The sequence below is a fragment of the Prunus avium genome, chromosome 3, assembly GCF_965620075.1.
Source record: "Prunus avium chromosome 3, drPruAviu1.hap1.1, whole genome shotgun sequence".
Classification (NCBI taxonomy): Eukaryota; Viridiplantae; Streptophyta; class Magnoliopsida; order Rosales; family Rosaceae; genus Prunus; species Prunus avium.
In genome coordinates, this window is record NC_142286.1 from 11,390,940 (window position 1) to 11,499,130 (window position 108,191).

General features: G+C 37.6%; 8 protein-coding genes and 1 pseudogene across 14 annotated transcripts; 2 read left to right on the forward strand and 7 right to left on the reverse strand.

Moving 5' to 3' along the window:
• Nucleotides 1–788: 788 nt before the first annotated feature.
• On the forward strand, nucleotides 789–31,841 carry LOC110750797 (uncharacterized). 4 transcript variants are annotated; one of them, XM_021951162.2, is made up of 3 exons: nucleotides 789–995; nucleotides 1,374–2,594; nucleotides 2,787–3,071. In XM_021951162.2, the coding sequence occupies exons 1-2, from the start codon at nucleotides 849–851 to the stop codon at nucleotides 2,220–2,222; spliced, it is 996 nt and encodes a 331-aa protein (XP_021806854.2). In that variant the 5' UTR covers nucleotides 789–848; the 3' UTR covers nucleotides 2,223–2,594; nucleotides 2,787–3,071. The 4 variants fall into 4 exon arrangements, with proteins under 4 accessions (XP_021806854.2, XP_021806853.2, XP_088106452.1 ...); XM_088250326.1 differs by adding an exon at nucleotides 31,191–31,841 and having other exon boundaries at nucleotides 843–2,594; nucleotides 2,787–2,848; XM_088250327.1 differs by adding an exon at nucleotides 17,811–18,526 and having other exon boundaries at nucleotides 843–2,594; nucleotides 2,787–2,848.
• LOC148295626 (uncharacterized) lies at nucleotides 7,471–8,542 on the reverse strand (annotated as a pseudogene).
• A 6,514-nt stretch (nucleotides 31,842–38,355) lies between the features above and the next one.
• ASP1 (aspartate aminotransferase 1) lies at nucleotides 38,356–43,489 on the forward strand. The gene is made up of 10 exons (XM_021967223.2): nucleotides 38,356–38,667; nucleotides 39,269–39,354; nucleotides 40,297–40,503; nucleotides 40,656–40,761; nucleotides 40,953–41,057; nucleotides 41,155–41,327; nucleotides 42,020–42,179; nucleotides 42,375–42,470; nucleotides 42,970–43,064; nucleotides 43,171–43,489. The coding sequence occupies exons 1-10, from the start codon at nucleotides 38,500–38,502 to the stop codon at nucleotides 43,241–43,243; spliced, it is 1,269 nt and encodes a 422-aa protein (XP_021822915.1). The 5' UTR covers nucleotides 38,356–38,499; the 3' UTR covers nucleotides 43,244–43,489.
• A 910-nt stretch (nucleotides 43,490–44,399) lies between these two features.
• On the reverse strand, nucleotides 44,400–48,899 carry LOC110764242 (Pentatricopeptide repeat (PPR) superfamily protein). Of its 2 annotated transcripts, none has more exons than XM_088250888.1 (4): nucleotides 46,138–48,899; nucleotides 45,320–45,781; nucleotides 44,647–44,987; nucleotides 44,400–44,534 (listed from the first exon to the last, which is right to left on the reverse strand). In XM_088250888.1, exon 1 carries the CDS (start codon nucleotides 48,484–48,486, stop codon nucleotides 46,204–46,206), a length of 2,283 nt encoding a protein of 760 aa, XP_088107014.1. In that variant the 5' UTR covers nucleotides 48,487–48,899; the 3' UTR covers nucleotides 44,400–44,534; nucleotides 44,647–44,987; nucleotides 45,320–45,781; nucleotides 46,138–46,203. The 2 variants fall into 2 exon arrangements, with proteins under 2 accessions (XP_088107014.1, XP_088107013.1); XM_088250887.1 differs by having other exon boundaries at nucleotides 46,102–48,899.
• A 662-nt stretch (nucleotides 48,900–49,561) lies between these two features.
• On the reverse strand, nucleotides 49,562–55,171 carry LOC110764304 (shaggy-related protein kinase zeta). 2 transcript variants are annotated; one of them, XM_021967234.2, is made up of 12 exons: nucleotides 54,954–55,171; nucleotides 53,248–53,340; nucleotides 52,885–52,944; nucleotides 52,532–52,804; nucleotides 52,352–52,426; nucleotides 52,213–52,269; nucleotides 51,759–51,899; nucleotides 51,604–51,654; nucleotides 51,431–51,526; nucleotides 51,035–51,118; nucleotides 50,684–50,785; nucleotides 49,562–50,197 (listed from the first exon to the last, which is right to left on the reverse strand). In XM_021967234.2, exons 1-12 carry the CDS (start codon nucleotides 55,074–55,076, stop codon nucleotides 50,102–50,104), a joined length of 1,251 nt encoding a protein of 416 aa, XP_021822926.1. In that variant the 5' UTR covers nucleotides 55,077–55,171; the 3' UTR covers nucleotides 49,562–50,101. The 2 variants fall into 2 exon arrangements, with proteins under 2 accessions (XP_021822926.1, XP_088107015.1); XM_088250889.1 differs by lacking the exon at nucleotides 54,954–55,171 and adding an exon at nucleotides 54,736–54,837.
• A 2,492-nt stretch (nucleotides 55,172–57,663) lies between these two features.
• On the reverse strand, nucleotides 57,664–59,937 carry LOC110764328 (peroxidase P7-like). The gene is made up of 3 exons (XM_021967275.2): nucleotides 59,589–59,937; nucleotides 59,130–59,321; nucleotides 57,664–58,447 (listed from the first exon to the last, which is right to left on the reverse strand). Exons 1-3 carry the CDS (start codon nucleotides 59,814–59,816, stop codon nucleotides 57,899–57,901), a joined length of 969 nt encoding a protein of 322 aa, XP_021822967.1. The 5' UTR covers nucleotides 59,817–59,937; the 3' UTR covers nucleotides 57,664–57,898.
• Nucleotides 59,938–72,172: 12,235 nt separating this feature from the next.
• Nucleotides 72,173–75,169, reverse strand: LOC110764157 (Protein kinase superfamily protein). Its single transcript, XM_021967075.2, has 6 exons — nucleotides 74,805–75,169; nucleotides 74,234–74,472; nucleotides 73,791–73,926; nucleotides 73,142–73,400; nucleotides 72,854–72,986; nucleotides 72,173–72,669 (listed from the first exon to the last, which is right to left on the reverse strand). Exons 1-6 carry the CDS (start codon nucleotides 74,956–74,958, stop codon nucleotides 72,370–72,372), a joined length of 1,221 nt encoding a protein of 406 aa, XP_021822767.1. The 5' UTR covers nucleotides 74,959–75,169; the 3' UTR covers nucleotides 72,173–72,369.
• A 1,110-nt stretch (nucleotides 75,170–76,279) lies between these two features.
• On the reverse strand, nucleotides 76,280–81,681 carry LOC110764381 (Ribosomal protein L1p/L10e family). Of its 2 annotated transcripts, none has more exons than XM_088251116.1 (10): nucleotides 80,746–81,681; nucleotides 79,990–80,061; nucleotides 79,380–79,421; nucleotides 79,186–79,288; nucleotides 78,873–78,937; nucleotides 78,744–78,788; nucleotides 78,551–78,658; nucleotides 78,354–78,441; nucleotides 76,872–76,918; nucleotides 76,280–76,780 (listed from the first exon to the last, which is right to left on the reverse strand). In XM_088251116.1, exons 1-10 carry the CDS (start codon nucleotides 81,412–81,414, stop codon nucleotides 76,703–76,705), a joined length of 1,317 nt encoding a protein of 438 aa, XP_088107242.1. In that variant the 5' UTR covers nucleotides 81,415–81,681; the 3' UTR covers nucleotides 76,280–76,702. The 2 variants fall into 2 exon arrangements, with proteins under 2 accessions (XP_088107242.1, XP_021823037.1); XM_021967345.2 differs by having other exon boundaries at nucleotides 80,752–81,676.
• A 17,415-nt stretch (nucleotides 81,682–99,096) lies between these two features.
• LOC110764364 (vesicle docking protein) lies at nucleotides 99,097–104,254 on the reverse strand. The gene is made up of 7 exons (XM_021967320.2): nucleotides 104,062–104,254; nucleotides 103,101–103,244; nucleotides 102,304–102,453; nucleotides 101,670–102,179; nucleotides 99,618–101,177; nucleotides 99,476–99,544; nucleotides 99,097–99,325 (listed from the first exon to the last, which is right to left on the reverse strand). The coding sequence occupies exons 1-7, from the start codon at nucleotides 104,107–104,109 to the stop codon at nucleotides 99,197–99,199; spliced, it is 2,610 nt and encodes an 869-aa protein (XP_021823012.1). The 5' UTR covers nucleotides 104,110–104,254; the 3' UTR covers nucleotides 99,097–99,196.
• Between the last annotated feature and the right edge of the window lie 3,937 nt (nucleotides 104,255–108,191).

Consider the following 108,191-nt stretch of genomic DNA (forward strand, 5'->3'; position numbering starts at 1 on the left):
GTAATTTTTTATTTTTTATTTGTCCACGTGGAATCCCACGTCAATTAAAAAATAGGTCCTACAAATACCACATCAGCATTTAATAGATTAACTAACGGTTTGGCTAATGGAGGGGGCAAATTGTAGGGTTTCCGTGAGGTTGAGTATGTACTGGTAAATGTTCCTAAAATCAGGTATAAACTTGAAAATGACCCTATAGGTTGGGAGGTTTTATGTAGTTTGTCCTACAATATATATATATATATTACGCATGTGCCAATTGGTTTTTTATTATTATTATTATATTTTAGTATTAAAAAAAGATAACATGGGTAGTTATTATCTGATTTCGTTTTTAATTTTAATTTTTTTAATATAAAAAAAAGTGAATTTATCATATTATCCTCATTTAATTAATAATTTCAATTCTTAATTTTTTAATTAACCAAGAGCATTTTCTGGTATTTTGAATGTTTCACCATTCTCTGTCTTTTGCTCTATATAAGTCCATGTGTTAATATATTAATTTAGAAAAGAAAAAAAAAAAAGGTAAGTAGAATAAAGCTACAGCCGGTTGGATTTAGAAAGGCAAGAAAGATATTAATTCTTCTTGCCTTAAGTTTATTACAATAAAAGTAAGAAATAAAAAAACAGAAACTTGCGTTTATTTTTTTTTCAAAACACTCCAAGTGAAACGACGTCGTTTCATTTAGAATTTTTTTTTTTTTAAACACTGCAATCGAAACGACGTCGTTTCATAACAATAAACCTAAAAAACAAACACGCGAGTCGTCTTCCTCGCAGAGTCGCAGCCAATTTGCAGACTCGCAAAATTTCTTCCGGTTCAGAAGTCATTATCTTTTATGTAAATGATGTTTGGTGGATTATCAACTAAGCTGTTGAACATATGCATAGCTTCATTTTGTAAAGTCCGGCTACTGGAGAAAGCAGAAGCCATTATAATCGACGGTGTAAGATTAGGGGTGATTCCAGATGTGGTAACTTACAATACTCTGGTTAGTGCATATTCTCGTTATGTTAGCTTAGATTCAGCTTATTCTGTTATTCATAGAATGAAAGAAGCTGGGATAAGTCCAAATGTCATTACTTACAATTCTTTGATTGCTGGGGCGACCAGGGATTGTTTATTATCACAATCCCTGGATTTGTTTGAGGAAATGCTTCAAGCAGGTATACATCCTGATGTATGGAGTTACAATATTCTGATGAATTGTTTCTTTAAATTTGGAAAACCCGATGAAGCCAACAGAATATTTCAGGATATTTTACTTAGCAATCTCGCTTCTCACCCAGCTACCTTTAACATAATGATTAATGGCCTTTGTACAAATGAATACATCGATAATGCCCTTATGTTATTTAGAAATTTGCAGCGTCATGGATTTGTTCCCCAGCTAGTGACATACAATATTCTTATCAATGGGCTATGCAAGGCACGCAAATGGCGGCAAGCAAGGACAATACTAAGGGAACTTGGGGAATCAGATCTTGAGCCAAATGCCATAACCTACACTACAGTTATGAAATGCTGCTTTAGGTCTAAGCAGTATGACAAGGGGCTTGATATTATGTCGGAGATGAAGAGTAAAGGGTATGCTTTTGATAGTTTTGCATACTGCACAGTCGTTGCTGCTTTAGTTAAGACTGGGAGGATAGAAGAGGCAAATGCTTGCATGGAACAGACAATGAGTAATGGTATTGAACTCGATTTAGCAGCTTATAACACCTTACTTAATATGTATTGTAGACAAGGTAAGTTTGAAGCTGCCTATAAGTTGTTGGATGAAATAGAGAAGGGAGGTCTGCTGTGTGACAAGTATACCCACACAATTATAATTGATGGCTTGTGTAAAGCTGGTAATTTTAGCGGGGCTCAACACCATTTACATTATATGAAAATGATGGGTTTCCATGAAAACTTGGTTGCCCTCAACTGCATGATTGATGGGTTGTGTAAAGCTGGTCATATTGATCGTGCAATGGAATTGTACAAATCAATGGAGACTAAAGACTCTGTTACCTACACCTCCTTGGTGCACAATCTTTGCAGGGCTGGAAGGTTCCGTTGTGCATCCAAGCTTATGATGAAATGTTTAAAAGATGGCAAGAAAATACTCAGGGCTACCAAACGAGCTGTGCTTCGTGGTCTTCGTAGTTCAGGTTATACAGATGAAGCAAAGAAGCTTCAGTGGAAAATTCAACTGGCTCGAATATTACGTTAGAAACCAGCTATGCTTTTGCTACTGAATAATTCAACTGCCCTATTTAGATTGGCATTTTGGATGTCACCATGCGAAAGCCTCCGCCTTAGTCATATTCTGTAAACATCAGTTGTTTAGGGCTGGTAACTTGCTCTACAAAGCACAGAATAGTAATAGTGAAGAGTAATGGTGAATCTGAATTGGAGGTGAGTAACTACCCTGCAACTGCCTTGCATTGCTAATCTGACAGTGGTTCTGCCGGTGTCTACGAGGGAAAGACACTACTCTAGTAAACAAATAGTTGCTATGTTCATGCATGACCGGACAAGTCCAGAAACATTTTCTCAAAGCCAGTTGTTAGTCACGCTGCTTTCTTCATTTCAGGGGTTCACTGTGAGTTTCCGTTCTTATTCCAACTGGTTTAATAATTTCCCTTATTTTTGGTGATAGCTTCGATAGATTTCCTTTGACTTTTGAAATGAACTATGCTCTTCGGAAGCTACTGAAAGACCACCTGCACTATGTTTTTTCCTTCTTTTTTCATATTTTGGAAACACATTTTGAAATATGTATTACTTTTGGCAGGGTAACTGGTTAGCATTACTGGGAGCAGTTTGAATATAACTCAGGATAACTACTCCTGAAAGGTAAACTTGTGTATTGCAGCCTGCTTTTTCATGTGAGTAACTTTGACATGAAATTTTGATAAATTGATATCTTAAAGACATCTCATGGTTACACGAGAGAGAAATACGATAGCTATGATTCCCAAAAAGTGGAAAAACGATGGTTAACTATACTTCCTAAAATTGTATGGATTGCAAACTGTTGCATGTTTTAATAAGAAAACAATTCTGAGGAAATCCTTGATTCTCTTTGTGTTTATTGTTCTGTTTCTATGATGTTTTGACAATTCCTCTGGGGCGAGATCTGAGAGATAATATTTTTAAATAATAAAGCAAATTAGTTCCAACATTTTACCAACAAATGTTCATTGGTTACTTTACTTATATTTTTTTTCCTACATGTTTCATCTGTACCAGACTATCTTTTGTCAACTTCTTAAATTGTGCTGATAGAGAAATAATAATTCCAAATATTTGATTTTGTTCTTGTCATATTAAAGACATTTTATGTTTTGAGGGATTTCATTCAGTTATTGTGCACCCTGGGCAGGAGCATTGACATTTTATGCTTGTTTTTCAATGTGATGGTATTCTTATTGGTTGAATCATTAAGCTCTGATTTGTAATAAGAACATATGGAGTTTCAATGGCCGTATATGGTTTGTGATTGGCTAAATTTTCAACCTCCTTTAGATAACATAAAACTAAGCTGTCATATACATGACTTTTTATTAATACTTCATTCAATTTAGGAGAAAAAGAAAAGAAACTAGAGATGGGGTTTCTCAGAACGAGTTTGATGTGAGGCTGCAACCATTTTCTCCACTGTGACCCCAGCATTGCATATGTTGGCAATAGCTCGTGTGTATTTCCTTCCATATGTTGATAAGGTCTACACTGCTATGATGGTGAATTTACATCTCAGACTTTTGATGATTACTGCATGTCGTTAGGCATTGACATTGAACATCCTGTTCCCCATGTTCATACTCAAAATGACTTGGCAGAAGCTTTGATTAAGCGTCTTCAATTGATAGCACGCACATTGCTAATGAGAACAAAGTTGCTAGTTTCTGCTTGGGGATATGCCATTTTACATGCAGCATCTCTGGTGCGGTTGAGGCCCGTCGCCAACAATCAATATTCTCCAATACAGCTTGTGTTGGGTAATCAACCAAATGTTTCACATTTAAGAGTCTTTGGTTGTGCGGTTTATGTGCCTATTGCACCACCGCAACGTACTAAGATGGGCCCTCAACGCAGATTGGGAATTTATGTTGGCTTTGATTCACCATCTATCATCAGATATCTGGAGCCCTTGACTGGTGATATCTTTAGGGCACGATTCGTGGATTGTCATTTTGATGAGACAATTTTTCCATTATTAGGGGGAGAAAAATCTGTTCTTAAAGAACAAGGCAAACTCGTTCATGAAGAACGACGTGAATTATCATGGGATGTACCCACTTTGCTTCATCTCGATCCTCGTACCGCTCAATGCGAAAACGAAGTGAGAAGGATCGTTCACCTCCAAAGCATTGCGAATCAGATGCCAGATGCATTTAATGATGCAACGAAAGTGATGAAATCACATATCCCAGCTGCAAATGCACCTGCAAGGATTGATGTTCATAATAAAGAAGGCAATGCGCCAGCAACCGGCTCATCTGTTGCACGCTTGAAGCATGGCAGACCACTAGGCTCAAAGGACTCAGTTCCTCGAAAGAGGAAGTTGATGGCCAAAATGAATGCAAATGAAATAAATGGAGAGCCCATAATTCATGTTTCAAATTCCCCCCATGAGGGACGGGTACTTCCTGAGAAGGAAAATGTCCTTGATGAGACACGTGCTCCTGAAGTGGTAGCTGTACTTGAAAGCCAAGAAATCTCCATAAATTATGCATCCACTAATGAATTGTGGAACAGAAATGAGATAATCATCGATAATATATTTGCATTCTTAGTGGCTACTGAGATCATAAAAGTTGATGATGTTGAGCCTTGCTCCATTGATGAATGCACACAGAGACAGGATTGGCCTAAATGGAAAGATGCAATCCAGGCAGAATTAGACTCTTTGGAAAAACCCAGTAATGGACGCAATTACGTTCCGTTACTTGATAAGCTTAGCGGTTTCAGAAAAACTTGAAATGAGACTTATGGATGTCATTACCGCATATCTGTATGGAGAGTTGGATACAGACATATACATGAAAGTCCCAGAAGGACTTAAGCTGCCCGATGCAGCCAGTAATAAACCACGGGCCATGTTCTCAATCAAATTGAGAAGATCATTATATGGGTTAAAACAATCCGGGCGAATGTGGTATAATCGTCTCAGCAAGTATTTACTGAAGGAATGATACACAAATGATCCTGTCTGCCCATGTGTGTTTATTAAGAAATCAGAGTCTGGATTTGCAATAGTGGCAGTCTATGTTGATGATATGAATCTAATTGGAACTCCTAAAGAGCTCCAAAAGACTGCTGATTATCTCAAACGTGAATTTGAGATGAAAGATCTTGGAAAGACAAAATATTGTCTTAGCCTACAGATTGAGCACAGTGCTGATGGAATTTTGGTGCATCAATCAAATTATACTGAAAAAGTATTAAAGAGGTTTGGCATGGATAAAGCCCATCCACTTAGCACTCCGATGATCGTTCGGTCGCTCGACACTAAGAAAGATCCATATCGTCCAAAAGGGGATGATGAAATGGTCCTTGGTTCAGAAGTACCATATCTTAGTGCAATAGGTGCTTTAATGTATTTAGCACAATGTACCAGACCTGACATAGCATTTTCAGTAAATTTGTTAGCAAGATACAGCTCTGCTCCAACAAGTCGACATTGGACCGGTGTTAAACATATTCTACGATATCTTCGTGGAACGACCGACATGGGCTTATTCTATTCCAGTGAATTGACCAATGCCCCGAGTGTTGTTGGGTATGCTGATGCAGGATATCTCTCTGATCCACATCAAGGACGCTCACAAACTGGGTATGTATTTACATGTGGAGGAACTGCAATCTCATGGCGCTCAACAAAGCAAACGTTGGTAGCCACATCTTCCAATCACTTAGAAATACTTGCCCTCCATGAAGCCAGTCGTGAATGCGTTTGGTTAAGATCAATGATTCATTACATTCGAAGCACTTGTGCTTTGCCCTCAGCAACGGACACTCCAACCATTCTAAATGAAGACAATGCGGCTTGTATTGCTCAAATCACAGGAGGGTACATCAAGGGTGACCGGACCAAGCACATATCACCAAAGTTTTTCTACACGCATGAGCTTCAGAAGAATCAAGAAATCAAAGTTAGACAAATCCGTTCAAGCGATAACTTGGCAGATCTCTTCACCAAGTCTTTACCCAAGTGCACATTCCAGAAGCTAGTACATGGCATCGGATTACGACAACTCTGCAAGCAATCAAGTTGGAGCATGCGAAATCAGGGGGAGCATTCAAGAGTCCTCTAACACAGGACATAAGCACGTTGTACTCTTTTTCCTTCGACTAGGGTTTTTCCCACTGGGTTTTTCCTAGCAAGGTTTTAACGAGGCAACATGTGCGCACTTCACATTACTCTAATGTCCCAAACAAGGCTGTACTCTTTTTCCTTCGCTTCGGTTTTTTCCCACTGGATTTTTCCAGGCAAGGTTTTAATGAGGCAACTAATCTAGAGATATGTGGTCTCCAAGGGGGAGTGTTATAAATAGTGGAAGTGGAGCCCACAATCAATTATGAAGTTTGAAAATGAGGCAAAAATTTCACTGTACACTCACGGATGAAAGTGATGGTTTGAAATTGAGGCAGAAACTTTGCACTGTACACTCACGAGAAAACTTCAGAAGCGCCTATAAATAGGCCTGTTCGTTCATTTGTAATATATACCATCAGAAGAGAAGAAAGAAAAGGAGAGTGAGATTTGAATACTATTGAGTGAGTTTCTATTTGAGAGGAAATTCAATCTGTGCAAACGCCACAAGAAAAGATATAATTCCACTATCATTTTTCAGTGGTAATTCCATACTCTAATTATTTTATTTTATAACACGGTCATGCCAAAGCTTGAACGTATTTGAGTCAATGGACTTTTGATCCATGACACTATGTGCCTCAATTGTCCGTATGGTTGTATAGTACAACCCTGATGAGAGCGCACAAAGCTTTTCCAATATACGCTTCTGGGTATCATTGGAAGTAATACAAAGATATTTCATGTTTTTCTTATTCTTTGTTTCAACATGGTAACCATTCAAACGAATATCTTTGAAACTCAACAGATTTCTTCTGGAGTTAGATGAATACAAGGCATCTTGAATGGACAGTATTGTCCCATTTGGTAACATAACTTGGGCTATGCCTGAGCCTTCAATCAGATCTGTAGGTCCTGATATGGTTGTTACCTTTGCTTTTGTAAGCATCAATTTTGAGAAATACTTTCGATCTCGAAGGATTGTATGAGTAGTTGCACTGTCTGTAAGACAAATATCTTTGCTAGAGCTCTTGTTTTAGGGGCATCCATAATTTACATCCATGCCTTCAAATAAAATAAGTTGAATCAACAATCATTCAAAACATTACCATTTTTATTGAAGGCAGAAAGGAAAATAAACAGTGCTTCAGATAATACAAATGGTACATGAAGGAATTTAATCCAGTTCGGACCCATAAATTTCATTCCCCCTTTCAGTAACAAAATCGGAAACATCTAGATGCGTCTTGTCTAAACGACGCGATATTTCCGATGAGCCGTCTATGGCTGGCGGATCTAGTGCAACATAATTTGTCTCCACTTTTCTGTTTCTAAGTGAAGTTTGATAAAGATCCGCCAAGTGCCTCGGCGTACGACATGTACGCATCCAATGTCCCTTTGCACCACATCTGTAACAAGCTCTTTCATCATCTCTAGGCACATAGCTTGTTTGTGTTTTTCCCTTATTTCTGGGTGCATTTTTGCCATTCATGGGTGGATTGTTTCTTGGCCCCAAGCTGTATGAGTGAGCACCACGATCTTTTCTACTCCCTTGCCATCGGCCACGTTTGCCTCCTCGCCAACGTTTGTGGATACTGCCACGAGATGAGGTGGCATTCACTTCCCGAGATGCAACATTTATTTCAGGAAGTGGTGCTGAGCCTGTTGGGCGAGATTGGTGATTTTTCAACAAAAGCTCGTTCTGCTCAGCTGGCAAGAGGCAAGATACAAGTTCTTAGTACTTTATGAAACTACTATGCCTATATTGCTGTTGCAGAAGCACATTTGAGGCATGAAATGTACTCAGTTTTTTCGAGCATATCTTCCTCAGATATATTTTCACCACATAATTTCATAAGGGAGGTGATCCTGTGCATAGCTGAGTTGTATTCGGACACTGTCTTGAAGTCTTGAAATCTCAAGTGTGTCCATTCATATCTAGCTTTTGGGAGAGTCACCGTCTTCTGATGATTGTATCTCTCACACAAGGCTTTCCACAGGACCAATGGTTCATCAATCACCACATATTCGCTCTTCAGCGCTTCATGAATGTGGCGGCGAAGGAAAATCATGGCCTTCGCATTTTCCTCAGGTGATGCATCACTTCCATCTTCAATGGCTTTGCCAAGGCCATTAGCACGCAGATGGATCTTGGCATCCAGGACCCATGATAGGTAATTGTCCCCAGAAAGCTCTAGGGCAGCGAATTCCAATTTAGCCAGATTTGCCATCTTCAAAAGAAGAATGAGATGCATTAGAATTCGCAATAATCTTCAGGCTTAATATATTTTTGAACTTCATGCCAAAAATATTTTACTCAAAATTTCAGATTCGGGATCTGGGACATTAAGCCATTTATTAATAGGAACTTCAGGCCCTATAATTGTTTGAGGAACTCCAGGCCCTTATTTTAGTTGGTTATAAAAATAAAGCGCTATAAATTTGCTGGTATGGACGATAAACCCGCACCATACTTTGAATGAAAGTAAATGTGCAGTAAAGTAAATTCAGAAAGTAAATTGCTTGCTGTATGGAAGTTAATCCCGCACCATACTTTAAATAAAAGTAAATGTGCGGTAAAGTAAACGTGCGATAAAGTAAATGCATAAAGTAAATTGCTTGCTGTATGGACGTTAATCTCGCACCATACTTTAAATAAAAGTAAATGTGCTGAAAAGTAAACGTGCTGGTATGGGCACTAATCCTGCTCCATACTTTTAATAAAAGAAATAAAAGGCAGTTGTGTGGACGATAAACCCGCTCCACACTTTAAATAAATACTGCCATATGGGTAATAAACCTACACCATACAGTAAATAAAATAAGTGTGGGAATAAAACCACCACTAAAAATATAGGAAGTACATATTATATTTTGTGGGCAATATAACTGCACCACTATATAGTAGATGGGTTTTAAGATCACACCATAATTTTATTATGATAATTTGTGTTACAACGCGATGGGTAATGAAAATTACACCACCATAAAACAACAGAATGGGGTATAAAACCGTGCCATTCCAAATTATATTACAAAGAAATAAATTAAGCAAACATGGATGAAACAACACAAATTGTGAGAATACAAAAAAGAAAGTTTGCATGTCGTCGTAGTAGTAGAGTGAGAGGAGACATATGACGGAGAGGAGAAAGAGAAATAACCACATAGTGTTGAGCTGAGAAAATTTAACAGTGGAGAGACTATCGTGCTGATAACGTGTTATAAAATAAAATAATTAGAGTATGGAATTACCACTGAAAAATGATAGTGGAATTATATCTTTTCTTGTGGCGTTTGCACAGATTGAATTTCCTCTCAAATAGAAACTCACTCAACAGTATTCAAATCTCACTCTCCTTTTCTTTCTTCTCTTCTGATGGTATATATTACAAATGAACGAACAGGCCTATTTATAGGCGCTTCTGAAGTTTTCTCGTGAGTGTACAGTGCAAAGTTTCTGCCTCAATTTCAAACCATCACTTTCATCCGTGAGTGTACAGTGAAATTTTTGCCTCATTTTCAAACTTCATAATTGATTGTGGGCTCCACTTCCACTATTTATAACACTCCCCCTTGGAGACCACATATCCCTAGATTAGTTGCCTCATTAAAACTTTGCCTGGAAAAACCCAGTGGGAAAAAACCGAAGCGAAGGAAAAAGAGTACAGCCTTACTTGGGATATTAGAGTAATGTGAAGTGCGCACATGTTGCCTCGTTAAAACCTTGCTAGGAAAAACCCAGTGGGAAAAACCCTAGTCGAAGGAAAAAGAGTACAACGCGCTTATGTCCTGTGTTAGAGGACTCTTGAATGCTCCCCCTCATTTTGCATGCTCCAACTTGATTGCTTGCAGAGTTGTCGTAATCCGATGCCATGTACTAGCTTCTGGAATGTGCACTTGGGTAAAGACTTGGTGAAGAGATCTGCCAAGTTATCGCTTGAACGGATTTGTCTGACTTTGATTTCTTGATTCTTCTGAAGCTCATGCGTGTAGAAAAACTTTGGTGATATGTGCTTGGTCCGGTCACCCTTGATGTACCCTCCTGTGATTTGAGCAATACAAGCCGCATTGTCTTCATTTAGAATGGTTGGAGTGTCCGTTGCTGAGGGCAAAGCACAGGTGCTTCGAATGTAATGAATCATTGATCTTAACCAAACGCATTCACGACTGGCTTCATGGAGGGCAAGTATTTCTGAGTGATTGGAAGATGTGGCTACCAACGTTTGCTTTGTTGAGCGCCATGAGATTGCAGTTCCTCCACATGTAAATACATACCCAGTTTGTGAGCGTCCTTGATGTGGATCAGAGAGATATCCTGCATTAGCATACCCAACAACACTCGGGGCATTGGTCAATTCACTGGAATAGAATAAGCCCATGTCGGTCGTTCCACGAAGATATCGTAGAATATGTTTAACACCGGTCCAATGTCGACTTGTTGGAGCAGAGCTGTATCTTGCTAACAAATTTACTGAAAATGCTATGTCAGGTCTGGTACATTGTGCTAAATACATTAAAGCACCTATTGCACTAAGATATGGTACTTCTGAACCAAGGACCATTTCATCACCCCCTTTTGGACGATATGGATCTTTCTTAGTGTCGAGCGACCGAACGATCATCGGAGTGCTAAGTGGATGGGCTTTATCCATGCCAAACCTCTTTAATACTTTTTCAGTATAATTTGATTGATGCACCAAAATTCCATCAGCACTGTGCTCAATCTGTAGGCTAAGACAATATTTTGTCTTTCCAAGATCTTTCATATCAAATTCGCGTTTGAGATAATCAGTAGTCTTTTGGAGCTCTTTAGGAGTTCCAATTAGATTCATATCATCAACATAGACTGCCACTATTGCAAATCCAGACTCTGATTTCTTAATAAACACACATGGGCAGACAGGATCATTTGTGTATCCTTCCTTTAGTAAATACTTGCTGAGACGATTATACCACATTCGCCCAGATTGTTTTAACCCATATAATGATCTTCTCAATTTGATTGAGAACATGGCCTGTGGTTTATTACTGGCTGCATCGGGCAGCTTAAGTCCTTCTGGGACTTTCATGTATATGTCTGTATCCAACTCTCCATACAGATATGCGGTAATGACATCCATAAGTCTCATTTCAAGTTTTTCTGAAACCGCTAAGCTTATCAAGTAACGGAACGTAATTGCGTCCATTACTGGGGAGTATGTTTCCACATAATCAATTCCAGGCCTTTGTGAAAAACCTTGCGCAACAAGTCGTGCTTTATACCTTGCAATCTCATTGTTCTCATTGCGCTTTCTTGTAAATACCCACTTGTAACCTACAGGGTTCACATTAAGTGGGGTTGGAACAATAGGTCCAAAAACACTCCTTTTTTCCAAAGAGTCTAATTCTGCCTGGATTGCATCTTTCCATTTAGGCCAATCCTGTCTCTGTGTGCATTCATCAATGGAGCAAGGCTCAACATCATCAACTTTTATGATCTCAGTAGCCACTAAGAATGCAAATATATTATCGATGATTATCTCATTTCTGTTCCACAATTCATTAGTGGATGCATAATTTATGGAGATTTCTTGGCTTTCAGGTACAGCTACCACTTCAGGAGCACGTGTCTCATCAAGGACATTTTCCTTCTCAGGAAGTACCCGTCCCTCATGGGGGGAATTTGAAACATGAATTATGGGCTCTCCATTTATTTCATTTGCATTCATTTTGGCCATCAACTTCCTCTTTCGAGGAACTGAGTCCTTTGAGCCTAGTGGTCTGCCACGCTTCAAGCGTGCAACAGATGAGCCGGTTGCTGGCGCATTGCCTTCTTTATTATGAACATCAATCCTTGCAGGTGCATTTGCAGCTGGGATATGTGATTTCATCACTTTCGTTGCATCATTAAATGCATCTGGCATCTGATTCGCAATGCTTTGGAGGTGAACGATCCTTCTCACTTCGTTTTCGCATTGAGCGGTACGAGGATCGAGATGAAGCAAAGTGGGTACATCCCATGATAATTCACGTCGTTCTTCATGAACGAGTTTGCCTTGTTCTTTAAGAACAGATTTTTCTCCCCCTAATAATGGAAAAATTGTCTCATCAAAATGACAATCCACGAATCGTGCCCTAAAGATATCACCAGTCAAGGGCTCCAGATATCTGATGATAGATGGTGAATCAAAGCCAACATAAATTCCCAATCTGCATTGAGGGCCCATCTTAGTACGTTGCAGTGGTGCAATAGGCACATAAACCGCACAACCAAAGACTCTTAAATGTGAAACATTTGGTTGATTACCCAACACAAGCTATATTGGAGAATATTGATTGTTGGCGACGGGCCTCAACCGCACCAGAGATGCTGCATGTAAAATGGCATATCCCCAAGCAGAAACTGGCAACTTTGTTCTCATTAGCAATGTGTGTGCTATCAATTGAAGATGCTTAATCAAAGCTTCTGCCAAGCCATTTTGAGTATGAACATGGGGAACAGGATGTTCAATGTCAATGCCTAACGACATGCAGTAATCATCAAAAGTCTGAGATGTAAATTCACCAGCATTATCGAGTCTAATTGACTTGATGGGATAATCTGGGAATTGGGCTCGTAATTTAATTATCTGAGCCAAGAGCCTAGCAAATGTCATATTCCGAGTGGACAAAAGGCAAACATGTGACCATCGGGTAGATGCATCCACCAAAACCATAAAGTACCGAAATGGTCCACATGGAGGATGAGTAGGCCCACAAATGTCCCCTTGAATTCTCTGTAAAAATGATGGGGATTCAATATCAACCTTTGGTTGTGATGGTCTGATTACCAACTTCCCTTGTGAACAAGCTTGACAAAAGCTGTCATTTGATACCATACTATATTTTGTCAATAAGGGATGTCCTTCAGAGTTGGTAATGATCCTACGCATCATGGTGGATCCAGGATGACCCAACCGGTCATGCCAAAGCTTGAAAGTATTTGAGTTAATGGACTTTTGATCCATGACACTATGTGCCTCAATGGTCCGTATGGTTGTATATTACAACCCTGATGAGAGCGCACAAAGCTTTTCCAATATACGCTTCTGGGTATCATTGGAAGTAATACAAAGATATTCCATATTTTTCTCATTCTTTGTTTCAACATGGTAACCATTCAAACGAATATCTTTGAAACTCAACAGATTTCTTCTGGAGTTAGATGAATACAAGGCATCTTGAATGGACAGTATTGTCCCATTTGATAACATAACTTGGGCTATGCCTGAGCCTTCAATCAGATCTGTAGGTCCTGATATGGTTGTTACCTTTGCTTTTGTAAGCATCAATTTTGAGAAATACTTTCGATCTCGAAGGATTGTATGAGTAGTTGCACTGTCTGCAAGACAAATATCTTTGCTAGAGCTCTTGTTTTAGGGGCATCCATAATTTACATCCATGCCTTCAAATAAAATAAGTTGAATCAACAATCATTCAAAACATTACCATTTTTATTGAAGGCAGAAAGGAAAATAAACAGTGCTTCAGATAATACAAATGGTACATGAAGGAATTTAATCCAGTTCGGACCCATAAATTTCATTCCCCCTTTCAGTAACAAAATCGGAAACATCTAGATGCGTCTTGTCTAAACGACGCGATATTTCCGATGAGCCGTCTATGGCTGGCGGATCTGGTGCAACATAATTTGTCTTCACTTTTCTGTTTCTAAGTGAAGTTTGATAAAGATCCGCCAAGTGCCTCGGCGTACGACATGTACGCATCCAATGTCCCTTTGCACCACATCTGTAACAAGCTCTTTCATCATTTCTAGGCACATAGCTTGTTTGTGTTTTTCCCTTATTTCTGGGTGCATTTTTGCCATTCATGGGTGGATTGTTTCTTGGCCCCAAGCTGTATGAGTGAAAATATGAATGGACACACTTGAGATTTCAAGACTTCAAGACAGTGTCCGAATACAACTCAGCTATGCACAGGATCACCTCCCTTATGAAATTATGTGGTGAAAATATATCTAAGGAAGATATGCTCGAAAAAACTCTGAGTACATTTCATGCCTCAAATGTGCTTCTGCAACAGCAATATAGGCATAGTAGTTTCATAAAGTACTCAGAACTTGTATCTTGCCTCTTGTTAGCTGAGCAGAACAACGAGCTTTTGTTGAAAAATCACCAATCTCGCCAACAGGCTCAGCACCACTTCCTGAAATAAATGTTGCATCTCGGGAAGTGAATGCCACCTCATCTCGTGGCAGTATCCACAAACGTTGGCGAGGAGGCAAACGTGGCCGATGGCAAGGGAGTAGAAAAGATCGTGGTGCTCACTCATACAGCTTGGGGCCAAGAAACAATCCACCCATGAATGGCAAAAATGCACCCAGAAATAAGGGAAAAACACAAACAAGCTATGTGCCTAGAAATGATGAAAGACCTATTGTTTTTGGACCTATTGTTCCAACCCCACTTAGTGTGAACCCTGTAGGTTACAAGTGGGTATTTACAAGAAAGCGCAATGAGAACAATGAGATTGCAAGGTATAAAGCACGACTTGTTGCGCAAGGTTTTTCACAAAGGCCTGGAATTGATTATGTGGAAACATACTCCCCAGTAATGGACGCAATTACGTTCCGTTACTTGATAAGCTTAGCGGTTTCAGAAAAACTTGAAATGAGACTTATGGATGTCATTACCGCATATCTGTATGGAGAGTTGGATACAGACATATACATGAAAGTGGTGGTGATGGAGCTGAGCTCAATCTGGAAAATACAATGTCCGGTTCAGTATATTTCCGGAAAATCATTTAAGTGCTCAACGGAGAATCCACACAAAATGCTTCAATACGTATAAGCAATAATCTCATTGGCATAATGCTCGATCTTCAAGCCGAGACAAATTTTACTTGAACTTTTCAGGAGTTTTAACCAAGTATTAACTCTTCAGGAGTTTTGATCAATTATCAACTCTTTAAGAGCTGTAATATGTTGCAACCATATCGTAATTAGTGTACTCACTGAGGCAATTTATACATATTAGTATTGAGTACAAAATTTGTGCTTCAGGCACACGTCCTTCAAGGACTTGCTTCATGCAATTTCAATCCTTCATGGATTTAAGAGATTATACTTCATGACACATTATATAGCTTTATATCCAGCTATTTGTTTGGCTTATACATCTTTAGGGAATCGCTTCTGGCGATATGCTCCGTGCATTTAATAACCCTTAAAGATAATATGTTGGTCTTCGTAAATGTGCAATAAGAAGGCACAATTGCATCTGTAAATATGGAGAAACCCAACATTCCTTGTTTCTGCCAGAAACATTGTGTCATACAAAATGGGTATATTCCCATTTATTCTGAACACCCAAGTATATCTTTCAGTATAACATCTTTTGGGGTTCGTACTATGGGTTTGTTCTTTCACGTTCATTCTCATCTGTAATGGAATTGCCTCTTTCCATTTTGGCCAATGATATTGTCGACATTTAATAATAGAACGTGGTTCCAATCAACACAGCCCATTGATGATTTGAGTAGCTACTCCAAAATCAAAATTTTCATTCATCAATTCATGATCCCACCATTCTCATGTGCATGCGCATGCATCAATTATAAGCATTTCTTTGCTTTTGGGTACCCAAGCCACTTCAAGGGGCTTTTACTATCTCTTTCCAGACAGACATATCTTATAGAATGAATTATGTGAGAATGTGGATCATAACCTCCAGTGGAGCGTTATTTTACAATAGGGCGTGGATAATCTCCATTTAAGGAGTTGGAACATTTAGAACCCATATATCTGTCATGCTACAGGCATGCCACAGATTAATACATACATGTCAATTAATTGTCCTTCTGGAACTTGAAACCATATAATTTGCTACGCATCAAGCGTGCACTGTATTACCATTGACATGTTAAAGGATTGTCCTTCAGGGACTTCAATCCATATCATTTGCTACGCAACAGGCGTGCATCATATTGATCACTGCTATACCCATATTCTATTCTTATGGGACTTTAATCTGTGCAGTGTATTGTTAATGTATCCAACTTGCAATCTGTGAAATTTGCATTAATAATTCATGGATACATATTAGAACGATACAAGCCACTCTTCTGGAATAGCCATTTGCACGGCGTTCTCCCGGAACGGCCTTATCTCCTCATTTGGTTACCTTTAAGGATGTAGTACAAAATATCAAAATAATAGTACAAGCATGAAATAACACAAGTATTTCTTACATCCTTAGGTGGGAGAAACTTTTCTCAAGTATCATTCAAGCTCGTATCGGCCCTGCAAATATGATGTGACACTTGATGATCTAGTTATATCCTGCAAGAGCAAAAATCACAATTCTTACATCTCTGCCAAAAAATATAACCTTCAGTGTTAGGATCACAACATGGATTCTTTCTTCGGATGTTCATTCTAAGGAAATAGAATCCCAGAGAGTTATAAAAGAAAGAAAAAATACAAAAGTTGTGATATTGATTGCAAGGTAAGGTAAGCAATCAAGGAAGGAAGCTGGTGGGAGCAAACAACAGACTCTCATCTCTCCTAGTCAAGGAGAACTTCAAGAGATCAGAGCATGTGTTTATTCTAGCAGTTCCCTGATGTAGCGGAAACGTGATCAGGGATAATCTCGCTTCCAGAATGGATGATCAGATATAGTCTCGCTTCTAAAGCACATCGAGGGCTCACTAATATGAAAAACGAGTAGATATTGCATCATTGGATATGAAGAAAATTAGGGGAAACTAAGTGTGTTCTGCAAAGAAAATTTCGTTAGTAACATATTTATACACAAATAAGGGGAATAAGTAAATTCGGTGAATTTCAAATTAACCGTAGAGATTTGCGAGATTCTCGGGGAGCTTTTGAAAAAGTAACTCCGTGAAATCCGCAAAGCAGGATCGGCTTTGATGAAAATAATCCTGGAAACGCCGAAAGTGCCGACAGACATTACTGGAGACCACGTGAAGTTTTGGAACCTGGGAAAAGAAAAAGAATATGGGGATCCAGGGAAATATTGGGATCCTGGAAACGGTGCCACATTTCCACCTATAGATATTACCTCTGTAAGATTTGATTGGAGCAACTGTGTTTCAACTCAATTCCTTTTCATTCTCTGAAAGTCCAGTTTTTCTAAAACTTTCCTCAAAAACCTTCTAAAAATGGCTTCCTCTTCTTCCCGCCCAAATCATTTCAATTTAAATGATGCTCCCACAACAACCCGTGATGCCAAAGTTTGGCACCCATCTTTTGTATCCCAAAATCGTCATCTCACAGTTGATGATTCTGTGATGATGAATGATGCTACTGCTGTTGTTCGGTTCATTTTTACACATGATTTTTCATGTTATTCACCCACTATTTTGAGTTAGTTCTTGACATTTTATAGCTTTTTACTTCCTTTTTGTGTTTTCTTAGATTTTGCCTTGGTTGGGATGAAAATGAGCTAAAAGTGCATTATTAGTTATAAATTCTGTTTTTGTTCATTTTCGTAGGTCAACTTCTTGGCCTGGGATCAACATGCTCTGGTGCTCGGATGAGGTCATGATCTTCATGAGACTTGTTCCAATGGATGTTAACTACAACATATCCAAATTTGAGCTCCATTGGACAAGTATTGCCTATCCAACCAATCCATCATGTTACCACAGTTCTGGAAATCCGGATTTGGCCAGCTTTTACCTCCCTTGTGTCATCTTAACTTCTTGTTACCATAACTCTTGGTAACAAGGAATTACATTTGTAAAATAGATATTTTCTGAGCTTTTGGCATCTTTGTGAAGTCAAAGCTCCATCATGGCAAGGGGACAATGGGCTAAGGCTTTATCAAAGGTGGTAGTTTTATATTAAAAGGTAAAAGCTGGAAAGGAGGAGAGAGGGAGGAGAAGTCAAAATTGCAATCTGATATTGGGAGCCTTTGGATCGTGGGAAATCAGGCTATTCCACATTCTACACAACTTGAGAGCAGCTTTTGGGGAGCTAAGAGCAAGGAAGGAGAAGGAGGTGCAGCCAAGGAAGAAAGGAGAAGACTTCCACCATTGAAGACTTCAAGCTTTCATCATTTCCAAATCTGTAAACTCCTTCTAGTTATATTTCGAGTTTGTATTTGGAATAAGTATGAGCAACTAAACTCCATAGCTAGGGCTTAGGTTGAAGCCCTAAACATGATTACCTTATTGTTTTGATGCTTGAGTGTATGAATTTCTAGATGTTGTTGATGAACCCCATTCACTAATTGAATTTTATGATATGTGTTTGCTTCCTTTGCTTAATCACCTTAGGTTGTATGCATGTAGCTAAAGTTGAGAAGTTGTGTAAGATAACCAAGAACACAATTTCTAATTAGCAACAAATGATTGAACTTGTTTAAGTGAGCATCATGTGAATTGGTTTCTTGACAACAATTGATGAATTCCAATTCACCAAATTAATCTATCCTTGATGTGTGTTTTCCTTGATTGATTACCTTTGAAAGCATGCTTCTTGAGGTTGTTGGGATTATGTGTATCTTCATGTTTTCCTAAGCAATAGATGGATGGAGTAAGAACCATCCATGTGAATTGGTTTCTTGAATACCTAATGTAAACACCATGCTATTAGGGTTCTTGTGATGTTCATATTCTCTTTGAACTTAATGGGTTTTCCTTGCAATCGAATCGAAGTACGAACCATACCTAGGTTCGGTTATGAGGAGGGCACAAGTATTGTAGCACGAACCATGCACTTTACGTATATTAGAGAGAATCAATGCGTCTTGAGCCACGACCCATGGTCTTGATTGCGAACATCTTCATCAATACATTTAGAGTTCATCACTTGAGTATCCATGAACATGGGTAGAATTGTTTAGGGTGGATTCCGAAACCCTAGTGTTTGTTACATTTTAATTTCACATTTTGATAATTCATCTCTGCCATTCACATTTAAATTCAAAGTCCATTTACTTTCATGCAATAGAAATAGGTCACTTGAACCAAATCAAAAAACCCCCCCAATGTGTGTGTGAGTTGCGTGTTTGACACGTTTTGTGTCTTTGTCACTGAATTTTGTTTGTTTCCGTAATTGTTTTGGGCTTTTGGTCCGCGTTGTGTTCTTGCATTTTCTGTGCTGATTCCAACTGTATAAAGAACGTGAATTTTGGATAAACGGTTGGAAAGTTATAGGTCAAAAACTGGACAGAGGTCGAAACTGAAAAACAGAGAAACGAATCTGTCCAAATGGTGATAAACGGGTGATAGAAAGTGCTGTTTGTGTTTTTCTTTGTTTTCTTGTGTTGTTTCATTTCTTTTATCTTCCTTACTTCATTTTTAGTTTCCAATTTGTATTGTGTTTGTGTGTTGTGTAAAATTAGTGTTCTTTACGTACTCAAATTAGAACTTATAGGAAACCGACAAGTTCTTCGTGGGATCGACCCCGTACTTACATAATCTATACTTCATTAGATTCGTGCACTTGCGGGTATTTTTAATTGGTTGTTTGCACATTAATTTGTGTCCTTTTAGGAATGCAACAATTTTTGGCGCCGTTGCCGGGGAACTGGCACGGTTGCTTATTTGTTTTGTTTGAGTATGTTTAGAGTACTTAGTTTTATTTTTGTTTATTGATTGTTGTTTCATTTTATCTTGATTTGTTTTTGTTTCTTTTTCTTACAGGAACATCCGAGGAGTCACCTCCACCATCTCCAATGGCAGCCGCAACTGAAATTGTGGAACTTACTATGTAAGAATACTCCAATAAATTTGTGATGGAAGAAGCAAATGTTTTTGGCTCATTTCATAATGAATTGCCTATGAATGAATATTTCCGACAAACATACAATTCGGAGTGGAGAAATAATTCAAACTTCTGGTGGACCGACAATCCAAATTTTCAACAAGGGTCATATCAACCATATCAAGGCCAACATAATACTTGTCCACCTTATGGTCAACCCCAATATTATAATCCACCACCACTTAGTCAATCTCACCAACCACCTCAAGGACCAACTTTGGAAGAAATTGTTGCTTCAATGGTTAGACACACAGATAGTTTCATCATACAGAGGAATGACACCCATATGCAGAGGAATGATACCCACATGCAGAAAATGGTTAAGGCCATTGCCAATCTAGAAAATCAAGTGGGGCAAATTGTCACATCTTTGAGTCAAAGGGAAGCTAGGATAATGTCTAGCCAAACAGTGATACAAAATGGGCGTGAGCATGTTCAAGCAGTTACCTTGAGAACTGGTAAGGTAATTGGTGAAATTGATGGTTCTAAAAATTTGATTCACAATGTTGATGAAATGCAGGTTGAGCAAGTGATTGGGCCTAAGGAAAAGGATGAAATCAACAAGGGGGAAGATAAACAAGCAGCATCTTCACCTGAGTGGATCCCAAAGCATGAACTTGCAAGAAGGGCAAGAAAGGAGAAGGTAAGTCGTGAACCTACTGATGAAGATATCTTACATGCTCCTTTTCCTCACAGGTTGATGAGTTCTAGGAAAAATCAACATGCCAAGGACATATTGGAAACTTTCAAGCAAGTGCAAGTCAATATTCCTTCCTTGGATGCAAACAAGCTCAAGGAATGCGAAACTGTTGCATTAACGGAAGAGGTTTCTGCTGTTTTGCAAAGGAAGCTTCCTCCCAATTTGCAAGATCCAGGAAGTTTCACAATTCCTTGTATAGTTGGTGATAAATTGTTTGAGGAACCTTTAATTGATTTCGGTGCTTCAATTAATCTAATGCCATATTCTGTTTTTGAAGTACTAAAGGAAGACAAGCTGAACATCCATGTTCCAAGCACCAATCATATGTTCAATGTCACTCCTTCTACTCAAATGAGAAGGCCACCCGACCCTAAATATGTGCCTCCTCCATCTAATCCACGTATTGAAGAGAGCTTAAAATTTCTTTTGAAACCTACTCATGTGCATAAAAAGAAAAGAATACGAAATGGGTTGATTAGATGGCAAAGGGATTTGAAGAAACTTCATGTTCGGCACAAGGAGGCGATTGAGCCAAAACCCCCCAAGTGACCCAAGTATGTTGGAAGTCCGGCAAAAGACTTTAAACTTAGCGCTTCTTGGGAGGCAACCCAAGGTGAATAGAAGAAGTTTGTTGTCGTCCTAATCGCTTCAAAGTGGAGTTTCTCTAGACTCAAACTTACTTTTATTTTACTTTATTTATTTATTTTCCTTTTGAGTTAGGATTTCAATCTCCAACCAAGGTAATTTCGATTTTCTTGTTGTTTCTCTTTGTTTTTCTTACTTTTACTTTCCTTTACTTGTTTGTGTTTCTATTTTGTTGTTAAGTTTGGGAAGTAAATTGCTTCATGATTGCACACACTGAACTTTGGCTCAAATGTTTATTTCATTCCATACATGTGATTCCAAACACAAACTTGAAAAACAAAAAAAAAAACATAAATTTCTCAATCACATGTTCATTGTTGCATTTTGCACCACCTGAGGCTTCTGCTAATTGCCTCTGTCTGTTCTTGCTTGTAGAACCTGCAACAGCTCTACATGATCTTCATTCCTCTTTTGCAGCATCTCTACATGCTGGCTGGCACTGTAGAGCCGCTTCTGCAGGTCCGCCACCAGAGCTTTCAGGGCCGCCACCTCCTCACTCAGTGCCCCGCACTCTCGTGTTCTCGCCAGTAGGCGCATGCCCAAATTTGTGGCCGAGACCGCGTTGAGCACGGTTAGATTGTGGGACTCGTCCACTGCCATCTGGTCAGACCTCTGCGCCACATGCAGATGATCTGCAACTGTAAGTCTGCTGACAGTCATGCCCTCCGGCATTACTGCCCTTCGCGGCACCACCTCAGAGAAGTTTGAGGCCGAGCCATGATGGTATGAGGAGTTTGGGAAGATAGGGTTTGGAGGAGCCCGTATCTGGGCATTTGGTGGTGCAAGCGACAACTCAAGGTTAAGGTCATCAACAAGCATATCTGGGGATGCCATTGATTTTTCTGTCTGGGCTTTTTGATGGTTTTTCTTGAGTTTGCAGGTTGAAATGCAGGATGCTCCTTCTTTCAACCGAGAAGTGGTTTAAATAGACTTATTCTCATAGGGGAGCCGACACCACTTTGTATTTCCGGAGCAATTTGCGGATGAGTCAAGTTAAACAGGGAAGCATTTCTGCTTTCACTTTACTTTCTTTCCCTCCCTGTTTTCTGGTGCATTGTGTTTTGATTTCTTTTTAGTTTGTCGTCTTTGTTTTATTTCCGTTGGGGAAGTGTGCTTTGTTTCTTTTTAGTTTGTCGCATTCCCTTTATTCAAGTTTGGGAAGTGCGTTTTGTTTTTCTTCTTTGTCTTTTGCAACTTTCTTTTCTTTTATTTCCGAAAACGAGAAATTGAAAAAAATAAAAATAAAAAATTTCACCGAAAGGCAAAGACAAACAGGCACACCAATAATACACTAGAATCATTTTTTTCCAGTGCTCGGTGTCTCGACCATAGGACCCTTGAGTTTAGCCCTTTGGCTATCCACTTCCGGGGCTTCACGCACAGCCTCTTGGGGCTCATCACTCGAGCTCCCAAAGATTGCATTCTTAGCTTGAGCGTAACCACTCTCGCGGTCTGTTTTCTTGCGTTTTCCCGGTCGGTCTATGTCCTCCAGCTGCTTTCTCATGTCATGGGCGTAAACACTTACCATCTTTGAGAGATTTTTGTTCTCTTCCCGCAACGCCTCCAGCTGGTGTCGATTCACCTCTAGTATCCTTGCCCTTTCTGTTTTTAAACTTTTAATAATACTCTGGCACTCTTCAACCATACTTCGCTCTGCCGCCAACTGACCTCTTAGCACCTCCACCTCATGGGACTTCGCAATTAGGCGATGACCCACACTTGCGACTGTTGCTGTGCTTTGCACGCTTAGTGCCAGAGCATCGCTCACGACCCGGTTGTCATCCCTTGATCCCAGCACCCGTATATCCTTGGGAGTCACTAGATTTCTAGCAACTCCAAGGGCAACATCGTTGTCCAGCAGTATCGAGTCATTCACTGTCACGTGCCCCCGTGCTGAGGCAAAGTAGGGCATCCACACTGGTGCCACTGCTTGGCCCTGAGTCTGAGTTGGTTGAGCTAGGTTGAGATCCAGCGAGAATGGGTAGGAAGAGGCCATTTGAACTTTCTTTTCTTTTGTTCTTGCTTTTCTCTTTTGTGTGTTTCTGAGTTTTGTGTGTTTTGCCCCAACTCTTTCTCTTCTTCTTTTATAGAGTTAGTTTCTACGTAACCCTAGCCACTGCGCTTCTGGTTTGGCGCGGCCCTTGCGGCCTATCCCCCTCTATCGCCTCACCTGTCCCCCAACCCCTTTAATTGCATTTCCGCCTTTCAGCGCTTTCAAGAAACGAAAGTCGTCACGCCTTCCTATGAAGGCAATAATTCTGGCTTGGGACCGTGAGAGAGACCTCTGCTTGTCGGCACGTCTCTCACTTTGTATCCCGTGACTCACAGGAGCCGAGACATCAGGGCCCACTTTTTTTTATTATTTTTCTGAGTCCTCGCTCTTTGTGTTTCTGACTCAGTTTCTTTGTTTTATATACTTCCTTCGCTTTTGGGCTTTCCTTTGGGTTGGGCTTTCATTTTGGTTTGTGCGTTTCTTTGGGTTGGATTTCTGCGTGCGTAGGACTGTTGTTAGGGCTTACTGTTCTGCTTGTTTTGTTTTGTTTTGTTTGGTTCAGTTTGGTTTTGTTTTGTTTTGTTTCGTTTTGTTTTGCAGCCGTGTTGTAGTTGTATTTCTTGTTTGTTCTTGTTTTTACTTGCTTTATTCCCTTTATTTCTTGTTATAACATTGTTGATGCCTAAGTTCTTTAACATTGAGGACAATGTTTATTTTTAAGTTTGGGAAGGGATAGCAAGTCTTTTTCGTTTCACTTAAACTCTTGCTTTCTTTTATTTTGTTTTCTTTTCTGTTTTGAGTCTTTTTGTTTTCAAGTCACTTTCCGGACATATACGATGAGATTGTGATGAATGTTTACATGACTTGATTGAAAATGCTAAAAAAATAATAATAATAATAATAATAATTTGTTATTCACTAAATGGCATCGTTCTAGCATGATATGTTTGAAACCCTCTATGCACTTGCCATTTGTTTCATAATTCTCCAGTTGAGGGATTTGCATGATCCAAAGAATTGTATCAAGCATGAATTAGACTTGTATAACCATATAATGTGAGCTTTGAGCCTTTTGCTTCAATTCATGAGTGTTATACACATATTCTTATTTTCTTGTCATCCGAGTTGTTGTTTGATCTCATTATTCATTGATTTGGTTGAGCACTTAAAAGTCACTCATTCTTGTGCAATTTGATTACATGACATTTGAGAAATGATATTGAGGCCCTCTTTGGACCGTTTGTGCCTTTCAAGCTAACCGTATGCATGCTTAAGCATGATTTTCCATTGTTAACCACCTTGAGCCTATATGTATGTAAGCCTTTTCTTTCAAGTAACCAATTTTTACTTCTAGCCTTAGCCTGAAAAACAAGAATATACCTTTCTAAGGAACTCATGAGCTTTAATTTAGATATGTTTTTCATGCTAAGTTTGGGAAGGGTTATTACATTTCAAAAAAAAAAAAAAAAAAAAAAAAAAAGAGTACTTCACTCAAAGGGTGAAAGAAAAGAGAAAAGTTGTGGTTAAGTGGCAATGGTTTCAAATCCAATTCCATGTTTCTTGGTTGTTCGAATGGAAGGAAGGAGTGTGAATCATAATTAGTGGAGGTACAAGGCTTTGTGGTCTATTTGATCACCCCTAAAAAAAAAAATAAAAAAAAAAATTGAAAATCTTAAGCGTGATGTTTCAAAGTCTTTTAGTCAACGATTATATGCTCTTACATTGTGAGTTCCTTGGACTTTGTTGTATCCATATCCTTCATTTCTTACTCACCTTGCACCCTTAGCCCCATTACAACCTATAATAAAGACCTAAATTGATCCTAAATGTCATGTGGTTGATTTGCACACATTTTTCAGCTTTTGAGTGTTTAGCATCCTTCTTGAGATCATATTCATGCATGTTTTTCAGCTTGCTAATTTTGAGTTAAGTCCCTTATGGTTTAACTCTATTCTCATGTCTATTATTGAGTGATGCATTGTAACCCTCTCCCGAGTGATTCATTTGTGAGAGGACAACTTTGGTGAGATTTGAAGTTACATTTGTGCTTGGTATGATTTTTTGAAGTTGTGTGAAAACTGAAATTGGAGAATGAGTTTCATTTGGCCATCACACTACTACACTTGAGCATGTTGTGTTCTGAACTTTGCCGCCTTGTGACTAATGTCTAAACTAAGTTTTTCTTGTGAAAATTTTTGAGTCATTTGCATAAGTCACTCTCTCTTTGGAAAGTGTTCGAAAAGTTTTGTTTCGAGTCTTGTTTTAGTTTCTGTTTTGCTCGAGGACTAGCAAAAGATAAGTTTGGGAAGTTTGTTCGGTTCATTTTTACACATGATTTTTCATGTTATTCACCCACTATTTTGAGTTAGTTCTTGACATTTTATAGCTTTTTACTTCCTTTTTGTGTTTTCTTAGATTTTGCCTTGGTTGGGATGAAAATGAGCTAAAAGTGCATTATTAGTTATAAATTCTGTTTTTGTTCATTTTCGTAGGTCAACTTCTTGGCCTGGGATCAACATGCTCTGGTGCTCGGATGAGGTCATGATCTTCATGAGACTTGTTCCAATGGATGTTAACTACAACATATCCAAATTTGAGCTCCATTGGACAAGTATTGCCTATCCAACCAATCCATCATGTTACCACAGTTCTGGAAATCCGGATTTGGCCAGCTTTTACCTCCCTTGTGTCATCTTAACTTCTTGTTACCATAACTCTTGGTAACAATGAATTACATTTGTAAAATAGATATTTTCTGAGCTTTTGGCATCTTTGTGAAGTCAAAGCTCCATCATGGCAAGGGGACAATGGGCTAAGGCTTTATCAAAGGTGGTAGTTTTATATTAAAAGGTAAAAGCTGGAAAGGAGGAGAGAGGGAGGAGAAGTCAAAATTGCAATCTGATATTGGGAGCCTTTGGATCGTGGGAAATCAGGCTATTCCACATTCTACACAACTTGAGAGCAGCTTTTGGGGAGCTAAGAGCAAGGAAGGAGAAGGAGGTGCAGCCAAGGAAGAAAGGAGAAGACTTCCACCATTGAAGACTTCAAGCTTTCATCATTTCCAAATCTGTAAACTCCTTCTAGTTATATTTCGAGTTTGTATTTGGAATAAGTATGAGCAACTAAACTCCATAGCTAGGGCTTAGGTTGAAGCCCTAAACATGATTACCTTATTGTTTTGATGCTTGAGTGTATGAATTTCTAGATGTTGTTGATGAACCCCATTCACTAATTGAATTTTATGATATGTGTTTGCTTCCTTTGCTTAATCACCTTAGGTTGTATGCATGTAGCTAAAGTTGAGAAGTTGTGTAAGATAACCAAGAACACAATTTCTAATTAGCAACAAATGATTGAACTTGTTTAAGTGAGCATCATGTGAATTGGTTTCTTGACAACAATTGATGAATTCCAATTCACCAAATTAATCTATCCTTGATGTGTGTTTTCCTTGATTGATTACCTTTGAAAGCATGCTTCTTGAGGTTGTTGGGATTATGTGTATCTTCATGTTTTCCTAAGCAATAGATGGATGGAGTAAGAACCATCCATGTGAATTGGTTTCTTGAATACCTAATGTAAACACCATGCTATTAGGGTTCTTGTGATGTTCATATTCTCTTTGAACTTAATGGGTTTTCCTTGCAATCGAATCGAAGTACGAACCATACCTAGGTTCGGTTATGAGGAGGGCACAAGTATTGTAGCACGAACCATGCACTTTACGTATATTAGAGAGAATCAATGCGTCTTGAGCCACGACCCATGGTCTTGATTGCGAACATCTTCATCAATACATTTAGAGTTCATCACTTGAGTATCCATGAACATGGGTAGAATTGTTTAGGGTGGATTCCGAAACCCTAGTGTTTGTTACATTTTAATTTCACATTTTGATAATTCATCTCTGCCATTCACATTTAAATTCAAAGTCCATTTACTTTCATGCAATAGAAATAGGTCACTTGAACCAAATCAAAAAACCCCCCCAATGTGTGTGTGAGTTGCGTGTTTGACACGTTTTGTGTCTTTGTCACTGAATTTTGTTTGTTTCCGTAATTGTTTTGGGCTTTTGGTCCGCGTTGTGTTCTTGCATTTTCTGTGCTGATTCCAACCGTATAAAGAACGTGAATTTTGGATAAACGGTTGGAAAGTTATAGGTCAAAAACTGGACAGAGGTCGAAACTGAAAAACAGAGAAACGAATCTGTCCAAATGGTGATAAACGGGTGATAGAAAGTGCTGTTTGTGTTTTTCTTTGTTTTCTTGTGTTGTTTCATTTCTTTTATCTTCCTTACTTCATTTTTAGTTTCCAATTTGTATTGTGTTTGTGTGTTGTGTAAAATTAGTGTTCTTTACGTACTCAAATTAGAACTTATAGGAAACCGACAAGTTCTTCGTGGGATCGACCCCGTACTTACATAATCTATACTTCATTAGATTCGTGCACTTGCGGGTATTTTTAATTGGTTGTTTGCACATTAATTTGTGTCCTTTTAGGAATGCAACAGCTGTCACAGTAGCTAGGAATTTCCTTATTCCTATGGATGACATGTTGTTAACCTGGAGGTCTGAAGAAGAGGCCATTGATGACTCATTGGCTTTTAGCATTCAGAGTGCTGCTTCTGTTTCTAACATGGCTAATCGTTTGCGTGCTAGAGCAAATGAGATTCAGGAGTTGAACACTGAAAATTCTTCTCTTCAGAGAAAGCTTCAGGAGTCTCAACAGGAGGTTGAGAAACTTAAAAAGGAGAATAATGCCTTGTTGAAACTAGTGAGTTCATACTCCACTGATACGCAGACAAGGCTTGACATGCTGCAGATTTCCAATGAAAAGATTTTGGAAGAACACGAGTGGCTCATGGCTAAGCTTAAGAGGCGTCGTCCTCTTCCTGCAGAGGCTTCCAGAACATAATGGAATTTTATAGATTTTAACAGAGCCTGCTCCTTTCTTGCAGGTGAAGAAAATCTATCTGTTGTATGCTCCTTTTCTGTTATAATAATTGGGCAAATTCTTAAACTTGCACCTGTGGTTTTTTACGCCTTTTCAAGATGACGGTTAGGAACCTTGTGCCTTATAGGTTCAAATAACCACAACAAATCCCTCAAATTACATATTTCTATGCATGTGAGTCCGGAACTTCTGCCCAGGGCTAAACACGACTTCAAAATTTATTTGCCCTTTTCAAATGGGCATGAAATATGAATTGAGTAAAAGCCATGATAATATTGCAATATAGTAGTGAGGAGCATGAACTACTATATACCCAAAACTTCAAGTTCGGGATCTCTCATATATTTGGATCCATAGACTTCCGGCCCAAATCATATAATATAACAAAATATGTGGGGAGCCTCAATTCATCCTTTGAGGTTTATCCTGATATTATCCATTTCACGGTGTATTCTTAACAACCGGAATTCACAAAATATATTTCTTTCTTGAGGTGTCGATTGTAACTGAATCGAACTTTATCAAATTCATTATTTTCTTACGCCCAAAGGAATATGTGGTGTTCCACAATTTGCAATAATACCTCAAGGGTTGTCCATTTAATTGTTGGAACTTCAGGTTCTCAATATTGCCAGATTTGAACTTCAGGCCAAAATCACATATTCTCATGGTATGGACATTTTTATAAATTCCTGTACATATTTCAGGACTTTAGTCTTTTACATAATTGTCCATGAGGATCTCCTGGCATCTCATTTAATTACTCATCCATGAATTTAAGGAATTGCAGGTTCCCTTTTGTATATAGTGACGGTTTACCCAAAATGGTTAATATTTATGCATACGTCACTATTCATGTATATGGTACTATTCATCAGGTCATGAATACGTATCTATTCATGCGTACAATACATTTGCCAGTACAATTACTATTCATGTGTACGGCACTATTAACCAATACGGTACTGTTACATTATCAAGGAACTCCAAGTCCTTATTTACATGTCAAGGATCAAGGATCTTCAGATCCGATCTCTTGTTTACAAATACAGTACCGGAGAGACTGCCAGCTCTCATATCATTATCATCATCAAGGATCTTTCAAGTCCTGATGTAGTTGTATGATGAGGATCAAGGAACTTCTCGTCCTGATCTCTGTATTCTGTAAAAACTCATCATACCGCACAATTAATTCATAAAATAAATTGCTTGTAAATAAATTGCTGGTATGGACGATAAACCCGTACCATACTTTAAATATATGTAAATGTGCGGTAAAGTAAAATTCATAAATGAAATTGCCTCATGTATGGACATTAATCCCGCACCATACTTTAAATAATAAAGTAAATGTGCGGTAAAGTAAACGTGCTGGTATGGGCACTAATTCTGCTCCATACATTTAAATAAAAGTAAAGGCAGTTGTGTGGACGATAAACCCGCGCCACACTTTTAAATAAATACTGTTGTATGGGTAATAAACCTACACCATACAGTAAATAAATTAAATGCGGGGTTAAAAACCACCACTTAAAATATATGTAGTGTAACCGTCCATAGAATTACTATATATATAGATAAAGTAAAGGCAATTATTTGTGGGTTCTTATCAACACCAGGATCAAATAATATATATGTTGTCAACTTGAATTGCCTCCCCTTTTTTTTTCTTTCGGTGGAATTCCTCTTAAAGCTAGAGGAAATAGGAAAAGATATAATATTATTATATTAATATATGTAACTATGCGGAAAGAGACTAGTGCATGATTATCATGCTTCCCTTTTCCACCAGCCATCAGCACACACCTGCACTTAATATTGAAATAAATAATATTAATAATGAAATAATTTGAAAAGATGAAGGGAAGCTTATCCTTTTGGTGGGTTTGCTCAACACCAAAGTGAAAAATACTATTTCTTCCTTTTTGGTGGGTTTGCTGTTCTCGAAACAGGCTTTAGCACTTCTCCTCCTTTCACCTCTGCCTCATGAACTTTCACAACAGCATTATGATTGTGCTGTGCTTCCCCAACAGCTCCTTTTAATGGAGACTCAGAGTACTTGGGCTCCTTTGGTCATGATATCCTTGGCAAACCTTTGCTACTTTGGTGCTACTTTGAGCAAGCACAGTTAGAGCAGCAGAACGGTGGCCACTCAGTGGCTGATACTGAAAGCAAGGCTGGGTTTGGTGGAGGTGTTGAGGAAGTGTATGTTGAGGATTGTGCCACGGAGGATCAGGTCCTCACACCATGGACTGCCTCTGTTTCAAGGTGATACAGACAACTCTTTGTGAAGCTATGAAGAGTGACACACAGAGGGAGAGATAGAGAGTAAAAGGGCTGAGACAGTGAGAACAAAGCTTCACAGAAGCTGTATTGATATACATAGAAAGAGCATGAGCAACTCAATCAAACCCAAGAAAGAAAAACAATGAAGCAGAGTGTTTTGATCGAATATCCCAGCTGGTATTTTAGAGATATTCGTGCTGATAACGTGTTATAAAACTAAAGAAATTGAAGAGAGAATTTAGAGAATTCAAATAGCGATAGGAATGCTCTTCTGATATTTTCATTATTTCTTTCTTTCTTTCTATATTCTCTATCTATCACTTACAAAATGAGAATGAAGCAATAGTTTTTATAAACAAAACTTTGGCTAACTATTCGGTAAATAGAAAACTCGTGAAAGGTGTGTGAGATTCCCTTCTAATCATGTGGGCTCCACTCAAGACTTTACAACACTATAATATTTTTCTTTCTCCCTTCTTTTTCTTCTTAATCCTACTTTTGTTCTCTATTTTTTTTAATATATAGCTTAGCGTGGTAATAGTGTTGTTGGCCTCCTCACGTGGCGTCGGCGAAACAGAGAAAGGAGTTGAGGCACAAGAGTCACCAGTTTGGGGGCGAAAACCAGCAGGGTGAACAGCAAGAAGCACAAAAGGAGAGGTAGCCAGGGCCAGGAGGAGGGTGGAGACAAGAGAAGGCTCAAGAGTGAAGCGAGGGAGAGCGAGCCAGACACAATGGACCAATTGCGAGGGCGCACTACGTCAGCATGGGGAGTGCCCCTAAGGAGCAGGTCGAGGCTGAAGGCCAAGGAATAAGCAATGATGCTACACAACATAAGCAGCATGAGTATAGGGTTAGTTTGGAAGAGAAATTGGTCTGGAAATGTCACCTGGACTAAAGTCATGGCTGTGGGAATGGTGAAGCTAAATATGCCATGGTGGATCATAAATGTGGAAGCACTATCTGCTGCGGCTGAGGGCATGGTTGGTTGTGCTGGAAAGTTGATCAACAACTGGTGCTGATTCACTAAAATATTAATCTGAATATGCTGATGATTCACGAAAATATTATTAATCTGAAAATGAATCATCCCCACATGAGCATTCATTGCCATGTTTGCGAATAGTCAAGTATACTTTTGGAAGAGGAGTAGGCGGTAGGCTACTTTTTAAATGAAATATTGGCTACTTGGGATAGTATATAGGACAAATAGGACAAAAAGGTGCGCAAACGAGGCAAACGAGGTATATCTTTGCGAATAGTCGCCTATGTCTCCTATCCACGTGTCCACGTCTACGGTCTATGTCTCCTATCCGCGTGGTATCCACGTGTCCACGCTCCTTTGCGAATGTGAACAGTAGGCTATGTGAGTAGTGTGTGAGAGTGAGATGAGAAAGTAAGTGTGAGATGAGAAAAGAGAGTGAAATGAGAAAGTGTGTCATGTTTTATTGCGAAATCAGAATACGTGTAAAACCCGTGTAGAACCCGAAAATATTATTAATCTGACATGAGCAAAATGTGGGCCCCGGAGTTCCGCTTTTTGGGTGGCGTTGGAAGAGGAGAGGAGTAGGCTATTTTTATAAGGATAATGCTTGGCTCCTGATTCCTCCTCCATGCAAGATGTGGCTTTCTAAAAAAATGACAACTGTCTTTTTTTTTCTTTTTTTTCGGTATATCACAAGTAAACTGAATTAGTAGAGATAAATATAAACACTGTTGTGCTTTGTCACCTTCGATAAACTGAAATTCAGAAATACACACTCCACAACACAAACCATAGTTGAACAAATAATGTAAACAAGGAATAAAATAGTGCACAAGAGATTTAACGAGGTTTAGCAAACTCTTGCCTACGTCCCCGGAGAGATAATTTCTTCACTATGAGAATAACACCAGTACAAGATACATTTGAGTTAAATCAACATAACCCAAGACCCAGCTACCCTTGTACTCCACTCACAGTATTTCCCAAGAACCTCTCTCTCACCCACAAAGATCACTCTCTGTTCTTCCTCTCACACCCGTGTATCAACCTTGCATCTTCTACCAAAACAATGGCCCAGCTTCTGCCCTTTTAATAACCACTAAAAGTAATGGAGCTGGATGCATGTGCTATCTCCACTAGCTACGTGAGAACTTATTAACAATATCCTTTGAACATGCCTACAACACTTATTAGTCAACAACTGACCAAGAAACATGCTGCACTATCTTTTATGGGTTTAATACTATAATATTTTCACCAACTTTTAACAATTTCCACCTTGGTGAAAATACTATACAAACTAGTACCATATTAAACTATTGGCCTTTACAAAACACTCCAGCTACACAACACATGAATCAATAAACACGGTCCTATCTCCATTCATGTTATACGGCCAATAAACATGTGTAGCTGCACCAAGCTAATTTTTCTACATAGCTTCAGAGGAGGGTCTCGATGCACCCCCATCTCCATCAACAGGTTTTATTCCCTCACCATTGTCTCTACCCTGAAAACAAATCAGCGCTTCTCGTTTCCAGCAACAATCCATCGAGTTTATCATGGTAATACCATCCAGACAATATAAACCATCACCCTTTCTCCCTTTCATTAGGACCATTCCACCACTCGTGATTTCCATGGCTCCACCTGCAACAAAATATTTGCATCCCAAGGAGTCCAATCTTCCAAGAGATATTAGATTCTTTCTCACCTTTGGTACATATGCAACATCGCCTAGTGTGCGTACCACTCCATCATACATCTTTATTTTGACAGTTCCAAATCCCTTAATTTTACAAGGGTGTCCATCACCCATAAACAGGTCACCGCCCTTACATGCATGGAATGTGTCAAAATAATTTTTCTTGGAGCAAACATGCATAGTACAACCAGAATCTAAAACCCAAGCATCACAAGGAGAAGTATTTTCACCTTCGGATACCGTGAGGACAAATCCGAAATCTTCTTCTGCCACATAATAATTTCCACTCGAACCAGCATCATCCTTTTTCTTCTTCAAAGGACAAAATCGTTTGATGTGACCAAATTCTTTGCAAAGGTAGCACTGCACACCCCTTTCTCTGGTACTAGATCTGAGCCTGTTCTCTTTCTCAGATTTACCATCAGATTTCCTTCCGTGATTCCCACCTTGAACAGCTAATGCAGTCTCTTGCCCATCATCTCTAGTCCTTTTCTTCTGTATATCATGGGATACCAATAATGTCTGCACCTGTTCCAAGCTCACTGTATCTTTACCATACAATAAAGTTGTAACAAGATTTTCATAGGAATCAGGAAGTGAGGTAAGAAGTAAAAGAGCCTTATCTTCTTCCTCAATTTTAACATCAACTTTCCGCAGTTGATCCATGCATCCGTTGAACACGTTCATGTGGTCCATGAGATTCCCACCTTCCTCCATCTTCAGCTTGTACAATTGCCGCTTCAGATGTAACTTGTTGGTTAAGCTCTTAGCAATATAGAGCTTCTCCAACTTCCCCCACAAAGCAGGAGGAGAATCCTCATCCATAAAATTATTTATGATATTATCAGCAATACAATGTCGTATTGTACTCACACACCTCGACTCCAACTCTTCCCACTTATCATCTTTCATTCCTTCAGGCTTTCCATCTACTCCCTTCAAAGGTCTAGCCAAACCTTGTTCGACCAGGAGGTCCTTTACTCTCCTCTGCCAAAGAGTAAAGCTGCCTTTCCCATTAAACTGCTCAACTGAAAATTGCAAGTTGCTTGTAGTGCTCATGGTGAACAAATCTGAATCTCACACGAACCAAAGCTCTGATAATGTAAACAAGGAATAAAATAGTGCACAAGAGATTTAACGAGGTTCAGCAAACTCTTGCCTACGTCCCCGGAGAGATAATTTCTTCACTATGAGAATAACACCAGTACAAGATACATTTGAGTTAAATCAACATAACCCAAGACCCAGCTACCCTTGTACTCCACTCACAGTATTTCCCAAGAACCTCTCTCTCACCCACAAAGATCACTCTTTGTTCTTCCTCTCACACCCGTGTATCAACCTTGCATCTTCTACCAAAACAATGGCCCAGCTTCTGCCCTTTTAATAACCACTAAAAGTAATGGAGCTGGATGCATGTGCTATCTCCACTAGCTACGTGAGAACTTATTAACAATATCCTTTGAACATGCCTACAGCACTTATTAGTCAACAACTGACCAAGAAACATGCTGCACTATCTTTTATGGGTTAAATACTATAATATTTTCACCAACTTTTAACAAACACAATGTAGAAACCATGACGTGAAACAGGCATGGACCCTTGCCTCTCTAATAGGGTTTTCTCAATATGTAATCCCTATTAGATTGGAAGTGAAATGCCTTATAAAGTAAAGAAACTAGTTTGAATCCCAACATTCTTACACTAAAGAACCCTGAATGGCAGAACATTTCAAGAACACCAAGTCTGCAAACCCAGCTTCAAACCTCTCGAGAATACAGAAATACCTGAAGAATGCCTCAACGTTTCAAATCCTAGATTCAAATTCGAGACATCCCATCTTTGTTGAATCCCTGGTGAAAAAATCAAAAATAAAAAATTTGACCCAAAAAAAGAAGATAAATTGAAGGATATGAGGAACGGGAAGCACCTTATGGGCATAAGAGTGACCAGATTAATACAACATAAAACTGCAACTACAATGAAAAACAAATCCACATAGCTAGCTTGTCTACTCAAGAACCACGAAAGTTCCAGCAAGACCACCCAAGTCGACCAAACCAATTGACTGTCCCCAGAAACGCATGGATCCAGGACAGATCTGAGGAACACCCAAATCTGCAAAATAAAAGAAGAAAAAAAAAACAACCAAGTCCAAGCCAAAGTACCCACCACTCAGCTTCAGCCACAACCTCAAGACCATGGGACCTATGCCACCGCTACCCAGGTAGGGGGGGAAACCAATCGAGACACACAAGCCCACCAGCTGAAGAGTTTTTTGTTTTTCATATTTATATCTTTTTGCACAGTAGAAAGCATGAAAAAATAATGGGAAAAAAAACGTATGAGAGCATATATAAGAATCAAGCATCGGAGGGTGGGATTTGTTATGTGATTTGGTGTTTGTATTACACACTCAAAAATCTCACACAATACACAATTTAATGAAATACATTAAAACCAGTAAGTTTTTTAATACCATGGTACTTTTTTCTATCTTTTAAAAGTCCTAATTGAATACCACCGGATTTGCATTGATTATTTAAAAATCCTAATTGAATACCACCAGACTTTTATTGATTACTTAAAAATCATAATATAATACCGCTGTACTTTTAAGCTTCAAAATAATCCATTAAAATCTCAATTCAATACACCCTCTTAAATTGTATGGGTTTCGAATTGACGCACACCCCTAGTACTATCCTTAAGACGTCTCTCCAAGCATTTTAGACTTTCTTTTGTGGACTTCATTCGTGCTTACCTTAGAATATTGTGGCGTGGCGTAGATTTACCTTAGTAAACTTTATTTGTGCTTACCTTTCGAGTTATATTGGGTTAAAAAAAATAAGCTCCAAACTTACCAATTCTTTAATATTTTTGTTTTTTCATTTTTAAAAATAAGAAAGATGTCTATTTGTATTCCATAAAAATAGGACCTTGTTTTACTTTTATTTTTTATGCTAATTTTTTTTAAATATGAAAAAGTATGAATTTACTATTTATCCATATTTAATCAATACTTTCAATTCTTAATATTTTGATTAATTAAGAGAATAATTTTTGGGCAAGGGACTTATAATTTAAGTGGTTAAAAACATTTACTCATGTACTCGAGCTCCAAGATTTAATTCCCCACCCTTCTCCAAATATCGCTTGCATAAAAAATAAAAAATAAAGACTTTTTTTTTGGTATTTCGAATGTTTTACCATTTTATGCATGCATGTTCAATTCCCCCTCACCCACAATTTCCCAATATCGCTTGTATAAAAAAAATGACTTTTTTTTGTTGTTGTTGGTATTTTGAATGTGGCAAACCATTTCTTAACTAGCCAGGAGACATCAAATAATTTTAGTCAAATATTGGTTCCCTCTTCCTCTAAATAATTCAATCTCATTAAAAAAAAAGTATTCAAATGAATTTAGTCCAAACTAAAAAGAGTTAACATAGACACTTCCTGAGATTTATTCACAAATTTATGAGATTTCACCAACATTCTATTTCAAATTGATTTTTCCCCCCTTTTTCTGGGTACTATGGAGACCCCAAAAGGTCTAAAAGAACAGATAAAAGAGCATATCCACCAAAGCTAATTCAATTTTTGGTTAAATTTGATTTCAAGTGACAGAAAAAATATTTATTAGTTGGGTCACTTTAATTGAATGCGACTCTATCAATATTTTTTTAGTTGAGTTATTTATAAAATCCCTTGAGATTTTGGAACTTATACTAACAACTCCTAAGGTTTCAAATTGATTTCACAAAACCGATTTTGTTCGTTTTTCACTTAAAAAATTGTTGATATCATAAAAATAAAAAAAATGCTCTAAGTGTGTCAGTGTTCTTTTGGGACCTTTTGCAAATGACCAACTAGTTTAGTGGTTTGGAGCAACTGCTCCTTCGGGAAAGATTTTGGGTTCGAGTCTTAGCATTCGTGTAGTGTGTTTGAGTTTAGTATACTATCATTCATTTCAATATGAAATGTCATAAATAAAAAAAAACAAAAAAAAAAAAGAATAAGAAAAAGAAAAAAAAGGAAAGAGAAACAAAAAAGAAAAAAAAGAAACTTATTAATGAGTGGCTTGCGAAGTTACGTGTGCTCACTAGTGACTATTAACTAGGGGTGACAATTTCGAACACGACCCGATACACGACTCGAAACCCGCACGAGAAATTAGCGGGTTCAACCCGCACGATAAAAAAACATGTCAATTTCGGGTCAACCCACTATAACCCGTTTATTAAACGGGTGGGTTTCGGGTCAACCCGCTAACCCGCTATAATACATGATTAACCCGTTTATTTAAACGGGTCGTGTCAACCCGTATAATACACGCCAACCCGCGAAAAAATAAGCATAAATAGAGACTTCATCACACACACAAGGGGTTTCAAACCCCTACCACCCTCATTACTCTCCAACACCTTATCCACCATGCTACATACAACTTTGTGATTATATACTATGAGTTTTGATATTTATAATGTTTCTTTTTCTTTCTTTTCCTTCCATCTTCTCCTCTTGTTTTTTATTTAAATTTTTTCAATTGTGAGTTTTGTAACATGCATGTTACTATTTATGAACCCGTTACACGACTCGAAACCCGCACGATAAAAGACGACCCGAACCCGACACGACACGTTTATTAAATGGGTTGGGTTCAAGTTGAACATTCTTGACACGTTTATTATCCCGACACGACATGACACGACACGAACCCGACACGACACGACCCATTGCCAGCCCTACTATTAACAACACAAGCAGACAAAAAGCCGTTGTATTATAATAACTAGAAAACTCTCTCAAATAAAAAAAAACTAGAAAACAGATATAATCCACAAATTAATCAAATAATTATAGTGAGAGAGAGAAAGAGAGAGAGAGAGAATACAATTTACAAAGAAAGGGGGAGAGCCAAAAACAAGCGTCAGCACCTGTAAAGCGTAATTTATTAATTATTAATAATATTCTAGAAAAAGCGTCACGCACTTCAAGGTCGTTGAAACCAACAAGACAACGAAAAACCCAAATCATATATCACTGTATATATATAAATACACTTCGCTTCCTTCTCTCTCCATTTTACCTTACTTTTAGAAACCAAATAGCTTCCTTGCTGCTTGGTCTTCCGAATTCCAATGGCGCTTTCCAGAAAACTTTTTCAGCACCGGAGCTCCGTATCCGTCTTTGGAGCCCGATCCATGTCGTGGTGGCGGAGCGTGGAGCCAGCTCCAAAGGATCCGATTCTCGGCGTCACAGAGGCCTTCCTCGCCGATCCCAGTCCCGAAAAAATCAATGTTGGAGTTGTGAGTATCTGTTCTGCCTTTGATCTAATCTAACATTACCTTCTGAATCATGAGCTTTAAGCTTTTGAAAATATTGTATTCTTTTGGATCCTCATTTCTTCTTTATTTTCCTTCTTCTTCCACTCGACGAGTTAGCTATACAGTATAGAGTGGAAGTGTTCAGTTTTATTTTAATTATGTTTTTCTTCTCTCTTCTTGTCCTGGAAATTGAGTACTTTTTTGGTATGAAACCGGACCTGGAAATGAATAAAACAGTAACTTTCTCTGAAGCCAAACAGGAACCAAATCAAGGGGAAAAGGAAAAGCTAAGAATAATTTTCTTTTCCTTTTTTTAATTTTTAAAAATGTCTTATTTCTGTTTTTTTTTTAATCTGGTGCTTCGTTGGCGAGCTTTTGTTGGCTCCCAAAGGACAAATATGTTCTAATTGAATGTTTTTATAGTAATTTTTATTCTGACGCATTTTTTGTAATACATTAACAATAGCTAAACAGTTATGAATATGATGGTTTTTCTATGGCTATGTTATTTTATTCATCTGCTTGATTTATTTATTTATTTTATACATATTTATTTTCGAATTTATTGTTTTATTGATTAAAGGGTGCGTACCGAGATGATAAGGGCAAGCCAGTTGTTCTCGAATGCGTCAGAGAAGCAGAGCGGAGAATTGCGGGAAACTTGAACATGTAAGTGGGTATATTTTTCTGAAGTTCAGAACCACTTTTGTTATTAATTGATTGATTGCTTTCCTTATATGCATCGTCTCATTTTAGATTTTGCATTTTTGTAATGGGAGCTGTGACATGCGACATTTTTTTTGGAGAACGCTAATAGTAATAGTGTTTTGCAACTTGCTACTGTTGCAGTGGTCCCTTTAAGTTAGCTTTTATATTGCCCAATGCCCACTACGGCCACAAACATATTTGATTCTTTTGTCACACATACTCTGGAGTCATGATACTGCTCGTACTCTTGAGAATATTTTTCTTTTTCGCTATTTGCATTTGGATATAGATTCTTAACTTTATTCTCTGTCTTGATCATTCAAGTAGATTTATTTATTTTCGGGGAGTGGTGGGGCTTTGATAGTTTTTGGGTTTTTGATATAGTGCTAGCAATTGGCAACTTTAGAACCATGTTGTACACTCCACGCTGGGACTTATTGTCTTGATGATAGCCAGGTCGTGGTGAAGGGTAATCTTTATCTGTTGATTGTAACCGTGACTCTGCAATTTGAGTGTCCTTATGTTGAGTTTGGTACTTCATAATTGGAATTGGATTGAGTTTGTAGGATGTTAGGAGGAGTATGTTAGCAGCAGTGAAGGTTCATGTATTCATTTTCAGTTGTGAGAGATAGAGGAAGAATAAGTAGATAGATTCCTTCAATCTCTCTTGTTCATCGACGCTATAAACTACAACTCTTCTTATACTTCAAAAACACCCATGCTAGATAAGTTAAAGCGGAAAATTTTGTGCAAACGGGCTACTAAGGACTGGAATATTGCATATGCATCTTTACAATTAGAACTAAAAACCAAACCTTCCACTGTATCATGTAAGTTCTCTTAGCTTCTTAATTTTTTCCTAGCACTAATGTATATAATTTACAATTGGTTTGTTCTTTCCAGGGAGTATCTTCCTATGGGAGGAAGTGTGAACATGGTTGAAGAAACATTGAAGCTGGCCTATGGGGAGAATTCTGAGCTCATTAAAGATAAAAGGATAGCAGCAGTGCAAGCTCTCTCAGGGACAGGTGCATGCCGTCTTTTTGCAGACTTTCAAAAGCGTTTTTGTCCAGATTCTCAAATCTATATACCAGTGCCTACATGGGCCAAGTGAGCATTGCTTAGAACTTTTGATTCTTAAGAATCTCTCTCTCTCTCTCTCTCTCTCTCTCTCTCTCTCTCTCTCTCTCTCTCTCTCCATTTAAACCGCCAATGTGAACAATTTCTTATGCAAATGGGCTTCCAAAATAAAATTTCAACAGCCATCATAACATCTGGAGAGATGCTCATGTCCCTCAAAAGACTTTCCATTACTATCACCCACAGTCTAAGGGGTTAGACTTTGCAGGACTGGTTGACGACATAAAGGTATAGGACTCATTCTTACTTTCAATTTGATTGTTTTAATTATTTCAGCTACGTTCTTGTTTTAAAACAATTAATCTACCACATTAAGCTTTCCTTGTAGATATAATTTATTTTTACTCTTTGCCCTCTACATTCTCTTCACTGACACCCTGTTCCTTCCCCTGCAAACTGGGCATCAATGTTTTGTATAGAATGCTCCAAATGGCTCGTTCTTTCTGCTTCATGCGTGTGCTCACAATCCTACTGGAGTGGATCCTTCAGAGGAACAATGGAAAGAGATCTCAAAAAAGATTAAGGTAAATTTCGCAGAATATTTTCCTTATGTTTTTTCTTCTTTTACCCTTAATACCTTTCATTACTCTTGGGTTGATTTTGATTTTCTGATTGGTTCAGGAAAAGGGCCATTTTCCTTTCTTTGACATGGCATATCAAGGTTTTGCTAGTGGTGACCCGGAGAGAGATGCGAAAGCCATCAGGATTTTTCTAGAGGATGGCCATCTACTTGGAATTGCCCAATCATATGCCAAAAATATGGGACTTTATGGCCAGAGAGTAGGATGTCTTAGGTAATTGTGTGTTGTTAAATACGGTTTTAATTTAATTTGGCATTTTTAATACTTCTGTTTATTATTTCAATCTTAATGAAAGTAGCAACTGCATGCTTCTTCTTGCTCTATCTGTCATCTCTATAACCCATGGCTAAAAATTAACTACATGTTCAATTGGCAATTCTGTAAAAAATGACATAAACATAGGACATTGTTTATATATTGTAGTGTATACAACCTGTACATTTGATGCATAAATGATTATACGCATTTTATGTTATGACCAATTGAAATATGAAACTACATGATTTATTTTCATGTATCACTTTGCTCAATGCCAAAATGGTTTTATCAAAATCGCTGTACTGCATGCTTTATAAGTGTTTGAATACTCGTCTGGGCTTCAGCCTTCACCTGTTCATGCCTTTAACATTGTTATCTACATATGAAGGGGACATATGTTATATATGATAGGTGAGCATTCTGCATCTCTCAGGTACTGTAAGCTGCACTCATGGTTAATATGACACTTTAATTTTCCTCCTTTAAATGGTTGCGCCTAGTCTCATCTCATACCATACTTGCTACTGGTCTTTAGGAAAATTTTGTATCATAGGGATTATATGTCAACTCCACTTATAAAGTAGACTAAGAAAGCAGAGGGTCTTTTGGTACATCTTTTATGCTGATGTTGCTCTTTATGTTTGCAGCGTGCTTTGTGAGGATGAAAAACAGGCAGTGGCTGTAAAAAGCCAGTTGCAGATGCTTGCCAGACCCATGTATAGTAATCCACCTGTTCATGGAGCGCTTATAGTTTCAACGATCCTTGGTGATCCGGACTTGAAGAAGTTATGGCTCAAGGAAGTTAAGGTAATTCATCATTCCTTTGCTTCTTTCTTTAGTTAATCTTTTAAATCTCATTTTAAGCTGGATAGATATCTTTTCTACTCTTTACCATAAATACAAAGGCCTGACTGTTGTTTAATATTAATTATTTTTGGAAGGAGTTGTATCTTTGTTTCTTGATCATCTGATGTTTATGTCCTTCGTCATTCTTCTCTCCAGGGCATGGCAGATCGCATCATTGGAATGCGAACTGCTCTACGAGAGAACCTTGAGAAACTTGGGTCACCCTTATCATGGGAGCACATAACTAATCAGGTTTGGTAGATTCTTTCTAATCCATTATCTATGAAGCACAGACAGGAGGCTTGGACACATGTCCACATAATAAATGGTTCCTTGGGGAAAAATTATATTCCTCAAAATAAGATTTTCTTTCTTGATGGAGAAAAGGACTTGGAAGTGTGCGAAATTGCAACTATTTGAACCTAAATGATTACGTAATAGCAATGTTCTACTTCTATATTATAAAAATATTGTTTACTGTTATGTCCATGCCCTAAATTCTTGGTATTTTCTTCATTTGATAATGATCGAGAACGCTAAACAAAACAATACCAACAATTTAGGGCCCTGGACATAACAGTAGACTACAATTTTCTTTTGGGGTATTTTCTGTGTCAATGTTCATGTGTTTTACCTAGGGATCCTTGTCTGTGCTACATAGTCTGTTAATTTGTATTGCTTGGCCGCGTTTGATCTCCACCTTGTTTTCTGGTCTATGTTATTTAAAAATCTTGTTGATTCTTGCAAACAGATTGGTATGTTTTGCTATAGTGGAATGACACCTGAACAGGTTGATCGCTTGACAAATGAATTTCATATCTATATGACTCGCAATGGTCGAATAAGGTTCTCTCTCTCTCTCTCTCTCTCTCTCTCACACACACACACAATCATATGCGTGCTGCATTCTCTAGTTCAATATGTCTCACGTATGGTATTTATATGCATACAGTATGGCGGGTGTTACAACTGGTAATGTTGGATATTTGGCAAATGCTGTACATGAAGTCACAAAATCAGCTTAGAGATCCAGTCATAGGTCACATACTCCTCAACAGGATATACGAACTTTAGCAGATACTGATTTTCATATCTTTTTCATCTCCTTATGATAGAGATAAGGAAGGAGAAATAAACTACAACCACCATTGATGCGCTCTTCTCAGTTTCTTCCTCCATTTTTTTATTGTACCGGAGGGTAGTTTTTATCTGGGTTACACATTAAGTCCTGTAATTCAAGAAGCACAAAATAAAGAGCGACATTTTATCCATATCATTTGTAGTCTGATTCCTGGATTTTGCCTTCACCAATAAATTAGGTCTGAAGCATTTTGTTAACAAAATGTCAAAATGTCATAAGGAATAAAGATTTATAAGCAATTTGCATGCTTTGGTCAGCAAATTGACAAATTAGTATATGAATGGTGGCTAATCATTTCTCCAATACAAGTTAGTTAATTTCCACCAAGCAGCTGTGTGACTACCAATTGCACAGATACCACCTCCAAACACTAAGCAAGAATATTGTATTACATGATGCTCAAGCTCAAGCTCAAGCTCTGCACTGTCAAACATACTTCGAGGCAGGACCACAACAAACACTAGATTTGAATGCATTATGCACTTGGTTTCCTTTAATCCTAGCAATCAAAACGATGCACAGATGCAGGAAGATGATAATTTTCCGCTAAACTGGCATAGTAGACGGGATCAACCATTTCCAGGTTAAGCCAGAGAGCAGCAGATTAGGCTAAAATGCTGAGTGAGTGTTATATAAGGCCACAAAGAGGCCATCGTGTGCTTCACATCCATCCACTAGTACAGGAAATTCCTTGTTTCATGACTTTACATTCAAGTACCAACTGGGTGTGGGAATCCAAGACCAGTCTGCTGCCGCATATGCTCTTGTATGAGCCTGTTGATCAGTTCCGGTGAAGCTCCGTTTAACTGCAAATCAATTTTGGAGGCAGAGTTGGGGGAATAAGTAAATTGAAACTTTTAGGAGTAGAATATGTGATTGCCAAGAAAAAACAACTGAAAATTTTCATCTTATATGCCCCTACTGTACTCTTTCCATGTTATGCAGCCATACTAAACCTAGGTAAATTCGAAGAAATTTCATATAACTCGAGATTTATTTAACAATACATGTACGTAAAAGGGCACGTCCTCTATCACGTTATTACCCGCAAGCACTTAAGTGGCAAAAAGCTCAGCATATCTGAATCAGTCGAGTTATGTGTTGGTCTGCTTTAAGGCGCTAAGATTGATCAAGGGCACCTCTATGGTCCATAAAAGAATCAAGGAAAAATGCATCTAGGGACATGAACAAGCAACAAATACAGATACTTAACACTTGATGTACTTTTATGTTTTGTCATGTGAATGATTAACAGATAAAAAAAAAAAGTTTAAATCTGAAACTCACTTCTTGTTTGAAGTAGAAAACCGGTGACAAGAGGCGCCCATTTGGAAGGAGAGCACTGGGCTCACGAAGTTAATCAATGAAAGAATGTGTGCATGCTTCTAGCTGTAATGGGGCGATCAGTGAGAATTTGGATATTATGCATGTCATGAAGTGGAAGTATCAAACTCAAGCAGCTCAGCACCAAAATGAAACTTGCCAAATAGAGCCAACTCATCTAAAATCTTTATGACAAGGCATAATTGCTTGGGCTTTATCTCGAAACAATAGAAGAGCTCCAGGGGAAGAAAAGTCCAACTCACTGCGGTGCAGAGTGGGAGCATTGTCTGCTTCAGGTGGCAAACCTGAATTAAGGAGCATTACTGCAGATAACTATAGGAATACTGACAAAAAGAAAATAATCCCACAGATACCAGTAAGTGTTTTAATAGTTAATAATTTTATTGTTACAGGTATAGACATGGACAAGAACAGGAGTACGTGTTCAGGACATAAAAGGAAAAGGAAAAAACCACCCAAATTTGTACACAAAAGGTTTCCTTGCGCACAGAACATAGACAAATATGTAAGTATGCGCATGTACATGTGCCCATGTGCGAATATAAAGTCTGCCCTCTATAACTATAAGCAGCCCTGAGAACCAACTTATTCGAAGGGTTATAATCAAAATGCATACCTTATGCCAAGGACGAGCTTTAATATGAAGGAACCTAAAATCTGTATGATTTGGAATCCATGCATCAAATTTCTTGTCTAGTTGCAGTGCCAAGAACCTGCAAGAAGACACCTAAACTGTATGCACACACGTTTACATGATCCACTTAGTTCAGCAGCGATAGTGAGGCTTGACCTTGATAATCTCTACAAGTTGGTCCACTGCATCCTCTCCTGGAAACAATGGCTGTAGAAGACTTTGAACTGTTTTGATCAGTCAAAGAGTAAATATTCTTTAACCCAAGTTAACTTAGGTCAACAATAAGCCAAAGCAGTCGATAACCTGGCCCAGAAGAAGCTCAGCAAGTACACAACCAGCTGCCCAGATATTAATGGGTGTTGAATATTCTTTGCACCAAAGATTAGTTCAGGAGCCTGATAGCGACGAGAACATATGTTTGAAATGTTTGCTTCTCTCTCGACCCTGATTAGCAAGAAAATCATTGAAATGAAATCATACAAGGAAACTGATTTTCTTAGGAACATAGCAACTCTATTAGCATGAAGCCTTTAAAAAGAAAGGTGGTTGACGTATAGACAGACATTAACTCAGACAAGTACTAATATCTTGTGTTGAAGCCATGCATTAATTTTCATCAAATCGACAGGTGATTGACTATTGGTTTATCAACAAGAAAAGATTATCCATCATAAAAGCAACTGGTCATTCTGCCTCTAAGTTCTAAAACGTAGTGTTATGACATGATTGAATGCAAGTGTAAAATGTCATGAAGACAAACACACCAGAACTTTTTCACTTCCGAAATCACAAAGCTTCACCTGGTGGTTGAGGGGATCAACCTGCCAAGTATTTATAAAACCTCCTCCCATAAAGCTTGCGCCAGATTACCAGTAATTGCCACAAGAGCATTCACCATTCCTAAAATGATGAAACCTCTTTGCATCCCTCACAATTATGTCTCTTCCAACCACTCTTGACATAAACTTAATTGCAGTATGGCAATCCCCACAAATCCTAAGATTCTTAAAAACTCTGATTGTGGCTCCGAGAGGAAGCCTCATGAGCCCAAATGCAACTGCAAGCTTCTCACTGTGAGTAGACAAGGAATACTCCTTATGCTCAGACTCCATATCATGCAACACAAACTTTGTGTCAGGGAGATATCCTAACTTCCTCATTTCAAGTCCTAGTTGCTCAAGATATTTGTACACGGCTTGGACCTCAGGGTGCACAGTATCACCAACTAAGAAGACGTGGACCATGTTTTCAACGTCAATCCAACTACAACCAGGCTCTTTCTTAACCCCTCGATCTCTCATTAGTTGCCGCACCTTAGCCACATCATCCCAACGGCCTATAGCGGCATACAGGTTTGACAAAAGAATGTAAGTTCCATCATGTTGTGGCACCAACTCAAAGAGTCGTTCTGCTGCTTGAATTCCTAAATCCATATTCCCATGAGTCCGACAACCAGCAAGAAGAGCCTCCCAAATCGGTGCACCTGGCTCAAAAGGCATCGATTCAATCAAGCCCTTGGCTTCTGTGAACTCCCCACATCGACACAACAGATCAATCATGCGAGCATAATGGCCTTCATCAGGGCTAATACCATAAGAGACACACATTGAATTAAAATAATGGCGCCCTTCCTTGACTAAACCAGCATGACTACAAGCTGATAGAATGATGAGGAAAGTTATTCTATCTGGTAGTATATCTGCCTTCAACATTTTTTCAAAAAGATCTATTGCTTGAACACCATGTCCATGTTGTGCCAGAGCTGCAATCATAGCATTCCAAGACACTGAATCAATATAAGGCATGGTAAGAAACACAGAGTTCGCATCCTCGAAAACTCCGCATCTTGCATACATTGTGATAAGTGCATTTGCAGCTGAAAGGCTTGAATCAAACCCCAATCTAATTAGTTGAGCATGGAGCTGGCGTCCATGCTCCAATGCTCCGAGCGCAGCACAAGATGTAATTGCTCCAGAAAATGCATAATCACACGGTTCAAAACCTTCTAATCGCATTTGGTTGAATAGCTTCATTGCTTCTTCTCCAAATCCATTTTGAGCTAAACCAGATATCATCACAGTCCATGTCAAAATGCTCCTCTCTGGCATTTCCTTAAAAAAGGATTTTGCTTCCTGGATTCGCCCTGCATTTGCATACCCCGAAAGGATTGCATTCCAAGAAACAAGATCTTTAACAGGCATATTATTAAAAATATACCGTGCTTCATCAAGTTTACCACATTTGTAATATAGTGTAAGCAATGTATTGTTCACAGATAATGAAAAATCCACAGTAGGCTTCGCTTCAGTTCTAAGTATGTAAGCATGCACCTGCTTCCCAAGCTGAAATAGTCCATTATTAGCGCAAGTACTAATAACACTAGTGTATGTAAATTCATCCTGATGAATCCCCAGTAACCGCATTTTCCTAAACAATAGCAATGCTTCTTGAAAAGAATTGTGGTGAGCATAACCCGAAATCATCGCATTCCATACAACTTCCATCCTTTCATCCATCCCATCTAGCAATTCCCGAGCTGCATGAAGATCTTCATTCCTTATGTACCCAGTAATCATCGTTGTCCATGATAGTTCATCTCTCTCAGGCATCTCATTAAACAAATTCCTAGCTTCACCCATCAATGATGAAGATGATGATACTAATGGTGAAGAAGCACATCTAACATAAACAGATAACAGCGCATTCCACACCGAAGTGGCAAACCCTGTTCCTGACTTCACTACTGCACAATGTAGTTGCTGGCACTGCTTTTCAACATCCACTATCTGCGCCGCACCACTCAATACAGTCGTATATGTGAAATCGTCAGGCCTAAAACCACCTTGCCTCATCTCACAAAATAGTCTAATAGAGGCATGGCCATCATTGTTACGAGAATAGCCTGTGATCATCGCATTGTAACAAACAGTGTCTCGCATGCTCAATGGAGTTTCATTGAATATCTTCCGAGCCAGCGTTAGATTCCCAATGGCAGAGTACGCCGTAATCAAGGTGGTTCTAGCAACAATGTCTGGTTTTGGAATTTGATCGAACAGTTGGTGGGCATAACTAAAATTTGAAGATTTACAGTAGACATCAATCAAGCGGTTAAGGATATGGCCACGTGGTTTGAACCCAGAAGCTATCATGTGGGCATGGGTCGTTCGAGCTATAGAGTATGAGACGGGGCTTTGAGGGCAGCATAGCTGCAGTTGGGCTGCGTAACGGTGAGCCACTGTAAAGAAGATGAAGCGATTGAAAGCGAGGCAGAGGGCAAAAGATGGGAAAGCGGGCAAAATTGAAATGGGATTCTCCTTTATTTTTTATTTGGGCACACAAACATAAAGGATTCTCGGACGTGGGAAGGAATTCCTATATATTTGCCTTTATTTGCCCCCAAAAACATTTTTTATGTCTTTTTTCTTTTTTGTCGTAAGATTGTCCTTAAGATTTTGGAGGCATGCTTGATGGGGACAAATAGTGTGATGTTACGAAAGTGATTAAGAGTATTTACCTATACACTCCAGATTTTAGATTCGATTTCCCCATCCCAATATCACTTGTATCAAAAACAAAAGTAAAGAGGGAGTAGTTTAGAGAAAAAAATAAGAGCTTAAAAACAATTCAAGGGGTTGTTGTCCATCTCCTTTCATCCAAATGCACTTTGAAAAGTAGTCGAAGTGTTCGGGTGGACAACTTCAAAACCATTAAGACATTTTAGTTTTGATTAACAAAATAAATAAACCGGGTATTTCAAGAAAACACTAAAATGACAGTTATTTAATTGAATAGTTATATGATTTCTGAATTCAAGTGATTTTTTTGTAGAGATGATATCTAAGAGAATACTAAAAAATAAACGGTTCAGATCATTATAATACAATACCTATGTTCAGTCTAGATATCATATAAATACAATATCTTATGATACATACAATCTCAATCTGAGTGGTGGTAAGTCATTGTCAGCAATGCAAGTCTCAATGAGGTCACCATGGTCAATGTGGTTAAACCATCTCCCAAACCTGACCTTCACTTAATGACCCTGGTTTATTATATAATCAAATCAATAAGATTCAAAGTAGGCTCATATGCGTACAACTAAGACATTGCTACATTAATGTGATCCAAAATTTTAAGGGCTTCGATGATGGCATCACTACTAAAATTTACACCAAGCAGTAATTTTCTGTTACCAACCCCATAGATACCAACTTCAAACACTGAGCAAGAATGTTCTATTAAATTATGAAGCTCAAACCTCTGCCCCATTAAACAGCAGAGATTTGAAATTATCCAGAAGAAGGCAGTATCGAAGAAATTAAAAAAAATACAGAAATCAACAATAGCAAAATATAATTCGAGACAAGACAGCAACAGACAGCAGAAACAACACCATAATTAAAAGGTAAACGACAAGCCGCACTACTATTATGCCCCTCGGGGCACTGCTGGACTTTTACAGCCCCTACCCTAGCTAGATTTGAATAAACTTATATACTTGGCTTTCTGGAATCATTACAATCAAAACGATGTACAGATGCAGGAAGACAGTATGTTTGGGCTAAAATGACATAGAAGACAGGATCAACAATTTCCAGGTTAAGCTGGAGAGCCACTATATGTATACATCATCGGAGGGGAGGGCGAGAACAGCAGGTTAGGCCAGAATGCTCCGTGTTATATAGACCACAAAGAGGCCCTCTTTTGCTTCACATCCATCCACTAGTAGAAGAGATAATTCCTTGTTTCATGACTTTACATTCAAGTACCAACTGGGTGTGGGAATCCAAGACCAGTCTGCTGCCGCATATGCTCTGGTATGAGCCTGTTGATCAGTTCAGGTGATGCTCCACTCAACTGCAAGTCAATTTTCGAAGCAGTGGTGAGAGGGATGAGTCAATTAAAACTTCCGAGAGTAGAAAATGTGTTCGCTAAGAAAAACAGCTAAAAAATTTCACTTCAACTTGTCGATGGCAAAGAAAATGACAAGAAATGTATATATGTTATCCTATGCTTGTCGAACTGGTACCTAATTCTTCCAGGTTATGAAACAGGACTCAACCTAGGAAAATGGTATATTTGACCTTCATGGTACTGAAAATTTGAAGAAATCCAAATAACTCAGGACTTATTCAACCAGACAAGATATCACGTAATTTCTCTCACACCAGGTGGCTATTAGCCACTCTTCAAAGACGAGCAGAATGAATCAACATCATGTTCACAAGTGGCAAGTTAAAGTGCCGAAAGGCCCAGCACATCTGAATCAGTGGCATTGACTATTGGTCTACCTCAAGGTGTCAAGATTGATAACAGGTAAAAATAAATAAATCTGAAACTCACTTCTTGTTTGAAGTTGAAAAGTGGTGGCAGTGGGCGACCATTTGGAAGGCGAGCATTGGGCTCCCGAAGTTCATCAAAGAAAGGATGTGTGCATGCTTCTAGCTGTAATTGGGCAATCAGTGAGAACTTAGATATTATGCATGTCACGGAGTGAAACTACCCAAAATTGACAAATAAATATTTCCATCCCTACAGCTAAGTGCAAAACTTGCAGCTCAGCACCAAAATGATAGATTCTAAACAGAGGCAGCTCTGCTCTAATGTTTATTCAAAACTACATCCCAAAGCATGATGTCTTGGGCTTTATCTTGAAACAATAGAAGTACTCCATGCGAAGGGAGTCCTACTCACCGCAGTGCAACGTAGACTCGGCGAATATTGAAGAAGTCGTGAGGCAAGGTCAATTGCTTCAGGCGGCATTCGCTTGTGGAAAACCTGAATAAAGGAACATTGGAGCAGATGCATAAACTATAATAATCCCGCATATAACAGGCTATAATCCTAGTGTAAACATAATTAATAGTGTTATTGGTCAGCACAGCTAAGTATGGACAAGTACTCCATGCGAAGAGTACGCTCAGGAAATAAAAGGAAAATCCCAGGAAATTTTTGGACAAAAGGTGTCCAGAACATAAGACATGAACGTATCTGTACATTATGCCCATGTGCGAATTATGTTATAACACCTTCCTCTATACGCAGCCCTTAGGATCAACTTACTTTAAGGGTTATAATCTAAATGCATACCTTATGCCAAGGATGAGCTTTAATCTGAGGGAACCTAAAATCTGTGTAGTTCGGATTCATGCATCGAATTTCTTCTCTAGTTGGAGTGCCAAGAACCTGCAATAAGACATTGACAGTGTAAGCACACGCACTTGCATGCTCCACTTAATTCAACAGAGAAAGCGAGGCTAGACCTTGATAATCTCTACAAGTTGGTCCACTGCATTCTCTCCTGGAAACAATGGCTGTAGAAGAGCGGGAAATTCTTTTGATAAGTCAAAAACCAAATATAGTCTAACCAAAAAACATAGGCCAAGAACAAGAATATTATTTACAAAGAGTCGATAACCTGGCCTAGAAGGAGCTCAGCAAGGACACAACCAGCTGACCAGATGTCAATGGATGTTGTATATTCTGTTGCACCAAAGATGAGTTCAGGAGCCCGATAGTAACGAGAACATATGTACGATATATTTGCTTCCCCCTTGACCTGATAGAAAGAAAAACAAAAATATTAAACTGAAATATAAAAGGAAACTGATTTTCTTAGCAACATAGAAACTGCATTAGCATTTAGCAGACAAGGTCATTTAAGTATAGCCAGACTGGCAATAACATCTTGCTTTGAAATCATGCATTATTTTTCATCCAATAGGCAGTTGATTAATTATTGGTTTATTAAGAAGTATAGATTAACAACCATCAAAGAAATCGTCATTCGGCCATCAAAATTCCAAAAAAAAAAAAAATGGTGTGATAATTGAATAAAAGTAAAGTGTTAAATTATGTGAGGAAAAACATACCAGAACTTTTGCACTTCCGAAGTCACAAAGCTTAACCTGATGGGTGAGGGGATCAACCTGCCAAGTATATTGGAAAATGGGGGATAAATAATCCAATTCATTTTAGAGAGAACAAACACAATAAACAAAAAACACATACCAAAAGATTTTGAGGCTTCACATCTCTATGGCAAACACCAGGAACAGCATGAATATAAGCCAGGCCCCTAAAAATCTGAAAAGGGTTTTTTTTTCTTTTCCATTTATTATAAGGGCATAAGCCAATATAAATGATTACCAACAATAAGTTAACTAACACAAAACGAAAAAGGATTCATACTTGATATGTATAAAGTTTCACATAGATTAGTGGCATCCTTTGGTTCATACTACTGTAGTGCTTCAGAACCCTGTACATAGTCTCGGGTACATATTCCATAACAAGATTCAAGAAAAGCTCATCTTTACTTGTTGTAGAGAAGAAACAATGCTTCAGGGAAACAACATTTGGGTGATCCATCAAGCGCATCAACTGCAACTCACGATTTTTATACCTCCTGTCCTGCAAGACCTTCTTTATGGCCACCGTTTCTCCAGTTTCAATGCATTTAGCCTGAAAGGAAAAAGAGTGCCAAAGACTCAAACAAGGAAAAGAAATTGAGAATACTTTGTTCCATTAAGTAAAATCCATACCTGAAAAACGATTCCAAATGATCCAGTACCTACAACACGCTCTGCCATGTAACTGATCGTCTGCAACCAACATCAAAGGAACACCTCAGAAGACAAAAAGAATGGAAAACCAAATAATTCTTCAGAAGATCGATATATCAGAATCATAGGTAAAGGGCCTCAGCTGTTAGCACCTCTTATGACCAAAAGGAGCAGTGTTCATAAAGAATTTATCATCTCTCAAATCAAGTAATCCTTGATTATGAAGGAGAAAAGTGTACAACTTTTTGTGCAATAGATGGAATTAAAGGGGAAGAAGAAAGAGTTTGGTCAAATTGTAGCCATCAAATGGGGTAAAAGAAGAAAGAAAGAACCAGTGCTAACCCGTTTGGGTTCACCATTTTTGCCACCAATGGTTGTTGAAATGATGTGACCGGTGACTGCATCATTTCCCTCAATAACAGGAGCTGACATTTCCTGCAATTTATAGCAACACAACATATAAACATAAGCACAAACTGCAGCCTTTCTTTGAAAAAGTAATGAACTGGTATGTGGGTGCTTGTTGAGGAAACACCTCTGCCTAAATGCAATAGAAACCAGTTGGCCACTTATGAGAGATGCCACCCAGAATAGCCATAAAAGAGTGCAGATGAGCACATGGACAATGCCTCTATGTTATTATACCAATTCTAACATTTATCAATCTTCATTCTTCATCTGAGTTCGGCTCTATTGGTCTACAACTGCCGTCTAGAAACTAAGTGCATGTATCTAATACATAAATCCTATTGTTTGTATGATTGTGTCTTATGCTGCACTACATTCTTTGTGTGGACAAAATATAAAAACATGCAACCCCCTCTATATTAGTGAGAATTTTGAAATTTTTGTGCTTGGAAACCTGTGTCCTACACAAAGTGAAAAATTAGTGTACACTTAACAACAGTCTAAAGCAATCAAATGTTGAATGCATTGATGATAACGAAAGTTAATACATACAAATTTGAAAGAGACTTAACAATACAGCATAACAGACACAAACAGATGGATATTCAGAATGAGATTTGGGAAAGGGGAAAGCACAAAGATCTCAACAGACATTTAAACTAAAGCAAAATCAGGTAACCCTAGTTTACAAGAAAGCATCACATGCTATAAAACTTGCATGTTAAAGAAACTACTGTTAATAAAGAATCAAGGAACATCAACTTCCTGAAGCAAACTAGAATACTTTGAAGAACAATCCACCTAGAGGAAAGAAAAAGAACAAAAAGTTGGCAAAAATTACAACATTATTAAGAAACTGGAAAACCCAAAAGATATCGGATTGACAACAGCCTACCACCAAATGAGTACCAATACAAGCATGAGATCAGAAAAAACCTAGTCAAGAAGCAAAGATAAAAATAAATAAAACATAAAAGAAGAAAGAAAGTTCAGTAGTGTCCAATAAGATTAACCAAAATAATGTAGCGTCAAACTTAAAACAGTAGAGAATTTTTCAAAAATAGATCACATGGGATAGTTGAAAGTTAAAGCGAAAATTGGACAAAAGGGCTAGTATGCAAAAGCAACAAAACGCAATTGCCCAGATTGGCAAAATGGGAAAGTTAGAGCAATCACTAAATTCAGCTCAATTAAGTCTTTTGTATTTCCATTTTAGGTAACAAAACAGCTAATGAACACAAATAAAATTAGCCAACGCCGCATTTTCTATAATTTTCTCCTCCTAATTTTCCTAAAGCAACATGATCTCAGACAAAAATAATAGAGGGAAATAAAAATTAATGCGAAAGAAAAAAAAGTACAAAAAAAAGTTATAAAATCGAAGACGAGCCGGGAGAGAAGTTCCGGCGAGGCGACTCTAACCTCAGAACACAGAGAAAGTTGCAGATCGCTTCTAATTAGTGAGGAAATTGAAGCTTTTAGCTGGATCAAGGTCGATCTATGCACCGAAACCTACCTCTACGAACATGAAGACGAAGACAGAAGAGAGAAGGAGAATCTCTAAGAGAGCAAACAGCAAAGCTCAAAGAGTGGCTGTGAAATGCGAGAGCGAGAGCTAGAGAGAGAGAGAGAGAGAGTACCTTGTCGGAGTCCATTTCGGGGGCTCGGCGAGTCACGTGGTTCAGTGGCTCATTGTGGTCTGGCTGTCGCTGTGGCTGTGCCTCTGCTTGTTGATGCTTTGGCCCCAAAGCCAAAGACCCCATGTGATAGTGAGATTGCGACTCTCTCACACCCCCACCTTCCCTCTTTTTCGCTCTCTAACTCTCTCACACCATCTAGCTCTTGGTCTAATTGTATTTTTCTCCACTTAGTCGAAGGAGTATTAGATTACGAGAATCATATTTGTGATGAGTTCGATATCTCGGTAGTTACTCTAATAAGTATTTTATTTTAATCATTTGTTACATATTTCTAATTTCAGCCGTTGAAAATACTTATTGGAGAATATTTCATAATCTTGTTGTGAATATATTGGCTGGTTCTAAATTATTTTGAGTGCCTTAACCATTTGTAAAAGTATATTGTAAGTATTTTATTGCTTGTAAAATATAAAGGGTCAATACTTTTTTGGTCGGTGAGCTTTGCACGAAAATTTAATTTGGTTAGTGAGAAAAAAAAATTTAGTCAAATTAGTCACTGTGTTTCCCAAAGTTTACAATTTATAGACATTTTGTTATCTTCTGTTAAGTGAAGTTTTTATTTTTATGTTTTCACAAAGCACGTTCAATCTTCTTCCTCTAACTGAACAAGTTAGGGCATATTATGCTATTAGGGTTTAACGAATTGGGGAAAATCTTGGATTGAAATCGGAATTATGAGGTATAACTTATAAGGTCACAGATTGGATGCTATATTGAAGCCTCAATCGATTGAGTGAGAATCGTATTGTGACTTCATATGGCAAGGAGATGCAATTAAGGTGATAGAGCACCAAAATATATTGGTAAGTTGTTAGTTTCATTTTAATTTGGTTTGGCTTTTTTATTTTCCTCGTACCTTACAATTTCGATTTCAACCAAAGATTTCTCCCAATTTGTTAAACCTTAATAGCACAACATACCCTAACTCGTTGAGTTAGAGGAAGAAGAGTGAAGGGACTTCCTAAAAAAACTGCATTTAACTGAAGATAAAAGAATGTCTATAAATTGTAAATTTAGGAAAACACGGTGACCAATTTGGCTAAATCCCAAATTGAATTTTCATGTAAAATCAAAGAACAAAAAAGTATTTAACCCAAATAAAATAAAATAAAATAAAATAAAATAAACTCTAATTTTATTTCCTTATAAAAGGGACCAAGGAGGCAAATTGAGTCTAGCATAATGAAAAAATGCCTTAATTTACATGCTAGTGGTTTTAGATTCGAATTCTCGTAGCACATTGATGCTTTGCAGTCCCGATCTCTTGGACCACAGGGGTCCAAGAGATTTGTGGTCACTCACCGTTGGATGTAAATTCAACGGTTCACTCACTCTTGCACTCCTTTTAAGAAACTTTTTTGAACCATTGGATTAATATCCAACGGTAGGTGACCACAATTTCTTGGACTCCTGTGGTCCAAGAGATCAGGACTGTGATACTTTGATAGTGTGTGTAAAAAATACATTTTGTTTTTGGTTATATAAAATAAAAAACAAAGGAGAGTAAAAGACCCACGCACGCCTAGTTGAGCGTGATCACGCTCCCATCAGGCTGCCGGCGAGAATCGAGTGCCTTAGGGTGCAGGGCGAGTGTTGTGGACAGTTGTTGCCAAAACAGAGAGACAAGAATCACATGGGATGGAACACCCCGATGTTTTTACATACTAATAAACCAATGTTTCCTTTTTTTTCTTATTTATTTATTTAATGAAAATAACAAGTTTCATTTCAATCAAAACTAGGAGTACCCAGCACAAAATCATTCATCGTGAATGAAAAGGGAAAGCCAGTCCAAAAAAAAAAGGGAAAGCCAATCCAGTCCCTTTTCAACCCAAATAGTGAAGTTCGTACATGGAACAGCATACTTGGCCAAATGAATGCGCCAATTGATTATACTTTTGTCTCTGATTAAAAAGACAGAGCGAGATTAGAGACCTCATAAACTTCTGCACAATCGGCAACGCGACATGAACATATACAAAAAAATTAGTAGGCGAATTCAACTTTGACATATCGTGATTCATGTTGATAACTTGTAGATCTATTGGTGACCTTTTAAGAACGAGTTATTTTTCATGTCAATCCGTGAACCTCGTTTGTGACCCGTTGAAAAATAAAATAGTTTCACTTCTTTATGCTAATTATGTACTTCGGATATTTTATGTGGACATTAAATATTCGCGTCGAATGTCCAACATGTGCACTTCCACACTCTCAAGCTCTTAAACACTCACTAGGACCCTCCCCCTAAACTTTTTTTTTTTTTTCATAAATAAAAAAAACACTCACTAGGATTGCATTATTAAAAACAGGGTAAATGGTCAATGTACTCCCTAAACTATCACCGAAGTGTCAACTCATCCCTTAAATTTTATTTTGGTAAATTAAGGACTTAAACAATATAAAGTTAGTCAAATTGGTTATTGCCGTTAGATTTTTCAAATTTCATCCAATTTTTCTGTTACATTGTGTTATGGATTGAGCGAAGATAAGTCATAACCTTCTCAAAGTGTAAGATTTGTGAGCCCCGAAGGATGCAAGACAAGAAGGCGCAAGATTAGTTAGCAATCCCATATATATTTCGGAGAGGGAAATTTGAAGTGTCATTATGCATAAGGATAATTCAAAAAGCAGCTTCCGTGTCTTCTTCATATATAATATATGACACCTTATTGAGATATTTGAAAAAGATCAACACTTTACTAATAATTAGAACAATACACCATTGACCGTGCTTCAATTTCATAGCCAATACTTCTCCAATGGGCATGAAAATTTTTACACAAAGATTTGGTGAACTTTAATTTGAATTAGCAGTCTATAAAGGAAACTTATGTCACCCAATATTCATTCATCAATTGCACAAAACTAAATTCCTTATAAAATTAGTTCACTAGTCTGCAATTCTTCCTGATCTCTCCATTTGTCCCAGTTAGAGGACTAATAGCGCCCATCTTCACCATGGCTGCAGCAAAATCTCTCGAAAACGCGGCGGGGTTGTTACTATACGTTGTAACCAAGGCATCCTGACTCCCGCTGTTGAAGAGCTCCTGATCCGAATGAAGAAGGCCACGACGAGCCACGAGGGCCTTGTAGTAATTATTATCGAAACGAGTCGGGGTTATATCGAAGGGAGCAAGATTCGTATCGCCGCCGGAAGCTGGACATGTAGCCTTACGAGTGGTGGCGAAGCTGGGGTCAATGTTGGTCTCGTTGTATATGCGGTTTTTGAAGAGAGAACACTGGGACTGGCCTATTGTGTGGCCACCGGAGAGCGCGGTCAGGTCGCGGGCGGTTAAGCCTTTTGCTGAGAAACCCGAGATTAGGGTTGAGAGGTTGTCGAACGGAGAGGGGAGTTGGTTGTTGGCATCGCTTTGGCTTGCTGTTCTTGCATCTCTTCGGCCTAGGGCTACCGTCCACGAGGTTCCTCCAAGCTGCACAAAGAAACAAAGTATTGAGCATGTGAATATCACGTGATCAAAACAAAAGAAAAGGCAAAAGGGGCCTTTTCCTATAAATGGATAGAATATGTATGATATCTTGGTATGTGGATTGGGTCGTAGAGGGCTTATGTCCATGCAATTTTAAAATGGGTTAATTCAATCATTGACTAATCTGATATTTTAAAATATGTACGTTGCAGGTAAGGTTTTGTCCCCATGCAGGTTGTTGAGTTGGCATGCAGAAAAATCAGACAAGAGACCACGAAAGTCAGAGAAATCATAGAATACTACAATGGTTACGTGGTACATCTTATACACGTGTTATAATATTGGTGAATGGTATGGTTTATTTTTCCCTCTTTTGGAATATAATATCAATAAATATCCACTTATATTATAAATGCACAACATAATTCAAACTCCAAATTAATGTCGACAAAAGAAATTAGGACTACTCCCAAGTGAGATATTTTCTTAAAAATAATAGGAAATTAAATTGTTAGGACCAAAATTAATAGGAAAATGATTGTACCATAGCTTGAAAACCAATCTACCCCAAAATATGGCCAAATTTAATGGTAAATTAATATGCATGGAAAAGCTTGATGCTTCACAAGATGCATATCAGTAGCCTATATTACGTCAAATATTAATATAGTAGCTAGCTACTAACCAAGACAACTCCATCCCGGGATGCGAGTGCTAAAATATCTGCACAAGATACAGTAGCATTACAAGCAGTTTCCACTCGGGTTTTGATGGTGTCAATGACTTCAAAACCCCTGACTGAGTTCTGGTTTGGGAATGCATTCTTTTCACCGGTGAAGGTGGCCGTGTCATCCAGTAGTATGGAACCGTCGCAACCCTATTGAAAAACAACAAAAAAACCATTTATTATGGGCATGAACAAGTATATATATAATATTATATTGATATAAAAAACTTTGGGACGCTCTAGATCCGAGGCCCTAGGCGGCCGCCCTCGGGACTAGGCCTAGTGTTATTTTTGTTAGACTATGAATTAAGACAATATATTCAAACATGATTTGACATATAATTAACAATCTTTGTCTAAGATAACACATCAGATTGTTTGACATAAGAAAACACTACTCTACTGTATTGTTCTCACATTTACAAAGCAGTCGTGGAAGAATAAGCGAAGGATCGAGGCACCCATCCGAGCCTCCGTAGCAACAGCCTGACTCATAGCATTGCGAACGATAGTCGGAAGACTTGGGCAAGTTCTTGCATAGAAGTTGGGAGAGAGTTGTGCATTGGCACAACAACCAAAAAAAGGGATGATGAAGAGTGTAACAACAATGAAGAAGTAGGACAGAGAGGCCATTGTAAGCTTCATCAATATGAAAGCTGAAGAGATGAAGCTGGGCTTTGTGGTAAGGAGAAGGATTGAAGAAGCACTCTATATATAGAGTAAGATTGTGCATGCATGGAATGAGAGATGAGAGGTGATTTTGAAAGTTTTCTGTGAAGGCGTTCCATTTTCAAACTTTGTTGCTTTGACGCGTTTACGATAAGGTGGAGTGGAGGGGACACCATCGGCTCCAAATTCCAATACAAAAAGACAAAGCATATCCAACCAAATAAAGCAAGGTTTGACTTCTGTACACCTTCCCAAATCCATGTAAAACACGAAGAAAAAAAACCAAAGAAGAAGAAGAAGAAGAAGAAGATTTGCAAACGAGGTGATCAAATTGGGTCTCAAAACTAAGCAAAATGTGACCTTCTTTCATTCTGATGAGGTGCTGGTTTTGTTTTTAATCAGAAGGGCGTCACTTGTGACCAAAAGAACAAAAAACAAGGGTGACTTATGAAACTATAAGGAAATGGATGACACCCATATCAGCAATTAGCAAGCAAAGAGGATAAGCCAACAAGGGTCCCCCAATAATACATATCGTTCTCACGATTCCCTAGGTATGAGCTTATGAGCTTAGGGAGGGGAAGGAGGGTATATTCTTATACACACGTGGTATCATGGGGGATCGAACATCAGACTACTAGCTAGCATGTGCATGCCAACAGCTCTACCAGAGAGCTAAGAACCCATTGACATTTGCAATGCCATTTCACATTGCCATATGCAGCCTATGTACAGAGACACGTATGTAGAGTAAGAAAGTATTCAATCGTCTAATTAATTTAATTGACCCTTATTACAAAGCTCCAAAGGGCGGAATCAGGAATTTTTCAACGGATGGGCTAGCTAAAGTTACTAACTTAAAACTTAATGATTATTTTTTTTGGTACTTACAATTTCTATAGTCTTTGTAGAAATAAAAGTAAACATTAAATCATATAAACCACGCTAGTTCATAGCTCCATAAACTAATTTTCAATAAGTTTTAACATAAACCAAATAGGGTTTAACACCATAATGGATTGAACATCTAAGGCTTTTTACCTAGATTGACTTTAGTTCCTTCATGCATTCATATCATACATGAAAAATTGTTTTATGTAAAAATATTGACTAAGTATGAAAAATGGGTTTTCAGAATAATCATTTTTTGAAGATAATTTTTGGCGGCTTTTATTCCTCACACATCAAATAAGAAAACTTGATTTTATGGGATTTTAGTATGAAGTATATATTGACTTAATGAGCCATCATTTGTAGCCTAAATCGTATTTTGTACTAAAACCGATTTTGCATATTTTGATTTGGTGGGAATTTGATTTTCTAGTATTTTTATTTGAATCCAAATGGGGAGTACTTCCTTATTTACATTGTAAACTTAAGTAAATGGAGTAATATAAAAATAAATAAAAGTAAAATGACAAAGACATTTACTTAAATGTTGAAAGTGGAAATAAGGTAATCTGTATACCGACACTGACTGGGCTAATATTGAAAATAAGTTAAATATAAATTATATTTTTTTTTTCTTAAAAAACCACACTGGGCTACACCCCACTGTAGCCCTTAGTGTGGTTCCGCCATGCTCCAAGTATAACCTAAACCTCTCTGATCTTGAGAATTAGGTAGGAAAAGTCTTTGCTGTTTTGTCAACTAGGAAAAAGTCAGGAGACATGCATGCTGTAAAAGTTTGAATGGAATCGCTCTACGTCGACGAAAATAACACTCCCAAGTGGGAGGTACGGGCTACTTTTCTCTTGTGTTCAGTTCAACCAACTCCCGAAAGGGGCCCTTCACAAAAAAATTTAAAAATAATTCTAATAGGAGCTCTCAAGCTGGAACGGGTTAGTTAATAATATCATTTCATATTTATTAATAATTTATTCATTTATTACAGTCATAATTGTCTTGAATTTCATATTTTAAAATGGCTGAATATTAATTAATCTCATCATTTACACTATTAAAAACTCAAAATTTAATAATTTATACTTCAACAAAGAGAAGAAATACAAACAATGCTCATAAATCCTAATATTAAAGTGCCCTACTTAGACATGTAAAACTGGGGAGAGGGAAATTCATAAACCTTAAGTTAATCAAAAGTGGAAGAGAAAGAGAACAAAAAAAATGAAAAGAATTTTTACTCCAAAAAGCAAACATATATCAACATATATAAAGTAAAAAATATGAGAAAATAAAAAATATGAGAGAAGGTCTGAGCCTACCTTGGTCCTTAGGTGGCTCCGCCACTGGTGACCTATATTCATATTCGCTACAGACAACCCATGGCCAAAAGGTGTCGGCCACAGAGTGACCATGGTCACGTAATTATGGTAGATGCATGATGCCATTAACTTTTAGGCACAGAAAATGATGTCCATGGCCTATAAGTGGTGGATCTCACCATGCCTTTTTACCCTTGTAAAAATATGCATCCACCAATTAAAATATTAATATTTTTTGAATTTGATACCATCATTACTAAATAATGCTACTATTTCCACCCACCTGTTTTATTTTCTCACCCACCTTATCTTCCCACCCACCATGTAAATTTGAAAAAAAAAACACAATCTTATCTTTCCACCCACCATTATTCCTAAAATACCCTTTAATTATTAATTCAAAGAAAATTCTCTCAAAAAACCCAACTTATATTCGTTTTACTTCCTGACTCGTATTAGGGGAAACTCCCCTTTCTTTTCTCCAAGCCGATTATGGTTCTTTCAAGAGTTCATCCCTCTTTCTCATCCTGGAGGAGATGAAGCATGGGGTTTGTAATGAGAGGGGTTGTGTGCGGTAGAAGAGGGGATTTGGGTATTTATTTTCTTTTAGGTCTTCTTTAATTTCTTATATATTTATTTATGTTAATACATATGTGGTTGAAGAACATGAAGTTGAAGCATGGGTTCGAATGCTTATGGTCCCCAGGCTCCTATCATGTTGATCTCCCTCAATCAAATAATACCAATTGCTTGTTGTTTGAAGCAAATAGACAAAAATTAAACAACTTCATGACATAGAATTTCATGAAATCTTAAAAGCGCAATAGGAGCCTTAAGGGAAAATTAATTTTGCCCACATTTGAAAATGATAGTACCTTTGAGAGAAATTAGATTTATGATGGAAAAATAGTAAAACTTTTGGAAGGTTTTAGAAAATAGAGAGATGGCTAGATGAGGAAGAAGAAGTTGTGTGCAATATGCGGGTCAAGAATTTAAGTTAATAAAAGGCTCTATGTATCGTGAGATTAATCCAATAGCTGGTATAAAATAGTTGCTCACACTTAGGTGAGGGAGATTGGTTTTGTCTCTAAGTCTAGGTGAGGGAGATTGGTTTTGTCTCTAAGTCCTTATAAGTCATTTTACAAATGGGTAAATTTGTCTTTAAAATTTTGAAGATAAGGTGGGTGGGAAAATAGGACAGAGAGGTGGAAATAGCAGCACTCTTACCAAATGATGAAGAGAAATAATAAAAACTTACAAATGGATATAATACGTAGTAGTATTCGTGGCTATAGTTTAAACATTTACTGCTTGGGAAGAGAAGATATCAAAATTAAATAGTTGAATTCTAGTCTTGACCAAGGACTAAAATATTGATAATATCGACGAAATATCGAGGATATTATCATTTTTCGGATCTATGATATTTTGGAACATATCCATACACATATCGTATAAGTATCGATAATATCAGAAAATATCTACGTCGATAATTTTTCTCACACTTTAGCAATATTTGGCAAAAATATCGCTATAATATCACTGTAATATTGATAATATCGAGATGATGAAGACATTGAAAATTTGAAAATTTTGAAGAGTTATTTACACTAACATCCCTTGAGGTTTCTTGTGTTTTCACAAAACCCCCTAAGGTCTCAAAAATTACATGAACACCCCCTGAGGTTTCAGTTTGTTTTCACAAAACCCGTTGATTGTTTGTCCAAAAATTGATGATTTCATTGAAAAAAAAACTTATGCAAATGACAAAATTAACCTCAATGAAGTATATGCAATCTCATCTCAAAGGCCAACTCATTAAGCAAAATTCTACACGAGGAATATTCGCGGGTTGATTCCTCGACATTCGATCTTCCTTCTCTCTCTTCCTCGATCCCTACGAAATAAATAGGAGTAAATAGACCACACCAGCGAGGTATTGGCCAAAGGCCCTCCGATGCCTAAGTTAGTTCAATTGGATCTTGATAAAGATTCAACAATAGCTAAAATGGATGGAGTTTTCTCTCACAGGGAGAGTCGGGTGGCCTTAGTAGTGTATGGTGGCGCTTAGCCGTGAGAGAGAGAGAGAGAGAGAGAGAGAGAGAGAGAGAGAGAGAGGATTTTTCTAGGGTTTTGAGTGTTGAGAGAGGAATTTAGAAATATCTTGAATGTCTTGTGTAGCCATGTATTTATAGTCTCCTTGTGTGCTAGAGTTTTGGGAGAATAATCCTTATTTGGTTATGATTATTTTTCCTTAAAAAGATTATTGGAATTACTCCAAGAGATTCAGTGGAAATTGGTTTCTTGATTTAGGGAGATATTCCTATATTAAATCAAAGATAATTTCCCTATTTATTTAATTAGGATATGTTCCCACAAATGCCCCCTAGCTTCTGCATGGCGCTTGTGAGGCATGGAGGAGATGGGAAATATTTATCGGGTTCTCCAACTGCATCTGGCCTTTCTTCTTTGAGCTGGACTCCATTTTCTAGTTGGGCTCCTAATTGGAGTAGGTTTTTCACTTCTTCTTGGGGTTGGGCTCCCAATGAGAATAGGCTTGTGATTCCTCCTTGACCTATGATTGTAAGTACAAAGTTTCTCTTCACTCATCTTCAAATTGCAAACTTGTCATCCTCTACTTTCTAACTTACGAGAGAGATCTTGAAGTAGTGTACTGCTTGTCGACGAGAGGAATCGTTGTGCACACCAAGGTAGGTCAAACTTGTGTCTTTTTTCTTTTGTTTTTCCTTCGCGCCTAGGACCAGCTGTGTGGGCCTGGTTGGTTGTCGTCATGACGCAATGGCTGGAGCGACGGGATCAGCTGAATGGTGGCAGTGCGCCCGTGGTTGCATTAAGCGTCGCGTGCCTAGTTGCTGGATCGCGGCTTTTGCTGCGATTCAGTAACTTAGCAGGCGTGCCCTGCTGTAAGCGTTGCCGACAGTTGTCGGGTGGTGGCTGATGTTGCGGTGGCTGCTGGCTGCTACTGGTAGTGGCTGCGACTGTCTTTTTTTTTTTATTTTAAATTTTAGCTAAAGCTAGGTTGCGACGTGACTTGCTGGGCAGGTTGCGGCTCGGCCCGAGCCCAAGGGCTACGTTTGCGGTTCGGGCACCATGGCCTCTACTTGTTATTTTTCCTTGCGCCACAAGCTAGGGTCTTTCCTTTGAGCTAGTCAACGGTCATGTCTTCTGACGAAGTTATTCGATCGCCGAGCTCACAAGTACCTTTGTATCTATGGGGTGGTTCTAAGGTGCACAAAGAAAAAAATTCGTGGCTAATCTGCATCGTGTTACCTCCAAGGCTCATTTCTAGAAGTGGCATGCCACCTATGCTTCTGCCATACCTGATGACGTGCATGTCAAGTTGGCTGCATCTTTGACTAATGATGTGCCTTGTGTGGATTTGAACGATGCAGTTGCAAAAATTATCACACTCTGTCTCTTCTGCTTTTCCTTGAGCTTCACGTTCCTATTGTCGAAGTTCTTCAGGAAGGTGTTTTGCGCCATGGAGTATGTCCCAAGCCAATGTACTCCGAACGTTTATCGCGCTTTCATGTGTTTTGAGAATCAAAGTTGTTTCTTCAAGCTAGATCTGACGGTGCAAGAGTTCTTTTACTTTTTTTGAAGTGAGGTGCTAGGAGAAGTATGCCTAGTGTCACGGGACGAGCGTGCGACGCGGCGCGGCGGAAGCAAAACACAAATTTCGCTCGCACAAACGCTCCCGTGCGGCCCAGGATCCCTTCGAATCCCAGTCAGCCTTCTCCCCACTTCATGACTCTCACAACTCCGCGAGAGGTTCACCATCATGTGTCGTCTCCCATAGGCGCCAAGCCCTATGGCTAGACAACGAGTCACACTTCCTTGTGACAACACAATCACCCCGCATCCGGCAACGAACCCTCGACGCCCATACATCAAGCGTTGCATAAGACACGTCAACTGCATCGACCACGTCGCATGCCAAACTCGTGGCTCGCTCATGTCCAAGTCGAGACATGGCGATCCAACACACCATCGGTTTACCCACACTTCTGTCGGTCATCCGTTAGCAACCAAGATAGCCCACATCCTCAAGCTATCCACGCAAGCTGTCACGCTCGCATGTCGCCCAAGCCTTGGCGACATATGTATTCCGAATGTCCCACATAACCATCTATGCTTTGCATGGGGTCGCAACCCACGCGTACCGGCATCCGAATATCTTCCTTCCATCTTGGACAAGGCCGAACCCAAGCCAAGTCCATCGAGTCTCGTCAAATGCCTCGCTAGCCGACGGCATAGCGAATGCCATACGTTGACCTCACTCTTTCCAACGATGCGCAATACGAACGGCCCCGCGTGTTCGTACTGTCCTCGGGAAGTCCTTTCCCTCGGAGACATAGATTATCCTTCAACAATCTCATGCCCGCCCTTATGACAACCTCCAATGTCATAAGGATGCTCGCTTAGTGCCACAAGGGTGTAAGCACCAGGGGTGGTGGAGAGCATGACACCATGTCACCCCCTATATAGCATTTTATGCATTTAGCCTTCTGCTAGGAGGGAACATCACCTATGCACGAGGAGTCATAATTGGGCATAACTTCTTCGTACGAACTCCGAATGGCGAACCGTCAGTTGCATAGCGTGTATCTCGTCATTATGAACATCTTTCGTGTTCTGAGTTTCTTCAGGTTCCTCCCGTAACCTTCCGAAATACCCAAAATACCCCTCACACGCACAACCCGGCCAACACCAACCATTCTAGCTCTTAAGTCCTTGCCCCTTCCACACTTGGACTACCTCATAAGCGCATGGATGTCCCAACGGAGTCACGAAAGCACACGCTCAAGTGCGATCCGTGACACTAGGTTCGTGTATGCAACGCCAAGCTGTTTGACAGTCTTAACCAATGAGATCAAGTATGGCATGCCGATGTGCTGGAGGTCAAGAGACGGTGGGAAGGCAAGGTCGACGATGGTCCACTTGTTCCTCTCACTTACTGCAATGATACGTCATACTCTATTGATCTGCTTCAATTTTTTCTGAATTCCTCCCACTTGTTCCTATCGCTTTTGCTTGCAGAGAATGATATTAGCAAGAAACTGGATCTCGAGCTGGACATGGCTAAGGTTTGCTGGGCCCTAAACATCCATGTAAGGTTTCGCAAATGACGCTGACTGTTGAGCTAGTATCAGAAGAAAGCTGGTGGTATGCCCCCTGCCAAGGATGTTGAGAGATAGAAGCAATATGGCGAGACTCGGATGATCTGCCTGTCGAACGGGAGGAATCCTTGACCGACCCCCTGAAAAGAGAAAGGCCGACACCAAGTCATCCAAAGATGAAGCTGCAACTTCGCTCTTCTTCTCGTTTGCTGAGAAGACTCAAGTGGGAGCTAATCCTTCGTCGTTTTCCCGAGTCAAGCATCTTGTCGACACGGATCGTAAAAAGATTGGCGACATGCGGAATGTTTGGGACATTATGCTCAAGTCTCCAACTGACCGGCCCAAAACTGCACTCTGCCCTGCAAAGAAGTCTGTTCCTGAACCGGTTCGCCTACCAAGAAACAAAGAATTGTTGACATTCCTCCCTGAAGTTCGAGTTGTCTGCACCAGTCAAGGGAATGTAAGATAGTGAGGTACCCACGGATCAGTGTAGATGTTCACAAGTCGACCATCACCAATACGCCATCGAAGACCACGGGAGAGGAGTTCACAACCCCATAATATCGATTGCCACGTAAAAGAAGGTGCTGAACCTACTTGAGCATGCAAAAAATCAGACTCTGGGAACTACTATGCTTTAAGCATCCGTGCAATGAGGGATTTGGGAAATTCCAAAAGACACCACCCTTGTTTAGCAAGCAAAGCCTAATTAAAGTAAACAAGTTCTAGAAAATCGAGACCTCCTTCAGTTTTGTGCTTGCTAAGAGCCTTTCAAGTCTTCCAATGGATATCTTTTCTACTGCCTTTAGACCACCAATAACGAGCAAAAATACTCTCAATTTTAGAACATAAGCCAACCAGTAGACGAAAGACACTCATAGTATAGGTAGGCATCACCTGAAATCTTCTTCCAACGCGATCTTTGATAGCTCGAAACATATGTTTTTTTAATTTTTTCCGGCTATAGTAGGAAGACTCAAATAACGTTCATGGCAAGGGACGATCGGTACCCCCCCAGAAGAGCTTGAAGTTGAGCTTGAACTAATTTAGGGTTGGATGGGCTAAAATAGAGAGCAGACTTAGCAAAATTTATTTGTTGCCCCGAGGCTGCTTCATAAAGACTAAAAAGGAGCTTCAATTTCATTATCTGGGCAACTTCAGCATCACAAAATAAGATACTGTCATCTGCAAAAAAAAAGGTGATTAAGAGAAAGAGTAGAAGGAGCAATAGAAACCCCGCAGACTCGAGAGTCTCGATTAGCTTTGTGAAGTAATGGGGAAAAACCTTCTGCCACTAAGAGGAATAAATAGGATGAGAGAGGATCTTCTTGGCGTAGGCCCCGAGTAGGAGTGAGGTGACCCAACGGAAGCCCTTGAAACAACATGGAGTAAGAAACATAAGTAATACAACCCATGATCAACGGGATAAAGCGATCATGGAATTCCATCATATGTATCATCAGCTCCAAAAATACTCCTTCTACCCAATCATAGGCCTTGGCCATATCGAGCTTCAGTATAGCCATTCTTTTTCCTGATTTACCTCTATGTTTCAAACAATGAATTGTTTCGAAAGTCGTAAGAACATTATCCAAGATCATACGGTGAGGGATGAAAGCACTTTGATATTCTGATTTGACATCCGACATTGCTTTTTTCAACCTGTTGGCAAGAACTTTGGAAATAATTTTATACAAAACATTACAGAGACTAATTGGGCGAAATTCAATTACGCTGGAGGGACATAACTTTCGGTATTAAGGCGATCAATGTATGGCTGAAATCAGCTACCCCACCACTCCCATTAAGAACCTGTAAATAGAGCTAATAAATATTCGAGCCACTAATACTCCAGTAATGCTGATTGAATAAAGCCGGCATCCTATTAGGACCAGGAGCTTTAGTGGGCCCCATAGATTTGATGGCAATTTCCACTTCCTCCCGACTAAAGAGTAAAGACAGATACCATTGAGTCAGTTGAGGAACTCGGGAAGAGACAGCCTCAAAAATTCCATTACTCATAGTTGTGCCTGTAGAAGAAAAAAGATTATCATAGTAGTCGAGAAATACAAGACCAATCTTCGCAGGATCACCCTGTAATATATTATTAGCATAAAAAATTTGTGCCATAGAATTAATTTTGGCCCTGTGATTGGCAATCTTATGAAATAGGAAGTGTTACGGTCACTAGCTTGCAGCCAATTGACACGAGAACGTTGGTGCCAATATAGTCCATCGAGTTCTAGTAACCTGTCGAGCTCATTTGCAACCAATTTCTTGCTTTGGAGAATGGCTTCAAATGGGGCAATAGATTGAAAGGAAGCCAGAGAGGTATACAGAGACTGAATTTTGGAATTCATATGACTGGATTTTGGACTTTTCCATTTTGATAAGCGCTTAGCACAGATGGCAAGATTAGTCGTAGGAGATTCCTGACAATGCCACCCTTCTTGAATTATTCTTTCACAGTCTTTGTCAATTGTCAATTGTTCCTCAAACTGGAAATGACGTGGACTCCAACGACGCCAAACATCAACACCAGGCCGTGCGTCCGGGAGGGTGATGATTAGAAGAATATGTCGAAAGATGGTAGATGGTGAAATTGCCCCACTGCTGAAGCAAGGCTAAATTACCAAAGCCTCTGTCTAATCGCGCTTGAACTTTGGCATCATCTTTGTGGTTGTTCGTCCAGGTAAAAAAATGACCTACAAAATCAAATGATAGCAGATTACAATCGTCAATTGCCTGTTGAAGATCTTCAATTTGACCGACGGAGTGGAGACGAGGGTCACTTTTTTTGCCCACAGACAGAATCTCATTGAAGTCACCGCAACACATCTATGGACCAATATCCACCTGACTCAAACAGCGAAGAAGCTCCCAAGAATAAATTCGTCGAGTAAGGTTAAGATGACCATAGAACCCAATAATTCGTATAACGAAGGAATTAGGAAAGGTAACCCGAGCATCAATATGTCTGGAAAGGATGAGAGCAACACAACTTGTAAACTAGTCTTCCAAAGAATACAAAGACCACCAAAGAACCCTTCACGGGGAACACAGAGGACTCCACCCACACCAAGTCTCCGGACCATGGATAACAGTCATACAAGTCTCAGTAAGGAAAACAATATTTGGTGTTTTGTCCTGTAAGAGGTTTCTGAGATCATGGAATGTACGACGGTTGCCAAGCCTCCGCATGTTCCAACTTAATACAGACATAGTAGAGACCAGAATTTCCACTATAACCGCCGAGCCAAGCCGAATAAAAAAAACCACAGCATGCGAAGGATAAAGATAGAGACAGCAGAGCAGAAATCCAAGGAATCACCTCAACACTAGCACACTTAGGAAACCACCGACAGGGACCCAGAGTCACAGATAGTGAAACCAACAAGTGGGTGGCGCGAGGGAGACACGAGGGCAGAGAGCCCTAATTTCGACCGTACTCCCAATCGAAACCAGACCAAATCCAATATAATCCCAAGGGACCAGTTGAGTGGCAACTGCGATGAGCTCGAGTGGAGAAGGGGGAGACAAAACCAGTCGCTCGTGGCGAGAAGGAGAGACGATGACGAAACCTATCGCGGACAAAGGAGGAGTGACGGTGACAGCTGACCTCGAGGGAGAACCCTAGATATGACATGTGGGTCTCCTCACTTAGAGCATCTCCAACAAACTCTCTGTCCTCTCATCCCTAGCTACTTTGGCTAAAAAGAAGGAAAATCCTCCTCCAGTAGACTCCCTACTTGGCTCTCTATTTTGGAGAACCAACTTTTAGCTCTCTACATCTAGAGAGGAGGAGAGAGAATTTGGCTAGGAGGAGAGAAAAAGAGAGAGAGAGATAGAGACATCTGGGAGGTTGGTGGGGTTGAGTTTCTACTTTTAAAAAAAAAATATATATTTGATTTGCAAGAGAAAGAGGGAGAAAGAGAAAGAGAAAATAATAATAAAATATTTCACATTAGCAAAAATAGAGAACATTGCTGGAGGAAACACCTTTTAAGTGGTTTGCTATAATAGCTTTCTAGCTATTTTTACTAGAATTTGGCTAACATTTGGAGACTCTCCCGGAGATGCTCTTAGCAAGAGAGCAACCCTATGATTTCCTCGTGCCGGACCTTAGTGGACTTTTTTAGCCTATGTCAATGTCATTAAGAAGAGTAAGCTTTTGTTTTGTTTTGTTTTGGGTCAAAGAAGAAGAGTACGCTTAATGGTGCTACTTTAGCATGCTTACCTAGAAGCCCTTTTATCTTCTTCCACCAACCCCGACATGAGTGCATGCAAGCTCAAAGAACAGTAGAGCAATGAAATGGCATCACCAGTTTAGCTCCATGTAAATAGACTTGTATAAAAAAGGGCTAAGGCTTTCTCTACACCACCCAGTAACTGGAAACATAGTTGTCGGCACGTGATGCGAGAGTTGAGATCAGAGTGGAGAAAATAGTTGGTCCTTCACATTCCAATGTGAAACAGTTGTTCCTCTTTTCTGCTTCAGTACCAATATTTCGTGTCTAAAATTTGATCCACCAAATACGCAATAGTACACGATGGTTGCTAAAATTTAAGGCTGTTCGCTCTTTAAAGAGTGAAAACAGGCTTGAACTTGAATTGATTACAAAAGAAGGAACCATTGCTATGGCATACCCCTTCTCTCTCCTTCTTCCCTTTCAAACTTACCCATTGCTATTGCTATGGGTAAGTTTGAATTCTTGGTATACAAAGAATTGGTTGTTTGTTCTTCAATCGGTTCAGTTAACATGTTAGCAAATCAAAATTATGAATATTTACACATTTCCAAGACCAAATTGATATAACAAAATTATGAAATTCCAACGGCAGACACAGTAAAACTAAAACAGGAGGTCAAAAGAGATGAAACGAAATTAGGCAAACCATAACTAATTGCAGTCAATGACCATATGATCAACCAATCTTATGCCTTAATTTTGAATCATCTCCTGGATTACGCAGAGCCTCAGCTTGTCGACCATTTCTTAATAAGATCTTGAACAGGAAAGTTGTAAGCATGTTAACTGTCACATGTTTCCAATTATATTATTACATAATTCAGACAACATTATATTTACTTCAATCTAGTTTCCTCTTTTACCAAATTAGCAGACTACAAAAACCCTAGAAGTCTAAGATACCTAAGAAGCCTTACGGAGATAATTTATGCATGTCTTCAACTTGTCTTGCTTTACTACTCTGCGGTGTTGGTGACTTTGTTGCATGAAAGCTAGACGAGCTGCCTACCTTTGAAGTTGACCTGTGAATCTTCACAAGTGGGACCAGTGATTGCACAACATCTGCCATCAGTGGCCTGTAATCTGCCTCGGGTTGAACACACATCGCAGCAATTGCTGCCACCTGAATGACCTCCTTCATTGAGTACTGCCCCTCCAATGCAGGATCCATGATCTGAACAACCTGCTCCCTATCTGTCAGCTGAGGCAAAGCCTACAGTGCAGATCATTTAAAAGAAAGAAAAGAAGAAGTCTTAACAATTAAGGGGAAAAATGATTCTTAAAAGAAATACTGTCAAGAAAGATATGACCCTAAAATGAATAGGGTAAAGCTTTACTCGTTATGACACAAAGTATTACTCTGTTACAGGAACGGAAAATAGACCTAAGAAACCCACCCAAGAAACAAGAACACCTTCTCCAGAAGGTCTCTTCATATCAACTGGAACTCTGCCTGTAAGCAACTCCAAAAGCACAACCCCATAACTGTACACATCTGATTTAGTTGTCAGATGCCCTGTTAACGCATACCTGTATAACGAAGCACATGTGTAAAACTGAATTAACAGCAGCTGCTATTTCATAGTTAATATTTGAGACTACGGGGGGAATTAGAAATATAGGTAACTCTTACAGTATCAATTGACTAATAAGCACATTGCAGCTAAATGTTTAGATGTTCTTACTCTGGGGCAACATATCCCTGTGTACCCAATACTCTGGTGGAAACATAGCCTCCAGCCTTGTCAGATCCAAGCTTGGCCAATCCGAAATCAGAAACTTTGGCATGAAAATATTTGTCCAAGAGAATGTTACTGCTCTTAAAATCTCTGTGAATCACGGGAGGACTAATATGTTCATGGAGATACTCCAAACCCTTCGCAGCTTCAAGAGCTATTCTCAACCGAGTTTCCCAGTCTAACTTCATGGAGGGAGCATTAGGACCTGCACGACCGAATTCGAGCAGTTAATCCAACAGCAAACCATCTTTTTCAGACATTTAAACATGAAAGAATAGTGACCAGGACAACCACAATTAGGCGAAGAAATGATGCCAACTGTAATGGATAAACAAAACTTGTGGGGTCGGGCAAAGAAGTATCCTGATTGGAAAGATAGAGCGTGTGAAGAGGGAACTAAAAAAGGCATAATGCAAGCAGCAAAGATCGAAGCCTGGCTTTAACTCACAGTATACAGATGAAATACTACAGATTGCAAAGTACACGGGTGTTCATAATATTTTTCTATTCCCAAAGCCTAGTAATTAATCATGCAAAAGAACATTATCCAATCAGTATATCAGAAAGAAATAAACTGTTAACAAGGTATACTTACCACTCCCAGGATACAAATGTTCCTGCAAACCACCATTTGCCATGAACTCATATACCAACAATTTGTGATTGTTATCCGAGCAATACCCAAGCAGCGCCAACAAATATGGAGAACACAGCCGACTTAGCAACTCCACCTGCATTTAATTATCAACCAATCCAATCAATGACCAATTTTACATGATCTGAAAAGTAAATCTAATGCTCAACTTATTATTGCCAAGGGGTAAAGTGGGGAACTCAAAACTTGCATCTTTCGGTGTTTTGGTATAAGAATATGAGTTATCGACTCAACCAAATCCTACAAAATCATTTGGCTCAGGTGAGTAATTGTTCAACTGCCAAGGGTTAAGACGGTATTGTGAACTTCAGCCATTTTTCCCCAATCACATTCCTAGGAAACTAATAGGGCCAGAGTAAACAGGATGAATACTAAGATCAGACCTCCATTTTAAATTCCTCTGCTCCCTGCTTTCCTGCTTCGTCCATAAACTTAATTGCAACTTTCCTCCCATCATGGAGAACACCTCGGTACACTAACCCAAATCCTCCTTTGCCAACCACATTTGACTTGCTGAAACCACCAGTAGCAGAATGTAGTTGCTTGAAGGTGAAGACCTGAAGTCCTTTACTGGAAGCAACTTGCAGATTTGAAAAAGCACCTTTGTCCTCATTCCCAAACCCTTCAACAACAACAACAACAAAATAAAAGGAAATTTCATTGTAATTCCAAGAACATGCAAGAAAGAACAAAAGGCACCAAATTTTCAATCCAACATAATTATAGAACAAAGACTCAAACTTTTGTCTTTATGTCCTTGAGTTTCCACAGAAACCTAAGTGATTTCAATAAAAAGTACTAATGCTATTAAGTGGGTGACCTCAAAAGCTCTTATAAGCATAAATAGTGAACTCCTACCCACAAAACAACAGTAAAACGTTTAAAAAGAAGAAATTTTCTGTTTTTTTCTTGCATTTTCTTAGCAAACAAACAGAGGGTAAGTAGGTGTCTCACCCTTGTGGTTCTCGAAGCGCTTGGCGACCTTGTTGCGAATGTAGCAGTAGTAGCTGAAGGCGACGAGTAAGGAAGCCACGGCCAGTGAAGCAAGCACCACAATGACCAACAATGCCAAGCGCTCCTTCCTTCTATACTCATCCTCTTCCTCCATTTCTCTCACCAAATAAATTCCAAGCAGAAAAGCCTAACCCTAAGCCTCAACTCAGTAGAGGATGGGAGTGAATGACATTTTGGAGCTTTGGAGTTGGTAAGACTCTCTCTCTCTCTCTCTCTCTCTGTGTCTCGTTCTTGTATTTGTCTTGATTTGTGGAGCGGGGAACAGTAATCATTTGGACTTTAGGACTGTATTTTTTTTGGCTCGAGTATATTTTAAAATTATGTAAAAGGCATTTATTGCACTTTGGTTTTTATTTCTACTGAATAAATGTGGTTTATAAGATTTGAAACCAACACCCTTTTTTCAGTATGGAAGTAATTTTTCTAATATGTTAGAACGGGCTCTGGGTTTGAAACCTTCCTTCTCCATTAATTATAAAATTATAAAATAACTAGGGCCAAGGAAGGTCCAAAAATTGCCTAAGTGAAGTGAAAACCTAAGCCGAAGTGAAAAATTCTAAATATTTAGGTTATGTTTATTCTTTTCTAATTATTGGAAGAGGCGGAATTTGAACTTAGAGTTCTTCATCGTTAAAAAGAAAAATACCACTAAAATAATTCATTTTTCGTAATTCATTTTACTAGTAATATCTTAGCTTTTTTTTCTCTGTTTGGGGGGTGGGTTGTTGGGGGGGATCGTTTCAAATATCTTAGGCAAAAAGATGCAATCATTCAAGAAAAGACAAACTATGAGTATGAGAATGGGTCATTATTGTTTTATAGAAAGAAAAAAAAAGTATGGGCCATGCTAAGATTAACTACAAACAAAATAGGACACCGGAATGACAAGCACCATCTGCTTTTCTTTTTATCCGTTGTATGAAATTCGCCTTATTCACACAATTCGAGAAAAGAATGGACGGACTTATGCTCAGGTAATTAAAAAGGGAGCTGATTTTCCCACTCCCATTTTCTCCACTTACACTCCCTTTTCTTTTTTAATATTTTTTTAATTAATTTAGTTAATTTTTTTTTTTTCCTATTCTATCCTTACCTGCATTAATTTTTTGCTACTTTATTTTTATATTATTTCCTTTTCTTTGTACTTAATTTTTCTTCTTCAATATATTTTTTTTCAACCGCTCCACCACTCTTCTCTCTCAACACCGTACCTACTTTCTTCCCTCTCGGCAGCCGACCCTCCCATAGCCACCACTCTCACCACGTAAACCCTTATTGAAAAAAATACTCAAAACCCCCACGCCTCCACCGCTCATCTTCTTCTGCCCCACCGCCCAGCCCCCCTTCCTTGTTCTTCTGGTATAGTTAATTACAATTTATTATTATTATTATTATTATTTTCTAAACTCAAAACATAACCAAAAAATTAACAGTTCGGATCATCGAAATATATTGGAGAGACCCAACAAAGTGTCCCTTAAATAGTGTCATTCGAGTTGAAGATCATTTGACCAAATCGAAAAGCTATTTAAGTTTAGTCACAATGAAGAGAAACATGAACCGTTAATTACGCAGAGAAACATGAAGATCATGTTGATGAAGCAGTACTGCCAAATTCCATATGCAAAAATACTTGGATGCCCAGCAGATTTGACCCAAAAACAAGATAATAACTCGCATAATCCTAGCCACATCGATCCACTATTCCATTGAACCCCATCAATATCCTCCTGCTCTGAGAGAGACAATGAGAGCCCTCACTTCCTAAAAGGTAAAAAATCAACAAAGAAAACAAAGATTGAACCACTGATCTATGTTGGAAATGTCAACAGAGCACATCACTTGAGGTGCATTTTATTGTAGTGATCAGCAGCTTTGGATAATGACTGTATTGAAACTGGAACTCCTGGACCCATCTGCACATAATTGACAGGGTTAGGATCTATGCATGGCCCAACGTTAAAGAAAAGAATTATGCAAAAACAAAAACAAGGGTTGTGAGCTTACCGTGCTACATATGTGGAAGGAGTTAATATACCCCGCATATTTGGAAGCTGTGCAAATGATTTTCATAAACGTCAAAAAGAGATGTAGAGATTTAGGCTAACTCAAAATTTCCAATCACAACTTAGAGAAAAATATGCCAAAAAAATATACAATAAAATAATTCTAATCAATTAATTAAGAGTGCACAAGAACTCCCACTAATTTAACTTAAAGAGCCACTCTCATAGTCCTAGGGTTGGATTTTGCATCTGACCGTCTTAAACCAGACTTAAATAGCTCTCTTGTTCTTGGCTGCTAGACAAGGAGTTGGGTAGAGAGATAATAGAGCCTCCCCCTAGGATGGTTAGCTTCTATCCCTTATTGCCCTGTAATTCCTGAAGCCAAATAGCATTCACCCAACTGTTCGGCATCTTTTACAGTCCAAGATCATAATTGCATCTTGGAATTACTACTGCAATTACTTATCATGAAGACTTGCAGATGAGTTAAGCCAAGCTAACCTCTAAGCTTTTCTAGCTTGGCTAGGAGAAAGTTAGCGGCTTTAAGTGGCTCAGAGGTAATCAAGCTGAATGTGTTCAGCTCATGTCTGGCTCAGGGGTGGGTATCGCATTCAAGGGCGTTCTCAACTTGGCCTTAAAAGAAACGACTACAGAGACATGCTTTGATACTCCAATGAGCTTCATGCGATCGAGGTGTTGAGGGTGAGGAACATATAATACAGCGTAACTATGCAGTTGGGTCAAACATGACACCAAGATTAAACATGAACAATGAAGTTAACTGTCAACAGAGTCATGCACCTGCACTTCTGTTACAGCAATTGATAATTTACAGCTGTTAGACGATTATTGGGCCACACAAACTTAAGTTATTAGGAAATAAATCAACAACAAATATCAAGCTCACACCCTCTATTACGTGTATCCTCATGGAGAAATATACAGGTGAAGTACACCTTGTCAGTTAAAAAATAAGTGGAGAATGGGATGAGAGATCTCAAAATTAAGACCTCCTGGAACAATTCAACCAAAACTCTGATACCATGTTAGACTATTGTTGTATGCCAAACACTTGTATTGTTAGGGTATAGGTCAACAATGTAGATCATGATGACAACATTGATGAACAAATTTCAATAAATTTCTAACTTAGGCACAACAAAGCTTAGATTTTTGTAACTTAGGCTCATTTGATAAATAACAATTAAAAAAATGAAAAAAGGGAGCCTCCACCTCAGTATCAAGTTTGGTTCATTTATCTAACAAAGCAAATTGAGCTGAACTTCTTGTTGAGCAGAACCAAATAGCTCACGAAGTGCTCAGAAATAAACATGGCTAATAAACTTGATCCTCTGCACTCATATGCAAGAGCAAGAAACCAAGTGTGTAAAATTATGGTTGAACATTAAAATCAAATTTGAACTTTACTTAGTTTAGCCCACAAACAACAATATAGGAAACACAAGTAATTTGTGCCACTTACACTTTTTTAATCCCGTAGGCTTTGCCAGCAAAAGAGAACTCATAAAGGCACCAATGTTCTCACGCAGGTATTCCTCTGTAAAGCTTACCTGAAAAGAAAGAATGGTGAGGGCACTAGATAAGAAAAATAAGAAAGTGAATTCCACATCTCCGGAAAAGTAGAAATAGAACTCTGTATTTGGACTAAGACTATGGTACCTTTCCAAGTCCCACGTGTACAATTGATGTTCTGTCCATTCTATACTCAATATGACCTTGTCTTACTTTTTGCAGTGCTCCAGAGATGTCATTAGTGACAGTGCCTAGCTATACGATACATAGTATAACCAACATTAGTAGTTTGCCCACAGACCTGCGAACTGAATAAGAAATTACAATATGATTAACTCACTTTCCGGTCAGGCATCAAACCACGCTCTCTAAGAATCCTTGCAATCTGCAAAACATTAAAGATTCCCTTTTGATTAATGAAGCAAAGAAGACGACTAATCGCACATGAAAACAATTACAATTCAAAAACCTTTGCCAGGCGCATAATCATTTCATTTGTTGCAAAACACTTGTCAACATTGAGCTTATGAGTGCCTGCATGATACAAAGCTCAGGTCATAAATGGTTTGATTACTTCTTCAACTGAAGCAATGTAAGATTCATATAAACCCACATAAACAAATTGAAATTTATAATAGAAAGAAGTTTAGACCAAAACCGAAAATCAGAAATTTTGAAATGGCAAAATCATTGCATATCCAGTGGACAGGAGTTTCTCTTTATAGTGTAATATTTAGAATGCAAGTATATCATCATAGTAGCAACAAGGGTTGGTTTGTTACTTGCAATTTCCTCCACAAGTTCAACACCGCCAACAATATCTGCTCCTGCAGCTTTAGCTTCTTCTGCATCTGCGCCCTCAGCAAAGAAAGCAACCTTGACAACCTGAAAAATAACAGTGGTCATACACAAGCCAACTAGAATTTAATTTATATGAAAACACTCCAGCATGATTTAGCAAAGTTTAGATAACTACCTTCCCACTACCATGAGGCAAAGTCATGTTACCACGAACTGCCTGCAGTTCAATCAGTGTAAATTGAATGGTTTAAAAGGATAAATCACATAATTTTTTTTTGCTTAACATCATAACATTTCGAGTACAAAACATGGAGTTCATTCCAAAATCCTGAAATTCCAATCAACCATCTTGAAGTCCAAACAATATAAACATTCATTAATGGTTTCTTCAAAACATTCTTTGAAATATTAGGTGTTTCAACAATTCTGCCCAACTAATAATGCCTATTAGCCATCTCATACGCACCCATACACATGTAAGATTGTTCACCTTATTAAAAAAGAACATGGATAGATATAAACAAATAGGTCTGTTGGGAGTAGTTACCTTGTTCTCACATTGACTATCATGCACACACATTTTTATTTTGTACCATCTCACATAGGGCTATCTTTTAAATTTAATGGCTATTGAGCCATGTGATGAATTGCAAATCTAAAACTGCGAACTGCTTTTATATTTCATATTTGCATAGGTTACTGGTCAACATATCAGAGCCTATTTCACACAAAAAAGTTATGCTTTAGATAAGAGAAGATTTTACTCAGATGAGTTGACATATTACATTTCTCTTGGCGTCAATACCCAATTGGACATGAGCTTCAACAGTTTCATCAAATTTGCACCTGGCATTAGCCTGTAAAACAACTAGAACATGAGAAGAAGAGATTAGAAATGGGAAACACATACAAAACAAAATACTCTTACGTAAACTATGACCCAAAAGAAAGTCTAAAGAGATCCATGTAATTACAATATAGAAATAAAACAAAAAAAGATAAATCCAACTGGACTGAGAGCAAAAACATCTGCTGTAAGCTCAATATGCACGTGAAAAATGGTCATGATTTCTAGATGTTCTTACTTAAGTTTAGACTTAATACTCAATCACAAGTCACAACTAGTAATAGTTCACATTGAACTTTCATCCTTCAATAAAAGCCTCACAAACCTTAGCAAACCAAATTGAGTTCATACGCCAGCCAGACCTCCAAGTACAACATATATATATATTATCCAGAACGAAAAAGGCAAATTAAAATAAACACTCCATATACTTCGACCACATTTCTTCAGCTAAAAAACTACCACCTTTAAAAATTATTCAATTTCCCAGAAACAAACTTAAACCAGAGAAATGAAAGAAAATAACAACCAAGCCAAATAAACTGTATAGTTAGTATCGTAGAAGCCATTTGCTATCGCAAATCCAAATATGTAACAAGGAAATGGAAAACTTTAGGTCCGTTAACTTTCCCACATTTTCACAGCAACCAAACAGAAACACCCGATTTATCAAACAAAAGAGAGAAAACCTTACACTGACCTTGACTTGGCGAATTGCGTCCATTACATCAAGAATAGGCTTCCTCTCCTTCTTCTCAACGTTAATCAACGTGGGAAAAGGAACCACCACCTCCTCCTCCGGTACCCTGAAAAGCCTCCTTCTCAATCGACCATCCGCCTCGATCCCCTTCTTCTCTCTCTCCAAGTCCGCCTGGTGATCCTTCACACTCTCCCCACCCTTCTCAGCTCCGGTTTCGCCTCCCTCGGCCTCCTCCGGGACCCTATCTTCCGGCAACGGAGCAACTTTGACCCGGTACGATACCGGAGATATAGAGGGCACGTGCCTTAAGAACCGAGCCTCTTCACGGGTCCACTCGGAGCGAGTTTCCTGACTCGGTAAGTTGGGCAAGTCCTGAGGCCCGCTCGGCGGCGGTGGTGATGTTTGTTCGGGTTGGGAAGTTGGGTCTGGGTCGGGTGAGGAATGGTCTTTGGGCTTGAGAGAGTAGGAAACGGGTTCGATCGGCACGGATTGTCGAGTAGGGGGTTGAGGAGAGGGAGAGTTTGGATTCGGGTTCTGGGTAGGGTCGGATTCGGAGCTAAGGGATCTTCGATAGCTTAGAAATGGAGGTGGATGAAGATGGGAATGAGGTTTGGAAAGGCAGTGACGGCGAGCTGAGGAGAGGAGAAGCTTCAGGGCCGCCATGGGAAAGGGGTTTAGAAGGTTTAAGGCAACGCAGCGTTTTCACAGAAAATGGGCTCCTCTTCTTATTTCGAATTTTGATCACTATTAAGTAGTGCCAAACCAAATAAAAAAGGGGTACTTTTGATTAAGCACAAAACGAGGGAAGTTCATATAAATCGGGCAAAATTATAGTGTTTGGACAATGCCCTTATTCATTTTTAGATTGTCTAAGGAGTCTTTTTTCTACTTTTCAGATGGTGCTAAAAGGTGTTGCTTCTTGCTTGCCGTATGGTGTGAAAGAGTTGAATTATCTTGCTTTGATAAATTTTGGATTGATACTCCATCTTCTATTATGTTGCTGGGATGATCCCTTTACGCGAAATGAAGTTGATATGCTTCTACTATCATGAGAACTTCACATAGAGTTATGCTTCCAACATATTGTCTTTATTGTGTAGCTCTTCTTTTCCTAAGCTATTCCTGTATGAGTTGTCATTGTCTTTTGCTTCAATTTATTCTGCTATCTGATTATAGATTTCATCAAAAACTTTTACTCATATTTTGCTTATCCTGAATTCATATGTGTCATCCGGTCTCATGGATGTAGTCTCTGAATAAATCTTGATAAAGTTGGATTTTTGAAGCTATTTACAGATATTGCCAAACTATGCAGTTCATTATGAGAAATAATAATATTATGTTGTGCTCTATCTAGGTAAATACTATCTGTAAACCACTCTGGAGGTATGCTGGTGAAAACTAATTTTACGTTCTTCTTGAGAGGGATATAAAAACTTATAACTTCATTACTTTTGAGGAAAATGAATCTAAATGATGACTATTTTCAATATAAAGTTGACCTAAATAACCATACTCTGGTAAAAATGTTGGAGTAATTGTGATAGTTTTTTGGTTATGCTCTAAATATAGTTCTTTATATTCCACCATGTTAATACTAGTTAAATAAATAGTATAATGAGAACAACTTTTAGTAATAATTTTTATATCAAGTTGTGGATTATTTTTTAAATAAAAAAGAAATGCTTGAGTGTAGAACTGAAGATATGTATTTTGCTCATATTCTAATCTAATCATATGACTCTTAATATCTTCTGGGAGAAATCTATATCTTTCTCTAGCTAGGGTTTGAAGAAAATATGAATTTTTAGTATTTTGCTCAAGGGAAAATTCTCTATTATGCTCAAGTAAGTTGGCTCATTAGCCTCTTTATTTTGTAAAATCATGCTTAAATTTTGACATCTTAAATTAATAATTCTAAAATTTATTACTATTGTATCATACTCTATCTTTTGCTCTTCACATTTTTCGTGCAAAAAAGAAAGATGTTGTTTTGCTATTTTATAATCATAATTATAAGCTAAAAACTCTTGCTCAAGGGCTTTAATAAGTTTTTCATGCTCTCTTTTCATGCTTTTATTATTAGTTCTAATTTTCCAAAAATTGTCTAAAAGCACTTTTTGGTTTTCTACTAATGATGCTTGGATACGATATTTTAAAACAGGATTTCTAATTTCTTGTAATGGAATTCCATTATAATAATACGTATTTACTATTGGTCTTGCTTGACTACTTATGCTTAATGAATTACCACCCTGTGATGGTGTACCATTATTTTTGCTCACAGAGGATGATGCGCCAAAATATTACATACATGTTAATGAATAATACGAGATAAGATGTCTGCTAAAGTATTATCCATACCTTTAATGTGCTCAAATATTGGTCTAAAACCATTTCCTGTAATAGAATAAACAAAATTGACCCATTTTCAGGCTGCTTGTTTATTAGTAGTAATTTTATTATAATGAGAAACAATATTCTGACAATCTGTTCTAATAGTAAACATCTCATTATGTAAAAACAATGAAAATGCTTTTAGGGAGTTTATTACTCCTAAAATTTCTAAGTCAATGGTTGAAAGTCTAAGCATGTATATCACTAAATTTATCTAAAGCATATCTACAAACTTTTTCTTCAGATTTAGGTTCTTCTTTATGTTTCTTCTGATATAAAATTCTTGCCCATCCTATTGATGATGCTTTTGTCTCAACTATTTTATAATTATTATCTAATGGTAACGTTAGAGGCTTAAGCTGAGTTATGTCTTGTTTGATATTTTGAACTAATTTAATATCTTCACTATTAAAATATTGTTGACAAGTTTTACTCGTTTTACTATGCAATGCTTCAATCTTTCTTCCTAAGTGAGGGATAAAACTTCTAGCATAATTTAATAATCCTAGAAATGCTTGTAATTGCTTTTTATCTTCTAATTTATCTGGAAATTCTAACACTTTTTTAGCTATGTGTTCTTGTAATTGTATAGTTCCTGACTTAATATACATACCTAAAAATTATGTGTCTTGTTTTTCAAGCTCTACTTTATTCCTACTTATAACTATACAATTATCAATAAATTCTTTCAAAATAATTTCTAAGTGTTTTCTATGTTCATTTATTTTTACTATCAACAAGTATATCATCTACATATACACTACAAAAATTATCATACTTCTTAAAAATTTAATCCATCTTTCTTAGAAAGATTGATGGTGCATTCTTTAATCCAAATGGTATGACAAGCCATTCAAAATGTCCCTCTGGACAAGTGAAGTTGTCCATTGAATTGATTCTTCTGCTAGTCTAATTTGCCAAAATCCTGATTTACAATCAAATTTACTAAAATATTTACTTACTTGAATTTTATTCACAAGTTCATCTTTATTTGGTAATTTATAACTCTATTCATAAGTATTATCAGTTAATCTCCTATAATTATACACTATTATGACTTTACCTATTTTAAGCTCTGAGTGTTTTCTAACTAAAAAGGCTATTGATCTATGCTTAGATTTTGAAGGTCTAATTACTTTTAGATTTAAAAGCTCTTTTATTTGTTGTTCAAATTCTTGCTTATCTAACAAGCATAGTCTAAAATATCGATAATATCGACGAAATATCGAGGATATTATCATTTCTTGGGTCACAGATATTTTGGAACGTATCCATACACATATCGTATAAATATCGATAATATCGGAAAATATCTATGTCGATAATTTCGCTCACACTTCAGCAATATTTTGTCAAAATATCACTATAATATCGCTAAAATATCAAAAATATCAAAAATATCGATGTAATGAAAAAAAACGAAAAAAAAAAAAAAAACTCAAACACACAAAGGGGATTCAAACCCTTTTCATTTCACTCCTCCAACACCTTAACCACCATGTTGCTTATGTTTTTGTGATAATATACTAAAATATGTATATTTATATTGTTTTGTTTTGAACAATTACATGCAAAACTATTTTGGGGGTTTTCATTTGATGACTACTCTTCACAATACACTTACCCTACACATAGAAATGATGAAGATAGTGAAAATTTTCAACCTCATAAGAACTCTGTGTGGTACTAAGTCACTCATGTATCTTACCATGCAATGTATAAAGTGCAAAAATATTGTAGTAAATCATTATATATAAATGATTATGGTGTGTTTAATCTTCTTTCATTAATTACTACATATTTTCTACACTCACATATTTTCTACACTTACAGTGTTTGTCAGATCGCTATATAATCACACTTCAGAAAATTCCCATCATGCAATGCATTTCCTTCCAATTTTTTGTGATAAACTAATACATAATTGACTGAATAAACATCCTCCAAAATTTCAATAAAAATTCCCAAGTTTTTCTTATAATTTCAGTGGTTTTTATTCAATTTTTATCGATATCGATAATATCCCGATATTTCCATCAAAATTCCAGTGTTTTTGGACTACCGATATTTCCGATACCATCGATATTTTAGACCTTGCTAACAAGTTACATGACATATATGCTGTTTTAATTGTTAAGTCTGGATTAATAATGTCTAATTTTGCTAATATCTTATTCTTATTCTTATTCCAATGTAATTAGGGATCTTCTCCTATAATTCTAGTTTGTTCAGCTAATTGTAATAATTCTTCTAAAATCTTTCGTCTATGTATTTGTATAATTTCTAAGGGCTCTATTTCTCCTACAATTGGATACTCATAGTTATCATCATATTCTAAATTATTTTGTTCATATATCTTTTGTTCATGTATTTCTTCTAATTCTTCCATATTATAGTATTTAACATTTTTTTCTTCTATGTTAATAGTATCAGACTCTAATATTGACAAGACCCGACCCAAATTCCACTTTGGAATATATGCTGAACCCTGTGCGTGTCCGACACCTGGCGGGTGTCGGGCACAAATGACCAAATTGCCCTTCTAACCAAGACTAAGTTTCTTTAGGGTTTGACTTCTGCCAAAAATTCGACAGAGTCTCCCTTGTAAAAATTCATTTTTCCCAAAAATTTACACATGCATGAAACACAATTTATATCCCAATGTTCAACATTCTTAAGGTTTACAAACAAGCAATCCTTCAACAGAATTATATGGCCTCCGGCCTTACAGAATCCTAAGGCAATTTTCAAAGCAATACTAATCTACTTATCTACAAAAGAAGTGCAGAAGCGTAATTATATCCTACATATTGGGAAGAGATTGAAATGTGATGATGAATGCCCGGTGGTGGTGCTCTGGTTCACTTCTATTACCTAGGGGTGCAAAACATTTAAAAGTGTGAGTGGACAAAATAAAGTTTTGGAAAATAGAATACGAACATACTAACCCCATTGTTAAAACATTTAGAAAATTTGATTATCTTGGTTTTCAATATTCATACCAAATTCAAGCAGGCATATTTATTTACATATATAGCCATGCATTTAAACAAATCATTAAAATCATTCGAACAAGGTAAAATATTAAAACCTTTCCACCTAGGTGTACCCATACTATATATCCGTCAATTTCATGATTATTTGTTTAATTCCCCACATTATCTGTCAATTCCTCATGTCACAATTTGTGACACGTCCTCGCAGGTCTCGGTAACACAAAGTTGACCCGAGTCGCAATCCTCGCAGGATTCAGGGGACATTTAGTCAACCTGATCCGCATTCCTCGCTCCGCACAATGCGAGGCGACATTAAAACCGAAGGCAACATATGTTCGAAAGCAACATGGGTACCTATGGTGGTTTAAAAACATTTACTGGAAAAAAAATTATAAAACTATTCCTCATTTGATCCTTAAATCCTGTTGCTAATATCCTTTAATCCTGTTATCACTTCCTTTCCTACTTTTCAAGCCATTTATTCTTTAAACATAAACAGAATTTAATATAAATATTTGAATTCAAATAGTTATGCTTGGAAAGTAAAAGTTATAATAATTCATTCAAGATGATATAATAAAATTTTAATTGCATAAAATTCATTTAGAAAACAAAAGTTCACTCACTGGACGTCCGAGCTAGCAGACCCTTTGTGGGTCCTTCCTGTGGTTCAGATGGTGCTAGAGTACCTATTTAAGCCATTAAAAATATTTAATTAATAAAAATTGCCCAACATGATTATTTAATCCAAAACCCTGACCGCCGGCTCCTAGAAGTGCATGTACTTAGTTTAAGACTGTAGGGGTCTTTTTGTTCCTGCAGCCTGACGAATGGGCTTAGGCTGCTGTAAGAAGAAAACGAACAAAACCTCCTGATGCCTGAGTTCAAGAACTAGACTCCTAAAAGAATTTTTAAAAGACTTGCTGAAGCCTAAAAAAAATATGTTTGGGTTCTTTTCACCAACAACCAGAAGAATGTATCAAATTTATTAGTGACTTAGCTTGAGGAGCCTGTGGCATTGGAGCTAAGCCTTCACATGTTTGGCAATTTGAGAGAGAGATCAAAGCATGAATTTCTTTCAGAAAAGAAGGTTTCGAGTGGAAAAATGGAAAATTAGGAGGGTTTCTATCTCAAAAAGAGAGAGAAAACGATGGAAATAAAAGATGGGGCGTCTAGAGTAAATTCCAGTTTGCATGACGAAGCTTGGTCGTGCTCTAGAATGGTGTGTGTTTGCTGGGTAGAGGGAGCTCTCTTTTATAGGTGCTTAGGACTAATTCTATCAATCTTCCATTCCCACTTTTCCTTCGCTTCTCTCCATTCACTCCTTTTGGTGAAATCTCTTCCACCGGAGTGCAGGCCCCTTTGAGTTCCAAGGTTTTCTATACAGCTGGGTCTCCCCATGGGGGTGAGGCGCCACTTGCTTTCTCCCTTGGTTTTCAAACTAGAGCTCGTAGAGGAAAGGAGAGAATGGATAAAGCCATTTGTCCAGTGGGTATTCCTTCTACATACATAGATTTCCTTCGGTCCCTGCTATGGCTCCTCGTTGACTACCTTGGAGTTTTGACAAGGGTGAAACACGGTGCTGGATTTTTATAAAGGGTTAGGCTGGGCTTTGTGTATAGTATTGGGTTATTGGCATGCTATTTCCAACATCCAATGAGTTTTCGTCAAGTTGCTGGAAACAACCCATTTGTTTTCATTTTGGGCTTTTTACTGATGTGGCTTTATCTAAGTGTTGTAGCAAACTAGATATTCTCCTAAGGCATCAGATTAATTTTCTCCCTCTCTTATGCCGACCCATGTGTTTGGGTCCGAGGAACGGGCTTGAGTTTTAATGCTCCCAAGTGGCTTTAAAACTTTCGTTCTTCGAACCCTCAATGGTCCCTGTGATTGCTTGTTTCCTTCCATACCACAACCTTCTCAGCAAGCCCCAAGTAATTACGTGGCTCGGGCCCACTTGAGCTCGTAGCATGGCTTGACGACATCGCGTGTTTATTTGTCGTGCTTGTGCTTGAGTTTTGTTGCGCCATAATAAGCCATGATCGAATTAAATAGCATCGGCTAGGTTTATGAGCACGAATTTATAAAGCCGTTGCATTTTTGGCCCTTTTGCGCATGCTTGCTTGGCGTGACACATGACCCACGACTTATGTAGGCGTGTCCTACAATTTCTTCTTATGTCCCGATTGGGCTTCTTTTGCGACTAATTATTTGTGTCAGGCTAAGAACAAATTTGGGCCTAGCCCTTGGATTTTTGGGCCTCAACAAAGACCATTCCTATGCCCACTTAAACATTTCGAACGGGTAGAACAGTCTGAAAAGACCTGAGACTCGATAAGCGATAAATTTCCGAAATAGTCAACTCGGGACCCCGTGGGGTCCACGACCTCCAATTGCCAATATGAGAGTTCCTATAAATTCCACACATTTTATTAATCATGTCCTATAAGTCTGGTTCGAATCGAACGGTCGGATTGCTCAATATCATACGACCGAACGGTTATCGTTTAATTAAACTTTAAATTATTGAATCGGAACATCTGGGGCTCCGATTCAAGATCCGTGAAAACTTACACGATCCTAGGAGTGCCTAGACTCACATATATTAAATTGAGGTCGATTCAACGGTTCAAACCTATAGAACCCGGATAACGTAATCCGTTCGAGGTTCAAACGATATCTGAATTGACATCTGAGCACACCTACGCGCTCGTGACAACATAAGGATCATTTTAGGATTCAATGTCGGACCACCACATGGCCCACGCGCCGGCAACACGTGGGTGCCTAGATAAATTTTCGGCGGCTGGAAGATCTCCAAACCGCCATTCAAGATTCATACCCTAGGTTAAGGACATCGATTGAAGCCACTTTTGTTCTTGGACCTACCCCGAAAAATGACTGGAAGTGGCCGGAATTTCAAATTGAAAATCGGCCAAAACCTAAGTTACAAATCGAGGTATCTAGGCTAGAAATTGATAAAATCCTACCCATCCATCAGTTAGAGCTCGAAAAATAGGTGAGAAACCATACCTCACTCACCGGAAACAGTGGCCAGAGGAGGGAGAACGAGCGGCTAGAAGTTTTTGTCAAAACCGGCGTGATTTTCTTCGATTTTCAGGAGGCTTCTGCGGCGGGTGACGACGGGAATGGGCTAGGGTGTGACGGCGGGTTCATTTGGCTCCGGTGTCGTGGCCTCTGGTGGCCGGAGGCGACGACTGCAAAAACTGGTCGGCGGAGGGGGGGCTTCTGCGAGAGAGAGAGAGAGAGAGAGAGAGAGAGAGAGAGAGGGGTTTTTAAAAAAAAAAATCAGTTTTCAAAAAATTACAATTTTGCCCCTACATGAATTTTGATCGTATCTTTCTCGTTACAACTCGGATTCAAGCCCACTGCATTTCTACAGACTCATCTCGACGTGCTCTACGCTATGGTCCAATTGAAATTTCCAAATTCCTTCCCGATCAAAAAGTCAACTTCTATACTAATAAAATATTCAAAGGGCAAAATAGTCTTTTTTCCAGAATAAATTAAAATTAAAAATTTAATTAGGATCGGGTTATTACAAATATATTACTTCGATTTGTTGTGGGTATGCCTTTTTTAAAACATGTAATTTCTAGAGGTGTATACCAAAATCCTCCTTGTAAACTTTTTAAGAAATTTACTCCTAAGATAAAGGGATATGATCCTACTGGGGATATAAAAGTTAAGGGCAAATTAAACTGTTGTCTTTCTATCCTAATTGGTATATTATTAATACAATGTGTTAAATATACAGGTCTTGTATCAAACTGTATTATTCTTTCTGGTCTAGCTAATTTTTGTGTAAATTGTTCTAGAACTACCTCTTCTTTTATTACATTTTTTGTGCTTCCTATATCTATCCTAGTTGTTGTTTGAATTTTATGTTCTTTTGACAATTCTAACTCACAATTAATTGTTATTAACGAACTCGTCTTTAGCTTCTCTATGTTAGGGCTATTATTCTTTTGATTATTGATATCTATTATTTCAACCACTATTATAATAATGTTATCTATTGGTCTATTATTATTATAATGTTTACAATAAACTACTGTCTCAATGCAATATTTTCTACCACTATTTTCTTACATTGATTACATTCTTCAGGCCATCCTAAATTAACATATTTAAATTCCTAATACTCTTTTTGTTCTTCTAGAATACACATATATTCATCTAATTCACTATATGAATTACTAGGATACTCTAATTCTGATTTTGAGTCTAAGGCAATAACACCATAAATACTTCCATTATCACTTAAATTATCATCAAAACTATTTTTTTTCTTTAGGTTGCTTTCCTAATTTGGGACACTTAGGTCTAATATGTCCTATTTCGCCACAAAGATAACATTTACATGTACTCTTATTTGGTACTTTATATTTTCTAATCCATGGTTTACTTGTTCTTTTTCTAAATTGTTTAGGGATATATTTTCTTCTTCTAAAAGTTTTTGAAGGTTGAATTCTAAAAAATTTATGTTCTTGTTTATAATGTCTATATTTTCTTTAACTCTTTTTATATAGCTTTTTCTGCTTATATTTTTGTCACAACTCGATTCGAGAATAAAGAATATTCCCGAATCAGGATGTGATTCATACCATAGTCATAAGAATAAAATCATCCAACCATGATATGATAAGAAATAGAGCCACAAATAATAAAAATTTCCTTAATAACACATAATTAGAGTCGCAGTAACTCGTAGTTAAATACATACTAAGATCCATATCAAACGGTTGACTACTTACAAGTACTAATTACACAATTCAACAACAAAGGCCCAGTAGCTTGGTTGAAACCCGCTTCCTCAACCTTCGCCTTAAATCCTGCACCATCTATTAGGGTATGAGCATTCTAATGCCCAGTAGAGTACCGTCAAACCCCTCAAGGTCAACTATCACAGTTAATCAAAGTGTTATGCATCAAACAACAAAAGAATATAAATTATGAAACCAGACCTGATGAATAAATTTGCATATGTGGTGATGCCATGAACTCACTGCCTTCTAATCCCACTAATTCATACCTTAGGGCAACAAGCCTGTATGTCCTATACCATGCGTTTTACCAATGTGGCTCTAAATACCTTCAAATATGAACTAGCGCCCATATATCTCTTAACCCCATTTTTTATTTACGCATTTCTCAACTTTCATTTTTCACAACTTTCATTTTTCATTAAGGGCCCTGCTCCCATCACCTAACTATATTCAGGCCCTGCTCCTATTATCTGAATATATTCCACATTTTTTTTCAAATATATATAAGGCATTTTCCTACTCCTTAGATATACCTTAACCCAAACATAAATCCAAAACACAATCATATTTATGATGCATATGTAATGCAGCTCAAACCTCATTTATTTCTGCGGAATAATAATATAGATAATAACAATAATATTTCAACTTTAATCACATTAATAATACTATTCACCCAACATTAAATAATATCCACGCAGAAACATCAATAATAATATTCACATAATCAAATAGTATTTCATCAAACATCAAATAATATTCACCAAGCAAAGCGACAATAATATTCATATTTATAGTACTATATATAAACACCAAGATTAAAAGTGACATAGCCCAATCATCGGTAGATTAGGAAATCCTACCTCATGTCCAGCTAGCTAAAGTACCCATTTACATTTCGGAAGTTCTCGGATTCGTCGAATCTACACTTTTGATCCAATTCCTGAACAAATTCAAATCCAAATTATTATTGAGCAGTCTTCGCTCTATTTCACCTAAGACCAATACACCTCAACTTAACACCTCAACCTTACGCATTTCAAAGATTCTGAGTGAAAATGACAAAAATGACCATGGGACCAACCCAGGGTCCAAAGTGGTCAAATCTCGTCCAAAATAATGTAAAACTGTGTCCTATGCCCTGTCAACACCGAAACAAGGCCAACGACACTCGTTGTCCAAAAGTCACCATTTGGGTCCCGATACTTCAAACAAAATCCACCTTGACACACAATTTCGGATTGACTCAAAGCATATACCATTGGACTTGGATTGAGAAATCGAGGCGAATAGACTAAAATATGGCATTGAAGGTTGTCGAAACAACTGCCACTCGCCGAAGATGCGAGTGGGCATGGTTAAGGTTACTGTTCATCTTCTCCAAAATTCTACAATTTATCCTATTTCTTCCTGATTTTTGTGGTTCATTTTGACTAACCAAACTTCAGTGGAAAAAAGAAAAACTTATAACCGTTTTAAAGCCTGTTATATCTAGTTTCTAACCCAGCAAACCACACTCAAAACAGAGCCAAACGAAAGAGAAATCAAACTCTAAAGTTGGGCTCGTTGCTGGTTTTCTGCATATTTTGTAGAAAACATATTTTTCTCCAAACAATTGCAGTCACGTTTGACATAACAAAACTTAACCAAATTCGATGAAACCAATTGCGTTTTGTTCCTTGACAAGTCTAGTTTAAAACCTAACAAATGAATTCCTCAAACACTCAAAGGATTGGGAGAAAAAAAGAGCCAAAGTGAGGCTCGTGGACTGAAAATTTCCAAAAATAACAAATTTCCAGATTTGGTTATAAGTTGATTTCATCCATTCTAACACACCCAAATCGTTCCTATATCTTCAAAAATCATTCCAAACTTCACACCTACAGTTAAAACTCATTAGTCCTTGAAGGAACTCAAAACTCTAAAGGAACCCAAAACTTTAAAATTACTCAACAGACCCAAAAACGAAATTGGTTATCTAATCCACTTCCAAGTGATCTTCCTACCTCTTAAAAGACTCGAAACAACTACAAAATTGAATTAAATCCATGAATTAACAAATTGCTTGAAATAATAAATATCATCACTTTTCAATACCAACTCAACAACATTTCCAAGCTTCTTCATCTTCCTCACTCTCTCACTCCCTCCTCCATTCATCCAACTCTTCTAGTAGCCTTCTAACTCACACCTTAGGCTAATGACTCACCTATACCAACTCATCTCCAAAATGATTGTGGATTTGAAAACTTGAGACAAGGGGGAAAGAATGGGAGGAGAGTGGGCTGCTGCCCTCCACATTTTAGATTCCTTTCTTTTTCTTTTTTCTTTTTTTTTTTCCTACAAGGGTATTTTGGTAAATTTTACACATAAGGGTATTTTGGTCATTTTGGCCAAAAATTCAGAAATGATTTCATACATGTTCATTGAGTCGACTATTATCGTCCGTCCTAAGAATCATACTAGTCTCACTTCAATTCTTAAATGTCCTTTGAAAAATTCATAAAATGTTACGTAAGGGCATTTTTGTTCAACTTGAAATTAAACACACTTAATCCAGTAGTCTTAATCCAAAATCACTTGATAAAATACCCATAATCATTCTTCACCATAATATTTTTTTTTTTATATTGAAATATGAAAATCTACCTTGAATTTTTTTTGGGGTATTACAATTTTCTATGACATCCATATTGTTTAGGTAAATCTATATTTTTACCGCTCATGTAAAACTGTTTTCTAATTTATCTTTGTCCTTTTATTTGGCTACATTCTGATCATAATATTTCATATACATATTGTATTCTTGCTCCTATGGATACATCTAGTTTCCTAGGGTGTTTTTGCCATTCATTCCAAATTCTTTCTCAAATTGGTCCTTTAATTTTTATCATATAAGTATCTAATAAATTAAGATCATCAATTCTGTCAGTTCTACCTAAATATTTGAAAAAAGTATATTCACTAATATATTGCAACCCACAAATTTGTAATTGTTCTAAATTTCTTATAGCTCAAACTTGTTATTGTTCATTTCTACCATCTAATCTATTATGATCTAAAAATTCATATTTAATTTAACAAAATCATCTATGTTAAACATTTCTTTTGTTGATTGATGTTCTCCTCGAGTTTTAGTTTTCCATGCTTAGAAGTAATCAAAAACCATTACATCCAAAGTATGTTCAAAGTAATCTAACATATCTTATTACTAAAATATGACATTAATGTTGCATGTACACATCCTTTTTCCCATCTTTCTATAGTTTTTTCCCAATCTTGTGGGCCTACATGATCTAAGTTTAATATATTTCCTCCTATAAACTAATTTGTTCAATTCCATTATAATAGATTCTATTTTTTCTTAGTCCAATTGTTTCTTGTTGAAAAGCATTCATACTGGTTTCTTCATTCTTTTCTCTATATGGTTCATTAGTTTGCCTAAGGTTATGATGATTTGTTCTACTTGCATTAACTACAAATGGTCAAGTTGAACTATATTGGTCTTCTGCTGGCATGCATTCTACTTCAATTAACATATTTTGATATTCTTTTTCTCCTAAAATGTTTTCTAATCTTATATTTAAAATTAAATCTTTCATTTCTTCATATGATAATCTATATAATCCTAAATCATAAGTCTTATATTTTTCTATATACTTTTCTTCATTTAAATTATCTATGTCATTTATGAGTTTATCAACTATATTATCAAAATTATGCCCAATCATATTTATTTCTAAATTATCAAATGCCATGTGTATTTCTTCTACTTCATTTTCTAAGTCTTCTATATAATTTATTTGTTTATAATTAGTAAATCTTACAATTGCTTCACCTATGCGATTTTCAAAATTTTGTGCTTTATCAGGTTGTCTATTTTTTGCTACTTGTAAATTGGGTAAAGTCCATTCTGTTCCTTCTAAAAATATATTATCTATTGGTTTTGCCTCTATCATATTAACATGTTTACTACCAAAATTTTTTACTAAATTTTGAAATTCTACATTAAATTTATAATTATAGTTATATGAAAATTTTCCCACATACATAAGACCAAATTCTAAAATATCGATGGTTTCGGAAATATCGGTAGTCCAAAAACACGGAAATTTCGATGGAAATATTGGGATATTATTGATATCAATAAAAATGGAATAAAAACCACGAAAATTGTAAGAAAAACTTGGAAATTTTTCGTGAAATTTTCCAAGATTTTTATTAATCAATTATCTAATACTTTATCACAAAAAATGGGAAGGAAATGCATTGCATAATGTGTTGAACTGATTTAAGTTTATTATATAGCGAGCTGACAAACATTGCGAGCGTAGAAAATATTTAGTAATTAATGACAGAAGATTAAACACGCCATAATAATTTATTTATAATGATTTACTACAATATTTTACACTTTATATATTGCATGATAAGATACATGAGTGACTTAGTACCACATAGAGTTTCTATAAGGTTCAACTTTGAGTTATTTACACTAACACCTCATGAGATTTTCGGCTTTTTTCACAAAACTCCTTGAGGTTTTAGAAATTACAAGAACACCCCCTGAGGTTTTAAATTGTTTTCACAAAACTCCTTTTTTCATTGATTTTTCAACCAAAGATTGATGATTTTATACAAAAAAAATTCTCCAAATGACAAAGTTGGCCTTTGAGATTAGATAGTATATACTTCATTGAGGTTAATTTTTTCATTTGCATAAGTTTTTGTTTTCAATGAGATCATGAATTTTTGGACAAACAATCAACGAAATGGGGTTTTATGAAAACAAAATGAAACCTCAAGGGGTGTTCTGAGGGGTTTTTGTGAAAACACAAGAAACCTTAGGGAGTGTTAGTGTAAATAACTCTTCAAATTTTGCATTGTCTTCATCATCTCGATATTATCGATATTATAGCGATATTTTGGCCAAATATTGCTGAAGTGTGAGAGAAATTATCGACGTCGATATTTTCCGATATTATCTTATTTATACAATATGTTTATGGATACGTTCCAAAATATCATTGACTCGAAAAAACGATAATATCCTCGATATTTTATCGATATTATCGATATTTTAGACTATGCATAAGATTAGTACTTAAATTTTTATATTCACATTTCATATTGTAATTTTTTGTTCTTATGCTAATTTTAATACGATTACTAAATTCTCTAAAATTCATGACATAATTAGGAACACATCCTATGACTGCTAGGTTTGAGCTGAGATCTACTTCTACTGTAGTGATAGTTGCTTGTTAATGGTTGTCCCATCTATCATCATATATGTATACTAATACTTTAGTTCCTACTTATCCTCTTGTGAGTCGAGCTATTCCTATCATGATTGTTCCTGTATGGATTTGTTGATAGTGTATTTTTTAAGATGCTCTATTGTTGTGTTACTAAGTAGATTAAGAGTTACCTCTTTATCTATACAACTAACTTCATGTTGATGCTACTTACAATACTTTGTTCATTTTCAACTCTTCCTCATTGATATAAATTATATTTATTTTTCTGGGATTTTTCAAAACATTTTCTAAGAAATTCTTGTGCTTTTTGTTTATTAGGGTATATATCTTTTGTTCTTTTTTTTTTTTTTTCCTTTTCTCCTAAAGAGTTTCATTTACTATTATCAAATGGATTTATTCTACTTTTTCTTTTATGAGGATTATTTCCTAAGGTTAAATTTTCTTTTTTGTTGTTCATTGATTTCTAAATTAAGGTACTCTATCATATAATTAAAATTTATCTAAGTATACCTTTTTCTTTTTAATATGCCTAAATGCTCTTGAAATGCTTCTATGGATTCTTTACAAACTTGTAAATGATACTGGTTCTTATTGTTTGTGCAAATATTCTCATGGGAGAATATCCACTTGAAGATCATTCACCCTTTCATCTTGGATAATTACTTACTTCTGGTGATTTTATTAATTTTTCTAGATTCCTAATTTATACTTGGTATTCAACTTTTTGTCTTTTTAATTCTTGTAACCTTTCTTTTATTCTAATATTTGTCCACCAAGGGCCAAACATGCAAAGGGTTCACTATTCTTAACTGATGATTATGGTAATTAACCAAATTTTAACATGTTATAAACCATTGGCTTTTTATCAGTTGTGTTGATTGACTTTTGTCCTCAAGGTACTTTACTGTCATAATTATATTGTTAATGTGCTAAACTAAAGCTTTGATACCAAAATTTCATCGGGTCTCTCGGTCAATGTTTCTAAAGGCGAAAATAACAACCAGACACCATGCCTAGAACATGGAACTAGAAAGACGCCAACTTAAAGGGCTATGGAGCAGAACTTAGAGGTATTGTTTGTCAGGTTAGCAAGATAATAACACAATTATAAAAGTGTTTCCCTATTTTGGACAAGAAGTCTACTAAGAAAACCAAAAATAAAAGAGAAAAAGACTTACTTAATTGCTTTTGTTGCTGGAATTGTTATCACTGGATATTAACGGTGGTCAGAGGTATTAATAGTGGTCGAAGTAAGAAAGTATAATAAGAGACAGTATAAGAACAAAGAGAGTTGTATTTATGGAAAGCTGAAGAAAAAAATACTGAGATTTTTTCTTCTCTGGTATTGTACATTTCTCTTCGTAGCTTCGAACTATATATACATCATTAACCAAGTGCATTCTTGGCTAAGGATGGAGAGCTCTTCTTCTCTCTCTCTCTCTCTCTCTCTCTCTCTCTCTCTCTCTCTCTCTCTCTCTCTCTCTCTCTCTCTCTCTCTCTCTCTCTCTCTCTCTCTCTCTCTCTCTCTCTCTCTCTCTCTCTGAACTTACATGTCACACTTGTCACACACACCTTCACATGCAAACTGATACAACACCCCTTACACTTTACATGCACACATCATAATCAAACAAATTCACATGCACACTAAGACAAAAGGCACTCAAACATATGCACAAACAAACAAAACTTCTTAACATGGGCTGCTGCACTGCAATGGAATGGAATAAAGACAAAATCTTCACATGTTGTTTTGAGCTTAGGACTTGCATGTCTTTAATGCTAAAGATAAGGGGCTTTTTTGTCTTTTTGAAAATATTTTGGGTTTGTTTGAGAGCAAACTACTTCTTTTGGGTTTTGCACTAGATTCCCAAAAAAACAAAAATCAAAATCACAAAATCAAAACAAAATACTATTTTGTAAGTAGTACCAAAATTAATGTTAAATTTAGGGGTTTTGGGCAGAATTAATTTTTTTTTTCTCCTTAATTTTTATTTTCAAATTGTATTTGATGTCAATATTTTTTTATTACATATGTTAGTCATTTCTTTTTTTTGTTTTGCTTTTTATTTGCCAAAATTAGGAAGGAGAGGAGGGAAAACTCATACACACAGCAGGTACCTTGGGCCAATCCAACTAACACCCCATTGGTATATGTCATTTATTTATAACATTTTAAACATGTGAGATGAAATTGACGAAATTGATAAACAAACCAAATTTCAGGATCAGGACTACTGAATCTAAAAACTGTTTTGAGGAATTAAGGGCCTGTTTAGTATTCAACTTGAATCCAACTTTTTAAACTCAAAAACAAAATTTGAGTCCAAAAGAAAGAAAACCTGTTTGGTAGCCCTGTTTTCAAAAACTTAAACTCAAAAACAACTAAAAACCATCCCAACTATTAAAAACAAGAAATATCTGTTTTTTTTTTTTTGTTCACAAATTTTTAAGATTTGAAAACAGTTTTCAAGTTATATACCAAACAAGTTTTTGAATCTTAAAAATAGATTTAAGAACTCCTTGTTTTTAAGAAAAATCAAAGTTTTTGAGTTACTAAAGATTTTTAACCTTTTTTTTCAAAATTTTGAAATATAACGTGGTGCTCGAAACTCCCTCAAGTGGTTTAAATTAAAATTAACAAAAGACGAGGGCTAAAAGTCTTTAAAACATCCAAAATTTGGTTACTTTAAAAAATTAAACAAGCAAAAGTTTAATTCTTCATATCTAATTTTAGAGAGTGCTCCCAATTTATGAATTCAGCTGGAAAATATTTTCTATCAATTTGTATTCATTTTTCTTTTCTTTTTAATGATATTTCGAAGTACTTCCATCTTAGCTTTCCCCAAACATGCACGTAAAGCAGCATGCATAATAGCTCAGTATTCAGTAATTCCGAGCGGGGAAAAAAACATATATATATATTGCTGATGAAATATTAACCCAACAATCTTTCAGATTCACCTATTTTACTCTCTCAATCGTTCTTCAGACTAAACAATCAGAAATAGCTAGACTTCCCCAGCAATAAGTCAAGCATGTCGTCAGGAGTTAGGAGAGTTGTTCCACCAAGAATCAATTCAATATCCGGTCTTCCACTTTCAGATAATGCCTCTTGAGCTTCACGAACCTTGTTTCACACAAAAAAAACACCAGGGTCATGCTTCTTTTCAAGGAACTAATACACTAAGTTTTCATGTGCACATGCTAAAATACGACGAAAAGAAGAACCAAAGGAAAAAAAATAAAAACCAGGTAAAAGAGTTTAAGAAATACAGACCTCGACACCATTGATTCCTCCGATAACAAAAACCAGGATGATATTTTGGTCAGCTAAACTTGGTTTTGCCTGAAGAAAATCAGAAAAAGGTTATTAGGAATATATGGGGCTACTGAACCAAAATCTGGAAACTGCAACTCACCTGCCGAAGGCCAAATCTTCTGAACCCACTTTTAAAAAGCTGCCCAACAGTAGAAGAGTGATACTCCAAACCAGGTACGTCATTCTTGCTCAAAATCCTTGTTAGAAGCTTATAAAGTAGTCCTCTACTTGCATATGGATCTCCACTGAAATTATTTTCTGCAGAGAATGCACCATCCTTCAATGGTATGTTCCGACTCTTCAAACTGGATAGCTTGTGAAGGAATTTGAACAAGCTATCGACCCTGTCACGCAGCTCCAACTTCAGTTGCAAGTCACCATACACTTGCTCTTTACTGTTATCTTTATTGTCAACATCTTCATCACCCCATTTACCCCACTCATCATCATCGAAATCATCAATGTCTATTTGATCTGAAGACGTTTCTTTACTTTCCTCTGATTTGATCTTTCTTAAGTTGGTCTCAAGCTCATCCATTAGACCATGAAGAAACTTCAGTTTTGATATTGATGGGTTTTCCAGAATTGCTTCAACAATAGAATCCTTCAACAATTGCTCCTCTTGCCAAGAAAAAGGGCCCTCAGAACCAGAGGTTGGGAAATTCTCACCAGCCAATATATATCCAGAAATCATAAGGAGCAAAGCATCCTGGAAAGAAAGCAACCCTTGTGACGCCTCCAATTTCCCATTCTTCTGTCCATGCAATCCCACCAAAGCACTCTTATTGATAAGATCACCAATTTGAGCAGCAAGACCCTGGCTCGTTTCTCCGGCACTTACAACATTTAATATTTTCTCTGCACTGATAAATGCTTCCCATCTGGCTGAATTAGATTCGTCAAGGGCAACCAGTGCAGCTGCTGCTAATTGAATAATTCCTTTGTTTCTCAGTAAAGATGACTGGGTTTTAGCCAGTGCTTTGACCATGGGTTGCAACTCTGATTTTGTAGCAAAACCAGGACGTGATTTCACATTCACAGTTATTTTTTCACGGCGAAGAGCTTCTTGAAGCCACTTCTTCACAAGAATGGTCCCATCTTTTGTTCTCCTATCTAGTATAGCTTCCAAGTATGGTGTTCCCCGAAAATTTTCAGTTGAAACAAAAGACCCACTAAAAAGCTCATTTTCGAACTGAAGGGGCTTCTCATTATGAATTTTGTTCTTTAGATTAATCAAATCTAAAACTTGAGAAGCAGAGTTTTCAGAATCCAACCCACATAGAAAAGCTTCAATGTTTTCTAAAAGGCGAAAGTGATCTGTATTGCAATCTTCTTCCCTTAGAATTTTGGCAAGCGGTATCTGAACATCAAGAGAAGCCCGTTCCAGGTTAGAAGGGCTATGCTTGAGTTGGGTTTGTGAGCTTTTTAGGTGGGTAAAGGATGTTGTTTTTTCCCTACGGGGCAAGGATGAAAACATACAATCAACAAGTGAATCTCCATGACAGCATGGAGTAAGAAGATCAAGTGTACGGTCAACGAGTAATAGCCCTGCTGATCGTTTGCGGCGACCTACATCATAAAGACTTGACATGTCTGTCAAAACTTTCCCCACAGTTTTTGAGAGATCACCAAGTGAAAATATTTCCATCTTCAAGTCCATCTGCATAATTAAGTGAAACAAACCACAGTCAGGGTATACTAAACAACTAAAGCAATCTGCACAGACACCATATCAAATTAACCCTTGGGCTACACACACAAAAATAAAATAGCGCTAATTGTCAACCTATTTTGTATTGTTCTTGTGTTTTTACTTTATTTACTTCACATGTTGCTATTATAATACTACACAGACGAAATACACTTTCAAAAGATATAGAACTGCAGGTTTTGGTAACAATCATTGTTGGCATTTAAAGTGATATCTATATCATGGAAAATGACCATCTAGAAATTTTGGCTAATTGTTACATTAATACAAGGGTTTTGGATGGTTCAATATTTACAACCTTGTAAGCTGTAAGCTATTGTTTAAATCTTTGGTAATATAAGTGCAATCTAGACTTTGGAAGACAATCAAATATGTAGAAACTTAAGAAATGATGGAAATAAACTAAAATTGAACATGGGGAAAAAGTAGTATGTATAGCACCTTTGCAGCAAGATGGTAAAGAAAATTTGCTGTAAGAGTTGCCCCAGGAGGAATATCATCACCATCAGAAGGCAATCCAGTACTTAAGGGAGGCAATCCGGGACTAAGGGCATCCTCATGTTCAACTGATAAGTATGCTTCACCAACTGATCCCTCTGAAGGTAAAACAAAGACTCTTGGTGAAAAAGGACACAAAATCATGGGGAAGTGATGCACAGAAACAACCAGTTTTTTCCCTACATCTTCTGTATCAGCTATCGGATTCCCTTCAATGAAATCTCTTGCTCTTGAACTAGCTTCGGGCCGAGATAGGTCCTCTTCACTAGACGCAAGTCGTGACCATCCTTCATCTTCCAACTTTATCTCATCCTTTAAATTGCTACCTTCTGTTTGTCTGGAATTTTCCTTACCCTTCCTGACAAGCTCCTCATAATCTTGGACAAGCAAGGATTCATATTCATGAAATGCATCTGTCCCCAGAGGTGAATCAGCATATGCTGAATGAGCTACCTGCAATCAGTAAAGCATTCAATAAGACATACAGCACCATGCATAGCAAGAGCAAAATTGATTATAAGATGGAAAAAGCGAACGTTATAAACTCCATCCAAAAGCAGTAACTCCAAAGAAGCACCTCTGAAATAGATGTGAATACAGTACAACAACGGACAGCTTGATGTGTGCTCAGACAACGTAAAATATATCGATGTGCATCACTTAGTAGACGAGATGTGATCACCACGACTTTCCTTCCAGGATCAGAATTTGCATTCCAATCAACCACCTAGAAAAAGAAGGGATACAAACAGTTGAAGAAAAAAAAGGATCATAGATACAGAATTAAATAGAATGTTCATCTGCGTCCTAGAAGCATATTATAATAAAAAGAGGACAAGAAGTTTGGTGCATCATGGAAATTATATACATGACATCCTATTCTTTTTGTTTTTGCACAATCATTCTGGTTGCACCACTGTTGGGTGACTGGTATAGCTGCAGCAAGGCCTAAACATCTAATGGAATAATATTATTTTCTCAATGACTACATTAAAGGGGCTCGAGATGGTAAACAAGAATGAAAGTTTAATCAACAGCTTCACAGCAATTGAAGTTAAATAAAAAGGGATGTACAAAGTTCTCCATTTTACTTCATGAATCGACATACGGAATAATTTCCAAGAAAACATTTTCTTAGAGAATATATTTTCCATCAATACAGATATTTTACATGAAACAAACGGAGGCCAAAAATTGGTGTACAATGACCATCAAAAGAAACTTTTTTACTTCAAAAAAAAAAAAAATGATAATTTACTACACTTGTTATGTAATATGGTCTCTCTGTCCAAAAAGAATGTGAACGTTGTTTCCACGTTTTACAAGATGAATGAAACAACATAGCTCAAATTATGCCTGAAAGAACCAAATTACCGTATCAAGAGAACACATGTTTTCCAAACTACAAACAGCACGGACTCCATGGTTCAGTAACAAAGGAAATGCTCCCATGAATTGGAAACTCTGTGTAGACCCAGCATCTAAGTAAAGAACAGAACCTTCAATGTGCTCCGATATCTAAAAAGAGAAGATGAAGAAATGAATTGTCTCAAAAGGCAAATATACATAATAATTTCAACTGAATATTAACATGTCTAGTTGTTACAGAACAATTAATTTAAAAATCGCAAACATATGCAGCTCAAATTGCACATTGCAGTTATGTTGGCCTTAAACTAATTCCATAGGCGCCCCTGTTTTCTAAAACTCAAGTATGATTCTATATAGAGGAAGAAAAAAAGCAGGGTAACACACATATCTCTGTCCACTTCATGATATTTTTGATTCAAATGGGTTTAAGATAGCAGAATCACAGATTCTTGGGCAGAATCCAACCTACTCGCGGCCAATTTTTCATTTAACTTTCAAGTTGTCATTTTTTACAAGGATTTTCATATAAGAAGTCGAGTATCAACGTGAGCATTTGTAATTTTGTATTCTCAAATAAATATCACTAATAAGTCATATTGAAAAATCAGCTGATTGGTGAAGTACTAGGATTTTAACAACTAGAGAGGATGAACACTGTTTTTATAAAACACCCAATAATTCAGCCAAGATTTAGGATTTGTAACCCTAAATTCAAGCTGCAATCCCTAATTTCTATAAAAAGAAATCCCAGTTAGGCTCAGATAACTAAATTGCAGTTGAAAAACTCGGTAGAATCTGAAAGTCTGATCAATGCAGTAATTTGCAAACTCATTATTTCCAATAGCGCAGGAAAAAGTAAACCCTAGACAGCATATATTTGCAGGTGATAGATCCATTTCGTATCAAAATGCACAAAACCAACATCATTCAATTGAAAACTCATAAATAAATAAAAAGCATTTACCTGGCTAATGGAATCGAGGCAAGATTTGGTGACATCAACCAAAGCCATGTTTGCTTCAGTTTATGAATAAGCAGAAAATCAGCAGAACAAGACTTCTCAGGCTTCCTTTGGTTCCATGGATTTGCAGTGTAATTCACGTTCTCCTCTGTTTGCAGTTGGTTTTTGTTTTAAAATTTTTTTATTAATTAAACGGAAAATGGGAGTTCTATGTACACCCCCCCCAACTGCTGAAACCACCCCCGTCTTAACTTTTCCCACTAAAATCCCTTTTTTACCCCTAACACAAATGAAAAATAATATGAAACTTGAGATACACAGTGCTTTCATAAGCCACTAAAATGCCCTTCTTCTCACTTGTGCTTACAAAAATGCAAGTCTCGCCACCCACTCCTCCCCTTTCTCCGGCAGCCCCAAATCCATCCAAAATTGATCTCCCTGCTGCACAGACCTGCCCCCAACCCCTCCTTTCAGGACAATCCCATCGAGGATCGAGCTTGGTCGTATCTCGTTGAGTGAGTTTTGTTTTGAAATAAGTACAGCGGTCTTTCAAATTATAAACCCTTGCATATTGATGGTTTTGAATGAAACTTGGTTTAACTATCGTCTCTAGCTTTTTATGTTTTCAATGTGATTTAATTGGTTTTTTCTTGAGATTTTGTGGTTTTAAATATATGAATAGCTTTGAGCCACTATGATTTCTCGATTGGCTTTACGACTATTTATGATTATATATGGCTATATATATTTGGAGCTTGAGAAAGTGGCTTTCAAACCACCTTTATGATTCCTCCCCTAGTGTTTCCCTCTTTTTGGCCAAGGAGGCCAAATGAAGGATTTTTTTGGTCCTTTACTTGAGATGCGTACGTGTGTCATCACCAAGCCACTTGATGACTTAGATGGAAAGATTGTGTGAGTGTGTTTGCGCTTCTAACTTCTAATCAAACGATTGATCGGTCAAGTAAGGAACCTCCTCTTGGCCTAAGTTCTTTCACTTCCTTGGAGGTCAATGATGATTGAGCTTTGAATGACAATTTTTAGGATTTTGGTGATAAATGCAATGAATGTAAATGCAAGAAACGAAATGACATAAATGTAAATGCGATAAAATAGATTAAAGCGATAAAGATTTGAATTAAACTTGAATTTAAAGACAACTGAAATTAAACTGCAAGCAAGTAAGCTTACACTAGGAAAATGAAGAATTTGGATAATCTAGAGTGCTAGAAAGATAAAATCCTAGACTAGGAATTGAAAGGTGCAGGATAAAAAGATAGGTTTTGTGTGTTGAGTTGGAGGTCTTTTCCTCTTCTTCTAAGGAAGCTATTTATAGAGCTTTCTTCAACTCACGGGTTTGGCCATTAAATGGACACAATTAGCTTTCATTGAAAATCCTTACAAGATTAATGCCTTTCGGGGCTTTAGGCATTTGATGAGAACTTCCCAACAACCACCAACCCATCTGGTTGTTCAATGGAAATGGATTGGGATTGTGAAACTCTTCTCTTGATCTGGGATGCAATAAGTCTTGGTAGGTTGGCTACAAGTTTTCCCATTTTTGAATTCCACCACTTACAAGGAGACTTCTGCTGGAACTTCTGAACTTAGCTTCGTAGGTTGAACTTGGACTTTATTTAACATCAGGTGAGATGTCGTGCACTTGGAGCTTTTGACTTGGTTGAGACTCCCACCTGATGCTTTGGCCAAGAAATTACTATGTCCTTTATATGTATTAATCACCAAGCATGATAGCATTTACATATATGATAATTATATGTTTATGTAGGCCATTTCATGGCCTTTACTAACGCCCAAACCATTATACATAAATATAAATAATCATTTATCAACTTTGGTTATTTGACAAAAGCCAAAACATGGCCAACCAAAGAAAGTAGCTTTGCTGCTAATAGTTTAGCCATTTTTGGCTTTTAGCAATCACTCATGATCACATACATACATATATATATATATGGTGGTGATTTCCCCACTCCAATTTTATCCACTTACACTCCATTTTATAACTAAAAAAGGAGTATAAGTGGATAAAATTGGAGTGGGGAAATCATTACCCTATATATATAGGGCGCTTGTCCATTGCGAAGTCCCATAATGCGAATTGGTTACGGAATTGAATTTTTGACCGTACGATTGATTTGAACAGTTCAGATCTATTCTTCATCTTCATGAGTTCACTCCTCTCTCCTCTTTCTTTTTTTATTCTTATTTTTTCTTTCCTTTCCTTCTCTCTTTCTTTTTTTCTTCTTTCTCTCCGTTATTTTTCTTCTCTCGTCATCTGGTGATTTTTTTTCTTCTTCTCTCTTCTGGCTAGTTGGCTCTGTTTTTTTTTCTCTCTCTGACAACACTAATTTTTGTTATTGCTATCTGAAGAGAGAAGTCCCCCGAATAAAAAGAACACCACGAAGTCATCTGCTATAATTCTGCCATCAACAGATATCAAGGAAGCAATCTCAAATTTTGCCCTCTTCGATTCACTCACAGCAGCTAGAACAACCAAAAAACAGAGGGGAGGGGGGAGCGAATGAGTCTGTGACAATTAGTGTTGTCGGAGAGAGAGAAAAAAAGAGCCAACTAGCCAGAAGAAAGAAGAAGAAAAAAAATCACCAGATGACAAGAGAGAAGAAAACTGACGGAGAGAGAAGAAAAAAAGGAAGAGAGAAGGAAAGGAAAGGAAAGAAAAAAGAAGAATAAAAAAAGAAAGAGGAGAGAGGAGATAGGAGTGAACTCATGAAGATGAAGAATAGATCTAAACCGTTCAAATCAATCGTACGGTCAAAAATTCAATTCCGTAACCAATTCGCATTATGGGACTTCGCAATGGAGAAGTGCCCTATATATATATAACCCCATCAGGCTACACTAGCCCACCTTTGAGTTTCACTTTGGACTCCACCCTTGTCATTTGTTTATTATTTATTTTCTGCATAGGGCTATGGCCTTTACTTGGAGTATAAATCCCGACTTGGACTTTGGTTGCCATCCCAACTCGGAGTGTAAACTCCAACTTGGACATACGTGTGAGGTTGGTCAGCTCATTCCTTGAGTATGAGTTTTGTGAGGTTTTTAGTATATTTTCGAGTTAGATATTGAGGAGCATGTTGACCTTATTTTTCAGTTGAGATAATTGACGCAATATATATTGAGTATGAGTTTTTGTCACAACCCGACTCCCCTAGCAAGATGTCCTTGAGTTTTTGGCTCAAGCTTATGTCATCTTTCCCAAAAGGCCTCTTGCTAAGAAGTCAAGTGCCCCATATATATGGCACTTCACATTTTCCTCCTCGAGTGATGTGAGATTTCTCACTCATCTTGCCCCTTCTCACCTTATATCCTTCAGGGGTCACAGGTCTTACAATCTACCCTCCCTGGGGTCCAACATTATTGTTGGCACAATTTCGGTCTGGGTCTAATCTCTGATACCATTCTATCAAGACCCTAATTAAGAAGAGAAGAAGAGGAGAAGATGAAGAAGTGATTGTTGGGAGAAAAACTAAATGTAGATGTGCGGCAACGTAGTTAGGAAGAGAAGATGAGAATAAGAAGAAGAAACGATGGGAGAGAGAGAGAGAGAGAGAGAGAGAGAGAGAGAATAAGAGGAGGCGAATGGAGATAAAAAGGAGTGTGATGGTTAAAACCCTAACATTTTTATAATATGTATTTTTAAATTATTTTAGGAGTTTTTTAAATATCATGATTATGCTTGTATTTCACAAGAGAGTAATTAGTACAGTGGCAAAGACCCTTCATTCCAGCTAGCAGGTTGGGTGTTCGAGTCTCTATGGGTGCATAATTTTTATAATATTTATCACATTAGTGGTAGGTCGGTCTAAAATTCTAGCCCTAATTTCATCTTTATATTAAAACAGAGCTATATCTATATGAGTTTCACCTTTATTGATGACTTTTGCAACGATTATACAACATCAACAATCATACTCCTTATTATTTAGTTGAAATTTAATTAAAAACACTTAAAAATATTTAATACGTGTGATAAAAAGAACTTTTAGGACTCATTTGGAAATAATTATGTGAATGTCAAAATCACTTCCAGTTGGGTATAATAACTTTTGTTTAAAAAAGTAACAGACAATCAACGCCATAAATGTTAT

Coding starts and splice junctions, on each gene's coding strand:
- LOC110750797 (XM_021951161.2), top strand. CDS start 849: ATGATGTTTGGTGGATTATCAACTAAGCTGTTGAACATATGCATAGCT.
- ASP1 (XM_021967223.2), top strand. CDS start 38,500: ATGGCGCTTTCCAGAAAACTTTTTCAGCACCGGAGCTCCGTATCCGTC. Junction 40,762..40,952: donor GACTGGTTGACGACATAAAG/GTATAGGACTCA, acceptor TGTTTTGTATAG/AATGCTCCAAATGGCTCGTT. Junction 43,065..43,170: donor ACTCGCAATGGTCGAATAAG/GTTCTCTCTCTC, acceptor ATATGCATACAG/TATGGCGGGTGTTACAACTG.
- LOC110764242 (XM_088250888.1), bottom strand. CDS start 48,486: ATGATAGCTTCTGGGTTCAAACCACGTGGCCATATCCTTAACCGCTTG.
- LOC110764304 (XM_021967234.2), bottom strand. CDS start 55,076: ATGGGGTCTTTGGCTTTGGGGCCAAAGCATCAACAAGCAGAGGCACAG. Junction 52,427..52,531: donor TGAAACTTTATACATATCAA/GTATGAATCCTT, acceptor AACCCTTTTCAG/ATTTTTAGGGGCCTGGCTTA. Junction 50,198..50,683: donor TTTTCAACTTCAAACAAGAA/GTGAGTTTCAGA, acceptor ATTGACTTGCAG/TTGAGTGGAGCATCACCTGA.
- LOC110764328 (XM_021967275.2), bottom strand. CDS start 59,816: ATGAAGCTTACAATGGCCTCTCTGTCCTACTTCTTCATTGTTGTTACA. Junction 59,322..59,588: donor TCCACGACTGCTTTGTAAAT/GTGAGAACAATA, acceptor GTTTTTCAATAG/GGTTGCGACGGTTCCATACT. Junction 58,448..59,129: donor CCCGGGATGGAGTTGTCTTG/GTTAGTAGCTAG, acceptor TTCTTTGTGCAG/CTTGGAGGAACCTCGTGGAC.
- LOC110764157 (XM_021967075.2), bottom strand. CDS start 74,958: ATGGAGGAAGAGGATGAGTATAGAAGGAAGGAGCGCTTGGCATTGTTG. Junction 73,401..73,790: donor ACATTTGTATCCTGGGAGTG/GTAAGTATACCT, acceptor TCGGTCGTGCAG/GTCCTAATGCTCCCTCCATG. Junction 72,670..72,853: donor AAGGTGTTCTTGTTTCTTGG/GTGGGTTTCTTA, acceptor TCTGCACTGTAG/GCTTTGCCTCAGCTGACAGA.
- LOC110764381 (XM_088251116.1), bottom strand. CDS start 81,414: ATGGCGGCCCTGAAGCTTCTCCTCTCCTCAGCTCGCCGTCACTGCCTT. Junction 79,422..79,989: donor GTATTGACGCCAAGAGAAAT/GTAATATGTCAA, acceptor ATTGAACTGCAG/GCAGTTCGTGGTAACATGAC. Junction 79,289..79,379: donor TGCCTCATGGTAGTGGGAAG/GTAGTTATCTAA, acceptor GTTATTTTTCAG/GTTGTCAAGGTTGCTTTCTT.
- LOC110764364 (XM_021967320.2), bottom strand. CDS start 104,109: ATGGCTTTGGTTGATGTCACCAAATCTTGCCTCGATTCCATTAGCCAG. Junction 101,178..101,669: donor TTTACCATCTTGCTGCAAAG/GTGCTATACATA, acceptor TTAATTATGCAG/ATGGACTTGAAGATGGAAAT. Junction 99,326..99,475: donor GAGGAATCAATGGTGTCGAG/GTCTGTATTTCT, acceptor GTGTGAAACAAG/GTTCGTGAAGCTCAAGAGGC.